This window comes from Equus quagga, chromosome 21, assembly GCF_021613505.1.
Source record: "Equus quagga isolate Etosha38 chromosome 21, UCLA_HA_Equagga_1.0, whole genome shotgun sequence".
Lineage (NCBI taxonomy): Eukaryota > Metazoa > Chordata > Mammalia > Perissodactyla > Equidae > Equus > Equus quagga.
In genome coordinates this window covers 5,032,007-5,176,185 of record NC_060287.1, presented here as the reverse complement: position 1 = coordinate 5,176,185, position 144,179 = coordinate 5,032,007, and positions in this window count along the sequence as shown.

The window sequence follows — 144,179 nt, the reverse complement described above, 5'->3', positions numbered from 1 at the left end:
GACACAATCAATAATTCCTTCTTGAAAAAAAAGTTCAAAGATTCAATGTGAATAACATTATCCTATTTTCTCAAAAGCCCTTACCTGCATCGAGTAATATGGCTTCAGACAAGGATTCCAACCGAGTTGTGGCATAAAAACAGATTACAAGGATTCAGTAGATCAGCAGGAAGCACAAAAAGAAAGCATCCTTCGTTGCAACTAGCTTGATTAAACCTAATGATCTAAGATAAAATTAAGACAACTAACATTATCAATATCTCCCCTAAGACTTTATTTTCCTATTTGCTCAAAGTGAACAAATACCTGCCACATTTTCCGAAAAGGTTCTATTCTCAATTTTTTCTTAGACTTAACCATCTTTATTCTTTTTTGTTGTTGTTGTTAAGTAATTTTATTGATATTATAATAGTTTAGAACTGTGTAATTTCGAGTGTACGTTATTTTTTATCAATTTCTGAATACTCTTCATCGTGCTTACTCCCAGCAGTCTAATTTTTATCCATCACCATATGTTCCCCTTTATTCCTTTCACCTGCACCTCAACGTCCTTCCCCTCAGAACAAACATTTTTATTCTTGGCTGGTCCCTAAAGTATCAGTCACATAAACAGGAATGATTCTCTCCTATGCTCTTGGTGGAAAGCCTCTGTAATGCTTGATAAAACCTAAGGGACCTAAAGTTTTATTTCTCATTTTCTTAATAGTGGCTAACAAATAAAAGAATCTATTAATATGGTAACTTTTAGGTTTATTAAATAGGAAAATATTTCTCTCTGATGAATATTTAATAAAATTAAGTAAACATTATTTTATCTGATTATTTTTAAGATCAAATATCTGCGCATACTTTAATTCTTGATTTGCTAGAAAAGAAATAGGTGGTTATGTGTAGATAGGAAAAATTAGTTTACTTCTTAGATAACAATTATACATTAAAGTTTTACATGTATAATTGTACACTGTAGTCCTCATAATTTTAGATCTTAATGGTGTTGCTCTCTTCCTTTACATGTTATGATATGTATGAAAAGATACTGAACAAAGTTATAGCAGTTGATTTTGAGCCAAAAGATTTTGGCAGCATCTACTATCATACTGATAACCCCATTAGCTGAACCACTGCTTTTGATCATTATGAAGATATTACCATGAAAATTCAGCCAACACTTGAAATAGGAGATGAACCATAACATACAGAATAATAAGGAAGCTGAATTCTCATCATTGGAAGTGACCCAAATACATTTCACTATAAATAACATCTTTTAGAGCAACAACTGGTGTAAATACAGATATTATTCAATTTTTCTTCTTTCCAAGATAGTCTTCTCCATAACTTCAAAAGGATTGATTTTTCCCACTTGGTTTTCAGACAAAATGGTGTTTAGTGGTATCTAGTGCACCTTGGAAATAAATTGAATTTGCAAGACGAGACTCCAGAATGCTAAAATGAGTTAATGCCATCTTAGCGTAATGCACATGAACTAGCAAACACGGAGGTTTATTTTAAGCTATTCCATCATCAAGCTTACATACCTAAATCTCCTACTTATGAACATATTTATATGCCATTTTGGAATTATAGGCTCTGTAGCATGTTTAGATTTCCAAAGTACTCAATTTCTTTTTTTTTTTTTCTGCTTTATCTCCCCACATACACCCTGGTACATAGTTGTATATCGTAGTTGCAGGTCCTTCTAGTTGTGGCATGTGGGATGCTGCCTCAACGTGGCCTGACAAGCGGTTCCATGTCCACTCCCAAGAACCTAACCGGTGAAACCCTGGGCCACCACAGCGGAGCCGCGAACTTAACCACTCCGCCACGGGGTCGGCCCCAAAAGTACTAAATTTCTATTTGCACATAATTGACTTCCCTTAAAACTATAGATTAATTTATTAAATTAAACAAAGCTTGCGACAAATAATGCTGGCTAAGAGTTCTAAAAGGGTTCAAACTTCAGGTATTTATAGCCTTGATGAATGATTCTTACGTTATCTTACTGGGACCCAGAATGATAACCAATATTTGTTTATGTCCCTTCAAATAATGTCAAGCATAATGAAGCACACACAAACTGCTAATAGTGTTTATATATTCAAAGTGGTCATAAATTATTTGGAAAATAGAATTCAAGTTTCAAAAATTGATGTAAATTTAATCATGGAGTAAATATACATGTATATGCAGCTACTATAAAAGGAGAGTTTAAGTGGAGCTAGGAGTTATTGTGAAGTATGTATACTTGGTTTTTGATTTTCTATAGACAAATTTCATCTTTTGTGCTTCTCTAAAAAACACTTTGTCTTTTGCTTTTTTCTGAATTTTTTTTTTTTTTTTACAAACCTTTGTGTTGAGGGCTGACTTTCAATAGCTTGCAGCAATGGAGCTGCTCTGCAAAGTGTGAAATCCCGACCCTCATTTTTGTCATTAGATATGTTTCTATAGAGCTTAATGAAAGATACTTAAATCAATATACTGTCTACATATTAAATCATTTCATCAAATTTGCATCTTGAGCTTTATCTGTAATTGCAAATTGAAATAATTTTGCATTTATCAAAAGTTCTTCATCAATTTTGAGAAGAGAAAAATAGTTTGATGGGGGGAGTGCAAAGGCCATTCAAACACCTGAGAGAGCTCACTAAAAGGACAGTTGGAAATTAGAAGCAAATTTGCTAATTTAACCAACTTATGTTTAGTGTGCCACACTTTTTTTGATCTGACAATACAAAGAAAATAATGTATGAATTGTAGCTCCTAGAAGTTCACAGTCTACAGAAGAGCTCACAACCCTTCCAAGAACGTATACTTGTCTCTCGTCTTGACCAGCCTGCAGAAAATTCTTTAGCACTCAGGAGGAAATGGCTGTCCAGAAAATTTGCTTTCCTTAACAGATACAGTGTTTCATGAATATATGTAAATAGCATTCTAAGAAAGAGAGGGATTCCCCCTGCATTAGATAGTTTTATAAATTGTTCTCATAAGGAACAAATATCATTCCAAATGTAGGACACGGAATATCCAAAATATTGTATATTTTGAGGAAATTAGCTGAATATAAAAATCGGTACAGAAATAGAGACAAAGAAATAAATATTATGTTTGACTATTATAAAGCTTTGGATTTTCTTCAAAAGGCAACTAGAAATGACTAGATGTGAAATAGTGCTTGTAAGTTCCACAAAGAAAACAATTGACTGAGTTAGACAACGTTTTCAATTAATAGGCATATTAACATCACTGCTTATAGATTAAGATTTTCAAAATAGTAAAAATACTTCTGAAATTGAACAGAGACATGGAAATTTAACACAAGTTTTTATAGTAGCTTTATATTAGTGTCAAAATAAATATAGAGATAAATTTTAAAAATACATATTTCTATGAATGGCTCTAACCTACTCTTAAAAGTACATTATTATACCACTGGTGTTGAAAAACATGACTATAGCCATATTCCTAATCTATCACATATTTGTTTTTCTAACATTAAAATTGGTATCATTATATGTAAAAAAAATGCTGGATGGCCTTGAAACTTTGTGGAATTCTTTTAGTACCTCTTAGAAAAGAAAAAATTAATCCTGATTTCCACCCTGAATTGCTCTACAATTTAATACTTAAATTTTTCAATAACTTCTAAGAATGTTTCCAGGAATGGCTGAATTCATGCAATATCAAGAGTAGCATGGCTGGCCCGGTGGTGCAGCAGTTACATTTGCACGTTCCGCTTCTAGGTGGCCAGGGGTTTGCCAGTTCGGATCACGGGTTCAGCCATGGCACTGCTTGGCAAAAGCCATGCTGTGGTAGGCATACCATGTATAAAGTAGAGGAAGATGGGCATGGATGTTAGCTCAGGGCAAGTCTTGCTCAGCAAAAAGAGGAAGATTGGCAGTAGTTAGCTCAGGGCTAATCTTCCTCAAATGAACAAACGAAAAGAATAGCAGCAAAAGCAAGAAGAACAAACTTTATATTTTCATGAGATACCTAACAGGATGAATCAAAAACCAGCTCTGTAAATTTTCACAGATTTACAACAGAAAATATGACCAAAGGAAACCTATTTCAGTGTTTTGCATCTAGGAAGAGAAAACATAAACAAAGCCGTGAAAACTTTAAACACTCTTTGAAAATTTAAATGGAAATACAGTTGTCCCTCAGTATCTGCTGAGGGTTGGTTCCAGGACCCTTGCAGATACCAAAATCCAAGACTTTCAAGTCCCTTATACAAAATGGTGTAGTATTTGCATATAATCTATGCACATCCTTCCTTATACTTTAAATCATCTCTAGATTACTTATAACTCCTAATACAATATAAATGCCATGTAAAAAGTTGTTATACTGTATTGTTTAGGGAATAATGACAAGAAAAAAACGTCTGTATATGTTCATTACAGACGCAACCATCTAGGCCTTTAGCTTCACCATTGATTGAATCCATGATGCGGAACCTCAAATACAGAGAGCCTATTCAATGTTTTCAATTCTAGCAAGTAGCATGGGTAACTTATGGTCTTCAAAGCTTCTTCTGTAATTATTTTGCTCATCATATCTCCTAAATTTAATGCTTTATTTCATTTAAATAATTAACATATTCTTATAACAGAGGACATTTAATAAATAATGATATACGAAGGAGAGAACTATCATGAATACAATGCAATGATACTATGCTTTGGACAGCCAGAAAATAGCATTTTAAATTTACTTCTGAAGAATGACAAAAGTGGGCCTCCAGAAGTGAAATATAAGTTTCACAAATAAAGTGAGATAAGTTCTAAATATGAAATTGACACTATAGAATGTTGAATAATTCCAATATAGGAAGAACTCAATATAGACGTAAAAGAATTTGTCTAGTTCAACTGATATTTTCAAAGAAAATTGAAAAATAAAATTTAGAAAGCCATCTGTTTCCAAAAATAACATTAAAAAGCTGAAGAGATGTCTAATAACACTGTAAGGATCCCTAAAGTCTAATCCATAATGGAAAAGGACTCATATAGGAAAATCAAATTATTGATTAAATTTAGAACAAGAAAAATATCAAAGAAAGAATAGGCTGACTTGTCATTATAAGTGGTGTGGTGCTGACAGTGGACAATGGTGGGGGCCAGCCACGTGGCCAGATGGTTAAGTTCATGCGCTCCACTTCGGTGGCCCAGGGTTTCATTGGTTCAGATCCTGCGAGGGGACATGGCACCTCTCATCAGGCCATGCTGAGGTAGTGTCCCACATAGCACAACCAGAGGCACTCACAACTAGAATATATACAACTCTGTATTGGGAGTCTTCAGGGAGAAGATAAAAGGAAAAAGAAAACAAAAAAGATTGGCAACAGTTGTTAGCTCAGGTGCCAATCTTTAAAAAAAAAAAAGAAAGAAAATGGTGGAAAGTTGAATGATTCAACTTTTACTTTGCTTTCTTTTTTTCCTGTTTAAGAATGATATTCACCCTGAAAATCTTGAACCATTAATGGTATGTGGAAACCAATTTGACTTAAGTGGATGGATTACAAAAGGAATCTAAATTAAAGTACATTTATTTATCTCAACAAATTTGGCCCCAATATACTTAATTGGATGTATAGAATTGCCAAAGTTTTGTTGGCAGTCTTGTAAGAATTGCTGGGTCAAGAAAAAGTGATAACAAAAGCTGAAGATGAGCAAATGTTCCAATTTTCACCAGGCTAATAAAGTGGATTTCATGAAACATTAATTGGAAAACTTCATGCCCATTTTGAACAAGATCATCATATGGGTTAATATAATGAAATGAGGATAACGTGAGAGAAGTCAGTGATTTGTAGAGACCAGTGTGGTTTCAATATGATCCAGTTCTTGCAGACTATACTAATTTTCTATTGCTAATGTAATAAATTACTACAAATTTATTGGCTCAAAACAGCAAATTTATTATCTAACAATTCTCTGGTGAGAAGTCTGATACAATTCTCACAACAATCAACCCAAGGAGTTGGCAGGATGCATTACTTTCTGGAGGCTCTGGAGGAGGATGCATTTCCTGCTCATTTTGTTTGTTGGTAGCTGGCAAAACGGTTGTCCCAGTTTTCCTGCTGGTTGTGAGTTAAGGATTATTCCCAGCTTCTAAAGGCTTCCGCATTCTTTGGCTCGTGGACCCTTTCCTCCAGCTTCAAAATTAGCAATGATGTGTTAAGAATTTATCACTCTGAGTCTCTATGGTTTACCCTTATTCCTTCCTCTTCAACTTTTAAGAACTCTCATGATTAAAATATACACACCTGGATAATCCAGTATAATGATCCCATCTCAAGGTCTTTAACCTTTATCACATTTGCAAACTCCCTTTATCCATGTATATTAAAATACTGACAAAGTCTAGGGATCAGTCGATGGCCATATTTAGGGGCCATTATTCTGCCCTCTTCACAGTTGACAGGTTTTTCTTACCTACAATGAACGGTAATGTGCATTGCTATCTCACTACAATGCAACTTACTTTACAGTGGATTCAGTAAAAGTTATTCAACTATGGCTTCATGATAAAAGGTAATGGTGCAATCTGCTCTCTGGTGACCAGAGATAACTCTCTGTCTCACATGCAAAATATATTCATCTCCTGCCCCCCCAATATCCATAAAAGTCTCAACACATTACAGCATCAACTCAGTGTCCAAAATCTCATTTAAATTTCATCGCTTGACAATCTCAAATTTAATCACCTAAACCATATAGCTATATAGCTAATATATGATATGCCTGAAGGAAATAGAAGGCTCCAAGGCCTAATTCAGTTTGGCTGAAGCTCTGAGCATCATCTATTCTGAAGCAAAACCTCTCTCCATCTGTAGACCAGTGAATCTAAAGAAACAAGTTATCTAATTTCAAAATATAACCACAGGACAAGCATAGGCTAACAGTTACAGACATTCCTGTTCAAAGGGGGAGAAATAGAAGGTAAAAAAAGAGTCATGTGTCCCAAGCAATTTTGAAATCCAACCGCGCCGACTCTATCGGGTTTCTAGGTCTGAGAACAATTCTTTGTGGCTTGCTGTTCTACCCTGAGGATTCAGAGCTCTGCCCTCTGAGTCATCCCTCCTCTTTCATGAAACATTGCAATCGTTTACCCTGAGTAGTTTTATTAATCTGTTTCCTCTAAGTAGAATTTGAGGGGTAGAAGGATCCACTAGTTTTCATTCATTTCTTACCCTCTCTGTCCCTTTCCTTCCAAATTGGCAGTGTTTCTGCTAGTATTAAATTTCTCAAGAATTTTTATGGGTCTCCTGTGTTTGTCACAGAGATTCACTACATTAGACAAGAGGCTAGTCCACAGACATTTTCTAGATAGTTCCACTTTTATTTTTGGCGTTTTCTGCAATGGCTGCAATAATTAATACACAACTAAGTTTATTAGTAGCTTCTGTACTCATTTTAACAATAATATGGATGACTATAATGAGCCTACGTTTCCAAATTTACATATAAAAAGAAGTTGAAAAGCAAAAACCAAACTAGGTAAAAGAATAAAGATCCAGGAATATTTCAATAGAAAGAAAGAGATGAGCAGTTCTAAGAAAATTCCCCTTGTAAATAAAAGCCAGTAATGATCACAAGAGACATAGCTTTTAAAAGTAAATATACAAACAGCTTAGGTAGGAATTTCCATTTACTGTAGTTCAAAACATATATACACATATTTAAAATTTTTAATTTTTTGCTGGCAAAATAACAATGATCACAGGCTAAACCTCCTTTAGTAGATACATAATATGTAGGATAATAAAAAATGATAATTGTATTCATTTATGTTACCAGTACTTAAAGGTAACAATGATTTGCTCCCAGCACACACTCATGACTACCTAGAAATAAGGCAATATTTCCCACGAAGCTATATAGCTAATATATGATATGCCTGAAGGAAATAGAAGGCTCCAAGGCCTAATTATAACTTAATATATCTAAAGAAGTAGTAGTTTAATCATAAACGTACTTATAGAATAAACCAAAAACCAAAAGTAAATAAGCCATTAAAGCCTAGCCCATATATATACAGGTGGCAAGTAAAAGAGAAGATGAGTTCTGTTCCCAGAGAGCTTTTGTTCATAGTATATGTTGGGGGATTGGAGTTTTATACAGAGTTCAGACAATTTCTCAACCTCTTATTATTGTTAAAATTAACAGAGTATATTAGAGTAAAGTCATTAAACACTCAATTTGTCTATCTCCTTTTGTTATAAATCCATATGCACAAAAAACTTTAGATAATGTTTGGGTGTTTTTCAACGTAGATCTGAGCCTCTGGGAAAAAATACACCAACGCATGGCATTTTAAAGTTCTAGTAATTGTGATGGTAATTTTCCACGGTAAATAAAGAAATTTCTGTTAGAGATTTGGTTTCCCAGATAGTTTGAACACACAGGCAGTACTATGTGGAATCACCCTAACATTAATGCTATAGTCCGTGTAGCAAGTTTGTTTTTATGACAAATGAATAACTTTCAATTTGATGACTTCTTCAGCCTAGGGACTAGACTCCATCAACACTGGACACTGACAAAAATAAGTTTCTAGGCCTTGTGGACACAAAGTCATATCCTGGGAGTAGTACCCCAATCCATGGAATCAGAAATTGTACCATGGGAAAAACTCCTGATTGAACTGAACAAGCAAGAGATGAATAATCAATCATGAGATGAGAAAGTAGCATCTTTTGTCTTCAACTATTTAAAGGATTTCATCAGACAATGATTAGATTTGTTCTGTTTGGCACTTTTTAAAGTTGTTCAAAAACATTAAAAATCAATAGATTAAATAGTGAAGGGGATAGTTTTTTAGTTAAATGACTTACAGTAAATGTTGTCCAAGAAAAGTCCCCATGTTTGAAAGTCTTCAGGCATATTTGGATGTTGAAGAGGAAGATCGAGTAATGGAAGGGAAGTTAGGGGCAATACTTTCCATGTCCTTCAAAATGATATTTAGATTTCAAATTTCTAAGTGTTTTCATGTTGATTTGCCTGAATCTTGTAGTTAAAAAATAAGAACAAGGAAAAAATATTCTACACATTTGTTTTAAAGAGACACATTTCAATATTTTGATATTAAAAGGAAAACATATACTACCTCTCCCTTAAAAGATAATTTACTGGAATTCAACTGAATTAAAAGAAAAGAAGGAATTGGTCAGATCTGGTTTCAACGTTTTCTACACAAGTAACCTTAGGCAAATTGAGAGTCAAACACATGATATCACCTAGGAAGAGATTTCAAGAAAAGAAAGGAAAAAGTTTTGAGAAATAATAGAGCTAACACCAAAATTTAAAGCATGAATGGAAGACAAGTTTTGGGAAAGAAAATAAGACGTACACAGAGAAGTAATATCTCCATGAATTTGAACAATAAAAGAATGCTAGTCACCTTAGTGAGAGCTTTGTCAGTGAAGCTGAAAAAACAGAAATCAGATTGCAGAAAGCTGAGAGAAGAGAATGGGAGGCAGTTGAAGGAGAGAGTAGGAACACTGAACATAGAGCCCTCTTTTCAGAAGATTCTGAATTAAGAACAAAGTAAAAATGGTCATCTCAAGGGAAGCTAGGATATAAGAAGAAAAGATCCTTTTAAGATGATAGGTTTTTTGTTTGGTAAAGCAAGTTTGTGTGCTGAAGGGGAAGAAGAAAAAAAGAAAAAAGGAAGAAAGGCTGATACTTCATGATGTGTTGTCCTTTACATAATAGAAGAGGAGAGAATTCATCATACAGGGAGAAGGATTAGGTGGGGAGAGGTTAAAAAATATTTGCTCCACTGAAATTTGAAGAAAAGTGCTAGAATTACTTCCCTTCATTTCACATGATCAGGTTTCTGAGAAATTTCACTAATGGGTACAATTTTCTACAATGTCAAACGTTTATAATGCATAAAAATAAACCCTTGAAATTTTAGCTTTTTATCTTTGAAGAACAAATACAGTGGAAAACCAGAAAGGTACTTCTATAAAGTTTATTAGATAACTCATCATTAAATACTAAGCTACAATCATCTATTCTTAACAAATGATCATTTTCTTTTCTTTATATCAATGCTATTTTCAGGAGCTTATTAAACATAGAGTCAACAAATCTAAAGTCTACAAGTATTCGAGATTGTAGTATCTACAAATATAATCATTTCCAATATCATACGCTTCATGATAATTTAGGAGGGGAAGAAAAGTTTTTTGTGGGTGACAGGTGATTCCTGTACCACAATTATGGTACAAATGAAATGTGAGTGTTTTAGACCGTTTGGGATGCTATAGCAAATTACGATAGACTAGGTGGCTTATAAACAACAGAAATTCCTTTCTTACAGTTCTGGAGGCTGGAAAATCCAAGATCAAGAAGCCAGCAAATTGCTGTCTGCTAAGGAGCCACTTCCCGGTTCATCGACTGCCATGTTCTGGCTCTGCCCTCACATGGCAGAAAGAGGTAGAGAGCTCTCTGAGGTCTCTTTCATAAGGCACTAATTCCATTCATAAGGCCTCCACTCACATGACTTAATCAGCTCCCTAAGGCTTCACCTCCTAATATCATCACAATCAGGGGTTAGGGTTTCAACAAATGAATTTTGTGAGGCTATAAACATTCAGTACCTAATCATTGGTAGACACAAGAAATAAAATATGTTAAACCATATTGCACTTCTGTGACTTAAATTTGAATCTTTAATATATTTTAGAATCAATCAAAATGTGCAAATTTTTTACAGAGAATGTTTTTAATTTCAAGGAATATTGTGTATACAAACAAAATTAAAACAACGAAGCATTATATCTTTTCTTGTATCTATATTGAGGAAAGAAAGAAGACTTTACATTTTCATACGTTCTTTCTGAAAATCAAAGAGCACTACTAGGCAGAGAGCCTAAAGGAGCATAGAATAGGTATATTGTACTTTGTTCATGCAGCACCTAGAACCTGGCATGTACCTGTGGATGCTAAATAAATAATTTTGACAAAGATAATCATGACTGCATATTGGCACTGAGAAGAAAGTTATAAAATTTTAATTGTGTTTTGTAGTAAAAAAAAAAAATGGGTACACTATTTCATAATAATTCAACTGCCAGTCTTTCTCTCTAATCCTGTCACTTCTTACACTGGCTTCATGCCCTTTTTCTGTCCTTGGCTTCCTATGCTATAAGGTGATTCGATAAGCAGGACAAATTAGAAAAGGTTCATTGGGTCACCTCATTGCCTTTTAGCACAAAGCCATAGTCGAATAACTTTTACTAAAAAATCCACTGTAAAGTAAATCGCATTGCAGTCAGATACCAATGCACATTACTGTTCATTGTAGATAATAAAAACCTGTCGATTGCGCAGAGGGCAACATTTACAAACCCTACCCAAATTAGTAATCTCCTCCACATGTTAATGACAGATGGTCATCTACCTTTTACCTAATTATTTCTACTCACATAAAATGCTGACTTCGAACATATTATAGTTTATGTTTGTTTAGCTCTGTTAGAAAATATCTCATTCCTTTAACCAAATCCTAAATTCAATTAGTTTCTAGCCCTTCCCCTTAGTTCAATTTATGAGAACATATAAAGACTAAATCTCATATTTCTTCAACATTATAGCTTTACAAATAGTTAAAGAGACTCTTCAGGTTTCTCATAGTCTGACCAGATTTTCTGTTTGCCTTGGAAAGTCCTAGTTATGCCTGCTTTCCTAGATGATTTTTTTCAATTATTTTATTGAAATATAAAGATTTATAACATTGTATAATTTTGGGTGTACATCATTGTTTATCAATATCTGTATAGATTGTATCGTAGTCACCATCAGTAGTCTAATTTTTATCCGTCACCATATATATGTGCCCTTTTACCCATTTTGTCCACTCCTGAGCCCCCTTCCACACTGGTAACCACTAATCAGTTCTCTTTGTCCATGTTTATCTTCCACATGTGAGTGAAATAATGCAGTATTTGTCGTTCTCTGTCTGGCATATTTCACTTAACATCATGATCTCAATGTCCATCGATGTTGCAAATGGGACGATATTGTCTTTTTTTAAGGGTGAGTAGCATTCCATTGTATACATACATATATATACTACGTCTTATTTATCCATTTATTCATAGAAGGACACTTGAGTTGCTTCCACACCTTGGATGTTGTGAATAAGGCTGCAATGAACACAGGGTGCATAAATCTCTTTGGATTGTTGACTTCAAGACCTTTGGATAAATACCCAGTGGTAGGATAGCTCGGTCATATGGTATTTCTACTTTCAACTTTTTGAGAAATCTCCACACTGTTTTCCACAGTGGCTGCACGAGTTTACATTCCCACCAGCAGTGTATGAGTGTTCCCTTTGCTCCACACCCTCTCCAACATTTGTGTTTTTTTGTCTTGGTAATCATAGCCATTCTGACAGGTGTAAAAGGACATCTCACTGTAGTTTTGATTTGCATTTCCCTGATAATTAGTGATGCTGAACAACTTTTCATGTGTCTGTGGGCCAATCTATTTATCTTCTTTGGAGAAATGTCTGTTCATATCCTTGGTCTATTTTTGATTTGCGGTTTTTTTGTTGAGCTGTATGAGTTCTTTATGTATTTTGGAAATTAACCCCTTCTCAGATATATGATTTGCAAATATTTTCTGCCAGTTGGTCAGTTGTCTTTTGATTTTGTTCATGGTTTTCTTTGCTTTGTAGAAGCTTTTTACTCTGATGTAGTCCCATTTGTTAATTTTTTCTTTTGTTTTCCTTACCTGAGTAGACATGGTATTCTAAAAGATGCTTCTAAGACCAATGTCAAAGAGTTCACCACCTATGTTTTCTTCTAGGAGTTTTATGGTTTCATGACTTATACTCAAGTCTTTAATCCATTTTGAGCTAACTTTTGTGATGATATAAGAAAATGGTCTGCTTTCATTCTTTTGCATGTGGCTGTCCAGTGCTCCTAACACCATTTATTGAAGATACTTGCCTTTCTCCATTGTATGTTTGTGGCTCCTTTGTCAAAGATTAATTGACCATAGAAATGTGATTTTATTTCTGGATTTAAATTCTATTACATTGGTCTGTGTGTATGTTTTTGTTCCAGTGCCATACTGTTTTGATTACTATAGCTTTGCAGTATATTTTGAATTCAGGGATTGTAATGTCTCCAGATTTGTTCTTTTTTCTCAGGATTGCTTTCGCTATTGAAGGTCTTTTGTTGTTCCATAGAAATTTTGGGATACTTTGTTCTATTTCCATGAAGAATGTCATTGGGATTCTCATTGGGATTGCATTGCATCTTTAGACTGCTTTAGCTGATATGGACATTTTAACTATGCTTATTCTTCCAATCCATGAGCATGGAATGCCTTTTTTTGGGGGGGAGGGTGTGGGAGATTAGCCCTGAACTAACTACTGCCAATCCTCCTCTTTTTGCTGAGGAAGACTGGCCCCTAGCTAACATCCATGCTCATCTTCCTGTACTTTATATGTGGGACGCCAGCACAGAATGGCTTTTGCCAAGCGGTGCCATGTCTGAACCCAGGATCTGAACTGGTGAACCCCGAGTCACTGAGAAGTGGAACGTGAGCAGTTAACTGCTTTGCCTCTGGGCCAGCCCCAGAATGTCTTTATATTTCTTTATATCTTCTTTGATTTCTTTCAATAACGCCTTACAGTTTTCACTGTATAGGTCTTTCACCACTTTGGTTAAATTTATTCCTAGATATTTAATTCTTGTTTTTGTGATTGTAAATGGGATTATATTCCTGACTTCTCTTTCTGCTAATTCATTATTAGTGAATAGAAATGCAACTGACTTTTGTCAGTTGATTTTGGACCCTGCAAATTTGCTGTAGTTGTTGATTATTTCTAATAGTTTTCTGGTGGATTCTTATGGTTTTCCATATATAGAATCATGTCATCTCCAAAGATCAAGCATTTCATTTCTTCCTTTCCAGTTTGTATTTATTTTATTTCTTTTTCTTGTCTAAGTGCTCTGGCCAAAACCTCCAGTTCTATGTTGAAGAGGAGTGGTGAGAGTGGGCACCCTTATCTTGCTCCTGATCTCAGAGGGATGGCTTTTAGTTTTTCCCCATTGAGTATGATATTGGCTGTGCTTTGTCACATACAGCCTTTATTAGAGGTACTTTCCTTCTATTCCCATTTTATTCAGAGTTTTTATCATAGATGGATGTTGGATCCTGTCAAATGCTTTCTCTGCATCTATTGAGGTGATCATGTGGTTTTTATTCTTTATTCTCTTAACGTGGTATATCACACTGATTAATTTGCAGATGTTAAACCATCCCTGCATCCCTGCTATAAGTCCCACTTGATCATGGTCTGTGATCCTTTTAATGTCTTGCTGTATTCTGTTTGCCAATATTTTGTTGAGGATTTTTGCATCTGTGTTCAACAGCAATACTGGCCTGTAATTTTCCTTCTTTCTGCTGTCCTTACCTGGTTTTCATATCAGGGTAATATTGGCCTTATAGAATGAGGTAGGAAGCATTCTTTCATATTCATTTTTTTGAAACAGTTAGAGAAGGGTAGGTATTAAATCTTCTTTGATTGTTTGGTAGAATTCTCCAGAGAAGCCATCTGGTCCTGGACTTTTGTTTTTTGGGTAGGTTTTTGGTTACTGTTTCTATCTCTTTACTTGTGATTGGTCTATTCACATTCTCTATTCTTGATTCAGTTTTGGGAGGTTGTATGAGTCTAAGAATTTACCTATTCTTCTAGGTTATCCAATTTGTTGGCATTTACCTTTTCATAGTATCCTCTTATAATCTTTTGTATTTCTGTGCCATCCACTGTAATTTCTCCACTTTCATTTCTAATTTTATTTATTTGAGCTCTCTCTCTTTTTTTCTTAGAGAGTTTCACAAAGGGTTTGCCAATTTTCTTTATCTTCTCAAAGAAGCAGTTCTTAGTTTCATTTATCCTTCCTACTGTTTCTTTAGTCTCTATTTCATTTATTTCTGCTCCAAGTTTTATTATTTCCCTGCTTCTGCTCACTTTGAGCTTTGTTTGTTCTTCTTTTTCTAGTTCTGTTAGGTGTAGTTTAAGATTACTCATTTGAGTTTTTTGTCTTTGTTGAGGTGGGCCTGTATTGCTATGAATTTTCCTCTTAAGACCACTTTTGGGGCCTCCCATAATAAGTCATATGTTGTATTTTCACTTTTATTTGTTTCCAGGTATTTTTGGATTACTCCTTTGATTACTTCATTGATCAAATGGTTGTTCAGTAGTGTGTTGTTTAGTCTTCACATGTTTGTGATTTTCCTAATTTTTTTCTTGTAGTTGATTTCTAGTTTCATAGCATCATGTTCAGAAAAGATGCTTGATATGATTTCAGTCTTCTCAAATTTATGAGGCTTGCCTTGTTTCCCAACATATGATCTATCATTGAGGATGATCCATGTGTACTTGAGAAGAATGTGTATTCTGCTGTTTTTGGATGAAATGCTCTCTATATATCTATTAAGTCAATTTGCTCAAGTGTTTCATTTAAATCCACTATTCATCTATTCATTGATGTAAGTGTGGTGTTGTGATCCCCTTCTATTGTTGTCATGCTGTTAATTTCTCTCTTTAGGTCTGTGAACAGTTGCTTTATGTACCTTGATGCTCCTGTGTTAGGTGCATGTGTTTTTATAAGCATTATGTCCTATTGGTGGAAAGTCCCTTTTATCATTATATGATGCCTCTCTTTGTCTTTCTTTCTTTTTTTATTTAGAGTCCGTTTTTTCTGGTACAAGTATGGCAACACCTGTTTTCTTTTGTTTGCCATTTGCTTGGAGTATTATCTTCCATCCCTTCACTCTGAGCCTGTGTTTGTCTTTAGACCTGAGGTGTGTTTCCTGGAGGCAGGATATTGTTGGGTCTTGTTTTCTAATCCATGCAGCTGTTCTGTGTCTTTTGATTGCAGAATGCAATCCATTTACATTTAGAGTGTGTACTGATATATGAGGGCTTAATACTGTCATTTTACCTCTTATTTTCCACTTGTTCTATATTTCCACTGTTTCTCTTTCTTTGTATTCCTGACTGCCATTACACTTTCATTGTTTTCTGTGGATGTTTTCTCAGTTTTCTCTTTTTGTATAGATTGTGGCTCTGCTCTGAGTTTTTGTTTAGTGGTTACCATGAGGTTTGTATAAAAGATCTCATAGAAAAGATAGTCTATTTTCTGATAGTCCCTTATTTTCATTAGCCTAAGCAGGTTCCACCTCTTCCCTCTTCCCCTTTCTGAGTTATTTTTGTCACAAGTTATTCTGTTTTGGCTTGTGAGTTTGTAACTAAGTTAAAGTGGTTAAAATTACTTTTGATGCTTTCCTCCCCTTTATCTTTAAATTATAATTAAGTATTTGCTACCCTGTTCTGAAGGAGAGCTGCAGTTTTCTGATTTCCTCTGTCTATTTATTTCCTTGCACAAATCTTTGTAGATCTTTGCCTTTTGGTTTCAGGTATGAGGGAAAGCTTTATCATTTCTTGTAGAGGAGGTCTAGTGGTGATGAACTCCCTCAGCTTTTGTTTATATAGGAAAGCTTTTATTTCTCCATTGTATTGGAAGTACAGTTTCACTGGATATGGTATTCCTGGCTGAAAATTTTTTCTCTCAGTATCTTTAATGTATCATTCAGTTCTCTTCTAGCATTTAAAATTTCTGCTGAGAACTCCATTGAAAGCCTGATAGTGGTTCTTTTGTAGGTTATTTTCTTCTGCCTTGCTGCATTAATATTTTTTCCTTATCATTGACTTTTGCCAGTTTTACTATTATATGCCTTGGAGAAGACCTTTCAGCATTGATGTAATTAGGATTTTATTGGCTTCATATATTTGTAGGTCAGGTTCCTTCCTCAGGTTTGGGAATTTTTCAGCTACTATTTCTTTGAACAAGCTCTGCTGCTTTCTCTGGATCTGCTCCCTCTGGAATAACTGTTATCCTTATGTTGCTTTTTCTAATTGAGTCAGATATTTCTCAAAGAATACCTTCATTTTTAAAAAAATCTTAGTTCTCTCCACTTCCACCACTATATTTCTATCCTCTAAATCACTAACTATTTCCTCATAATGTCAGCTCTATTTTTTTAAGAATTGTAGGTTGCTTTTTTATCTCACTGTGTTCTTCATATCCAGAATTTCTGCTTGTGTTTTTTTTTTCAATAGTTTCAATATCTTTGGTGAAGAATTGTTTCTTCTCATTAATTTTATTCTTGAGCTCAAGGAACTGTCTTTCTGAGTTTTCTTGTAATTTGTTGAGATTCTTTATGACTGCTGTTTCAAAATCTTTCTCATTTAGACTGTAAATTTCTGTGACTTCATGGTTGCTTTCCTGAGACTTGTCATTTTCCTTCTGCTCTGAATTGTTGCTGTAGATTCTCATAGTGTTTAATGAACAAATCTTTTTCCTGGGGCATTTGTGGCTGTCTTAGGTCACAGATTCCACCTGAAACCAATGGTGGTAAGCAGGAGCTATGTACCCTATGTGCTGGAAGTTGTCCAGATATGGTTGATGGTCCCACTGGCTGGGAAAGTGTTTGCACATACCTTCAGGGCTGCCCCCATGCTGAGGTAGGTTCCCACTTGTGGGGCTTCAGTGGTACCATGGGTGCTCACACTGGCCAAGAAAGTACTCACGAGTGTGTATATCTGACACCACCTCTTCCTACAGTTGTGCAGGTCACTTTGCTTGGTGGGTGGTGCTTATTCATGGGGTCCAAGCCTGGATGACTCATTGGCACTGCAGCAGCAGAATGGGCTCTCCCACCAGCTAGGAAATCTTGGGCTCACAGGCCCCAGGCTGCCACCCTTCCTTCCCACAGTCACACCAATGTGCACTCCCACTTTGGGGTCCACAGCAGTACTGTGGGTACTGGAGATCGCTGGGAAAGCATTCAGGCATGCACACAGGGCTGCTGGGGAAGGGTGGGGGAGTGATCACTTATCTCCACTCCTTCCCAGGGGACCAGTCCATTCACATTCAGGTGTATAGCTGTATGGGTCTCTCAGATGTCCTGTTGTGCCGTGTGGGTACCCTCCATTGCGCAATGAATGTCCGTTTAGATGTAGTTCAAACGGGGAAAGATAAAGGCAACAGCTCACTCCACCGTGTTTCTGACATCACTCCTTAAGATGACATTCTAATAAATATTATGAATGAATTATATTTCTCAACAAAATTAATAATAGACACGAATATTGTACAAAACTTGAAAACATGAAAAATGGTAATTTAACATATGCAGTTACAAAAGATGCATTTCCATGTTACTCTGAAGTATAACGTTTCTTAGATAAAAAATAATTCTTCTAAAGTAATTTTAGACATCAGTTTCAACTCCCAAGTTTTTGTGAAAGCAAAAGAAAATCTTTCTTTTTTAAATATTGGCACCTGAGCTAACATCTGTTGCCAATCTTTTTTCTTTGTTTTTTTTCTTCTCCCCAAAGCCCTCCAGTACATAGTTGTATATCCTAGTTGTGAGCACCTCTGGTTGTGCTATGTGGGATGCTGCATCAGCATGGCCTGATGAGCGGTGCCATGTCCATGCTTGGTATCTGGACCAGCAAAATCCCAGGCTGCTGAAGCAGAGCATGCAAACTTAACCATGAAACCATGGGGGAAGCCCCCCCAAAAATCTTAAATGATTGTTATAATATCAGTTGCAGTAGCAACAGAAATGACTGACAAAGAGTTAAATGGTGCCAGAATTATAGTTACAGATGTTTCAGAAAGAAAAATCAGTAAGATTATTCAAGTAACCATTTGATGTTTTATCTAATAAACGGAAGAAAAGGAAAGCTTTTGGAAGTTCACTGGACATGATTTTGAACCATTCTGTAAATTCAGCTAACAATTTGTACATTGAGGGGTCAGCCTGGTGGTGTAATGGTTAAGTTTGTGCACTCCACTTTGGTAGCCTGAGGTTTGTTGGTTCAGATCCCATGTGCAGACCTACACACCACTCATCAAACCATGCTGTGGTGGTATCCCATATACAAAATAGAGGAAGACTGGTACAGATGTTAGCTCAGGGACAATCTTCCTCAAACAAAAAGAGGAAGACTGGCAACAGATGTTAGCTCAGGGTGAATATTCCTCACCAAAAAAAATGTTGTGCCTTGAATAAAAATTCATTTTATATGTATTAATAATATTAGTAGTAATATTAACACTAACAAAGCAAATTTGGTGACTCACAAAATTATAAGAACAAATTTTTTCTAAACTACAAATCCTATGCAGCCAATGTTGTTGAAATTGGTTATGTGAATGCATAATTCATAATTGCATCCTAATAAGCAGTGGTATTTTAGCAACTGAAGTAGAATCTATAATTGTCAAAATTTTACAAGCACAAGAGTCATTGAAATACAGAACTTTTTGTGATGAAGCTGTTGTTTAATCATCACTACCATCATCATCATCATCTCTTTAGCACACAATACACACTTTCACTATTTGCTGACTGGCATAAATTGAATTTTAGAAAGGTTTGAAATTGCAAAAAAGTACAGTAGGCAGTGCACTACAATTCTATTGACGCTTTTATAAATGAGTCCTCTACACTTGATCACATTTGTTTCAAAAATCAATTGGAAATCTTCAATGAAAGAATTCAGTGAATGAGAAATCAAAAGAGGTCAGCTCTTGTAGCTTTTAGGGGATTTTAATTATTGAAAATAACATTTGTAAACAAGACCATAATACAGAAATGCATCAAAATTTATACTATGATAGTAAGAGAAGAAACAAATTGAATGGCTGATGAGGGTTTAAATTAGGTACAAGGTTCTTCTGAAATTCTGTAATTGCTCCTTGTTATACAGTTTGAGAAAAATATTTCAATATAGGTCCTATTTTTATTGGATAAATTTATATTCTATAGTGGAATAGAATTCTATTGAGGTGGCCTACAATTTGCCACATCTAAATTTGGCAAAACTTTGAAAATAAGTATTAAAAACACATCTTATGCAAGAAATTTTAGCTTGAAAGTTACGTGTTTTTAAAAGGTTCTCTGAATAGAGATAAAAATCCTGAAAATATGTGGGGAGAATTTTTATGTGTGTAAAAATGATGAAAAATTAGAATTGAGAATATATTCCACTTAGCACAATTCTTTGAGATTTCTACAACTCAGAGCTATAGACTATTTACTCAACTAAAAACGGGTAGAGACAATTGATTGAAAGTGATAATAATTTCAAATTTAGTAAAAATAAACTGTAACTTTCAAGATTACAAGCAATTTTATTAAAAAAATGCAACATTTTGGCAAACACTATACTGAAGATATTACAAAATCATAAAATTTGACATTCAACTGTCCTTTTCACTTGCATACTTTGGGATAAACAATTTAGTCACAGCATCTTACCCTTTTAAAATATTGCTGGATTTTTTTGGCTAATATTTTGATGTGGACCTTTTTATTTATGATCCTGAAGGATACTGTACTGTAAGTTGCTTTCTTTTTTTTTTTTTTTTGTAGAGGTTTATCAACTTTTCTGATAAGGTTTATGCTAATTGGCCTCATTAAATAAATTGGGAATCCATAAATAACTATAATAAATAATCACAATTTTCTCTGAAAGCATTGGATTGACCTGATTAGGATAAGTCGTTTCCAGAGTTGTCCATGGTGTGAACCTACACTGCTAGCAGAAGTGCATCACAAGTCATCTCCCTCTCTTCTCACCTGCTTCATTCTTCTTCCGTTCACAGATGTTGATCCCAGGAGCAGTTTCACAAACATTGTACTTGCTACCCTATCCCAAGGAATCCAACTTTCAACAACAATAATGCCAACACAGGTTATTTTGGGGATAATATATATTTTACATATAAAGCACATAAAACAATGCCTGGAACATTGTAAGCACTGAATTCCTCTGATGAACAATTATTATATTTAAAAATGACCTATCAAAGGACCTAGTTTTAGGATGATAAGAAACAATAAATATGCCTAGAATGTCCTCTCAAAGGCAGAATTTCAAGCAGCTTGTTCATTCAATACTACTTTTCTGAGACCATATAATGATTAACTTTGCTTATGCTATGAAGCCTTGAGGGGAGTTAAAGGTTGCAGCTCTGATTTATGAACAGTCCCGTATTCTACTGATTCAAGACAGAAAACCTAGATTAATTCATAATCATACTATTTATAGTAAATGTAGTAAAGAAAGGCAAGTTCCAATTACATATTTATCTGTTGATGAATAACAAATTACTCAAGATCTTAAGTGGGTTAAAACAACTTTTTTACTTTTCTTACAATTTTGTGTGTCAGGCATGCAGAGAGGGCTCAACTGGACGGTTTGTTTCTCATTCCTGTGGCATCAGGGAGCATGACTGGGATTAGATGATCCACTTCCGAGATGGCTTTCTCACTCTCTCTGTTGTGGCCTCTGTGTCCACTAGCATCTTTCTCTGCCTCCATGATAAAAAGGGTATTTTTATCCTTTAGATATCTTATCCTTTACAGCTGCTGTAACCTGGCCCATATCTCCAGTTCCTTGATTAGGGTTCTACCAATAATTTCCCATCTCTCTTCATTCCACATTCTGAGTTCTTGGTTTTGCCTTTCTTTTCCATAAGAAATAGACCATATTCATAATTAGATAAGCTTCTCAGACTGTTTCCTGCATAAAGAAGCTTAAGTGCTCAAAGACTTCTTTGTATTTTATATTATCTCCGTTCCTTTCAGTCTAAGCTGATATAATGTCTTTAAGACTTTGTGAGCTTGCAGTATATAAGATTTTAATCCACTCCATTATATAAAAGTCATATCCACATTTCTTTCCAAGACAGGCTCTGCTCTACCTTAGTGTAAAAGTCAAGTTGGTGTGCAATATTTCCCTTAAGATTCTCACATGAATTTTTCTGTAGTTGAAAGGGTCAATCTGGCATGCCCTTAAGATTCTTAGAGGCACTCTTTTGTGGCAGAGGAGGTGTCAGAATACTCTTGTAAGAGTCTTAAAAACCCTAAAAGGTATGACCTTAAATCTTTCTGAGGTATCAACACAGGATCTTAGAGCCATTCCACTGTGAAATTGACACTGTAGCCTGCTTCACTGGTACCACACTGGATTTGATTCTTTCCTTGAGACTACTTCTTACCTTGAGAATCTTTAGCTAAGAGGTACTGGAAGTGAAAACTGGTTTTATTTCTGACACTGGCATTTCCTGGATCCCTTATATTTCCTCTAAATTCTGCTCAAAAACTGAAAGTTCCTTCTTTAGTTGATTTCTCTATTTTATCATAGGCCTCTGGAGGAGACAATTTGAACTGTCTGATACTGCTTGAAAGTTTCTCAAGCCAAAATAAAAGTGTATTATTTTACCCTTTCTGTCTTCCACATTATCAGAGATGACAGTGTTGCCCAAATTTCTTCTACTACATATTAAGATCTCCTTTTCTCCAGCCTCTAATAAAATTTCCTCACTTACCTTTGAAATAATCACCAAAGCCTCTTCAAAGTGCTTCTAAACACTGAAAGACAAATAATCTCAAAGTAATGCACTTGCTTTAGGTTTTTGTTATAGAATCAGAACAGTCCAGCTTCCAAATTCTCTTCCAGTAATCAATTTCATTAAAACTACCCCAAATTTTAGTGGCTAATATAACTATTTTATTTTGTTCATAATTTTGTTGCCCAGGAACTAGGGATGGAATCTGATGGGTAGTTTAATTCTGATCCAAATAACATCAACTATTGTGGCTGAGGCTGGAGGATCAGCTTAAACAATGTTTTTGTAATTCATGTCTGGTGACTTGATGTCCTTAGCTTCTCTCTCTCTCTCTCTCCCCTTGGTATCTCCTCCTACCATACTTCTTTACAAGGCCTGAGATATTCCAATTTTTAACATGCTGGCTGATATTTCCTAGTATACATTTTCTAAGAAAAAGCACTCCAAGAGGTCCCAGCAGAAGCTGTGAAACTTCTAATGACCTAGCTACACGGTCAGTTCTACTGAATGCATTGGTCAAGAAAATTACTAAGGTCAGCCTACACTGAAAGATGGGAGAAAAAAAAAATCAACCTTTCAATGGAGGAATAGCATGCATTTACAAGAAAGGAGGAAATTAATTAGGATCATGTAAGAGAGAAGCTAACAAAAGTTATTGGAATCACAAAACTTAAGCACAAGTTAGTATATATATTATAAGCAACCAACCAAACAAAAAATCTTATTGTTTAAAATGGTGCTGTAGGGGACGAAGACATTTCCTCTATCCACTGTGGGTTCTTCTGGCTGAACAACAAATTAAATTCACATGAGACAGAATAACAGAAGAAAATTAAACAACGCTTTATAACATGTATACATGGAAGAGGCTCAGGTAAACTGAGCAACTTGCCAAAATGCTGAAGCCACCACCTTAAATATCATCCTCAGCTAAAGACAAAGGAGAATGTTGGGGCCTGGGGGAGTCAATTACAGAAGGTTACCAGACTATGCAGATTATGTCTTTGCCTTCCACATTGATTTATCAAGAGTTTCTAGAGATAAGGTCATCCCCCACTTCTTCCTGGTACAGAGAGGAAGACACATTTACAGATGGAGATTTCCTTTACAATGTAAATGTCTCTTAACAAAGGGTAAGTAAATTTTACTCCTCAAAGCCTCCTTCCTGTTCTGCAGTTTTTAAAGGTAACCAGCCTAAATCCTCATGCCAAAGAGACATATCTTGGGGTGGCCAATTCCTGTCCCCCACAGCGCATGCATGGATTTTATAATAGTTAATTTGCAACCACTTTATCTAAATAATTTGAACAATCTGAATTAACTCAATCTACTTACATATGTGGTTCAATTAATTTATAATACAAAGAGTCATGGGAAACAATTCTCAGTAAAACTTTGGAGAATCATGTTACAAAAAGATATCCTTTATAAACTGCTTGCCCTAGGAAATGTTAACCCTCATTTACCTCTTGAAGTAAAGAGATAACTCCACTTAGAACAGATCCAACCTCTCTAAAACCTGAACAAGTATAAAATTCTATAAAGACTCTGGCTACAAGACTAAAGGTCAATTCACTTAAGAAATCTGGATCTCCAGTGGATTAGGTTAAGAAGAAAGTTCAGAAGCAACTTCTCTTACAAATGTAAAGAATTAATGATCACCAATTTCTTATTTGCCAAGCCTGATCTCCTGGGAAGAGAACAGGACCCTGAACAAGTGCTAATAGGTCTGTGCCCTCAAGGCAAGGTTGGCCTTTCAGTGGTTTGGAGTTTCACACACTATGTTTCCCTGAGCACTTTAAAAATGAATCCACTTTGAATCTAAGCATTTTCTCAAAACTGTAGAAGTCCTTTACTTAAGACTACAAAACTTGGTATCAAGGGACAAGACTACAAATTTTTAGACTTTCCCTGTTATAGTGAGGGAAAAAAATTGCTCTGTTACCATTTCAATCCTAATGTCAGAAGCTTGTATGCTAGGGAAAGACCTGGTTTGTTTCTAGAGGTTTGGCATGAATATTTCTAAGAAGAAACCAATTAATTCACTCTTCTCAAACACTCAAGCAATTTGGAGGTGAGTATCAGTAAAGAAACAATGACCTGAAATCTGAAACACTGTGTAACATCACTAGTGAAGATAATAATTTAAAATCTCCAAAGTAACCTGTTGTTTTAGATTTCAATTTACTATTGGCAATGTTGCCCTCTTTTGGGGTTTGATCTATCCTCAAAAAGTTCAGTGTTCCATTGTGATTGTTCTGATTTGCTACCCAATTATTTGCTGTTTACCTTTCCTAGACTTCATTAGTATCATCATCATCCAATGAAATCAGGCTATGAGTGTTGTTTTAATTATTGACATCAGTAGTATTACCACCATTTATGGAAGATCTGCTATGAAGACTGTTCTGTAAATAATTTGCATACATATTTTACATTTACAATAACTCATTCAAAGGGTCATTCAAAGCTCATTTTGTTCTGAGAATTGTTCACTGCTCAGATCCTTGGAAAGTATGGGAAAAAATAGTTATGTTAATCATGGGACACGATGCAAGAACAGGAAAATGGGACCTCAGTTTAACATCCATTGGCTGCTTAATTTGCATTTAAGGCTGAGGAGGAACTTTTAGAAGCTAAGATTCTTGGGGGATGGCTAAGATTTGGTGTTTTGGTTTTCTATTATGGTTGCAATCATCTCTTGAGTCAGCAGTTAGCAGTTACACAGAAACATTTGACTCTGGGCAGCGTAAAATATGGGACTACTCTGCTAAAAATCTCATGAAGTAATATCTTTAGCAGACCCTGAAATGTCTCCTTAATCTTGCTCTTATCTTCCCTAGTCCTAAGGAAGAAAGCAAATTCATTGGATGAAGGCAATCGTTTAAAATGCAATTGCAATTATGACCCACCCACTTTTAGGATTTTGTTAAGGTTGTAAATTTGGCTGATGGAACATATGCTAGAAATATTCTCAAAAATTCTAAGTGAAATTGCCCATTAATGCTGGTTTAAGATTTTAATCAGTTTGCCTCTATTATTTTGTTAGCCAGCAGTAAAAGCATGGAAAAGTATGGTACCCTCTGTTGAGGGGTAACACACAATTAATTTGCAATGATTTAGTCAATGATTACCCTGGAAGTAATCACATATTATAAATAGGGAAGACACAGACCAATCTCCAGGGCCTTTGATGTAATAATTAAACATATATAAACAATTGCCACTAATTGTCCCCATTTATATTATTATATTTAGAGATATTATTATTAATATCTAGAAACAAAAATTAACTTATAGACAGTTTTTGTACGAGTTTATGTACTTGAATTTGAGTATGCTTCTTTTAAACTGAGAAGTATATCATCATTGAAACATATTTATATTAATATATCTTACTTTCACATAAAAAGAACTATACTATGAGGATTGCATTTCTCTCATAGTCTGTTAGCATTTTTCTCCCCTTTTATATTTAGTAAAGATAAAATTCTCACAATACTTAGAAGTTACTTAAAATTTGGAGAATAACAAACATGCAATTATTTTTATTATCCTTCCTTCTAAAAGGTGAAGAATCAAATCGTCTTGTTACCTGGTAACTATTCCAGCAAACCCAAAGAGAATTTTATACGTAAAGGGCATCTTAATAATTGCACTTGTAGAGGAGGAAAAATAATTTTCCTCTACCCTCTGATTCTTAAGTGAGACTCCTATAATAAATAGTGGTTGACAAGAGAGAAACAACAGAAGTTTACTGACATGTACACCACATCTATACATAGGAGATACCCAGGGAAAAATGAGTAACTCAAAGTGGTAGCTTCAAAATTCAGGATTAAATACTATCTTACAGGAAAAGGGGAGGGAGGATATAGGCCTTTTAGGGAGAGGAAATTATTTTTAGGAAAAATGAAAGGGTTCTTAGCGAAAGAGATGAAAGATATGAGAATTTGTAACAATGTTTGTCTGGGTGTGGTGTTGACTTCCAGTCTCCTCTCCTGTAATGATAGCCAGTCTTCCCTGTGAGGGGAGGAGATTCATGATGACTGAGTTCCCTTCTGAGGATCTGTCTTTAGGCAGATAAGGGGAGTTCAGAGAAAGCCTCTCCGTGCATCTGCTGTTTTCCAAGTGCCTACAGCTCAAAATAATATGCTAAAGCGGCATATTCTGGGGTCCCATGTCCTGAACTCCTACATTCGTTATCAGGGTGACATATTCTACTCCCTTTCACATTCTCTTTTGATTTGGGGCTTGAATGTAGAAAAGTAGCATTTAAGAAAAATTGACTAGAAGAAATAGTTATTGGAAAATCACAGCATTGGGAACGATGATTATTAGGAGCTTAACTTTTTCAAAAAATAACAAATTTTGTTTCCTTGGCAGGGAATAACTTGTTTGTTTTATAGAAAGAAACAAATTCTAGTCTTTTTCATAATATATAGTAATATTTTACAGTAAAAAAATTTGTAAACTTTTTCCTTATGGATAAGTAGTGAGTCAAAATGTTAACATACTATGGTTTTTGTATTAAGGTATATTAATCATACCTTCATAAATCATACTCTTAGCTTTAACATATAAATAACTTTATCAGCATATTAAACCAATGAATATTTGTAGTGAAATTCCCATATCAATTAAGTGGAATGATTTTTTTAAGCAATATATAAACAATATTCACTATCTTGTATATGTCCCTATCTCTCTCTATAATTATTACACCCAGCCTAGTCTCAAATACTTTGTATTAATTAACATCTTTACCTAAAATAATCAATTCTCGTTTCTTCTAGTCGGAGACACAGAGAAAACTAGAAGATAGGAAACCACAAACTCCCTAATTTTTTATCTTTGCAAACAGATATTTTATATCAACTTTACAAATGTTAAGGTGGTAATAAAGATACACATATACAGCATTACCAAAAGGCATTTGCACATTCTACAATGTATAAGAATAGGGTAAATAAAGCAAAGCTTAGTCTCTAAGTTTATAACTTTTTCTTACTTCAAAAAGGTTCATATACTCAATTTAATTTTAGTCTAATGTCTTAAAATTAATTAAAATACAGAAATTATAATTGAAATCAAAACATTAAGCTCTTATTATTTGTAATATTTTAAGAATTTATTCATGAAATTAACTTTTTGCACGTTTATTTATTTAAGTACAATTTTCTTCATTCAAAATCTTAAACATTTGTGAAAACAAAGACAACTCATTTGACTCAAAATCAGTGTAGGAAATTTATTTAAAATTAAATGATAGGAAATTTAATCTTAGTGTTGCATACATTAGAATATTGGGTTGACATTAATTTTACATAATAAAGTGTAGAAGAAGACAGAAATCTTTAAATCAATATAATTAAACAATGTTAATTTGTCCAAAGATTATATAATTATCAGGAATAGCATGTGCACAAACTTTTTATTAACATATTTTATAAGTGTACATAAAGTAAAGTGCAGTGACCTTTTAGATCATGTTTAGAAGTACCTTCTTGTTTAGAAAGAGAACTCTTTTTCTCATCTAGTAACTAGGGAACAAAGTTATCACTCACGTGCTCAACTGAAGATTTTTTTTTTAACATAGACCATTTTTTTAAGCAAAAGAAATGAAGATAATAATTTTGTTTTAATTCTTTAAGAAACTCCTTAAATGTCTATCTAGAATAGAAATTCTTAGATTGCACCCATAATCACAAAAACAAAATTTGATTAATTAATATTCAAAATATCCAAAGAGAAGGGAAAAATAATGGAAGAACACACACGTACATGCACATACGTGAACACTCAGGAAAATTAAGAGGGAGCTTACTTTAACAAAAAAAATGGAATTACCATTGTTAGAAACTAATGACCTTCCTTTGGCACAAAACAGATAGTGATAACATGCAGAAAACCCATTTTAAAACCTGCATACACACACACACACACACACACACATATGCACACACACACTAACTCACATTAAATTTTTGGAAAAAGAAATGTATAATGCATCTCTTTTTCTGCCTCCTCTGTATCCGAATGGATTTATTGATCATTCTTCTGTCCTATCTCCACATTATTAATAATGATTATAATCACTGCAACTGTGCATTAATAAAATAGAACCACTCCTGATCCCACAGCAATAGTTCTTAACTTGTCTCAATGGCAAAAATTTCTTCCCCTTACCCATTTCCACGAAATATAGATATTTATAAAATCTTATATTATCTTAAATTACTAAATGACTCACTATTAGTTAAAAGAAATCAAAGTTCTCCATCCTCAGAGCCAATGGTGTTTGAATAAGTATTGACCTATTCATCTTTATGTCATAAAGCCATATTCTCCAACTAGTAAGTGCTTCATTTTGTTCAGTGAATTCTATAGATGCTTTACTAGTTCTCAGTCTGCAGGAGAGAACCCATATTTAAAACTGGATTAAAACATTGTTGTCTAAAACAGACATATCTTAAATATGAAGATAAAGAAATCTTGAAAATAATTTTTGGAGAAAGATGGACCTCGTAAACATTAATCAAAAGAAAGCTGGTGTTCCTGTACTAATATCAGACAAGGTACACTTTAAGACAAGAAGCATCACTAGAGATGTAGAGGGATATTTCATATGAATGAGTAAGTCTGCAGGACTGTATAATAATTCTAAACATGTATGCAAAGTATATAAAACAAAAATTTATATAACTGAAAAGATAAATGGAAAATAGACAAATCCATAATCATAATGTGATTATAACAAATATCTCTCAGTAACTGACAGGGTAATCAATTGGGAGAAGAAAGTCAGTAAGAATACAGATAATTAAATAACCTGATTAGCACATTTGACCTAAATAAAATCTAGATATCACTCTACCTAATATATAAAAAATACACATACAATTCAAATAAATGTAAACATTTTTACAAAAATTGACTGTATGCTGGCCATAAAAGCATCAACAATTTTCAAAGGATTGAAAAATTCATAAACAAAATACAAAAAAAATTCATGTATTTTATAAGATAAATTATAACTTTTGTATCTTCCTGATGAACTTACACCTTACATTATAAAGTGATCTCTTTTTTCCATGCTAACTTTTTTCCATTTAAAGTGTATTTTGTATACTAATATAGTCAGAAAAGATTCTTTTTTCATTATCTCACAGGTACAAGAAAAAAGTTAACTGTTATGGATTGAACTGTATCCCCCCAAATGATGATGTTGAAGTTCTAATGCCCAGAAACTGTGAATGTAACCTCATTTGGAGATAGTCTTTGTAGATGTGATCACATTAATATGAGGTCATCCTAGCGTGAGTTGGGCCCTACTCCAATATGACTAGTGTCCTTATAAGAAGAGAAGAAGACAGAGACACCCAGGGAGAATGCCATGTGATGACAGAAATAAAGATTGGAGTGATGCAGCTGTAAACTAATGAATGCCGAGGACTGATAACCACCAGCAGAAGCTGGAAGAGGCAAGGCAGGATCCTCTCCTGCAGGTTTCAGAGGGATCATGGCCCTGCCAACACCCAAGTTCAAACTTCTAGCCTCCAGAACTTGACAGAATAAAGTTCTATTGTTTCAAGTCACTCTGTTTGTGCTAGTATTTCATGTCAGCCTTAGAAAATGAACACGATATCATTTAACAAATATCTATGATTTTATTGTTTTTGTGTGTGTGTGTGTGTGAGAAAGATTGTCCCTGAGCTAGCATCTGTGCCAATCTTCCTCTATTTTATGAGGGATGACGCCACAGTGTGGCTTGACGACGGGTGCTAGGTCTGCCCCTGGGATCTGAACCTGCAAACCCCTGGGCTGCGAAAGCAGAGCACGTGAACTTAACCACTATGCAACTGGGCCACCCCATCTATGATTTTAAAATGGAAACAAAGGCATTTTCATAAAAACTTTAAAGCTATAGAAAAGAAAACCTATAAATAGCATGCTTATTTCATTTTAACACTTTTAATGTTTAATATATTTCTAGAGGTCTTAACTAGTAGTTAAAGGAAAGAAAAAGATATAGTTTTAAGGATTAGGATAAAAATAATATATATCATATTATTTGAAGAATATATAAGCTTATATATAAAAAAACAACAAAAGTAACAACAAAATATTAGAACTAATAGGAGTGTTTAGCAAGATTACAATGTACAAACATACAATAGTAATATGTATGTATAATGTATGAATACATTTATTTATATTTATTGTACAAATATACAATATAAAATAAAATACCTTCCATAACATCAATAAAATAGAGGAGCTGGCTTAATAACAAATTAATGAGACTTATAGAGAGGATAAATATTGTCTGATAAAGAGCAGAAAAGATCTGACAAAAACTTTTTGGATATGCTCTGTTAATGCATAAGATTTTTACTATACACATATTAATTACTCCCAAATAGCACTAGAAATTCTATGAATTTGAAATTTCAAATAAGTTTTTAAAAACGAATTAACAAAATTGTCCTAAATTTTATATAGAAAGTATCCACTTATTATCTAGAGAAATTTTGAGGAACAGAGAAAGGAAGTGGCCTCACGCCCAACACATCGAGTCATGCCTCCAGCCTTTCTCCAGCAGCTCTACTCTCTGCTCAGTCACCACTTTCTTTCTTGCTACTGATTTTTCCCATCAGTATAAAACCATATTTTAAATACCTCATCTTTATTAAAAAAAAAATAACTCTATGTTGATGTCACCAACTTCACTCTCTGTCACTCATTTTTTCTTCATCTTCGCAGCAAAATTTTCTTTTAAGAGATGTCTAAATTTGCTTTCATAATCCCTCTCCTTCCCATGCTCTATTCAAGAAACTCTGCTTAGGCTTTTACTCTCAACATTCTAGCAAAATTACTCCTGTCAACACCACCAATGACTGCAATATTACTAAATCTATCAGTCAATCCTCAGTCTTCATCTTTTTCTATATCACAGTCTCTTGCTTCCCTCTTAATTCCTATCACCATTCTCAGTCTCCTTCTCTTTTCCATAATCTTTAAATGCTTTTTAGCCCAAGAACACAGAAATGTTCCTCTTTTCTCTGTCTAACTTACTAGTTTGGTGATTTCATCACGTCTTATGAACTTAAGCGACATGTTAGCACACACATTTATAACTTTAGCCCAAACTTTTCTCCTGAACTCCAAACTCATATAACCATTAAAGGATTTTATACTAGGAAATTATGAGATATCTGCATTAAAAAAAACATCAATCTTCTGGTAATGTGAAAGACTGAATTGGAAATTTCCACCTGAAGGTGTGGCAATAATGTGATGCTACTGTAGATCAGAAGGGGTACAATTTGAGAAAGCTAAATCTGAAAAATCTGCAAACTGGATTAGGAAAGTAGGTGTTGGAAGTCTGGATTACAGTAAAATTTCTCTTCTTGGTGACTTGCTTCATAATGTTCTCAGTTATCAAATAAAAGAGAATAATATCTTTGGGCAGCAAGATACTGAGTTTGGGCACAGATGACATTCAAATAAACATAGGTATTTTCAAAGGATATATTCAATATGTATAAGAGAGTTTAGAGCCTAGAAAGAATAAAGACTTTGAATCATCTAGGACTGGCTTGGCTGCTGAAGTTACATGGCTTAATAAGTTTCCTGAGCTTTTTTTTTAAAATGAGAAATGAGTAGCCTGCAAAGGAAAGGGAGAAGATATTTGCAAAGCAATTTTAAGAAAGATAAGATTCAAACACACTGTGAAATGTCCTCAATTAGCCTCAATTAGTCATAAATATTACATGACTTATTACAAGGAGAAAATTTGAAGAGGAGCATTAGGGTTAGACAAAAACAAAAAACAAAGCAAACTTTTCTGTTTGTTGCCGTTCTTGTTTTAACCTGCCAAACTCTCTTTCAATCGGGATTAGATGGGGTTGTGATGCTGGTGTTAGAACCATTTAGATACTACTAGCATCTTGGAGCTAAAGATTTCTTTGTGCAGTTATTAGGTGGATTCACTTGAGGGAAGAGAAAAAGAGGAAAGGCGGAGGGAGAGATTGATGATGAGGTAAGTATAGAATAGTATCCACAGGGGACCAAACAAGAGAACTTTCCAAAGAGCTGGTGATAGGAAGCAGAAGATGGGTTATAAAGAGGCTTGTATAATTCATAAACCACAGTCAATCCCGAGTGATGAAGAGATGGCTGTGGATTAAATAAACACACAGTTCTTTCCAAATAGGAAAATTTGCAAAATAGCTTACTAAGAATTGCTAGTACTAACATACAGAGGAAAACAGGAAAAGTACATCCTATATGATGTCAATTTAATATCAGCTATGTTACAAATTTAAGATTAATGTAATTGATCCATGTAGTGATAAAATGTTCAGGATTAAAAGTTTAATCCATTTACGACCACAAATACTTTTTAAAAGTCAAATGTATGAACAATTTTCAATGCTGAATTAAGCTTGAAAACCTTAATCCTAAAAACCCATGCATCATATTTTGATTTCATTGCAGTCTGGAGATTTTATGATCTGAATTACTTGAGAAATTATGTGAAAGAAGTTGCATCATGGCTCTTATCTTTTGCCATTAATTCTGAAGGACTTCTTAATATTATTACAAAAGCTTCTCTCTATAATAGTCTGCACTTGCACAAACATAAGAGTATCTGATTCATAAGGTTTGACTTATTGATTGTATAAAGGGACCAATTAAACATATTATTTGCATATACTATTATCCCTGAAAATATTAGGGCTCTAATGATAATGCAAAGATATCTCAAATTCTCAACCTGTAATGAGTTGGTACACAAATAATACAGTTATGAAGTTGCAAGGAACATTCAAATAATTTTTTTCCTATTTGTGACTAAATTGCACACCTGATGCTCCATTCCTCCCTGCGTACTTTAAAGGCATAGGTTGTACAGACCAGAAGGCTAACCTGTATAATCAGAGAGCAAACATCAAAATCAGTTAAGTGAGATCGATGCTTTACTACCATCTAATCCATAAACCTTGCTCAAGTTTCAGTAATTTTATCCCAAAATGATCCAATTCAGTATCATGTAAAAATTTTCTTGTCTTGTATCCTTCAGCCTGGAAGTTTCTCAAATCTTTCATTTACCTTCAAACATTCTGCAGAAAATCCCTCAGTTTGGATTTGTCTGACATTCTTTATGCACAGAATCTGGCTATGAAATTTTGGTAGGCATATCACAGAAGTAAGACAGTATTCTTCTCATTACATTTTATTGGATTTCTCCCATTACTCCTGATGTTAATTTTAGACACTTTATTAAGGTTTTATCTGCTAGGTTTACCATTGCAAAATTGCTTTTTCCCTATTTTATTGGAGACATACTGCATGGGGAGATAACGTGAAGGTATGTAATATCTTATTTCTCATCAAATATTTTCATTCACAAATCTTTCCACATTAATTATTACTCTGAAGGTTACCAAATGGTGATTCTTCCTTCTATGTGTATTAGTTGGCATTTCAGTGTAGGGTAGAGCTTTCTTTTTTCCTGGATTATATATTCTTTTATTTCTCTATATCAGCACAGGTACACAGATTCTTATTTTAAGCAATGCTTTATAATCAATTAATATTATTCTTCATTTTGATATTCAAATTGTACCAGTTTTGGCCAGTGGAAGTTCCTTCAAATGGCTTCTGTGTCTTGTAGACATTTCTCCATCTTAATTTGAGTACTTCCTTAATTTCCAGTACAACAAGATGTTCCAGGCTTATCTTATAATTGCTTTGTCCCAGCCGTAGAATTAGCCATCTCTTCAAGGAGTCCTGGGACCTTATAACAATAAACAATATTTAGAACTCCAAATCTGTGCACTTGGTGTATGCTTTTTGCTACTATAGTGCTACTTATCCTAGGCCTTCTTAGGGGAGAGAGCTAGTAAATATACATTTATAACATTTATGTTTACATAAACGTTTATTTGTACAGCTATGTTTACACCAACAATTCTTTCTTTCCTTTTTTCCAATAATGTCATTGAGATCATGATGGTCTATAATATTGTGTAATTTTAGGTGTACATTATTTATCAGTTTCTAAATAGACTTCATCATGCTCACCACCAGTAGTCTAATTTTTATCCATCACCGTACATGTGTGCCCCTTTACCCCATTTGCCCACCCCCTTCTCCTCTGGTAACCACTAATCTGTTCTCTGTATCCATGTATTTGTAATCTTCTATGTATCAGTAAAATCATGCAGTATTTATCTTTCTCTGTCTGGCTTATTTCGTTTAATATCATACCCTCAAATTTCATCCATGTTGTTGCAAATGAGATGATTTTGTTAGGGAAATGCAAATCAAAAGTACAATGAGATACCACCTTACACTGGTCAGAATGGCTATAATTACCACGACTGAAAACAACAAATGCTAGAGGGAATATGGACAATATTTATTTCTCTGTATATTTATGTATGTCATCACCTCCTCTGCACATCTTTTTGACATGGCCCCTGATATCCTTCTGGATTCTTCCATGCTGTGTTGAGGGAGACAGCAAATTTCTGCCCTATATCTCAAGACCTTTAAGATGGAAATATGCAGAATGTAAAGGAGAAAAGAAGAAAAAAGGAAGAAAGGAAAAAAAGAAGGAAAATTACCTTTTCATTTTCTGGTACTTCTTGCATCACAAAATGCACACAAATTTTATTTTTTATATCAGCCAAATATAAAAATTGTCTAAATCAATGTAGTATGTATTCTCACATTCAAATTCCCCATTCTCCACTGCAGCTCCAGAAATAAATAAAGAAGAAGAAGAAATGGAAAGTAAATGAATAAAGTATTGTTTATACAACATAGCAAGTTATATTTTCCACATAATTCAACCTAAATACCAAACATGCTCTCTCTTTTTAATGAATAGCTTCAAACTTTCATGAAATTTACCCTGAAATATTCAGGGTTTCCTTTATCAGCCTTATATTCTGAACCACCCTTCTTCATTCGTATGTAGTTTTTTTTTTTTAAAAAAAGCTAATTGTTCCAAGGAAAGCACGTTATATTTTCTTTAATAAGGATGCTTAATTTTCAAATTTTCAGAACGTTGATTTGACTTTAATATAGTTTAAATATAATGGTGAATTCCATTAATCATGAAGGATTAAGAATGACCTTTCATTAAGCAAAATTATAACAGCTGAACATCTTACATATTTATTTTCAATATCTGGAGCATCAAAGGTTATATTGCCATCATTCTGTATTTACTTAAAAAAAGTAATAGACCCTGTGAATTTTGTGTTTTAAGAAAGCTGCATTTTATAGGAAGAAGCTGTTGCCTGCCATTACAAAATAAATATTATGCTAGAGTCAAACTTTTTCCTTGTGTTACTGAATTCTCTCAACAGACACCAGCAATTCAGTATAACAACATAGCATACAGAATAAACCCATCACCATTATTTTAAAGACATTGACTGTAAAAGTGAGAGCTAAAACCAATCTAGATGTGTAACTATATGTCATTTGTGATAATTACAATGTCATAAATTATGTAAATTTAAAGCAAAGACAAATATATGCTTGCAAACAAAAGCAGAAATTCTATCTAATAGCATCTTTAATACATGTGCTAACAGGTAAAACATTTCTAACTGTATAATCGTATTTTTCTTTCCAAATATTTTTAAAATATTTTCTATAGTCTCAACAAAAAGAATAAAGTATCTAGAAATAAAATTAACCAAGCAGGTGAAAGACCTATAAACCCAAAACTATGAGACATTATTGAAAGAAATTGAAGAAGAAAAGAAATTAAATGATAGTCCATGCTCATGGGTTGGAAGAATAAACATGGATAAAATGTACATATTACCTAAGCAATCTGAAGATTCAATGCAATCTCAGTCAAAATCCCAGTGACATCCTTCATGGAAATAGAACAAAGAATCCCCAAATTTACATGGAACAACAGAGGACCCAAACAGCCAAAGCAATCCTAAGAAAAAGAACAAAGAGGGAGGCATCATAATCCCTGACTTAAAAATATACTACAAAGTTACAGTAAACAAAACAGCATAGTCCTGGCACAAAAACAGACACAGAGATCAATGGAAGCGAATTGAAAGCCCAGAAATAAAATCACAGATCTATGGCCAGTTAATCTTTGACAAAGGAGACAAGAGCACACAATGGAGAAAGGAAAGTCTCTTCAACAAATGGTGATGCGAAAACTGGACAGCCAGAGGTAAAGAATGAAAGTAGATCATTATTTTACACCGTACACAAAAATTACCTCAAAATGGATTAAAGACTTGAATGTAAGATCTGAAACTGTAAAATTCCTAGAAGAAAATATGGGCAGTACACTCTTTGACATCAGTCTCAGCAGCATCTTTTCAAATACCATGTCTACTCAGGCAAGGGAAACAAGAAAAAGTAAACAAATGGGACAACATCAGACTAAAGAACTTCTGTATGGCATAGGAAACCATAAACAAAATGAAAAGACAATCCAGCAACTGGGAGAAAATATTTGCAAATCATGTATCTGACAGGGCGTTAATTTCCGAAATATATAAAAATCTCATACAACTCAATAGCAGCAAGAAACAATCCTATCAAAAACAGGGCAGAGGAAATGAACAAATATTTTTCCAAAAAATATATACAGATGGCCAACAGTCACATGAAAAGATGTTCAACATCACTAATTATTAGGGAAATGCAAATAAAAACCACAATGAGATATCACCTTAGACCTGTCAGAATGGCTGTAATTACCAAGACAAAAAATAACAAATGTTGGAGAGGATGTAGAGAACAGGGAACCCTCATACACTGTTGGTGGGAATGCATACTGGTTTAGCCACTATGGAAAACGGCATGGAGATTCCTCCAAAAATTTAAAAAAATAGAAATACCATATGATCCAGCCATCCCACTACAGGGTATTTATACAGAGAACATGAAATCAACAATACAAAGAGAGTGATGCACCCCTATGTTCATTGCAGAATTATTCACAATAGCCAAGATGTGGAAGCAACACAAGTGTCCATCAACTGATGAATGGATGGAGAAGATGGGGTATATGTATACATTGGAATACTACTCAGCTATAAAAAGAGACAAAATTGTCCCATTTGCAACAACATGGGTGGGCTTTGATGGTTTTATGTTAAGCAAAAATAAGCCAGAGAGAGGAAGACAAATACCATATGATTTCACTCATATGTGGAAGATAAATAAACACATGGATAAAGATAACAGATTAGTGGTTACCAGAGGGGAAGGGGGTGAAGGGAGGATGAAAGCGGTAAAGGTGCACATGTGTATGGTGATGGATAAAAACTACACTCTTGGTGGTGTACAGGATGCAGTCTATACAGAAACTGATATATAATAATGTACACCTGCAACTACACCATGTTATAAGACAATATGACCTAAATAAAATAATTTTTGAAAAAACGTTTTCATATTGTACAGTACAAAGATCATCACACTAATGTTTTAAGTTTTATTAAACATCTTATGGCAAATTTTCATTCATGTACACTACATGATTTTGAAAAAGAGCCCAGTCCTTTTCAGTTATGTCGTCTCTAATCTAATAATTATAATACATTTTTAAATACACAATGTATATTTAATAGTTATACATACAATTATTATTAATAATTACAATACAAGGTTACATAGACAATATATAAATCACATAACAAACGATTAACTTTTCCCAGGTATTATATGTATTATTTACCCTCCTTTCAGTGAATCAGTGTAGATTTTTCTTTTACCTTTTCTTTCATTTCATTTGCTAAATAATACCTAACAGTAGAAAAAGTAGAAAACAGTTAATTATAACAAAAAATCTAGCATCTCATTTATGAGGTATAACTGCCATTAATATTGTTGTACAGATTCCATTTATAGAAATATATATAAGTGATCCAGATATGTATATACATATGTATACAAACACACACACACAAACTTAACTCTATATACACAATATATGAGGTCTTTTTATATAGTCATTTTTCTCCTAATACACAATTTAAATTTGTCAGTTAATATATGTACATCATTTTTAGGGTCTGCGTTGTAATCAATTGAATTCAAAGTATCAATTTTAGAATAAAAACATTTATGTTGCTCATTTACTTTTTTACAAAAAAACAGCATAATAATGAACATTCTTATACAAGATATTTTTAACACTGATAAACTTTTTAAGATAAATTGCCAAAAGAGAAATATCAATAATTTACATTTTAACCTTGTTGTCCAGAAAAAGTATACAAATGTCTATATTCACCTTTAATAAATAGGGGTGCCTCATTCCATACAACCTTACCAATATTGGGCTCTGTTATTGATTTCTTACAAGTATCTATAAATTACATAAAGATAAATACTGTCTAGTGTTTTCTTTTATTTCATCGCTGTTGATGTTGAATTTTATTTTATTTTATAGTTGCTTATTATTTATTTATTTTATAGTTGTTTTTGGACTCACATTTTAAGGAAGTAACTATTTATGTTCTTTGCTCCTATTTTCTTCTGAATTAATCATATTTTCCTAATTGATCTATATACGTATTCAATATATTAAGAAAAACATCATGTCTATTTATATCCATAACAGATACCAATTTTCTATGCATATTTAATGTTGCTCACTATGTTTTTAAGCAATTTATTTAAACTCAGGAAAGTAACTTGATCAATCATGATAATATAAGCTGTTTACTGATATTTGCTTGTGAAATTTTAGTTTATTTTTAGTTAATGGCCATAAAAATTCTTTCTCCCTTCTGATGGTTAACCTATAATATTGTCTTTGTCTCACATTGAAATAGTTAGCCTGCTTTATTGTCTTATTTTTCATAGCCCCTATACCCTTAAAGGACTTTTGGAGCAAAGTAGTCTAATGTTCTTTTATTCCAATGTGCAATTTATTGATCTTTAAACTACACTTATCTAATCTTTCTTAGTTACTCTTGGTAATACCAGATTGGCCTTACTGTTTCTTTTCTTTTCTTTTTTTTTTTTTTGAGGAAGACTAGCCCTGAACTAACATCCATCATCAATCTTCCTGTTTTTGCTGAGGAAGACTGGCCCTGAGCTAAACATCTGTGCCCATCTTCCTCTACTTTTTATGTGGGACGCCTGCCACAGCATGGCTTGATAAGCTGTGCATAGGTCCACACCCGGGATAAGAACCAGGGAACCCCCAGCCACCAAAGTGGAGTGTGCAAACTTATCTGCTGTGCCACCAGGCCAGCCCAGGGATAGGCCTTACTTTCGACAATCTATTTTATACTTCTCAGTTCAACTCTTTATATTGTTAACATTTTTCTTTATTCATTCTTGTCTTGATCAGACTTCTTTACTTTCTATTTATTTTTCTTTGGTTCATTTTAAATTGTACATCAACTTTTTCCACTATTAGTTATCTTACTATCACTAGCAGCAAGTTTAAAAGTAATTCAATATATCATTTAGAATAATTGTATATTATTTACTATTTATTGACTATTTGTTCTACATCACATTCCAGCCAGTTAACAGGAGAAATGTAATATTTTTACTCCCTTGTAACCAGCAGTTAGTTTTAGTCATTTGTGCTTTTTGTTTTCTTTTGTTTTGGTCTATTTTAACAATTTTGAATTTTAGATGCAAATTATTTCTTGCTTTTTTTCTTGCCACTTGTCTTTCACAAATTTGAGGGGCTTAAATTGACTTCCATTATTCCACCATCCAAAAGCTTTACTGACTTCACTGGTTACTGTTCCATTGGAGATGAAATATCTTGCTCAACCCATTAAAAAATGGATTTTTAATTTTTATTTGTTTCTTACTTAATTGAAATGATTCTTTAAATAAATATCTCAGGAAAGGCATATGGTAAAACATTATGTGTACTTGTATTTCTAAGACTATTCTTACTTTGCTATCAAATATGGGCAAAAACCTGGCTAGGTATGGATTTCTATGTTAACTGTGAGGGTTGATTTCAAGTGTCAATGTGACTAGACCATGAGGTATCCGGACATTTGATCACGCATTATTCTGGGTGTGTATGTGAAGATGTTTATTGATAAGATTAACACTTGAATCCACAGACTGAGTAAAGCAGACTGTGTCCCCTTTGTGGTAAGCTTCCTCTAATCTGGTGAGGGCCTGACTAGATCAAAAAAGCTGACTCTCCCATGGATACGAGGGAACTCCTTCTGCCTAACTGCTTTGAGCTGGACAACAGACTTTTCCGGCCTTTGGACTCAAACTGAAACCTCAACTCTTCTTGGTCCTCCAGTCTGAAAGCTTTCTTTGGCACTGGAACTGACACTATCACTCTTCTGGTTCTCAGGTCTTTGGACCCAGTATGGAAGTATACATCAGCTCTCCTGGATCTGCATATCTTTGGACTTCTCAGCCTCCAAAATGTGAGTCAGGTCTTTGTAATAAATCTCTGTGTATATATATTTATAGATAATATACATATGTATATATAATATATATTATACATGTTATATATAAAAACTATACTTATGTATACATTACATATATTATAATACAATTATAACACAATATGATAATATTATATTTTTATATACTTTATGTTATATAACATATAATAATATATATTGCATACATATATGTTTCTGTTTCTCTGGAGAACCTTGACAAATATAGTCAACTATCATCTTTTTTTTCCTTAGATCTCTAAAAATTTTTCTCAATTGACTTCTAAGATATAGTACTCCAGAAGAAAAGTCTGGTTCTATTCTGATTTGTTTTAGCCTATAGAGGTAATATAAGTGATCCAAATTCTTGTAGACACTTTTTTCATCCTTGTTTAATAGAAAATGTTAAAAAAAAAAAAAGAGCACATTTTGCAGCAGGGGATTAGTACATCCTTACCCTCATCATCTTTAGAGAGAAGCAACATGGGTCAATTAATATTTTAATAAGCCTACTTGAAATCAAAACAGAGCCTTGGATCTACCTGTTAGGACTGAGAGAGCCTGAACATATACAATATGTTTGCCAAAAACAGAAGAGACATTAAAGACTGATTTGGGGAAAGTGCAAGGGTAAGAATGAGGTCTGGCGAAGGAAGGTGGAAAGAGTAATTTATGGAGAAATATAAAAATATATATGGAATTTTAATTAAATTACTTGATATATATTAACACTCCATATATCCATGAAAAATCTTCAAAATGTCTAGACTTACTACTATTTTGTAGAGCTGAGTATCTCTTTATGTATGTGATAAGTACTGACTTCAGTTTTAAGTTTAGCATTAAGAAAAACAAGAGAATATCTAAGATGGGCAGTTATATATTTTGTTTAGGAGAGTTTGAAAAATTCTAAGAGTTAATTCCTGTTAATTCATTTGCAATATAAATATCCAAATAGCTCAAATTTTTTTCTATTATCTTGTTGTAGGCTGAATAATAGCTCCTAGAAAAATATCCACAACCTAATCTTTGGATCCTGTGACTCACTTTGTATGGCAAAAGGGACCATGCAGATTAAGTTAAGGATCTTGAAATGGAGAGATCATCCTGGTTTAATCTTGGTGGGCCGTAAACGTAATCACAGGGTGTAAATCTAACCCTCATAACAGGGATGCAGAGGGAGGTTGGACAACAGAAGAGGAGACAACAATGTGAGGACAGAAGCAGAGATTGGAGTGATGCAGTCACAACCCAAGGAATGCCAGAATCCACCAGAAGCCAGAAGAGGCAAAGGACAGATTCTCCCCTGGAGCCTCAAGAAGGAGCCACTCATTTTGACAATTTGATTTTAATCCTGTAAGACCCATTTTGGACACCTGGCCATCAGAATAATAAAATAATTGCCAACAATGGCAAAATTAGGGAGATAACATTCTAGGCAGAACGAATAGCAAAAAATGTAGAGCACAAGTTGGAAATGAGCATAGCATATTGCAGGAACAATAAAAAAAAACTGAGATGGCTACAGTTTGTTGGATGAGTGGGAAGGTGTAGCAGGATAAACTATGAGTGCTAGTGAGGGACGAGCAGGAGTGGACTTTTGTAAAACAGTTGGAAATTTGGATGTTTCGCCTCAGCAACATGGAAAGCTACTGAAAACCGTGAAAGGAGGAAAGACAAAACAAGACAAGGTGCGACAGGACAAGATAGGACAGGACAGTATCTCTTTTACCTTGTATAATCTGCACTTTTCTTAAGTTTGATGTAAATACATAGACAATAATAAAAAATGATAAATTAGTCCAAACTACTCAAAATGTAACTTTGTTTTTCTCTTTCTTTCCATGAATTCTTTTTTAAAAAAATTATTTTATTGAGGTCATAATGGTTTATGTGTAATTTCAGGTGTACATTATTATTTATCAGCTTCTGCACAGACTGTATCGTGCTCACCACTAGTAGTCTTAATTTTTATCTGTCACCATACATCTGTGCACCTTTACTCCTTTTGCCCACCCCCACCCCCCTTCCCCTCTGGTAACCACTAACCTGTTCTCTTTATCCATGTGTTTATTTATCTTCTACATATGAGTGAAATCATTCGGCATTTCTCTTTCTCTGTCTGGCTTATTTCGCTTAATATAAAACCCTTAAGATCCACCTATGTTGTTGCAAATGGCATGATTTTGTCTTTTTTATGGCCAAGTACTAACCATTGTATATGTATACCACAACTACTTATCCATTCATCCATTGATAGGCACTTGGGTTACTTCCAAGTCTTGGCTATTATGAATAATGTTGTGATAAACAGAGATGCATAAATCTCTTTGAATTGTTGATTTCAAGTTCTTTGGATAGACACCCAGTAGTGGGATAACTGGATCATATGGTATTTCTATTTTTAACTTTTTGAGAAATCTCCATACTGTTTTCCATAGTGGCTAACCCAGTTTGCATTCCCACCAGCAATGTACAAGAGTTCCCTTTTCTCCACATCCTCTCGCACATTTGCTATTTCTTGACTTGTTAATTAGAGCCATTCTGACAGGTGTAAGGTGGTACTTCATTGTGGTTTTGATTTGCATTTCCCTAATAATTAGTGATGTTGAACATCTTTTCATGTGACTGTTGGCCAACTGTATATCTTCTTTGGAAAAAGGTCTGTTCATATCCTCTGCCCAGTTTTTGATTGGGTTGTTTGTTTTTCTGTTGTTGAGTTGTTTGAGTTCTTTATATACTTTGGAAATTAACCCCTTGTCAGATATATGATTTGCTAATATTTTTCCCAGTTGATAGCTTGTCTTTTTGTTTTGTTCATGGTTTCCTTTGCCTTGAAGAAGCTCTTTAGTCTGATATAATCCCATTTGTTTATTTATCCTTTTGTTTCCCATGCCTGAGAAGACACAGTATCCAAAAAGATGCTGCTAACACTGATGTCAAAGAGTGTATTGCCTATATTTTCTTCTAGGTTTTTCACATTCAGTTTTTCTTCTCTTTCAGTTTTTCACGCTTTCCCATTTGATTATGTTTTTAAATAAATTTTCATTCTTTAAGATGTAATTCATATGGTTAATATTGGGACAAAGAATGACTATAGTTTACACAAATTCCTATAGCTATGTTCCTCTTGCTATTTTTTGTAAAAATTTTTTCTCCTTTAATATATTCTGCATAGCTTGTACACAACCTATGCTCTCAACATACTTCTGTCACTTTTACCTGTTTTTCCTGTTGAAGTTTTCATATAAAGACCACCAGAAAACCTTGTTGATTATGTAAAGTTGGCTTTACTAAACTTGTTAGGCAGAGGGAAATCTTTTCAGAGACTTAGGAATCTCCCAAAGGGGGAAGTCTTTCAGGATTGGTGAGATTTGGTAAAATGGGCAATTTGCTAGAAAAGTTGGTGAATTCATTCTTGGAGCATGAGTCTGTGTAACATTAGAGTTAAATCAGTCTATGCTCTTATCCTGGAAAATATGGCCCTATCAAGCTGGGATTAAAAAGGAATGTGAACTTAGGCCATGTTGCATGTCATTATTTGTTCAAGTTGTCTATTTTGTGATCCATGGTCCAATTGCTTTCTAAATTTTGGTTTCTGTGTCATTTCTCATTCCTACCGCTAAGCCTCTTCTTCATCCTCCCCTGTGAAGGACAAAAATACCACTACTTAATAAATGGAGAAACATAAGCAAAATCTTAACTTCATAGATAAGCAATAGAAATAGATCTGAAACATGACTTCACACCAAATACTCCTTGACCATTGCTATATTCCTAAATATGATATAAAATATTTTAAAAGATGATCTATCATTTAAATATGTGTGCTTTTATTGTAAGAAGTGGTGAAAATCAAGACCAGATTAAATGACAATGCACATTATGAAAAAATCACGATCTAGGACTACTTTATCATATTTCATGACCAACACATAATTAATTTTGTTATGACTGATTTTTCAGTTTTTTAAATGCAGACTCTAATAGTGTACCTTTACTAAAAGATCTAAAGAATTCCCTCACTGGCTTAGTTGTTATTTTATTTCAAATCATGTAAGTTGTGAAAAGAAGCTGTGTTGTTATAGCTTTCAAATGCAATCACAGGAGTCCCCTTTTAGAGCAATAGACGTCATTTATTTGAGAAATATCGTTCATGTAGTTAAAGTACAGGAAGCTATGAAGGAGAATTGGATTAGAGATGACCAGAGAATTTTTCTCCACTCCCTCGATGTTCCTGGAAACAGCACAATAAGAGCACAATGTATTTGCTCAAAATATACAGCACACCTGGGCATGAAATATTGTCTCTATTATGTGCCAAACATAAAAAACAACAACAAACCTTAACATTAACAGCAAAGGAAACTCTTTTCCTGTCTGAAAGCATTAAAGATTTGTGCTTCTTTGTTGACAACTCCATGACTTTTCTCCATGGGAGATCTGTAAAATAAGTAACTTATACCCTAAACAATAAGGATGAATTTGATGAAGATAAATGAGGCCAGATAATTTATTCAGATGTACTTTGCATTTAATATTTTAGAGTCTCCCATCCAATAAATTAGCCATAATGTTGCATCTATTTGTCTGAGGGAATTTTGCTGTCTTAGTATCAGAAGTTGGTTCAAGTCAATGATTCTTCCTGTGATTTGTAAAAATCTAAAATGACTAACCTGAATATGCTAGGAACTTCAAAGAGGAAAATGGGGAAAGAAAAGTGCTTTTTACATGAGCAGGAATGGAGGGAGAAAGATTCTCCCAACCTTGGAAGAAATCCCCGAAGAGTGGGAACATGCTGAGCATTCAGTATTGGCTCTTTGGAGAATTGTACAGGCCTGAGAGCAGCTATGTGAGTGGTGCCCCAGGAAGGTGCCAAGCATTAAAGTGTCTTATTTTGTCACTGTTCCCAAGGTTTGTGTGACAGGCTGAGAACCACTGGATCTCAAGGCCAGGAACTTAGGTATTCTCAAGTTCACCAGGGTAGCCAATCAGTACTCTGACAGTGAGTCACAATCGGGGATCTTCAAATGACTCTGGAAAGAGGAGGACCTAATAAGGCTAGGCTGCATTTTTCACTAGTCCTAAAGGATGAGTGAGAATCACACTCATAGTTGAATTAGTTGTAAGATCTCCCTGAAAAGTGACAAAAACCCAATATTTATACAAGACATGATGCTTTTCTCTGGAGAGAATAAACTCAGATACAAATAGAGAACCACAAATATACAGGCAGCATTACAATAACTACTTAAATTTTATAAGGCATGAATAAAGATTCTGATGTCATTTTTTATGCTATGGAACACTGTTGCACATCCCTTAAAGTAAAACACATGATGTTCTTTCTAAGCACTAAAACAATCATGGTCTTTCATAGTCCCTAGTATCATAGGAAAGGCAGCCTCTGAGTGGGAACTATAAAACACTGTGAGAAACATCAAAATCATTACAACGGGTTTAGGGTAGGGGTTAAATTTATTGGCCATCTCATGTCTAAAATTAAGACGGGTTTTAAAATTTCAATGGAGAGCCAAAACGAACTGAAAATGACAGAAGTACATTGGTAATCTTAAATATATTAGAAATCCACAAACCTCCATTTTCTCTCTCTCTCTTACTCCTACATAGTTTCTAATTAAACCCTAAAGTGACATCCTATGCAAATATAGGCCTTCTTCTTTTATTCTGAAGAAAAAGCAGTATTATTTTCATAAATAAGAAATCTTGAATAGATTGTAAAAGTTTAGCAATTTGTACCTCCCTCTCTTTTCATTCGTGTGTGTGTGTGTGTGTGTAAGGTGTAGACGTATGTATTCAGATGTGTTTGTATGTGGGGAGAGAGAGAGAGAGAGAGAAAGAGAGAGATTTTTTACAAAGTTTTGAAGTCACTTCATTCAGGACACATTTATTAAACACACTGTATATGCACTCTAGGGGACGAATGATGAATAACCTTGAACTCCCTCCTTAAAAAAAAAAAAAACTCCTGTTAGGAGAGACTATAAAGAAAATATCACAAAAGTAATAGAAACATACTGCTATATTTTGATCAGTTCTTTTGTTTCTTGTTACTGATACTGTAGAAGTTACTCTTCCCTATAGGAAACATCCATGTTGGAACATTTCTCCAAAGAACAAAAGAAGGGCAGCTCTATAAAACCTGGGCTGTAATCAGTCTGAGAGAAAATCTTTGGGTTGCTCCCTAAGCTGAGAACACAAAAATACAGGTTGTTCAACCTTCAAGATACTGAGGCCACTCTATCACCTATTGAATAATATCATATGGGAAAAATTGCAAGAGGAGATTCTTGCTACATTTTTACCTTTCTTTAGATCTTCAGAGGTATAACATGTAATCACATAGTATATAAAATGAACGTTGTAAAATACTATGTCTTTGTTCATTCACAATCTTTATACATACATAAGTTCTCAATATCTATTTTTATCATTGGTATCCTGAATGCCCATATGAGATTCTGGGCAGTGCTGGTTAATTATTATTTACTTTATAGCAAATATCACCTGTGTGATTCCCCAATTTCTTATCCCTGGGGAGAGAAGTGAGAGCGGGATGTCATGTACACATACACACGGAGTCCATAGGCAAGGAGTGGTGAAAAGACTGAATCAGAATCTGGGCATTTATATACATTTTGTTCCCTTCACTTTCTGAAAAGAGGTGAGAAAAATATTTGCTTCTCGGATAGAATGCCAGGTTCTTCTCTCTCTTTGGCAGGTAAATCAGTTTTCCAGGGTACAAATAAGTCCTGTGTCTATTTTACAACCCAGGGAGGATGTCTCCAATATCACACTCCCTTCTCCCCACGAAGGTAGATACAGAAATACACACCTCTGGAGGCAGGTGAAGCTCTCTGGAGTCTTCTCACTAGCTATACATGAAGTTATAAATTAACTTTTGAGCTTGCTTTTTTTTAACACAGGAACTAAGTTTCAGTAATATTTGCTCAGAAAGCCCTAGCCATGCAGAAACACAAAAATGATTTCTCTACAGTTCCACAGGTTCACATTCACCTGGTCTCTCATGAACTCTTTAATACTCTATAAGAATTATATTTATTGGTCCAATAGCATTCACCTAAATTTTTGACAAACTGAACATAAATTTTAGGTCAGCTACCTTCTAGAGCACACTAAAACATGAGTAAAGGAATAAATAACATAAACTGACAAGGAGAATGCAGGAAAAATAAAACAAATAAAATTCAGTACACTTTTGAAAATGAAGTGCAAACAGAGGAGTGGTAACTGACTAGAAAACCTATGCATTGAAGAACATCAGGGCTGTGTAGCCTGCATAAGACTGTAAGGCGCATGAAGTGCTATAGAAGAAGATGGCGGCACTGAGCACTAAGAATTAAAGTTTTGATTTAAAAGGCCATTTAATAAAAATACATTATCTAGTCATCAGTTCCATCCAGAGGAGGCAGGCAGAGACCTTTCTCTACCCCAGAAAATAACAGATATTTTCTCCCTCTAAAGATATTGGAACAGAAGAATGGCACTCTGTTTAGGTTCCAGTGTGAAGGATGGTGGCGAGGTGTAGTGTGAAGTCAATATGTGCCTGCTGTGATATCCCAAGACCGTGATAGACCCCCTTCCACACTCCACCCTCCTGCCCAGACAAGGGAACTCAATCTTTCTCACGAATTGTGAACTGCCCCAAGAAAACAGAAGTAAAAATACTGAAACCTGAAGGTTGTTCAAGTAAAATTTTTCTTATAATCCACATAGCTTGTGAACAAATCTTGCTCCTTTCATAATATTTTTGTTTTATACTCTTCAATATTATTAGACAAAGTTTGCCAGTTATTTTAGAATGTCTTTTGAGAGTAAAAAGAGAAAAAAGTTAAGAGTGAGAAAGAGAGAGAGGAATGGTGGGAGGGAGAAAGAAAGAAAATCAATAAATGAACCAAGAAGACACCAAAAAGCATGTGAAAAAAAAGTATATTTTAAAAACTGCCAATACACTTTTTATATTTTATATACTTATTTACTTATTTTTTTAATAAACACATATGTTGTTTACTTTGTGGCAGGCACTGTTCTAAATGTTTTACAAACATTAAGTCAAGAAATAAGAGAAGATGCTGTATATGTGAAACAGGAAGAGTATACTACAAAAAAAAAGCATGCACATTATGCTAATGAGCTCATGAAAGGTAAAATATGATTTCCAACTATAAAAGTACAATGCAAAATTTTGAAGATAAAGTCAAGGAAATCATCTAGAATGTAGAACATGAAAACAACGATGAGAGAATAAAAGGAAATAAAAAAATGTGTTTGTAATTAGTATATCAATCAGGGAGATCTAAATTTTGACTAAGAGTTATTCCAGAAAGAGAAAACAAGGAATATAGTGGGAAGATAAATAAGAAAGAAATATAACAAGTGTATTACTCCAAACTGAAGTAAATATACCTTAAGATTAAACGAGTCCACAGAAAAATGAGTGAAATGAATAACAAAATCATACAACACAGATATAAGTAAATATAAGTAAAATTGTAGCACTATGAAAACAGAGAAAATTTTAAAAGCTATAAAAGAAGGCAAAAAGTAACTATCAGAAAGGGCACAGAAGTTCCCAGTCATGTCAGTACAGAAGTTATTCCCATGGTGCACTGTCTCTGCTTTGAACATAGTACAATGATAAATAAAACATAAAAAGGAAACAACCCAAAGAAATGAGACCAGCTTAAAGATATATAGCCCCACAGGTGAAAAAATGGAAGAAGATTCGATGGAGTAACAAGACTGTATCTGCAGATCTATGGGCTTAGGGATCTAGGATCAGGCAGTGCCAGCTGGAAGTTTGATCCTGCAAGGTCAGAATGGCTAAAACTGCTCCATTTGATATGGTGAACTAGGAATCCCTGATTGAAGTTGAAGCCTGGTATGGAGTCGCTCTAGGGAAAAAAGACTTGAGGAAAAAATGTACTACCGTCAACTGTACATGGACTCTTGGAGATCTACGTTGTTGGAAGGACACCATACAATCTCATAACCAGAAAATGGGCTAAGCCATCCCTTGGTCATAGAGACTGAATCTTAGGTATAATTATAGAGCAAGAGATCCCAAACTGCTCAGAGATCCAAACTAGTTCTGCACTGAGGACCTGAGTGAACAGATGGAGACAACCATGAATCACTGAAAGAGAGCAGCACATTAGCAGAATTGGAGAATGGCACGATATAAAAAAGACAACATAAAAGAAAATTATGTAAAATATTGATAAAACAGCTATACATTCATGCAAAATTGTGTGTATTTCTGTATATGTGTGATGAGTGTGAAGTAAATATGAAAAGATATATATTAGGTTATCATTGGACTACCAGGGTGCTGGAGTGGGGAAGGAATATAGTCATAATTGAAATAAAACCATGGAGTGGTGAGAGGCAAGTAAAAAGGCAAAATAAAATAAAATATAACAAAGCTGCCTTAAAGAGACCATGAATACCTATAATATGATCGTATTCACTCATTTATGTAAAATTATTCATTTATGTTAACACCTGAAATAAAGAAAAATACATTTCCAATAGATGGAGTAAAACTTAGACACATTCCAATAGAAAAATCAACTGACTAAAAAATAATATGGGATTCAACCAAAAATACCAACAGAAAGAAGAAAATTCATGAAACAAAATGAATGAAAGAGTATTTATATGACATGAAACATAGATTGTGAGAATTCAGCAAGCATTATTAGAAGTAATACTTGAGCGTGTTCTGCTATTAAAGAAAGATGTAAATGTTCATAATTTCCTTTGCTTTGCAGAAGCTTGTTAGTCTGATGTAGTCCCACTTGTTTATTTTTTCTTTTGTTTCTGTTGCCTGACAAGACATGGTATTAGAAAAGATACTGCTAAGACCAATGTCAAAGAGCGTAATGCCTAAACTTTCTTCTAGGAGTTTTATGGTTTTAGGTCTTACATTCAAGTCTTTAATCCATTTTGAGCTAATTTTTGTGTGTGATATAAGATAATGGTCTGCTTTAATTCCTTTTGCACATGGCTGTCCAGTTTTCCCAACACCATTTATTGAAGTCTTTATTGGGTCTTACTGGGTTAAAACCAAGGTGTTGATAGAAATGCATTCCTTCTGGAGGCTCTAAAGGAAAACTGGTTTCCTTAATTTTTCCAGCTTGTAGGTGCTACCGGCACTGCTTGGCTCGTGGCCCTTTCCCTCTGTAAAGTCAGCAACCTCATCACCCCGAACTCTGTTTCTGTTTTCACATCTCCTTCTCTGACTCTGACTCTCCTGCCTCCCTCTTTCACTTCTAATGACCCTTGGGATGACCTTGGGCCCACCCAGATAATCGGGGATGATCGCCCCATCAATGATCCTTAATTTATAACTGGAAATTCCCTTTTGCCTTGTAAGGTAACATAATCACTGCTTCCAAAGACTAAAATGTGAGCACATTTTTATTCTGCCTATTACACATGGACAAAAAATTTTAAAAGTGATCACAGAGAAAGATCAGTTTGCTTAAAAATGGATAAAAACCTATACATTTCAGCAGATGTTTCCTCTCTCATTCAATTATACTTTCATAAACTAAGAAAATTCTATATAACAAGATAACTATAGAAAACATTGAACAGTTCAGGCCAATGGAACTATATCAGACTACACTACAATTATTTAATAGCAACTCAGGGCAAGACAGTAAATGTTTCCTTTACCAATTGCTCTGGAATGTATCCGGCCCTAGAAATAGAAGTGATTCAGACTTTGGGACCGAGTGAGAGAGAGAAAAATTTCCCAATAATAATTTATAAATGGAATATGTTCCAGAAAGTCTGGTTCTAGGTAAAGTAAGGGAAAGCTCTGAGAGGGAGAACAATGATGTCTCTGGAAGAGTTGCTCATTGGTTAGTATTTCTGAAGATCTGATCTCTGGGGCAGCAAAGAGCCACAAAATTACTGAAGTAACTCTCAACAGCAGGAGTGCAGGATGAATGAAAGATTCACCAACCAATTATGCAGTCATTCTTTGCATCCTCAGAAATCACTTAGAGAAGGGACTTCTGGGGAAAAAGGTACTTCTGAAGATTAGGGGGTGGGGGATCATAATCATTTCTATTTAAATATTTTAAAATATGTGACTTGGAATAATATCTTTGGAGACAAATTTGTGAAGTCTGAAAAATTAAAAATGTGGTTATCAATGACCCAGGATTTTTATCATATGTTTACTATGGGAAGTCCATGGATACTCATGTTCAAGAATGTATTTTGCAACACTATAATAGTAAGGAAATGTGGAAACAACATAAAAAGCTATAAGAAGAGAAGAGATAAATACATTTAGGTATATTTTCACAATGAAAAAGTAAAGTCACTAAAATGACTAAAGAATATACAAAAATTTATGTGAATAAATTTCAAAATATTTTGAAAACATTCATAAATTAAACATACAGTTTCATTCATTTATGTAAAATGTGTTTAAAGATCTAAGTACTACATATTATTTTCAGATCTGTGTCTATTTGTCAATGAACATCAAGAGTATGAAAAATCTGTATGGAAATCACAATTTCCAAAATTCACAAGAATGACTATATGTATGGAAGGAGGAAGAGATATAAGTTTTTAACTCTATAAATTTTATTTGGTTATAAGTTTTACTATATGAAGTAAAATGTACCTAAAAAAGCACACAAATCCTAAGTCTCCAACTCAATAAATTTATATAAATAGAGCAAACCTATCTTATCATCACCCAGATCTGGATGTAGAACATTAACAATATTCAGAAGCCATCTCCTCTGTCCCCTCTTGATAGATATTTCATAGCAATATAGGAATAAAGACAATGGAAAAGTGTCTTCGAAATTCTCTTAAGATAAACTTCAACCATAGGTTTGTTTTGCCTGTTGCTGAAGTTTATCCAAATGGAATCATAGTGTGCATGCCCTACTGTGTCCAGCTTCTTTCTCTAAGGTTTATTCATATTTAGAAGAATCATGCTTGCTGTGTCTGATAGCAGTAGTTTGTTAACGCTCATTGCTTTAAAGGATTTCAATCTGCTGTAGATTAATATTTATGTATTTATTAATTCATTTATTCAATCATTGCACTGTCAATGAATATTTATGTTGATTCCAGTCTATGGTTATTACAAATAGTGTTCCTAGGAATATTCATGTAGATGTCTTTTGGTGAACACATATTCACATTTTTTGGTACATACATAGCAGTGAATTTTCTTATCATAGGATATATTTATGTTGAGACTTCATAAATACTACAACCTAAATCGTTGACATAATTTATTCTCCAACAGCAGACCATGAGAGTTCCAATTGTTCCATGTCCTCTCCAACACTTGATATTACCAGGTTTTAAATATTAGCTATCTGGTACGTGCTTAATGGTATCTCATTGTCGCTTTAATTTGTATTTCCCTAATCACTAAAGACATTGAACAGTTTTTATGGTACTTATTAGCCAATTGAATATTACCTTTGTGAAGGTTCTGTCCATCAACCATTATTCTGTATTCTTGTATTTTATTTTCAAAATAAATCTACCAAATGTGCCAGAAAAATGTGATTTGCAATGCCAAGTAGGAGAAATTGGGATATTTGCTTATCATTATTTATAGTTTTAATCATGTTTGAAATACTTCATATTTTTTAAAAAGGAAAAACAGTCACACACCAAATCAGAAATTAAAATGAAATCTGACAGGACTTCTACTTCCAGACAAGATAGAATAGTAGAACTGGATTTAATCTCCCGCGTGAAAAAAACTAAAAAGCAAAAAAATATACATATACGAAAATATACGGGCATCACGAGCAATATACTGCAGGCAGAAATAGAGTGAGGACCAAGTAAACATTCCTCCATGGACTGGCTGAGTCACTTTATGAAAACCCAGTCTTGGGTGACTCTATACTCTCGGATCCTTGTGTATATGCTCCCGTCCCTGTCCCTTCGGTACTAAAGGTAGAAAAAGCTCCCTGTTGTTGCCAGCCCCAAGATATTTATTACTCCTTTGGTTTTTTCCCCTTACTCTATCCTGACCTCTTCAAAAAGCATATCTATTAAACTTTCCTCAATTATTGTTTCGCTATTCCTTATGTTTCCTGCAGGGACTCTGGTTGTAACATAGGCGTAGATGCGAGACCACAAAGGATAGTAAGCACACTGTTTTTGGTTGATATAAACCTTCAATGTTATTTAAGTTTTATTTTTATGATTAAAATAAGCAATAAAATTTTTTGTTTTAAATTTTTTTCTTCTCTAGGAAGAGAAAAATATATAGCCTGAGGAGAGGTTTGTCTCTATTCTTCCTGCAAGCAGAGATTCCCAAATATTCAGTGTTTTGAAAGATTTCCTTTGGGTAAGGGAAGATCTGCCTACACAGTTTAGTTGAAAATTTTCAGAACACTTTAAGGGATGGAGTTCAGCTATTATAATGGAAAGTGAGTATGATGTAAAAGAAAGGGTGGTGAGAGAACAGCATGTGAGTCAAGCTTATGCTTTTGGGTATGGCATCATTAAAAATTCAAACTGAAGCATTATACTAATTTTATTTAACCTTCTTAGCCACTGCAATTTTGCGTGTGGCAAGGGAGCTTTCTCATGGCAGAGAAGAGAAGAGCTAGTTCACAGTTAATTTTACAAATTGCTTCAAAATGTCACTTATGTCTTCATACCTTTTTAAACCTATATTCAGAAAAAGAATATAATTGTCAGTCAAATTTTTTTAAATTTCAACTATAGCATGAAGATTTGAACTTTATGTACATGATTTCTCTGTGTTTTAGCATTTCTTTTAATTCCTTTCCAATCCAATTTTTATATACAGAGTTCTCCATAAAAACTCTGACTGGTTCTTTGCCAGTGACTGTCTTATTGATAAATTACAGCCATAGATCCTTTCCAGGCTCTGCCATTGTAGAAAGTTCCTGTGCTTTAGGGCACTGTTACCAAAGCTTGAAAAGACATTCAGAATAACACTCTGTAGTTATAAAAGAAAAAAAGAAAAAGAAAAGGGTTTTTAATCCAGGCCTATAGCTGAAGACAGTGCTAAGCTTTCTAGGAAAACAGTCATTGGATAGAATTCTTCTTCAAGAAAGAGCAAATGAACATTCATGGAAGAGAGGAAGAGTGAGTCAGTGAACACAAACATACTGAACACATAACCAACCTGGACTTCACTACATGATGTGTGCGTAAAGGGAGGATAATAAAATAGCGGGAAGGGTGTACATCTCAACCTAGACCACCAACATATTCACCTCTTTATGGATGAGAGCGTCAGTAGCCGTGGAATTCATCACTAATAGTTCAGGCGAGCATGATAGCTGCCGTGACAGGGAAATCTCTACCTTCTTTATAAAATTATTTTATAAGTAGTCTTTTTTTTAAAGACTGGCACCTGAGCTAACATCTGTTGCCAATCTTCTGTAATTTTCCGTCTTCTTCTTCTTCCCAAAGCCCGCTGTACATAGTTGTGTATTCTGGTTGTAGGTCCTTCTGGTTGTGCTATGTAGAACGCCACCTCAGCATGGCTTGATGAGCAGTGCCATGTCCACACCCGGGAGAAACTCTGAGCTGCTGGAGTGGGGCAAGCAAACTTAACCACTCGGCCACAAGGCAGGCCCCTATTTTATAATTATTCTGACTTAGAAGATGTATTTATGTTCTGAGCCCAAATATGGCTCCACCCATGGTCTTCAAATTGATCCTGTGTGATACACTGAATCTGCATAGACTTTTTTCTACAAGTCAGTGGTCCTGTATTTGAATATTGCAAACAAGTACTACCAAGAATTCTTTTATTTTCAAGTAAAGCAAGAGACATCTCTTGTAGCATTGTGGATTATTTAAGAGAATAGACTCTGGAGCCATATTGCCTTGATTAAAATCTGGACAATGCTCCACTTATTAGCTGTATGGTCTAAGGAAAAAGAATAACCCATCTGTGCTTCAGTTTAATCTTCTGTAAAATAGAGTTAATAAAAGTGCCTACAGAAGCCGGCCTGGTGGCACAGTGGTTAAGTTCACAAGTTCTACTTCTGCGGCCCTGAGTTTGCCAGTTTGGATCCTGGGTGCAGACCTATACTCTGCTTGTCAAGCCATGTTGTGGCAGGCACCCACATATAAACTAGAAGAAGATGGGCACAGATGTTAGCTCAGGGCCAATCTTCCTCAGCAAAAAGAGGAGGATTGGTGGCAGATGTTAGCTCAGGGCTAATCTTCCTCAAAAAGAAGAAAAGAAAAGTAGTGCCTACATCTTAGGGTTGTTATCATTTGTAAAATGCTTAGAACAGCTCTGAGTATCAAATAGTAGAGCATGAATATTATACATACATGTGTTAAATTATTTCGAATTTCTTCATCAAATTCTAGTCCTTCCTAAGTTGTAGTGTTAAGAACAGAAAATGATGCTTCTAGTATGGTTGGTCTGGTATGATATGGTCATTTTAGTTGTGTTCTTGTCATTTTAATATTGACTGTCATCTTTTTTTGGAAATGGCATCTACATTTTGAATACTGAAGAAGGAATCAGAATCCCAACACTTTGCTGCTAAACTATGATTCTTTCACTCTGAACTTATGAATTTTACTTATTTGACCTCAAAAGGAGGAGTTCACCTTTTCCCAACACAGTGCGTCTTATTTAGTCCTAATGCCTTCAATAAGAGAACATATTGATTCACTTGATGAATTCATTATCTGTGGTAAACATTAGTTTTGTTGCCCAAATTTCCCTGACTCTACCCTCCCAATTATTGCACTTCCCTGTCCTACTCTGACCAATAAGGGGAGAGAGGAAAATGAGCGTCACTCCTTGGTGTAAGCTCTACCCCATGTCCCCTCTTGCTTACCTGAATGGGGACACAATGGGGAATGCCCCAGCTCCTCTACAATGAGAATGAAGCATGGGCACCAAGTAGAGCCCTTGCAGTATTCAGACAATGCAAACTCTGTGAAAGGTCTGAGATTGTGCCCTGCTTGTGAGCTAGCAAGTTAGCTTGCTACAATTTCATGTACATACACTGACAGAAGAACACAAACCTCCTGGGTCAGAGGAGTAGACCATTTATTACTCTCAGCAAAATCGGCAGCCAGAACAATTCCCCCTGGTTCCTCCAATTCCTCCAGGGCAGCAGGATGAGGGCTAGTTGTTTCCCAGTGTGTACAGACAGTTGACCAGCAGGAGAGGAAACACAAAACAGGCAGATTAGGTTTATATGGGACTGCTGGCACAGCTGCCTCTCCCCTCCTCCAGAGAAAGTGATCTTATTAATTAAGCATTTCTCTTCTTGCGGAGGGGGGTGGAATCTCTAGGTTTATTACTCTAGAGTACACATAACCAAACGTCTTAGGAGAGGAGAAGAGAAGAGCTTTACATTTCCAAATCCCTCCGGAGGACCACACCATCTCTAGCTTCCAAGGCATGTTTGCTTTTCACGTTCTTAAGCTCAGAAGGCCTCGACTCCAGGTTCATGAAGAAATCCCTGGAAGATTATTTCCCAATACCAGTGTGATTTTGGGGTCATTTTGTCTAAGTTTTTTTCACCTACTTAATATGAAAATGTTTACATAATCCACATAAATTTTTTTAAACAAGCAAAACTCTGTAAATGCCCTAAAGACATTTCTTACCTTAATTTTAATAACCTAACAAAAAATTTATTGAGCATATATGTGAGCACTCAACTTGGCACAGAAAATAGCACTAAGTGATCAGAGGCGGACTCTTTTCCACAAAAACACATAAAACAATAGGACTCAAAGTCTAAAACCAGCTCAAATATTCAAAGGGTTCCTGAAATTGTGCTACTCACTTGCGTGCTGGTGATGGATGAATTTGAACAAAAAGCACTTGCTATAGTGAAAGAGAAATAAAAGGAGTAAGAAAACTGTCCTTGTGAAATAATTTTGACTTGTTTTCCCTTAGGTAACTGGATAAGGAACAACTGGAGATGGATTAAATTTTGGAGAAAACTGATCCTTGCATAAATATAAGATGCTCTCAAGTTGTTTGAAGACAAACTTTTCTCTCACAGACACATGTTAAGATCCTGTGGAAATACTCTTTTAGATAAAAGAAATTACACATCACTAATAAGCATAACCGGATAGATTAACCATTAAAATATAATTGTATTTGGAAATTTGGAAAGAAAGAACATATATTCAGGAAAAAATCCTCAGGATTCAAGATGAGCCATACACAGAGAGATGAGGCTCTTTACCTCCACTGGCCATGGGGCTTCTTCAGGCTAGTATCTCTTCCCCCTCTAATCTCTCTTCTCCTCTGAGAGGTATGCTGTAGTCAAAGCATCTTCATTTCAAATTTGAAAATATATGCTGAATTCATGGCCAACTATACCAGGTATAGATGTTTTAAGTACGTCCTGGTGTTGGTTATAACTGACTTGCACCCAGCTTCCATGCTCACCTCCTTGAAGTATGCCTTCCTGAATCATAAAAGTCTGAAAGTTAAAACCTGTATTTTCCAGAAAACTCTGCAATGAGGATTCTGGATGCCAATCTATTTCTGCCAATTAAATGCATTCAGGTAAGATTTGTAAGGCAACTGCTGCTTTCCTGATCCAGGGATGACAAAGACAAGATCTAGATAAAGAGCCCCTCTCCTCCACAGGAAGTAAACGATTGAACACTGGAATGTGGAGATGGTCACTGCGGCCATCAGAGTATCCTCAAAGTTACAGATGGATCAGCAGAGCATTAGTGAAGAAAACCACACACACTACACCAAAGCAGCAGGGAGGTGGGCCCAATGAATCCTGACTCACCTACGCTGCTCCCCATGTTACAATGACTGCTGCCTTCTCCTCTGCTCCACAGCTTATGTAATTTGCACATAAGCCATTCATATCTGATTTACACTATAAATTGTAAAATACTTTGGGCAATATAGGACACTTTAGAGTGGGAGATTGTTGATTGATTTATGTTAACCAGGGCAGTGCTGTCAATATCACTAAACACATAGGCCAAAAGAGCCGAAGTGAATTCCAAAGGAAGTTAGGGTGTTCTTACCAAGAGAGAGTGAATGGATACTGGGTAGTCAAAACGGAAAGCTTACAGGGGGCCTACCGGTGGCGCAGGGGTTAAGTTTACGTGTTCTGTTTCAGCGGCCCTGGGTTTGCTGGTTCGGATCTCAGGTGCGGACCTATGCACTGCTCGTCAAGCCATGCTGTGGCAGGCATCCCACATATAAAGTATAGAAAGCTGAGCACAGATGTTAGCTCAGGGCCAGTCCTCCTCAGCAAAAAAAGGAGGATTGGTGGCAGATGTTAGCTCAGGGCTAATCTTCCTCAAGAAAAAAAAGAAAAAGAAAAGAAAAGTTTACAATGCTAGGTGGCAATTGAAGATTTTCATACAATTGTTTTCTGTAATTTCTCTTTCTGCTTGTAATTTTCCTGAATATAAAAATATTGCTTACTACAATTCTGTTCACAGTAGGAAATGGTGGAGATGTCATTTCTTCTTATAAGATTGTCTTAGTCTGTTTGGGCTACTATAAAAGAATTCAAGAGACTGGGTGGCTTATAAACAACAGAAATTTATTTCTCACAGTTCTGCAAGCTGGGAAGTCCAACATCAAGGTGCCAGCAGATTCAGTGTCTGGTGACAGCCTGCTTCCTGGTTCATAGATGACCATTTTCTTGCTTCGCCCTCACATAGCAGAAGTGGATGAGGGAGTTCTCGGGGGCCACTAATACAATTCATAAAGGGCTCCACCTTCATGACTTAATCACCACCTAAAAAGCCCACCTCCAAATATGATCACATTGGTGGTTAGGATTTCAACATATGAATTTTGTGGGGACACACAGATTTAATCTGTAACAGGTGTCTTTGGTTGATTCTCATGTATTGCCAACTCTAATGAATGACTGATATTCCAACTATAGACGTTACCAGTAGAGCATTCAAACTGAATCTTAGCTGTTCTCAAAAAAAGAAAAAAAGAGTAACTTAACTTTAAAAGTTCTTGAGAAGCTGTTTCCCATAAAAATCTAAAGGGTAAACTATTCATTGGTCTAGTTCTTCCCTATAAGATAAAGTTCATGGTCCCTGTGGGCTGAGCACAATAACTGACGACATGATCTAAAAGTCACTGGCCTGTTTATGTGTAATTCTTATCTAACAGCTGACGATGCGTACTGAGGATGGCAGCCCAAGAGGGCAAGGATTATTTCACCCTTTCTGAGTATCATGGCATAGTCTTGATCCCATCATCATATTTATTAGCCAGACAGATAATAGCACTCGTAATTTGGAGAGAAATTTAACAAGAAAGTTAAAGACTATTTTCCTCCTAACCTACCTAGTTGATCAATAATCATTTACCATAAAAATATAAACTGATATGAAGAACCTGAGCATTTTTATTTGCAGTCATTCTCCTTAGGACAAAGAGTGGTTCTGGCAGCTGGCCCAGAGGGGTAGGGTTAAATTCGTGCATTCTGCTTAGGTGGCCCAGGGTTCGCCATTTTGGATCCCAGGTGTAGCCCTACATGCCGCTTGTCAAGCCATGTTGTGGCAGGTGTCCCACATATAAAGTAGAGGAAGATGGGCATAGACATTACCTCAGGGCCAATTTTTCTCAGCAAAAAGAGGAGGATTGGTGGCAGATGTTAGCTCAGGGCTAATCTTCCTCAAAAAAAATGAAAAAAGAAAGAAAAAAGAAAAAGTGGCTTTCGATTTGACAATGGCTTAGAGTATATCGTTTGAGAACATTTTCTCTTAAGAGTCTGAGTAGTATTCTTTGTAAATACACTTCTATATGACTGGACAGTCAAAGGAAAAATTAAGCATCCGTAAGAGACCTTTTCAGGTTAACCAAAGAATTTATTTTGTCATTGTAGTGCTGCTTTTCTTTCTTATAGCTTTGTTTCTTCAAAGCCTACTACAAAGTTTAGTAGTTTCTCTTAGATAAAATTAAATCTGTCGTTCTTTAGGCATTTATACTTTGGAAGGGTAAGAAGGCAAACAACACTCACAGAATTTTATTAAATTGCATCTCAAATACTATAATAAGAATCAAGTAGATGCTTTTTCTTTTTATGAAGTTTCATTTTAAAAGAAATCTATCATCCAAGAGGCATTTGAATTCAGATGTCTCATTCAGCAAATCATTCTTCCAAATCCCATAGTACTTTGTACATATTGATGTCCTAACCCTGATCATAACCAATTACAATAACATGGTAAGAAGTTGGTCTTCTCCATTCCCAACCTTAGATTTTGAGCTTCTGGAGGGCAAAATTTGAGTCTGATTCATCTTTATATTCCTGTTGCCTATGCCAGTGATTAGCACATAACAAATTCTCCCTAAATATTTGTGAAATGAATGAATAAAAACATTCATTCTATTTTTTCTTCTATCTACATATTTGGCAAATGTGTGCTACTTGCAAAAGAATTTGATGAAAATTGAAATGACCCCTGATGACATAATTTTAAATGTTCTTCCAATTTTATTTCTCTTCTTACATAATTTTATTTAACTTCTTGCTTATTTATCCAAATAGTTTTATGCATATACAATTTGGGTTTTTTTCCTATCTTTTCCATACTTCACTAAACACACTGTTCTGAACCTTCCTTTTTTCACGTAACATATCTCAGAGATCTGTTCACATTAGAACATAAAGGACTTTTACATTTTTTGAACAACTAAATAACATTCCATTGTATGAATGACAAAAATATTATTTAACTATTTCCCTATGGACTGGCTTTTAGATACTCCACTCAATTTTGTGCTACAGCAAACAACACTATGAGTGAATAAAATCTTACAGGTCATTTTTCTATATATGGAATACAATATGTGGAGCAAATTCTTAAAATTAGAATTGCTGGGTGAAAAGTACGCTTGTACTTTTGAAAGAGATTGCCAATTTGCCTTCCATGTGGGTTGTGCCAATTTACCACTTACCAGAAATGAATGAGAGTTGATAGTTTTATGCAACATCATCAATAGAGTGAGATATCAAGCTTTTGAACTTTTGCTAATCTTACAGGTGAAATGGTATCTCAGTGTAGTTTTAATTTAAATTTATCTTACAGTGAATGAGATATACATCTCTTCATAAATTTAAAAGTCTTTTCCTTGTTTTTTGAGCTTTTGTCCATTCTCTCATTTTGTTAGAAGGTGGCTTATATTTTGCAGGCGATCTTTTTGTGGCAGAGAGAGGAACCCTGCTAACTGACGTCTAGATAATGTGCTGTAACATTTTCCCAGCTTGTCATTTTTTGTTTGATTTTGTCTATGTTATTTGCAAGTGGTAGTTGATTTTTGTTTATTTTTTATATATAGCAAATCTGATCATTCCTCAGCAGGTTACAAATATAGTATTCCAAAAAAAAAAAAAGATTGAGTCACATTATCCCAGAACTTTTAAGCAATTTTGATTGAATTCAATGATACCTAGTACTTCTGCCAGCTGCAAAAATTTGCCTAAGAATATATTTTGTTAAACAGTAATTTTAAACCATAAGTATTATAGCTATTTTAATAAAATCATACTCAAACCAGTGTAAAAAAACTATTAAGTAAAGGGAAAATCTTGGCACAAAAATTTAATAGTAAAATGAAAACCTGAATTAAACATTTCAATCTTTTTAATGGTCAGTAGTCCAAAGTTTAAAAAGAATAAATACAGTTATCACTTTAAACCATAACTTCACCAAACTTGATCATCTTAATTTATTGATTTTGTTTTTCCATTTATTGTGAATCTAACCTAGATTTTACAATCATTTCAAAATCAAATTGAGGATTTGCCTGTTACTGTCACTGTCACATTTGTAGAAATGAGAGTGTAATCAGGAGCCCACTAGAGCCAGTTCGAGCAGACCGATCTCTTATCAACAGAGTGATTAAGAATGGTCTTTCAGAAAGTTTGCAAAGCCACATAGGCAGAGCATGCACAGAAGAAGAAATCTTGACCTGAAATGACCATGAAACCGAAGATTCTCCTCCCCACAGAACCAAAGGACTGGGACATGACTGGAACTTAAAAGTTGAACTCTTTATCAGAAGTATCAGACGTGAGGGATCCATCATCCAGGAAGGTCCGGTGTTAAAATTCCTTCCCACCCCCACCATAAATGTCTGAAACCTTACCACAAATGTTGAGAAGCTTATCATAAACATTTAGAAGCTTCCCATAAATGCTTAAAATCCACCACTCAACACCTGTCTCACCAGTGTTTCTGAGTGCCAGCCTGTTCTCCCTAACCTCTTAAATTTCACCCCAAATCCTGAATCAAGGAGACAGATCTCAGGGCACGTGTCCCCTGTCTCCTTGCCAATTGGTCTCACAAAATAAAGCTACATTTCTTTTCCCAAAAGCTGATGCCATAGTAATTGTTTTTCCCTAATGTGCATTGGGCAAAGGAATCCCAATTTTATGTGTAACAGGGTATGCTACTTAAGTCCATTAAGTTGTAATAATCTTAGATGCACTCAGTCTTCCACAAAAAAGTGCATTGTTTTAGGATGCTTATGAATGAGAACAGAAACCAAGGATATTCTAGCAATCTTTCCTTTCAGTGGAGTCTCTGAAATGCCTCTGGTTATTTTCCTCCTGCCTCCTCATCCTCTTTGTTTTCTAACAACCATATTCTAGTTTCTAAAATTATTTCCTTTGTCTCAATGGGCAGAGCACTTGGTCAAATTCAAGGTACCAGTGGGCTGCCATGTATATAGTGCTCCTGGCGATCAAACTAGAGCTTCCTTTGGGAGGAGAAGAAAACGCAGATGGAAGGTAAACATGAGCCAAGCTGTGAAGCATACTCTTTACAAGTTAACTTAAACTACCTAGCTTTTCTTGTTCCATCCAAAATTATCACAGTTGATATTGACATAAAGAATGGAACTTCTTCAATCTGTCAGAAAAAGCCAGTCTATATTTCTGCATATCCTCCAGACCAGGTCTGACTGTTTAAGAGTGGATTATAAAAGAATAGTTAAGAGAAAATCATTAGGAGACACAGATTTTTAAAAATTAAATATACACTTACTGCCATATCAGATCATCATATTAACTGGGATTAGAGATGAAAGGAGGTAAAGGAGACTAAATTAGAAATAAGTAGGTTGACTACTGGAACAGTACTTTCCCCTCGTTAAAGCAGGAGCTTCCCGTTTAGTTCTAGTTGTACTTCTCTGTTTAGCTCCGGCATCATTATGAAGAAGAACTGTCTTTCTCTGACATCAGTGTATGCTGCCGCGTGTAATTTACTGGTCAGAAGATATGCATTATGACATCTTGGAACAATCTATAGCTATTCACACTTTTCTTACCTCTCCTCTCTCTCTCACACACACACACACAGCATTCGGAAGTATCATTTTATCATGTGACAACGGAAGCTACAGTATTACATGGAATTAAAAGAATACATATTACATCGGTTTTCCTGAAACATCCCAGCATAATGGAGTCAGGTAAGGCCAGATTTTTTAGTTTTAACTATGCACTTATATATGAAGGTAGATTTAGTAAAGCAGAGCGAGGTTTAGTTCCGCCAGTCTCATTAATGTCACTGAAAGTTTCATGCCTAAATTTTCAAGTATTATATTTCAAGTGGAACCTGCTGTCGTTTACTTTCTAACCCTTTTTTCTGTCACCTTTATTCTTTATGTACAAAGTCATATTAAAAAAGACTGAATGGAATCTCCCTCGGAAATAAAGCAGGTGGTATGATTAATAGAGACCCATGTGGCAAACACATTGTTTTCATATCTAGAAAAGAAATTCTATCCTCTGAATTCAGAAATAAATATTTTGGTTTCTTCTAGTATTAAGTAGAAATTTATGTTTAATAATGATTCTTCAAATACTGATGCATTGTTTTCAGAAGACATAAGAGATTATTGGGTTCTATGTTTTTGAGATTGTGCATATTAAATACTTGGGACCTTATTATCAACATTCACCATTAAATTGGTATGTTAGATTCTATTGGAGGAATGGATGAAAAGAAACGAAATCAAACCAGTTCAAGAATAGCAATGTGAACCTGTGAACAATCTCCAAAGTTATTTTCAGAAACCATTCTAGGGAGATTAACAAAAGACTGTAGTTTCCCCCATGAAGTACTGGGTAGAGATACTGAGGGAAATGTTCCAATAAACTTCAAGTGAGTGCTATGTATGTATTCCTGACTGAGGTGAATACCAATTAAGTGTGCTTTAAATGCAAATTTACTTTTAATGGAAAAGGCTAAGGGTTTTAAGAAATACCTCTCCACCTTCAATCTTATTAGAAAGGAAGATGAGTTCCTACGACATTTGGAAAAATAATCAGAGCTGGAGAAGATTTTTAAATGACCAAAAGAAATTTAAAAAACAATGTAACGGGGCCAGTCCCACCCCCTAGTGGTTAAGTTCGCGCCCTCCCCTTCCTTGCCCCAAGGTTTCGCCGGTTTGGATCCTGGGCGTGGACATGGCACTGCTCATCAGGCCATGCTCAGGTGGCATCCCACATAGCACAACCAGAGGCACTCACAACTAGAATACACAAACATGTATCAGGGGTCTTTGGAGGGAAGAAGAAGAAAAAAAAGAAGATTTGCAATGGATGTTAGCTCAGGTGCCAATCTTTAAAAACAAAAAATGTAACACACCTTATGACATAAAATGAAGAAACACATGACACCAAGGAAAAGGAAAGCAATACTCACATTATGCAGCCCATAAAGAACTTGCACACAGCCACTGGCTTCACCGGAAACGTGACTAGATTCCTCCAATGTCCAGTAGCAACTCCACAACGAGAATGCTAACGTTAAAAATAAAATAGCTTATTAGAGTATGGGCAGGAGTGTTTAATGACTCCTGGAGGAAGATGTGATTTCTTTGTGGAGTATGTATCCAAGATGTGGCAGAGGGATTTCCATGACTGTTCAAATCCTTGCTGGATATCCATAAGAATGGATGACAAGTTTAAGTGAAATATGGAATGAATCTCTAATTAATCTGAATATCTGAAAAGAAAGCAGACACAAAATGCTAATTCTGCTGGCATGGTAGTATCTTCTTTCAGTCTATGTTTTTGAAATATAAATAGGGATATGAGAAATTGATATAATTTTACAAAATATTATTGAGAAGAATTGTTTTTTATACCATTCTATTATAGCAAGATGAAATAGATCAAACCTACAGTTCTTAATATGCTGGAAATTTATTTATGTGGGGAAAATGCCTTAATAAGATGTTTAAATTCAGAAAGACTCTGAAAAAAATATTACAAGGGGACAAAGAAACCCAAGGCTTGGAATTTGGAGGTAGATTATAACAAAAAGATGAGTCAAAAGACAGGCAGGGACATAGGCCAACGATTAGGCAAGAGGCTGGCTGCCACTTTCAAGAAAAATACCCTATAAGAAAATTCTAATAGAAGCGTGGCCAGTGAATTAAAAGATTAGCCTATCTATTTAGAGTTGTTTGCATTGCTTCAATATAAATACCCTGCTGTCTGCCAATAATTTCATTGAGATTTCCTACATATAAAGTGTTTGTGCAATTGATTTTAGGGATAAAACATCAAGAGAAGGGGTTTACTTCCTCTTTTTTGGGACTCAGAAAGCTAGACGTGAACATGAGAATGACTGGGCTTTACAATATCTGGGGAAAGTGGACATTCTGAAGAAAGAGGACTTATAAGCTCGAGCTGATTATCCTTTAAGATTCTTCTGATATTTTGGTCACACAGAATGACAGTTTCACAACAAGAAACACATGTCTAACTAATTACTTTATTCAACAGTTATTAATTTAGTGTCTACTATGTGGAAAACATTCTGCTACACTCACAGGGTTTACAATCTTCTGGGAGAAACAGATGTGGGTCAGCTATGAAACTAAATATACAAATAAAATGTCGTTATATTAAAAAAAACAAGATGGTGCTAATAAGCATAAATATTTTAGGATCTCAGGGAGGATCTTTCTGATGAAGTGGATGATGGCACTGCAATCACTTCCATTCTCTCCTTGGACCTCCACTAGCCCCCTATGCTCACCTTCAGAAGACAAACGTGCCTACTTCCTACTGGGAATAGAATTAATCAGGAGACAAGGTCCATCAACTCCCTGCTCACCTCAGTGTATCTGCAGACATCTATGCACACATCCTTGCCTTCCTTTGTTACTAGAGATGAACTATTTATTCTTCCAAAGGCCACTCTACAGCTTGTGAACCAGATTCTATTCTTTCTTCACCAACCGGGACTATCACAAACAATTTTGTTTTATTCTCCACTAAATCTCCAAATTTTTCCTTTCTCTTAGATTATTTGCATCATAATATTAACATGCTGTGTATTATGTTATTTTATTCCTGCCAGAACAATAGAAACACCACACAAAATTACTCAACTCTTTGCATTTCGCTTCTTGCTATGTACACATTCTACCAATTCTCTCTACCTTCAATTTACTGAGGAGCAAGAAAAGACTGGAAGAGGAATGTGAGTTGTCTGTCATGGTGCCCTTTTTCTATATTATCACTTCCAGCATAAGTGATTAGCCATTACAGGGAAGTAACACAAGTAAGAAAGGATATAATAAGTATTCTTGCTTATTTGTGTTTCTTAGAACACCACTGTCTCTACATTCAAAGCCAGTTCTAGTTGGAAAGGAAAGCATGGCCTCCCAAGGCTTTCAGTGTCCATCATAGACATGTTGATAAGGAACATGAGTAGACAATTCCAGTGGACCCATTATCTGTGGGAGTTCAGTAAGACTCAAAGTATGTTATGGAAGTCAGTGACTCTGAGTTTCACTGAACTCCCACATATCATGGGTTTACTGGAATTCTGTGTTAGTGGGGAATCTTAACAGCTGTATCTAAATAGAGTGGAAAGGAATTACAGGAATCATGCATAACGTGCTTATCTACTCTGCTAAAGCACGCGATCCATTGTTCTACTGGACTTACAAACATGTTCCATTGTTCTGTTGAATTTACAAAACATAATTTGAAATTTAAAATTGTTAAGAATTTCAAAATAGCAAAACCAAAGCATTACACCAAGCATAGGGTCCTTTTGGGCTTGTAGCCCTGTGCAACTGCACATGTCACATACCCTTGTCACTAACTCGGATAACCACCAAATCCAATCCATCAGCAAATTTTGTTGGTTCTGCCTTCAAAATATTTAAAGAATCTGACTCTTTCTCACCACTTCCACTGAGACCACCTTGGTCTAAACCATCATCATCTTTTACCTGGATTATCCCTCTATTGACCTAATTGGACTCCATAATTACAGCCCTATTTCCTCACACATTCTCTTTACTATATTCTATTTTAAACACAACTGCTAGAATGATCTTTTAAAAATTAAAAACAGATCATATCATCCTTCAGCTCAAGTTTTGAATGGTTTGCCATCTCACTCAGAGTATAGTCTAATCTTTACGATAGTCTAGAAGGCTTTATATGATCTGGCCTTCCTCTGATTTTCTCCATGACCTCATCTGTTCTGCTGTTCCTGCCGTCCAATTATGCTCAGCTCTTTCAACTCTGCCTTCTTTCCTGCTACTTGAGCATGCTGAGCATGCTCAGAGCCTTTGCCCCTGCTGCTCACACTGAAACTCCTTACTCAAAATATTTTCATGACTTATCTACTCAACTTTAAACTTTGCTCAAAAGTCACCTTCTCAGTAAGGCTTTCTCTGATTCCTTTAAAATTAAAATAATCCCCACTCTCAGACTTCATCTACTTTCTTCATGTATCTTCAAAATGTTTATCACCTTCTAACAATTGACATAACTTACATCTTTTTATAATTACCATAATATAAACACCATAAGGACAGCACTACTTTCTATTTGGCTAATTGTTATATCTTTAACACCTAGCATTTGCCTAGTATTTCAGATATTTACTGAATTCTAATGAAGGATATGCTTCTGATTGCTTTGAGAAAACTTAGTTATAATTTTTTGTGATAGGACCTGAGTTTATCCATTACACTGTAATATACCTGTTTGAATATGGGAGCTTAAAACTCAGAGTATGTTTAAAAAGCACTTAAAACTTGCAAAATCGGAGAACAGCTGCTCCAAACATTGTAGATCACAAAATTCTTCTGACTAGATCTGGTCACATTCTTTATAAAATAAAGCTCATTAAAAGTCACAAGCAAAAGCAATTATCAGGACAGAGTTTCTACTCAAACTTGTGCAAGGGCAGTCTTTTTGTTTTTTGAGGAAGATTAGCCCTGAGCTAACATCTGCTGCCAATTCTCTTCTTTTTGCTTAGGAAGACTGTCCCCAGGCTAACATCCGTGCTCATCTTCCTCTACTTTATATGTGGGATGCCTGCCACAGCATGACTTGCCAAGTGGTGCCATGTCCGCCCCAGGGATCCAAACTGGCAAACCCTGGGCCACCAAAGTGTAACGTGGGAACTGAACCTCTGCGCCACCAGGCCGGCCCCAAAGGCTGTCTTAATGATGTACCGTCCTTGTAAACGTGTTTACATTTATCTAATTTTTAAACATTTACTATATAGCACATTGCCATCTATTTTAAGTGCAAATTTCAATTTCACCAAAGTGATAAAGCAGCTTAATAGATATTACACCTAAAATTAATCCCTGGCTACTACATTTGTAAATTAGAAGTGCACTTATTTGACATGGAAACTATCCATAAGCAGGTTTCAAAATTGCATGAGGAATATAAGGCTATTTATATATATATGAAAATTTCCTCCATGCATACATCTTTCATGTTTATACAATGAACAAACACTATTTTTAACTGGTAGAAGTTATTGAAGAATAGAAATATATTTTTGTCAGTTTTCTTCTTGATATAATACAAATCTGGTTCTCTACAAATCTTATTCTATTCTGAGAGCAATTAGATTTTAGGGCCAATGAACCATTTTTTTTTTGCCTATAACACTTCAAAATTTAAAAAATACTAATGTTTACAATTAACATTCAACTTTAATCCTATTATGAAAGATATTGTTTAAAAGTATCAACACAGGATTCCAAGAACATGTTGGGGGCATCAGAGACATAATTTTTAATCTTCTTATATCATCATATACCAGCAGACAATATAATAAAACAGCAAACCTGAAAACACCTTGGCAACATTTGCAACACAACTTGGTAACAAGGGTTCCCCTGTAAACACCCAAACTAAGTGTGTAAAGACAAGCAACCAACAGCTAAAAAATATGCATAGCATCAACATCTACACAGAATGAAGGAGAGGAAATCAAAGGGTTATCTGATAACCTAGAGTACATGAGAACCCCAAAGGACCCAACATTAAATCACTGGAGAACAAATCAGGCCAATAAGAGAAAAGCAGCTGAACTGAGGAGTTTCTCTGTCAAACTGCACATGAAAGGAAGGCACATATAAGGTCCAAGCAACTGGAACAGGCTGAGCTTTGTGAACTCTGGAATCTTGTGCAAATTTATAAACACTCACTTGGTCACATCTCATTCTGAAAATCCAAGAAAACCAATTTTACATTAAAATGAACAGAAAATATAGAATATTTTTTCAATATATTTCAATATAGAAAATATTGAAGTCAAATTCTCTTTAAAGTCACTATGAGAAAAAAGAAATAAAGGTGTATAATAACATCCCTCCAAACAATGAAAGCACTCCAGAGAAACACCCACAAAACAAATGAAAACTATAATGTACTATTTCAAAATATGCTCAAAGATAATAAAAAAGAATAAAACACATTTTGTAAAAATGTAAGTCAGAAGTACAAAATCTCAGAAATAAGATGAACTCCAAAAGGAACTAAATTTATTTTTAACAAATTGGAAATACAGACTAAGGTAGAAGAAACACAAGAGTAAATGACTGTCACAGCTAAAACCATAAGAGAAATGTTAGATAAAAATGAGGAAAACTTTAAATTAGAATAAAATAATGAGTCCCCCCCTCTTGCCCTTTTCTCTCCACCTTTTCTCCCTGAACGACATTAGATATTGAATTACATTTGGAGTTAATCAGTATGAACTCATCTTTTTCATATATAGGGGTGTAGGTAGAAATAAATATAAATATAATGTAGTAATTAATATATGAATGAATTATATTTCCCATCTTTGCCCATTGTGAGGGGCTGTAGATAGGAACACCCAACAATAATAGCCCACTGACTGCCCAGATCTTGTTTTCTAAAAACTATTTTACACTATAAGATGTCAGGACTGTAAAACTGTTAGAATGCACTGAAACTAGCTTAAAGTGCCTCTGAGCTGCCAAATCCTGGAAAATCTGGGAATTAAAATAAATAACAATAGAAATGGATTGCAATCTATTAAATGAAATAGAAATCCATACTCATATAAAGAAATAAATGAATATTTAAGTGAGAAATCACTACTTTCAACTGGAATGCCAATAGAATGGAAGAATGGAATGAGAAAATCACCAATTGTTAGTAAGCATCAAAGTAACCATGAATTCAGTCAAAAATCTTTGATAGGTAATAAAACACATGGTAAATATTTGACGAGGAGCAGGATATTTACAAAGTACCCTCCCCCATGAAATACTTCTTAAATTAAATGGGAAAAGCAGTAATTTTTAATGGAGAAATCTTATAGACATCACTTTAATAAAGTAATAAATGTTAGCAATACCAGTAATGGGACAAATGGAATAGGAAACATGAAAAATAGAGCATTATTTCTATAACATTCTTACCAAAAATTCATAAATTGTATCTATGTATGATAAGGCATAAAGCTACCCAAATTGAGGAACACTCTACAAAATAACAAACCTGTAGTCTTCAAAAATGTTAAGATGATGAAAATCAAAGAATCACAGAGTGACCCCTGCTCATTAAGGGAGATCGAGGAGACACAACAAGCAAAAGGACATTGTTGTGATGTTGGCAGACAATTCTCCACGAGTCTTTCACAGTTTTTGCACATCTTGTGAACAGAGGTACTGACGGAATTCCTTTTGCGAGGATGGTTGTATAACAAATTGCCTTGGGAGAGAGTGATGGCATTTTTCTTTGAAGCAGATAGCAGGTTTGTTTGCTAACTGGATAACTAATTAAAAGGATGTCTCTTTTTAGGGGAAAAGGTAGGGAGAATAGCTTTCAGTCCATTACAAAATATTGAGGTTTCCTAGGCTCAAAATATTTCATCCGTGGTGCAATCCCACTGCATCAGCAGCACCCCCCTAAGCCACACCATGTCGCCTTCATGGGAATCGGGGAGCAAGAGAATTTGACACAAACATGAAGCTCATATTGCTTGCTGTATTGTGAGTAAGAAAGTCTATTGCCTCTAATCCAAGGATCGCACGCATACTGTTAGCAGCCATGAAGCTGTGAAGGTTAACTTGTTAGTTTACAAATCTGGTAAAATCTGAGAAAGTGTTGACAGGAATAATTGGCAAAAATGGAATCTGGCCAAGAATAGATGGTAATAAGGTATCCATGTTAATTTCCTGATTTTGACAGTTTATTGTGATTGTGTTGTACTAAGTCCTTTTGTGTAAGAAATACACAGTAAATTATATGGTGATGGTGGGCACCATGTAAAAAATACACAGTAGTTTCCCTTTATCCATGGTCATGTTAAAACTTTCCATGTTTTTACCTACCCACGGTCAACTGCAATCTGAAAATATTAAATGTAAAATTCCAGAAATAAATAATTCATAAGTTTTAAATTGCATGCCATTGTAAGTAGCATGATGAAGTCTTGTGCCAACTTGCTCCATCATTCCTGAGAAGAGACTCATCCCTTTGTCCAGAGTATCCATGCTATACACATTACTGCCCATGCGTCAATTAGCAGCCAGGTTAGTTATCAGATCAGCTGTCCTGGTATCACAGTGCTCGTGTTCAAGTAACCCGTATTTCACTTACTAAAGGCCACAAAGTACAGGAATAGTGATGCTAGCAATTCAGATATGCCAAAGAGAAGTTACTGTTGTTAATCCCTTACTATGGCTAATTTATAAATTAAACTTTATCATAGGGATACATATATAGGAAACATAGTATATATAGAGTTTGGTACTGTCCATGGTTTCAGGAATCCACTGGGGGTCTTAGAATGTAGCCCCAGCAGACAAGGAGAGGCTACTATACAGCCAAAGTTTCAGGAAAAAATAACGTTAATGGCATTCTGCTTCTAATTTTTCCATAAGTTTGAAATTATTTCAAAATATAAAAGATAAACTAAAAATTTAAGTAATAAAAAGATAAAATGGATCCAAAAGACAGGCACAAATATTAAGAGAGACAAATAAGATCAAACTTACTAAAATTTTTCTTTCCATCAAGAAAAAGCAACAGGGGACCAGCACCAATGGGCTAATGGTTAAGTTAAACATGCTCCACTTTGGCAGGCCAGGTTCAGTTCCTAGGTGCAGGCCTACATTGCTCTGTTAGCAGCCATGCTGTGCTGGCAGCCCATATATTAAAAAAATTAAGGAAGACTGGCATACATGTTAGCTCAGGGCAAATCTTCCTCAGCAAAAAAAAAAAACAAAAAAAAAACGGAAAAAGCACAGTAAGATGGCAGAACAAATACGAAAGTTACACATAAAATAGCTTTCATGAAATAGAAAAAAACATATATTAAAATTACTTACCTTAAAAAATAATAAAAAGTCACATTATATACCTGAGAATATTGAATGAGAATGACCAACACCAAGAAATGTTCTAGTAAATATACTGGATTCTTTAAAAGAGAAAAAAAAATATTTGAGTTTTGGGAAAATAGAGTAAAAGACTTAAAAGAGGAAGAAAATTAGATCATTATCAGTTTTTTTCTGCTTTACGTGGTGATAATCTTTCTGTATTTCTTTATAGTTTTTGAAAACAAGTTTGTATGCCATAAGAAAATGTATTAAAAAATTTGAGATATTCAAGGAAAGAAAATGGGAGGCAAGAGACTCTTGTGAGTTTAATGTGGGATAAAGCAAATCAATTATCATAGGATATTCTGATTCTTCTTGTGTTATTGAGAACCAGGCTTCTTTGTGTGGAAAAAAGATAAAGACTACACACATGCACATATGCATTTCCTAAAGCTATCCTCAGCAAAGGACTAAAATTAATGACTAAGCCACTAGCAATGAGCATCCACACCACTCATACTATACCCTGGAAATACCACTGCCCACTACACAGAGAATAGGAATTCTTAGAAAAATGGCTTTTCCAAGCCTAGGGCAGGGAATATTCAAGATGGGCCTGGAACATCTTTACCAGACTGGATACTAAAGAAGTTATCAAAACGGCTAGGGTTATGAGAAAAAGAATTAGGAACCATGTTTAAGAGATTTTCACTGGTCAAAGCTGAGACAATTTGAAGTTCAGTAAGCATAATATTTGTAAATAATTGAAACTCATGAATTGTGTTTGAAGCATGTGTCCCTAAACAAATTTAAAAAAACGAAACTGATCGGTCACCTATGGGGAATAGAGAACCACATAATTATTTTGAAAACTGGTAACTAAAGGAAATAATCCAGTATTTATCCTGGCTATCCTGGATGAACTGGACCTAAGGTAATTGTGCAGTGGATAAGGGAAGCAGCTCTATAAGAGACAACCAGATTCATTGTCTAGGGCAGAAAGGGCAGGGTGCCACGGTAGTCATGCCAAAGGCCTTGCACCTGGGTCTGATCAAGCCCCTGCATCCATGTGACACCACAGGGGACACAAAGACAGAGAAATGTTGAACCATGAATATGCAACTGGCAAAATTCACATTGTGGAAAATTCTGCAGACCAAAGGCTTGGCTCAGATCCTTCAATGGTTGCAGGTAAGGAAACTGATTACTATAAAAGTCAGGACATTAGTTACATTGGTAGGAGGGAAGGGGACTGTGATGGTAGTGGGGCATATAAATGGGAATCTGGGAGGTTGGCAAAGCTGTATTTTTTGACTGGGTGGTGTGTTCCGATGGTGTCTGCCTTGTAATAATTATGCTATACATATTTTCTGTGTGGTTATGTGGTTTTCCATTATTCTGTCATATATTCGAGTAAAAAGGTAAAACTAAACACTGACTATGGGAAAATGAGGTCACAGGAAGAAACAAAAGATACGTATAAATTGTTTAATTAATCATGCACTTATATGAAGAGCTATAAACAATGATGCATTATGATTTTTCATAATATAAAAATCTAGGCATAATGAGCTATAAAATATTTCTTAACTGCAATTTGAATTAACATATATATGAATATGAACAACAACTAGAATTAGTGTAAGAATCATAAAGTCAGAGTAGTTATTGAAAGCTATAAGTCTGAAGGTAAGCAAGTAATGTGGTGACACAGAAATTCAATTAGGTGAAATCTAAATCAAAAAGCTAGTTTATGTTTCATTAAAGGAAGTAAAAAATATTTACATGTAAATTTGTTAATCAAAACAAGGAATGCTAGTCATCATCAAGTGTCAGAAAAATATCATAATATTATATGGAAAAGAAAAATTTCAGTCCAATTTAGTAAACAGGTAATAAACTGCTGTAGTTTATTTAAGAAAAGAAAAGTCTGCAAAAGAGTCAACAGTTCAGAATGTTAGTTGAGAACGGCAGCCAACTAAGGGGAAATTGACAGTGTAGGTAAAATCACTGGCATGGTGACACAGATACAGAATTTGCAGCTTTTCTGGGACCACCATCATCCTAGACTCCGGACTATGCGATGGTAGTAATTAAACAAAGGTGTTCCTCATTGAGCCCCTGATATACTTGCCATTGAATGACTAATTTGTTTTAGTCAGGTTTAGAAAGAAAAAGAGAAGAGGAAAGTATTCCGCTATTATGGATTTTTGTTTTTTTGATGAATCTGGGTAGATCTGAAAGGAGCAGCTCTTCATGTACTCAGAGTTTTAATTAAACATGTGAATCAAAAAATCTTTTAGACAAGTCCCTTAATGTGCAGCATTCTACATGTTTACATTGCCATATAAATATCACAAACAGGAGAGCTAAAGAGGAGGCATCAATGTGATTTAATAGGAGAAAAGCACGAGCTAAAAAGAAGAAAAATGTAACAGAAAACAAACCCAAAGTAAACGCACTATAAATATAGGAAAGATCTTAATATCATCAATATCATGTAATATAAATAATGGGCTGAAAGTAATAGGTTTAATAAAGAAATACTTTATCAAGCTTACCTCGCTAAGATGTTAAGAAATTAAGATATTAAGATGTTAAGAAGAGGACTCCAAGAATGCCAAATATCTGAATAATTAAAGTGACGTAAATTTGTAAAGTGATGTTCTCTGAAGAACATCTCAACCATGGTGACCTTTTACCTTTTAATATAATAAAGGCAAAAAGGACAATGAAAGGAAAATATTCTAGTATGTAATACAGTTCTTTCTCATTATATGGTAACAGGATTAATTCAATGCAAATCAGTGTAACATTTTATAGGTAATCTCTATTCTATCTTTATCCATATAACTTTGACACCTCAACTTATCACTGAGTCCACCTATTAAAAGATTCTGATAATCTCTTCACTCCCTCAAGTCAAGAGACCAAAACAGTTGCAACAGGATCTATATTTCTGTAAAACATCATAAAATGATTATATGTTATTTGACTCCTTATTGAAAACCATTCTCACTAAAACTAAAGACTCCCTATGTCAACACTAAAATCTCTCTATTTTTCTAACCTAATTTTAGACCTGTAAAATATTAAATTACACTTAAATATCCCACATGAATACTTAGCAATAGCCATAAGGAAGAACAACGCTAATTTATATTACTATACTAAAACATATTTTATCTTTATACTTTAATACTACAATATTGATAACACAGATTCTATAGTGCTTTATAATTTTTCTTATTTAACCATGTCAACATGCTTGTAAAAATAGTATGATTTCTTTGTTTTACAAATAAGGAGACTGAAGCTCGTGGAACTGAAATATTTTGCCAGATGATCACGGATCCATTTTCCTCCATATTTCTGTTTCTCTCTAAAGTTTTTTTGCTCAACTCACTTGAGATTATTTTCTAGAAAATGCTTCCCACTTTAATAATACAAATCAATGGTAAACGGAAACCACTGTATTTTTTCTTTTTATTTTCACTCATAACTATCTGGAAATGAACTTATTTTTTAAATTTATGAGTAATTGCACTATAAATTGCTATTTTGTTCTTTCATCCAGTAAAGAGGTCTTTAAAGTTGAAATTGATTACAAAGCAGAGCTTGCTGATCTTGATCTTCTAGGAAAGAACTCTGTGGCTAAACTGAATCATGTCAGAATGGATTGAAGAGTAAGTTGTGAATGGTTAACCGATATCACCCTCCATTACTTTTCTAATTGTTCATGATTTATATTATCTCCTCGAGCCATTGTTAAGCTGGTGAGAACAAATCCCAGCATAGTCTTAGGCTCCCTTCTATGCTTCCTCTTTACTCCCCGGAGTTTAACTTACTTCAGTACATTTTAGGAAGGACAAAGGCCAAGAAGGGCATGTTCAAAGAGAAGTTATTGAGAAAACTCAGTCATAGTATCTATAATCTTGTGGATTTATTTTCTTTTAATGTTTTAAATAAACAAAACCTGGAAAATTGTTGGAAAACATTAATAGGATAAAGTTTGGCATAATTATAAAGATAATACAATAGAAAGAAAGAAATTCATTAAAAAATCATTTGAGTTAGGGATGAAAAAATTAGGAGCAATTTAAAAAAAACCTGGGATTTTTAAGTGTCTTCAAATATTTTAAAACTTTCTTAGAAGATAGAATAGACCGATTATACATGGATTCATGAATATAGGCTCCACAGCAGTGTTTGAAAATTAAGGGGCTACATTTTGCTGACATGAAGGAACAGTTAAGGTTGTCTACAGATAGAATGAGAGAGTTCTCTAGGCTTGTTTTCTCATCTCTAAAGTAGCAGGTTTGGATGAGGTGATTTCTAATGTGTCTTTCAGTTTTACTATTGCACAGTGTTATCATTTACGTATTACCCACCCCCCTACCCCAGCGGCTTTATGGGAACTGTTCCTCTGGAGTAGATGTTTAGGATGAGTGTAACATGACATGACCGACCTCCATACATCTGCTTACAAATCTCCATCTATGTGAGATTCTCTCCCTCTTTACTTTAAACTGTGATGAATATTCTTAAAGACAAAATCAATTCAAAACAACCTTAACACTTACTCTGATGCTCATACATCTCTTAAGGCAATGTATCTTTTTTTATCATGTATTATGTTTGTTTAGGCATTCACTTATTTCTTTTATGGACAACAAGTACTGTTCATAAAATTGCAGTGGGGGAGCTCTTCTACACTGAAATCACTTGGGGTGTTAAAATGCAAATTCCTGGACCTGATTTTAGAACTACAGGGAGACTTGCAATTATCTTCTGTACAATATGTTGAGCTTTATTCTAACAGATACTTAGTGTTATAGAGCCACTACTATAAGTTCTCTTATTTACCCTTGTGTTTTCAACTCCTGTCAACTCTTGGCTCAATTATTACCAGTATCTTTCAGCCTTACCCAGTTGCTGATCCAATCCTGAACACATTTTCAGGATATCAGGATATTCTCAGACTCATCACTCTGGGCAGGCTGAGGTTAGTCTTGTTATAAACCTTGCTCCCTACGAGCCATTTTATGAGTCCTTTCCACTGTTTATTTATGCCTTAATTAGGATCCTATTCCAAAATAGACCTAACGTAGAATCAACCTTTATCTGTCTGATTAATGCTACGGTCTAGAGTATTCTATAACTTACTGTATCCAACAAGGTGAACCGTCTTGGATCTCAAAGATCGACTGAACCAAGCCCAAATGTGTCACCTCCCTTGAGTTATTCTAATTGGAACTCCTTTGCACTGAACAATTGGGCCATCCCTATACCTCTGACTGTTCTTTAGTGGCCAAGTTCTAATCAAAGGTATGGGATTCCACCTCCTCCTGTACTCACTAAGACTATGAGTGAGTGGAAAGCCTGGCTTTTTGTGAAGGATAAGAGAAGGAAGTCCTATCCCCACTGAAAAGGGGCATTCAAGGCAACATTACAAAGCCTCAAAACAATTTGTTCCCTTTTCTTTTCACCTCTTTCCCCCATATGCCTAGACAGGATGAAACAGATGCTCATTAATTCTTAAAACTACTTTAAAATATATAATACAGACTCTTACCCTAGTGAGATTAAAACACATGGTAGTTATATAATTTGCAATGTGCCCAGAATTAATCAATAGATAACAGCACTGTTTGCAAGGTAGGCAGTCAGGCCTGAAGATTTTTACCCAAAGCCCAAAAAGGAAACACTCCTCAAGTTGCCACTGGTTGTCATGATCTGAGCAAACAAATGTTATTGTTGCACAATGTCAATAGCCCACATTCCATGCCTTGTTTTGCTTTTAACAGACTGTGAAAAGACCAACAGCTGTTACTAGCTAAGAAGAACTAAAGGATTTACAGTAGGTGGTACCACCTGTGCTTTTCTTATTCCACCCTTAAAAATCTGCCAGTTTATTTTGGAGCTGGGTGGAGAACATGGCAGTGACTCAATGTCAGGGGGAGTGAGCAGTTCTTATATGGAGTAACATCATCTTTACAAGTCACAGCAATGTTTGTTGATGAATATCTTCTCTTGCTTTTTCTTTATCCATTTCAAGTATCTAGGAAAAGACCATAAATAAAAAGCAAACCTGAATTCAGCTGATTTAACTGTAAAAATGAAAGAACATGTTAACAACCCAGATATGCATATGTGCAATTAGTGCTCTTCCCTACATTATGCTTCATTTTAGCTTCTTTACCTTAGAAACTAGAAAACTGCACTTGCCAAGTTAGTACCTACTTGATCCTGGTAGCTGTGGAATTTCAAATTTAAACAGCCTCTTGGGAAACATGTCTTCTATTTCCAGGTAAAGTGTCTAAGGGGTTACGGAAAATAGCGAATTAAGGCATTTATTTGGGAACAAAAAAACTTTGAAATGTGGTAGCTTGAGTTACCTAGCACTTACATATGAAGTTTCCCCTAAATTCTAAATTTGACAATGTGATATATAATTTAAGCCGTATATTATAAAGTAAAGCTTCTGACAAATGACTCAGGGAATCCCTGCTTACCCATGAGGGGACGCTTCTGCACCTTGACATTGTAAACAATAGATGTTACAGAAACCCTACTAGAATTTATTTGTTCAATTAAGACAGCCACCAGGTGATAACCTCCCCTCACTGCTTTTACTACTTTTCACATTTTCCATAGTTAATATGGAAATTTGCTCAATACTGGGCCTGAGAGGAGCCTGAGCTCCAAGAATGTAAAAAACACATATTTTTAAGTGACTTTTATTTATTGATGAAGATGGTAAACGGCAAGACAGGCAGGGAACTTCAAGACAAGGACACAAGTCAATGTGGTATGAACTTTTGCATCCATTGGTACCAGAATCCATTAAGTTCCATTAATTTCTTCACATCATATTCAAACGCTGTTCCAATTTTGCTGAGGAAAATTTTTCTGAATAAACTGTCAATATGGTATGTTCCAACCTCATCTGTTTCTAACAATCTTTCTTGCCTTGTGAAGAAAGTAAGAAAAAAAATACTCTAGGATGAAAATATATATATATATAGTATAGCTTGAAAGCATTTTCCTCTGGATGAACTAGTTTAAAAATTGAGCCAAGGAGTGATGCTGGTTTTTTACTGCTGTTTTGGAAACACATTTGGATCTACTTGAACATAAACATACATTTCATTTATAACATTAACAATAGGTTTCATTTATAATCATGAAACATAAAGTATCAATTGAGAAAATAGCCAAATTTACTCAGAGTTCTTGTTGTTTTTGCTATTCATCTCAAACTTCCCTATTAGGTGTTCCTTGGCACCTTTTTCTATCTGGTAATATTAATAAATAATATCGTATCCAGATACTTTTTAATTACCCTGAGAACATTCTTTATTGATGAAGTATTTACTCAAAATTTTATGTTTTGATTTCCAGTCCAGTGAGGCACATTTTTCCCCATAGCACATGTTGGCAGCAACTGTCCCACACATTGAAACCTTACACCATGATTACTACATTCGATGTTGGTACTGCTGCAATGAATTTGTCTAGATAGCTGTAAAATCTCTTTTTCTTATCAGTATTTGTCATGTCCAGGGCATAGTCACTGATGGTGGTGGCACAGCGCTTATATTCAGAGTGTGAAGTTTGGGGGATTTTGTGACAAGTGACTGGCTGTCACCCTGACAGCTGAGATCCGTCACTAGGACCTTGGAAGATCTCCCTGAAGGCTGCATAGTCAGGGTCATTCACCATAAGCTACCACTTATCAAGAATTATCCAACATATAGAACAGATCCCTCAAGTGATTTTTATTTTCAAAAAGAATATCAGGCTTTCTTTTACGCCTCCACAATTACTTTTGCTGATTTGAAGAACATACACCAAGTAGACTGATATATAGAGCAGTTGCCATCTGATAGCTCACCTCTGCAAAATGAGAAGGGAGCTGATACCAAGATGCAGACTCATGAAAGATACTCTAGTAAAAAATCAATGTAGAATAAAATAAAGGTGGATAAATGAAGTCTCTAACTAAGGACTTAACAGAAAGCCTTTACTAGATAGAATAAGTCCCAAAGGAAAAATATTTTGAAATGATAGGTCACAAAATTTGTGCTACAAAAAGGAGTGGAAGATAAAAAGGACAAAGAACTCAGATGGGTCTTCTATTTTACAATTGAAGAGGCCACAAATGAGAAATGTTCTGCCCAGAATCATAACAAAATTCAGGTGAATATCTTGGATTATACCTCAGTCCTCTTGGACTCCTGTCCAAGTTTTTCTTTTCAGTAGACCAGGCTACATCAAATTTTAATAATTGATGATTGACAATCAAATCATATTTCAGAAAGTGAAATTAAATAAACGTGCTTGGCCTGTCTAGAATTGGAAAAGAATAAGGCCATTAATTATAATGTAAAATCACTTAGCAATCCAAGAATTTTACTTATGTTGCTGAATGTACCATTGAGAAGAGTCATATCTAAGAGCAGAGAGATCATATAATTTTATCTAGGAATAAGTAGGTAAATGTGCTACTATTCCTACTTACCGCAGAGCATACCTACTTTGTAAACTTCTTTATACTTCTTTGCTTTTCAGCAGTTCATTAGATTTATTTGTATTCAGTACAAATTGTGCTCAAGGTATCTTTGAACATTATGAAAGTTTGCAAACATGGTCACAATAGATACTACCTGCTCCTCACATTAAGATGTCAAATCTATTTTCTCTCCCCTCAAATCTGGATTGGCCTCTGACTTGCTACAATAGATTCAGAAGTGTTCTGCCCAGATTCCCCCTTCAAAGAATGACTTACTGTCCTGCTGTGAGGTATGCATCATCAGAGAACTTATAGCCATCACTCTGACTCGGTTACATGAGGCCATATCATTTAACGTCATTTTCTTTACAGGTTGGGTTACGCAATGCCTGAGAAAGACAGGAGACTAAGGTCCGAGTCACTATGGCCCAATGCAGTACACTCTGACGAGCAAGCCTTGCTCCAGAGCTCATCAGGCTGGCTAAGATCGTTGAACCTGCATTGCAAATCAGTTTCTTCCTTGGCCAAATCTCATTTCCTCTTTTTTTCCTTCTATAAGTGTTAGTTCATAATAAATAACTTATAACCCAAATACCATCATGGTATCTGCTTTTGGAGAACACAACCTGCAATACTTATTTTGTCCAATAAAATGTGGCATAAGTGGCATAAATGGCATCGTACAAGCTCTGAGACTGGACTTCAAAAAGCTTCAAAGATTTCCACTCTCTTTGGGAACCCGACGAAGGTACCATATAAACAAGTCCTGAACAACTTGCTGTAAAGTGAGAGACCCTGTGAAGGAGAAAGAAACCATCCCAGCTGAGGCCTTCCAGTGCAAACAGTGCTCCACCAACCCAGCAGCAGACTGTAGCCACTCTTCTGAGAGTAGAAGAACAGCCTAGCTGAGCACAGTCCAAATTACTAACTAGTAGAATCAGGAGCTAAATAAATGGCTGTTGTTTTAAACCTACTAAATCTTTGGGATGATTTTTCACATGGCAAAAGCTATGTGATTAAAAAAATATGTAATTAACATTTCTAAAAATACAAACTTGAATTTGAATCTTTAATATTTTTGTTAAGTTTTATAAAATGACTCTAATTAACATATGTCATTAGTATTTAGGATAGAATTATTTTCAGCTGGATTCACATAGCTTCCCTGCTTATCTCTGGGGATGCCAGAGATCTGGCACTGACTCTTGGCCAAGGCAAAGGCACTGGGCTAACTAGTGATATGTCATGTGCTGTTTCACATCTGAAACTCCCTCGTGGCACTCAGGGCCAGTTGGTTTATTGATAGCTTACACCTGGAGTAACCAATGAGACAGCCTGACTTAACTATGTAATCAGAGGTTCCTGAAAGAGCCTACTGAAAACTTTCAGGCAGCTCTCCCCAAATCAGTGTTAGTTGTACAAATCTTGGTAATAATATGCAGAAACAAAGCACATCCTTGTGTTCATAGCAAGGACTTAAGGGAGATGCTTCCAGAAGTTTTGCGGCCCCTAATTCTTGCCTGAACTGTCTTCCTTCCTCTCCTTCTTCTGCTTTCTATTATCCTTTGCCTTATTAAAAGCCTTCCATTAAAATGTTCTATGGTGTCTTATGAGTCCTTTGAATCACTCAATGTGTTGTATTCTTTGCAGATATGTGTGTCTCTGTGTGCATATATTTTTCCAAGTATTATTCAAAAATTCAGAAGAACAAAATTTATGAAATTTCTTGGAAGATGTACATCTAAGGAAACCATATTTGCACAGCATCAAGATCAAAGTTGAATGTGCTTTTGCTTTTCGATAAGGATCTTTGTAAGTGTGTATGTGTGTTTACATGGTCACATTTTCTTTGAAATTCTGGTTCTGGAACAGTGGTAAAGAAGTTCAATTACAAAAAAACGTAAAAACGGGAAACTCAGCTTCAAATATAAAAAGAAAATACATATTATTCATAAATATCAAAACAAGAGAATGGAAAAATGATTTAACATCATAACACAATGAAAAATCAAAAGAAATATAAAACATTGAATACAGAGTCAACTTCACATATGGGAACAATAGAACATGATTAAACGAAAATAGGGCTCTGGAACAGAACGCATGACCAAAGTAACATCCTTTAAAAACTAGATACCTTGCCTGAATATCCTATGATAATCATTCCCTGAAGCTAATGACTTAAAGGTTCCTCGCAGAACGCAAATATATTACTAAAATCTGTAAACAACTTCATTAATTAAGAATTTTATACCCCAACACTAGGAGCAGAGCAGTTATTATTTTGTCAATTTCCTGGTTGGGAAAATTCATGATAAAGCTGATCATAGCACAGAAGAGTTACGATTAGGAAATTAACAAGAATATTTGAGGGGGTATAGTAGAATAAAAAGGACTAGAGTGTATGCCACAGTGAAGAGTCCTCAGGAACTTAAGGGTAATATGAGTGAGGAGAGAAACACTAGAGAATGGAATCTCAACAAAGGCAATAGTTGTTTAATGGGGATCATTGTTTCTGCGTAAACATACAGGAGATCTGTGTTTTCACACTTGTAAGGGGTAATACTACAACCTGAAGTATTGAGCTGAGTACAGTAAAATACTCAATGGTTTAATGCATTCAACATCCTCCAAGTGCAAAATACTACTGGAGAGCAGCTTAACTCCACTAACACACGTTGTGGGTAATAGATAACTTTCCTCCTTCTTTGTAAGAATTTGACCTTAGGTCAATTTTCTAACTCAGTTACCCTGGAAACCTAATAAGGTGTTATGTCCTCTACGTTTCTAAGCAACAAAGATTATGGTAAAAACAACCTTTGTTGGTAAATTTTATCTGGACTAAGAGATCTAAAAATACCTGATACGAAGCCATAGTTTCAGGCTTTCCTGAGTGCGATGATTCTAGGCATATCTCTTGAGAGGATTCTAGAAGGTATGTCTATGGAACTGTGACAAAAGATATTGGCTCCTGTGGGGCATGAGACTTTCACCTCATGTCAGATCCTGCACCCACCTAATGCACATCTCCTCCTCTTGCAAGTAAGCTGTATGGGCCACTGAAACATCTTCAGAAGAGGAATGTTTGATGATTCCCTGCTGGAAAACTGTGTTTTCTGTACTAAATCCTTAGTAGACTGGTGATAAATGTGGCTTATGAGAGTCTTGAAATTTGACTGTTCTTTGATTTTATGAAGATCCCTTGGGGCGTGTGGCACTCCACAGGTACACAGAAGAAGTCTGCTAATAAAATGTGAGCAGATCTTCACTGTTTTGAACTTGCTCATCTGTGAAGGCCCTATTTCCAAATAAAGTTACCTTTCACAGAGACAGGGGGTTAGAACTTCAATATCTTTTGAGGGGACACAATTCAACCCATAACAGAAGGATAGCCCTACAGGGCTAAAATCATAAAGGTCAGACACATTGCCCAGTTAATTAAACGAGGCATCCCTGAATTTTGTCAGGTGTCTTTTAAGTTAGAAGTAGCATAGAAATGGTAAATATTTCCTTTCACTACTACCACAACTTTCCTCCTTCAAGGGCCAAGTGATTTCCTCACATGATGAAACCTAAATGAATTTAAAAAGAAATACTTCCATCCCTTTCTCATCCTCCAAAAGCTTATTCCAATACAATTTCCAGACATCGAATTCAATATACATGATAGATACTGAGTAGGGAAACTGTATATAAGCAGAATATTTAGAAAAATCAGCAATAATTTTGAGGAATGTACATACAAGTTCAAGACAGTAGTCTTTCTCACATCTCCCATGATTCAAGTGTTTATTAGAGCACAAAAGCTGGCATTTGTCTGTTCCCATATCCACAAAACTTATTTTACCCTTTTTTCCATTTCTGAGATGTTTGGCAAGGTTTTCTCTACCACAGTAATCTATTGCATAAATTGTCACCTGAACTTCAGAGTAGAAGTGGTAATATAAACAGGGTAAGTCATTACACGTCTCCTAGGTGTAATAGACTAATTATGCTAGACTAATTATGAAGGATAACCATGTCAGTCCTTTAGGTTCATGGTAGTTCTCTTTCCATGTTTGGAAATGAACTTGTCTATGCTATCTTTAAATTAACTTTTGATTAATCCAGAACAGTTTTGCACTGGCACTCTAAAAATTCTTCCTCAATTTTACCCATATTTAAGGACCTTGTGAGAGTTCCCCTATTTTATAAAAGCCAGTGGGTGAGCCACTTTCTCTTCTGGCAGAGGGATTAACATTGATTGAGCACATTTAAGTACCTTGTTCTAGGCCTTTCAAGGGCATTGTTGTTAATTTCCATAGCACCCTTTAAGGATGACATCAGAATTCACACAATCTTGATTCTGAGGCTTAGAGAATTAGGTTAATTTCTAAGATCACAGATCTAGTGGTGAGCTGTCACCCACACTCTGTGTCACTCAAAGCCCAGCGCTGCTTGTCCCATGAAGCTGTGCATTTCTACCATTAATTAGCTATTTCATGATAGCAAATCAATCAAACCAATCAGAATCTGATTTTCTTTGTTTGTAAAATAAGGTGTGGGAGGATCGAGGTCTGCTGTCTTGTAACTTTCTGGTATGTGTGGAGGCTATATCATCTATTAGCTAAAATGAAATATTTTTGAGATTGAAAGGGCACTGTTAATAAGTATGCCAGAGAAATAGACATACTATGGGTGGGCAAGCTGGTTCTCCTAAGTAGACTTCTAACTGGTGTGTTCTCATGCGCTTTTAATCTAATTCAATACATTCTCCAAGATATAATTATTTGTGTCTCCTCCCCATCATAGATAGTAAGATCCACCAAGGTAGGGATCTTTCTGTTTTTGCTCACCTCTTAATTCTCAGAACCTAGCACAAATGCCAGGCAATAACTAGACAATAGACCATTTTTTTCAATAATAAAAGAATGATTGGATGAGTCCATGGCTGTCTGGGGAAATGAATTAATGGCTGAAGGAAGAAAGGAAAGAAGAAAAGCTGTTAACCAAGTATAACTATGTAATACAGATCTCTAATTAACAGAAATTGCTGTGCAGGAAAACATTAAAGTTTGGTATATATTGGTAGAATCTACCCCAGAGAATTTCTGAACTTTCTTAGCTCACCCACTGTGGCAGTATTTTTTTTCATAGTATCCAGCATTAGCATTTAGATGTAGGAACACAGAACTCATTAGTTTAGTGATAGTATCAGAACTTGAGTTTCCTGATATGCTCTCTGTCCAAAAATCTTTCCAATGAACAACATATTCATAACTGATAACAATGCTGTGTACCCATTGACATTCTGCAAATGTGTGGATGAATGTATTTATGCTTAACAGTTATTAGTTCTCTGTTCCTGGAAAAGATTCTTAGGTAGCTAATGACTTGGGAAACAATTATAATTTAAAGTTAAATGAATAAATAAGGCTTAAAATTTCATATATAATATGATCACACCGATTTGATAATTGATGCTTGTTTGTTGAAAAGAACGAAATTTTACAAAATGTTTAACAGCTCCCTCTGGGAGATGGAAGTCTAGGAGATTTTTCTCTGCTTCTCTCTCTCTCTCTACATGCACGCAGTCTTTTATATGGCTAGAAGTTACTAGTGAAAAACCTAGTTTGACTCTCTTAAGTTTCCAAAAGTTGTTAAGAAATTCTTCCAAAAATAATCCAAATATATGTTTTAATCATATTTTCAGATGAAACTGCATATATAGATATATATGTGCATATATATTTATAGGTAGAGATATAGATATATTTCTTTTTAATCTTCAGACTTTCTACGTAAAAATTATTTTAAAGTAAATTAGAGGTAAATGTATCTTAAGATATGTAGAACTTGAATTTTCTAAGTTTTCAAGTTGAAAGTGATGAGATATGAATTTCTCTACCACTTACTGAAGGTTAAATAAGTCTCACAGTGTTTCTTTTATTCCTACATTACCCCTGAGTTTGCAGGTTTGGATAATGGTTATTGCAGAAGTTTAACTATAGACATCTATGCATAAAGTATATACATTAAGGATAAACATCTAGGAAAATCTTGAATTTATGTGTAAATATAGAAAATATCCTAAGTTTATATTTGACATTCATTTCATTGGGAAAATATAAACGTCAGTAAATTTTAAATATGTGAGGCAGTAACTCAATTATATCGAGGCATAAGACAACCATCCAAGAGAAAATCAAACTTCAATGTGGATCAATGAGTTCCAAAGTATATCAAATATTAAAAAAATAAAACTTTTTCTTACTATTTCTGGAGTGAATCAATGGATAATAAAAGGAATGTTTACTTAATCAGTAAATAGAAGCAATTTGGAAAAAAACAGAGAATGGCAATTTAAATATAGACGTGAGCTGCTGCAAACCTTGTGCACCCAGTATGAGTTCTATTATTGAAAGTACCAAAGCTAGTCTATGATATATATTTTATGAAATTCTCCTTTAGGCTACCCATCTGTAATGATATCCCACTGCTGTCATCCATATTGACTTTTCCTTGTCTGTAATATGGGTAGAGTGAGGCCAAAAGATTATTCATGATAGATAGGAGAAACTAGCATTAAAGTAAAATGTAAAACAACTGGTGTACATGGTTCTTTTCTGTAGCTTAGGAATCTTTCCCTCAGGTTAAAAATTCTTTTTGATACATTGCAGCCAGTAGAATTTGTCTCATAATTAACTAGCTTGGGAATTGGAGGGATCCAGGGATTTTCATGTCCCCTGTGTGCAAAGTTACTTTTCATTTTACCATCTTTCTAGTCAGCATCCTTATCTCTCACCTACACCCTAAAATCTGATACTATAAAGCAATGCCTAAATTTTTACCTTTTCCAAGGGGATGTCTCTTATGTTCTTGAGTGCAACACATTCCATATATGATAGAAATAAATGAGTTAATAGCCTGTACATCATTTGACATGTTAAGAAAGACATCACGCAAATCAAAAGTATTATTACTTTGAAAGGCATTAAATTTCATAAAAAATTAATTCTAACTTGTTTCATGACATTTACTTTACAGTATATATCTCTTACCACACAGAATATTTCTACTTGAGGTGCCAAAGTAGCTATCATTATTAAAATACTGGTGATTAATAAGAAATATTGAAAGCGTTCAAAAATTCGTGTATTTTATTAAAACCATTTGTGTTTTCATTAGAAACTTTTCTTCTGCATAATTTTTGCTAAAATTTGTTAATTTAATTCTTTTAAATAACCAATTCATATGCATTAATGTATTGATAACTTTTCCTAGAATTTTTATTATGTTCCCTTTCCATGCTTATATTTAATTTACCCACACAGAAAATTATGTGTTACCAACAATTACTCCTCAAGTGTCCCAATTGAAACACTATGGATAAGAAATTTTAGAAGATCTAAAATCCCATGCATATTGGTTTAAACATTCAGCAATATAGTTTTACTGAAGAAAATAAATACAAAAATATTAAATATCAATGTCAAATAACTGTGCCTCAAAACAGGTTTCTTTCAACTGTCACACTGAATTAGACAGGGAATAAGACAGCTTGAACAGCCAGGTTGAAACCTTTTAAATAATTGTAACCCCAGCCTGCCAGTGAAGACATTGATTGCTGGACATTAATGACACCTTTGATTCTCTGACCAAAAACAATCTATTTTTCTTCTTCTTCCTAAACTTAGTCTTATGGATAGACTGAAAAAGCAGGTATAAATAGTATACATCTTGTCAAGAATGCCTCCTTGTCTAAAGGAAAAGTACTAGCCAGCTTATCAATTTCAAAATAGTCTCATTCTCTGTTCTGCTGAAGTCTCTTAAAAAAAAAAGCAAAAGAAAAGAAAAGAAAGAAAAAAGGAAAATCAAAAGAAAGTTGACGAAGCCCATCAAGACAATGCATTTTACACTAGAGAATAAGAATAAAAACTTGAAAAATAATTGCTACGCCTTCTTGTGTGAATCCAAAGAAAAGAATATTTGAAGATAAAAATATACAGATTGCTTCCATAAGGAAAACCTACTGATTTTTTTAAAGTACTGATTCAAAAATTGCTGTGATTTTAGCCCAATCTCAATTACAGTGCCGTAAATTGATGCCCAGCGTCATTATGCCATTTTCTTCATTAAGTATACTCGTAGAAGCAACAATACTGAATACAGGAAAGTTTTAAAAATTACTATTTGCTACATAGTGTACAGCAAATAGTCTTGTCTGCAGATTTTATTTCATACAGATAAGTAAAATAAAAACTATTATGTGTCCTGAAATCTCACACAAAAATCCTAAGATATATTTACCTTAATTGGATGCATTGCAATGAATTTCCCAGCAGCTTTGGAAATTTACTGCATATGTTTGTGCATGAATTATGTACATACATACATAAACATGTGTGCATAATTACTTTGTATATTATGTTTGATTGGCACTCAGTGTCCATTCCTATCAGCCTTTCAGTACTACAAGATCTGGAAAGCAACATATTATAGACCTCAGGTTTCCTTGAATCTAGAGATAAGGATTCAAATTAGATTCATCCAATGAGAGGCACTTGTTCAAGCTGTGGAAGATGCGAAGATGTACAGACCATCTTCCTGCTGCAGTTGTTGCCAGCCAGGAAGATCACAGATTGTAAATATTGGGGGCTGCCTACAATGTTCCAAAACCAAGACTCCCACTTCAAGAGAATCTTGAAGCAGTTGAGGCAGATGCTGTCTGCATCCCAATCACTAGCCATCAGCTTCATGAGTAGGGACGGCGGAGGAGGTAGAAGAAGCAATCTTCTCCTCTAGATTAAGACTAAAGTATTAGTAAATATTTGAAATCACTAATCCGTTGGCAGCCTCTTTACTTTTGTTTCTCCAGACTTTCCAATCATTTGCAAGCATGTAATGCTTTGCATTTAATCCTATCTTTCTCTGAAAAAAACAAAGAATATTTTCTGTTTCCTGGGCCATTATCCTGAATGATAACACAAATAAGAAAAAGTAAAATTCTCCTAAGACAGGCCTTGGAAGACTGTGTGGAATCTTCCATTAACCTGATCTCAACACTATATGCCCCTCCTTATACTATGTGCTTGAAAAATATCTCTCCTCTGCAGAGTTTGTTGAAATGAGGGAAAAAATTATTATTCTGAGCATGAACTACATACATATAGGTCATAAAAGCATTGAAACCTCACTGGAACAGGTAGAGTGTGAGGAGTGAAGACTAAAGTTGAGAGCATTTCCATTTTGCAGGGATAAAAAAATTTAATGAATTGTTGAACCTCTTCTTCTTTTGTTTAGGAAAATCATGAAATTGAACAGTACATGGATATTTTGTTTTCCTTGAATCCACTTCTATGGAGAGCTGTCATTCCTTGATTTGACAATTTTATAAGCCCACGTGGATAAGGTATGCCTGAAGCCCTGATTTTGATGTTCAGGTAATGGATCCTTGACACTGTCTGGAACATTCAGGGAGCTTCATCTTCTTGGCGACAAATATGGTTCAGGTGTCCATTCAATCAGAGTCCTTCTTTAGACTAGAATCTAAGATATCTCTTCTGGTGTCAAAAGCTATAAAACCTACTAAAGTTTGCAACTCCCAGGGCTACCCTGTATCTCTGTGAAGAGACGAAGTCTGCAGGGTAAGCCATGACAAGATGAGCAAAGTCAAGAGTAGGAGAAAAAGAAGCAGTCCTGAATATATTGTTTGAATCTCTGGATCCAGGTATGCTTGGAGGGAATTCACACTGTATATTCTGTATTAACACAAACATGTAAGCTTTAAATTTATTTTTAGATTAGGTTTAAACTAGCCCTTGCAATATTGAAACTCAGTGGGTCCTAATATAGATCTAATCATTGGGTGAAAACTCTCAAACCATTTTAAGTAAATGGTTTAGAGCATAAAAGTAGGGCTTCTGCTTGTTAACATACATACATGCATATGAGTTTGGTAGAGTTTTATAGACATTGTTGCTTCTTTAGGTAAAGTTTATTTTTTTAAACTGCAATTTTAATCTAGTTTTTCCCATGAAAAGTCTTTCTTAGGCTGGGAAAGTTTGTGTGTACCTTTGAGCCAGTTTTGTTCATAGGGAAATTATGAGCAGAGTCCAAGGAACTACACAGATACGTGTAGCCTGTGTTTATTTGTAGTGAAAGGAGTCTGTGAGCAAAAAGTGGAGCTCCAGGTAGAGACGACATGTTAAGAGGTACCACCTTTGACAGAAGCTGATCCATTTAAAATGGCAGTTTGGAGAGAGAGGAATGCATCACGACACCATCCAAAGTTAGCAATGTTGCTCTCAGAAAAGTCATATCTAATAGAAATTATATTATATCATATTATCAATCTGTTTTAATTTCTCCAAATAGTTCTTAAAATCTTATTTCATGTTGAGGCCTTATCTTAGCTATCATTGTAGCAAAATATGACAGAGCTCCAGGAAGATAAGCAGAAATGCAATGGAACTATAAACATAATGAGAGCTATCAAGATTCCCAGTAACCAATAACATGCAGACAGAGCTCACAGGGAGGGTGGAGACACATGACTACCTTCAGAAATCAGCCTGAAACTACAGGTAATAATCAGGGTCTGCGAGTAGATGATTTTTTAGTCTTCTGAGTATCACAGAAATATTTTTGAAGGGAGAGATTTAGCAAAATGACTTCCTAAAATTAAAAAGAGAGAGAGAGACCCTTACATACCTACCAGATGGCTAAATTTAAAAATATTGACAACACCAAATGCTGGCAAGGATGCAGAGATATTGGATCACTCATACCTTGCTGGAGGGAACGTAAAATTGTTCTTGGATCTTTATGTCTCTTGCTCTGTCACACACTACCAGAAACAGGTTAAATAACTGTACTCATTTATCTGAAAAATCTCATTAATTGATAAAGTAAAAATATATGATATTGACTCAGCATACTTTTGTATTTAGAATGTTAAATTACTGTGGTAAACTTTGGAGAACTCTCTTTTAATTATCCAAGACTATTTTACTCTTAGGAATTTTACTTATGGAGCAACATAACAAGAAAAAATAATTTTCTTCCATTCTCATCTGAGTTATTTTTAGTCTACTTTTTTCTCATTTCTCTTGAATAACTTTTTAAAACTGAACTAAATTCAAAATATTCATATTTTATATTGTACTTTATGTTTTAATAAGTAATATCAATAGTACTTTCTCCTTCTCCACAAATCCTTCTCTGATCATCTCAGTTAAAAGCAATCCTTTCTTGCTTGGAAGCTTTCTAGTTTATATTGCCAAATATTTTGTTTGACACTTAAAATTAAACATCTTTTATTATTAATCTTACATATAGTATTTGCCCTTAGGACAGGAATTAGGTCTAATTGTTTCCTGAGTTCTGTAATTCTCCATATTGCCCAGTGATTTCTATTCAATAAGAACTCACTAAATAAATATTGATTGATGTTGGACCAAAGTTCACTTCATCTAAGCCACGTAAGAAATGAAAACACATATCTTCCTAAATAAAAAGCATGTAAATATGTAAATTATCTTCATACTATTCCAGGCATATATCAGATCCATATACTTAATATAGGTAATCCATCTCCAAGCCACAAATGCACAGTTTATGAATATGCTTTGTAAACAGCCACCCCATTGGAGATTGAACTTTCCACATGGGGTATTAGAAATCCCTTTTTTTCTCCAGAATTTCTGGGCGTGGATCATACACTCTACATTTCAGGAGTGCCGGGGAACACTCCTTCCTTTTGCTAAGGTATACTGACACAGAAAAATATGGAACAGAAAGGGAAATACATTCATAATGCTGTGTCTCAAGCTGAAAAGAAGTGAGAATGATTTTCATAAAGACCAATGCTTGAATTGTGACTAAGTTTTAAAGGGTAGTCTTGCTCTATTTTAGTGGCATTATAAACTAAAAAGACTTGTTGTGTATGATTCTGAGAGATGAAGCAATATGCATAATATAATTTCCTTGGCAAAAATGTTTTCTTTATGTGTTTTGAACACTGACTTTCATCAGATATTTTGACATGCATACCTTTGGTGAGTGTGGGACTGCCTATAATAAATTACTCCCAGAGTTTCATAATTCTGTGTATGGGTAACTGCCCCAAGGCCCAAATAAATTTTAAAATATGATCAAATGTTCTGACAATAGTAATGCTAGTCAAAAACAATACAATGTTTCAGAAGAGAGCAACAACTACCAAGGAGAGTCTTCACTTTGACTTCCAAATCTTGGCATAACATTTTTACAGAAAATGGTAATCTCAAACTCTCCTATCCCTGAAATTCCAATGAAAGTCAGCAATGGGGTAGAATTTTAGTTGAATATTTGGAGGGATAAAAAACTACCATTTAAGTTGATTATATATATATATGTATATATTTATCTCAAGAGATATCTGGAGTTGAAGTCTAAGACAACATACTTCACTGGGAATCTGAAAATTTGAAAAACTTGGAGAGAGAGAAAAGAAGTAGAGAGGGAGAAACTACCCATTCTTTAGGAATTATCAGTGCTTTCTGGAAAGATCTTGATCAATTCTTAATGTTTCTCTCCGGTCTGATTCCATGCAATTCCTTTTCCTTTTTAAAGACTCTTCCTGAACTATCAGGCACATTCATTTCCTTTTTCAAATCTATTTTTCACATTCACTTTTATTTAATCATGTCAGTTTCTTCCCTTGAACCCAAAGGTTCTTGGAGAGGTCGATAATCCATGACAATATAAAATGGAGCGAATGCCAGATAAATTCCTCCTGGGTAAGTCACCTATGTTCACATGTTTATTGCCACGGCCTGCTTTATTAGATCAAATAAATGCCTATGAAATCTTTCACACTGATGCCCCTCAATAAATATTTAGTCTGACCATCCTTTGCCCCAATATTAATTAAAAGGGCTTTGTAAGAAATGTTTGTAAAATGTTTTGAAATGCCCAGATGATCGTTGTATAAAATGCATCACATTGATTAATATTTATTACCTGTTTAAAAATTTATATAGTAGCTATCACTTTATAACTTAGACACCTTGACAAGGATACTATTTTAGCATTAGAATAAAATGAATGGGAAGAAAGAGTATCTTACTTGCTAGGTCAACCATGCCCAGGGATAAGAAATTTTATGCAACTAAATAAATGTGGCTTAAAAGATGACTTGGAATTTATTTTTAACAGAAATACCTCTGTCCTTTATCCTCCTGATTTTTAAACTAATCTTTACTCTCTACTTCCCCTGAATATTTTTTTCACATTTACATTCAATGGCACCCATTCACTTTGATCCAACTATGACACTTCTGACACCTCTTCCTTGGTCCATCATGCTGACATTCGTGTCCCCCTCTGACTCATGCCTAGATGCCCTCTCTCCATCTGACATATATATTCTATTCCTCTGTTATCCTTGCACGTATGTCCTACTGTTTTTCCTCACACGTAATTCTTGGGGGCAGGATTTATTTCAATTAAAAAAAAACACATGATGATTTGAGGAATGAGGGTCTGTTCCATTTGGTAATTGTCGCATGGGCAGAAATTTCAATGATTAAGAATATTTTCTGTTGATTTTCTAAAGGGTATTTAAAAAAAAAGTAATATACTCCAAGAATAGATAAATACTGCCTTTCTTCTGTGGGGATACAGCTCAGAAAAGACTAGAGTACGCATGGTGTAGTAACTCTATTTTACATCAATAATCTTACCACATATTATAAGCTCCATGAAATTTGCTTTTCTTTTCCATATGCACTTAATGACCTTTTAAAAATCTTATGGAGGGTGCAGTGGTGGTATTGGAAGACCCTGCACTCACATCCTTCTACTGAAACACCTAATCCACATCTAAATGTACAGCAATTCCTCCTGAAGAAGAACTAAAGACTGATTAAACAGCTTCTGCACAACAAATCATAGAGAGATCAAATAGAGATGGGTAGGAGAGACAGATGGTATCCACGAGAACCCCATCCCTGAGGCGGAGACCTGTTGCAGGGGAGGATATCACTGAGGGGCCCATGCGCAGGCTTGCCTCTCCTGGGGCATGGCACAAAATGGCTGTTTAAAGGGCACCTTAAACTATACAAGAAGGAAATCCATTTACTTACCCTAGAGCATCTGCCGAACAGGCAGGGAACTGCTGGAACTCTCTCAAGGGTCAGAGGGGCCAGCATGCACCATTTTTTGTGCTCATCTTCCACCCTGAAAGCACGGACAGGAGCAAAGTCCCGGCACTCTAGCCAGCTTGCTAAGGCCATCCCAGCATGTTCTCTTCTAACTGATGGTTTTCTTTAGTGTTATGTTTGAGTTCCTTTCTCTTTGTTTTTTCTGTATCTATTGTAGCTTTCTGGTTTGTGCTTGATGAACATAGATGCAAAACTCCTCCGCAAAATATTAGCAAATCAAATTCAAGGAAATATTAAAAGGATCATAGACCACGATCAAGTGGGATTTATTCCAGGGATGCAGCATCTGCAACCAATCAACATAATACATATTGTTAACAAAATGAAGAATAGAACTCTTATAACCATCACAATAGATGCAGAGAAAAGCATTTGACAAAATTCAACATCCATTTGTGATAAAAATTCTCCACAAAGTAGTATAGAAGGAACATACCTCAACATGGTAAAGGCCACATATGGCAAGCCCACAGCTAACATCATATTCAATAGTGAAAAGCTGAAAGCCTTTCCTCTAAGATCAGGAAGAAGGCAGGGATGCTCACTCACCACTTTTATTCAACCATAGTATTGGAAGTCCCAGCCACAATAATCAGGCAAGAAAAAGAGGTAAAAGGCATCCAAATTGGAAAGGAAAAAGTAAAACTGTCACTATTTGTAGGGGACATGGTAATATATATAGAAAACCCTAAAGACTCTACCAAAAAATTATTAGAACTAGTAAGTCAATTCAGTAAAGTTTCAGGATATAAAATTAATATGTAGAAATTGACTGTGTTTCTATACACCAATAACTAGCTATCAGAAAGATAAATTTTAAAAAACCCCATTTACAATTGCATCAAAAAGGAATAAGTACCTAGGAATAAGTTTAACCAAAAAGGTGAAAGACCAGTACTCTTAAAACTATAAGACATGATGAAAGAAGCTTAAGATGACACAAATAAATGCAAAGTTATACCATGCTCTTGGACTGGAAGAATTAATATTGTTAAAATGTCCATACTACCCAAGGCAATGTGCAGATTCAATGCAATCCCCTTCAAAGTACCAATGGCATTTCTCACAGAACTAGAACAAATAATCTTAAAATTTGTGTGGAATCATAAAAGACCCCAAATAGCCAAAGCAGTCTTGAGAAAGATGAGCAAAGCTGGAGGTATCATGCTGATTTCAACCTGTACTACAAAGTTATGGTAATCAAAACAGTATGGTGCTGGCACAAAAACAGACAGATCAATGGAACAGAATAGAGAGCCCAGAAATAAACTCATGAATATATGGTCAATTAATCTATGACAAAGGAGGCGAGACTATACAATAGGGGAAAGACAGTCTCTTTAATCAATGTTGTTCAGAAAACTGAACAGCTACATTCAAAAGAATGAAACTGGACCACCATCTTATACGACATACAAAAATAAATTCAAAATAGATTAAAGACTTGACTGTAAGACCTGAAACAATAAAACTCCTAGAAGCAAACATAGACAATCAATCAGTATTTTGACATCAGTCTTAGCAATATATTTTTGGACCAGTCTCCTCAGATAAGGGCAACAAAAGCAAAAATAGACATATGGGATTACATCAAACTAAAAGGCCTTTGCATAGTGAAGGAAACCATTAACAAAATGAAAAGGCAATCTATTGAATAGGAAAAGATATTTCCAAATAATACATTTAATCAGAGGTTAATATCCAAAATACATAAAGAATTTACACAACTTAATATCAAAAAACCGAAGAACCCAAATAAAAAATAGGCAGAGGAGTTTAATAGACATTTTTCCAAAGAAGACTTACAGATGGCCAACAGGTACGTGAAAAGATACTCAATATCACTAATCATCAGGGAAATGCAAATCAAACTACAATGAGATATCACCTCACACCAGTAAGAACAGTAATTATCAAAAAGACAAAAATAACAACTGTTGTGACCGGCTTGGTGGCATAGTGGTTAAGTTCATACACTCTGCTTTGGTGGGCTGGGATTCACGGATTCAGATCCCCAGCGCAGACCTACATGAAGCCTTGCTGTAGTGGCATCCCACACTCAAAATAGAGAAAGATCGGGACAGATGTTAGCTCAGAGATGATCATCTTCAAGCAAAAAGAAAAAAGAGGAAGATTAGCAACAGATGTTAGCTCAGGGCCAATCTTCTTCACCAAATGAAAAAAAAAAATAACTTTTGGTGGGGATGTAGAGAAAAGAGAAGCCTTGCACACTGTTGGTAGGAATGTTAACTGGTGCAGCCACTTTGGAAAACAGTATGGAGGTTCCTCACAAAATTAAAAATAGAACCACCGTACAATCCAGGAATTCCAGTTCTGGGCATTAATCCCAAGAAAATGAAAACACTAATTCAAAGAGAGAAATGCACCCCTATATTCACTGCATCATTTTTTATAATAGCCAAGATATGGCAGCAACCTAAGTGTCCATTGATAGGTGAATGGATAAAGAAGATGTGGTATATATATGTACAATTGACTATTACTCAGCCATAAAGAAGGAAATCTATCCATTTGCCACAACATGGATGGACCTAGAGGGTATTATGCTAAATGAAGTAAGTCAAACAGAGAAAGACAAACACCATACGATTTCACTTATATGTATGATCTAAAAACTAAAACAAAGGAACGAGACAGACAAAACAGAAACAGGCTCAGAGACACAGTAAACAAACTTATGTTTACCAGAGGAGGGAAGGGTGGAGGGCAGATGAAATAGGTGAACGGGACTAAGAAGGACAGGCTTCCAGCTATGAAATTAATAAGTCATGAGGATGTAATGTACAGCAGAGGTAATATAATCATAACATTGCAATAACTTTGTTTGGTGACAGATGGTACCAGATTTATTGTGGTGATCATTTTGTAATGTACATACGTATCGAATCACTATGATGTACACGTGAAACTAATAGGATATTGTATGTCAAATGTACTTCAATAAAAAAAATTTATGGAATACTGAATTATTTTCCTGAAGTTAGCACAGCAATCTCAGGGCCTTCTAAGAAAAGTAATTTTTACTCTTAGAGCACCATCAATGACATTATCAAATGCCAGGAAGTCTTCAATGCTTTCTCAGAAACTAAATATTTTGAGATGATTTGTATATCCTCAAATGTTTAGGCAACATATGAAAAACAAAAAGTTAAGTGGACTCCATTGGCTCTATTTTCTAACGGACATGTCTTATTTAACTTATCAAGCATTATAAAGCAACAAGCTTGAACAATTTTTTTGTATTTTTTTGTGTTTATCTGCCAGAGATATTTTATTCTGACTTGATGATCACCTGTCTACATTCTGTAGAGTATTGTATTATTTGAAAAATATTCTGGTGGTTTATGCTACGTTTACGGAACAGCATTTATCTAGTCTACTGAAGATGAGTCTGATCATATCTTAATATACAACATGTTTCTGTCATATAATTTTATATTTATATGTAGGATGATAAAGCCAGGACATAAAAAAAATTTTCTTTAAAAAGGCTCTACTTGACCAAAACAGCACCCTGTTTGCAGCTCTTCTCAGAAACTTGGAGGGAAGAAAAAGATATCTGGGGTAACACATTTGCTGATGGTGAGGAATTAAGCAAAGATTTCAGATGGGGATGTAAAAATTAGCTTAATAGTTGAATTTGTTTTCTTTCATGTTCAATTGAAGACTATCATTTTTCCTTAACATGTTGAAAATTGACATAATTTCTCTCCAAGATATGATCAAATATAGTCAATTCTAAACCAGTTTTCCCAATGAGATTAGTAACAAACAAAACAATTCCTTCAGAGTAAATTCATTTAAGAAACATCAGCTAAGCATTTTACACTAATTCTGTCCATGGTTTTGGTAATAACTGGTACTGTTCTTAGTTTTCATAATAAAAGACTAAGAGTACCGTGTGCGTCTACATAAATCTACACTGTAGCATAAATTTAAGGTAGTTATAATGCCAATAGGGACAGATTAACTATCAACACCTTAAATTATGCCTGCAAAAATCATTTTAATTATTTTTCTTAACTCTGGCATATACAGAAAATGAATTTATCTTTCACTACTGAAGAGGATGAGACAGGCCATATGAAGAAATTCAATCATCCTCCAACTAACTATACTAAAAGGAGGTGTTTCATTGACAGTTGACTTCAAGGTGAGTTTTCACACACACTTTAAATAAACTCTTTAAAATATAGTATTTTCACATTAGAAATTTGAAATCATTTTTATTAGTACTTTAGGAAAGCAAAAGTGATTGAGTAAATATAATTTATATCTTGAACTTTTCATTAATGTCAGGCACTATTTTCTCATCTTCATGAGATAGCTGTTACACAAAGTTAAGTAATCAATTCATATGATGATATGAATGATAACATCTATCCTGTAGTAGATGATAAAAATCATTGAAGAATGAAATCAATAATTCTTAAAAAAGCAATTTGCAGCTTTCTCAAATTGCTTGGGTTAGGGTGCCGTTTTTATTTTAATTTGTGTTTGCATATCTATGAAGATGTGATAGCAATTAAATTGCACCGACACATAACAGCACTAGGTTGTTAGGTAAATGTTAGATCTGTACTGTGCATAGAAAGAACTCCATACTTTTTAGAAACAACTAAGAGAGTAATCATATTTGCAACCTGTGAATTCTGCATTCCAATCCATTTGTAACCACATATTTTGAAATTTTACTTCTGTCCTTTTGCCATTATTTGACGCTGTGTTCAGTAACAATCTGCCTGAACTTGTGAAGCTAAAGCAGTCAAAACATCCATAACTTTTAAAGAATTCTAATTGAATAATGATAACACCCTTGAACACTCTACCAAATTATCAAGAGTTTATCAGCTGCACTGTCAATAAATGCTTTGTGTTGTCTTTACCAGTTTTTGCACTTCAGAATGAAAGACACTTCTTTGTGCTAAAGTGAGTTAGGGATTATATTCTGTAAAAGCCACTATGGGTGATAGATGCCTAAGTGATCTCCTGCTGCCGGCCTTGGACCGTGAAGCAGCTGAGAATACTAATAGCAACAAAGCAAGAGCAGTTTTTGCTAGTTTAAGATCATGCCAGTCTCTATTGATGTAAACAGGAATTTGATGGATGCAATGATCTGTCTGCTCTCCACAAGCAGCACATAAAGCTTATTTTAAATTGTTTATCCTCTTAGATTTCATCTGAAATGTAGGGTGGACTGTGACTGAACTGATAATAGTATCGGAATATGACTTTGAGGCACACAATTAAAGTAGCACACAGCTTCTTTTCTCACTGTGTCTTTTTGCTTTCTGTCAGTTACCATCCCCGCAGAATTTAGTGGAAGCAAGATGAAATTTTAAAAGAGAAAAATTTAAAGAAAAAAATAATACCCAGGGAAGACCTACTGCTTCAAATCAGGGATGAAGGGAGAATATAGCAGTTTGGGCTGCAGAAGCAGCATTTAAGGCCCTAAGATAACTGCTGATTTTCACACCATATTCTATCAGTACGTACGTGTCTGGGATGTGCAGTACCTTGCAGCAGGTGACTCTTACAGAATACAGAAAAAACTGTTTTCAGATTCTCTCTTCCATAGAGCCTTCCTCTCCAGAATTCACAAAATGCACTCTTGTTTTCCAGACTCAGCATTTATTTCTCTTGTGTTGTGCTACTGAATAATAGCTATGTATGGTTTGGCCTAGAAATGGCACCCCTGGAGTGAATCATTGTAACAGTAACTAATGTGAAAAGTCGATTTGCAGATTTCTCTGTTTCAAATGCTCATTTCATGGCATTATAACAAAGCATTTCTTCCAGCACCAGAAGAACAAAGGGTTGACATTTCTAAGCACTGAAGTGCTGAAATTGTTGTAAGGAAAGGTAAGGAGTGGGCAATAAAACCATAAGTATTTCTCACCAATGCCTTCCTATTTGTTTAATTAGCCAACCTGGCACCAGCTGAATGGCATCCTGCCCACCTGGCAAATGCCAAATGTTAGGGGCATAGCTCAGCAGGACCAAAGCATGGGTGTGATAATTTTATCAATTAAATTTGCCTCAGTGATGACCAAAGCAATGTATACATGAACTGCAGGTTTTCCTTGTGTCCCTTTACAAAGCAGTCCTACAGAAATTCTTCTTTCATAAGTCACTATAACCTGTGTCTCCCTCCCTCTTTATGATCCATCACCCACTCAGTAATGTATGTTTATCTCCATTGCTCTCAAATCCAATGCTGTTTCAAGGGCTTTTGTTCTCTATCTTCTGAGCTCTTACCTTCTCAAGCTATGTTCTGGATCTTGAGTTCCAACCCACCCAGTACAAAAGTCTCATTTCCAGTAGTCTTCCATTGGGAATGTTCTTATGAACAATTTAAACTAAGTTACTAATGACAGATATGTTTTACTATGTTGTTCCTTCCAGGAAAAAAATCCTATCTCAAATTAATAAAAAGGAAGAAAATGAAAGTGCTATATACGGAGGCACTATATTTTCTTTTACGCCCCTCAAATGTCACCAGATCCTAAAGGAAGTGTGTTCTTTTCTCATTTGAAATAGCCTTCTCAAGAGGACTCTCATAAAAGGAGTCTACAGAATCAACAGGCAACCCAAAGGGATGATGACAATTCCCCTGGGGGCCTATACTGTATTCCCTTAAGGACTGATTAAGGCATTTCATCTTTGCTTCTGGTAGAAGGAGATACATTGCATCAGGATGACAGAGAGCTGTCTAGGTTGAATTCTTTCTATGATATGAGGTGAGATATCAGAGAATTTACCTACAAGAGTGAACAGTGCGATTCAAACGATAGCTTTTGTTTAGTTATATGTCTTTTTCCAGAATCTCCATTGGGGTTATTTCTAGAAACTGCTATCTTTATGTGGTGGTGCTAAGAGACACCATTGATTGGCTCACAGACATGGATGGACCTTCTAAGGCTCAGGTAATTTCACAACTAACCCTGATTTACCAGCTTCATGTTAGATGATGGCAGAGGACAGGTGCCTGTAGCTTCTCTATGTCACCTCGTATACCTCACAAGAGATACTCCTTAAAACAAATATTACTGAGATAGAAGCCAGGCGACAGAAAACTCAGTTTAGTGCTTGCTATGAAAATGATGCTCTCCCTCACCTAAGCAACTGAAAATGAGACCAATATAGTTATAACCATAAGCATAATACCTTACCTTTCCATAGTGCTTTAGAGTTTTCAAAGAGGTTAAACATTTATCATCTTATTTTATCCTCACAACTCCCTGGCATTTATAGATTTAAAAAGTGAATATATAAAGGTTAGTGGGTTATACAATGGTATAAGTTTTGTAGAGTTAATAAATTGGAGAATATTCTTAGCCTGAAAAATATATCTTTGGGTTACAATATAGCATTTTATTGCATTTCTTATCATCTCTCTCTTGGTATATAAAAAGAGATATAAATATAAAAATTTAATACTTAATAAACAAAACAAAACTAGGTCTAGAACCCAGATTTTCTAATAGCATACTGAGTTCTCATTAGACTACTCTATGCACTTCAGGCCAAGTACTCCAACTCTTAATTAAAACGAACAATCCCCAGCATCAATTCAGTATCCAAAGCTGCCAATATTACCACTCTTTGTTATGTGTGCCAAAAGGCATCAGTGACTGTGGATTTGGACATGTGGCCTCTTGAATTACAATAAAGTATTCATGGATGTCTCACAGTGCTCAATGGCATTGTGTTAGATCCTGCTGAGGAGGGTTGCACTTATCTCTGCTAGGAAGATTTCATAAAAATTAGTGACCATCAGATAATAATTATTTCTAGTCTTTATTAACATTGAACCTGTAATGGGAACAGTAGAGTGTTAAGTCTAAAACCAGAAGCAGATAATGAAGAAAACAGTATTTATTTTATTAAGCATACTTCTCAAATTAGACTCCTTCTTAAGTATAATTTCTACTATATGAAAAATTCTGACCATTTAGTTCTCCCTTAATCTAACATTGCTTTCTAAAGCTAATCTGTCTGAAGAATCAATCATAACATTCCAAATAGAACATATGCTTGTACAGTTTTTAAATTCTTCCAAAAATTTCTTATATTTATGCTTTTCATTATTAATATAAATTTTGATGCTGAGAGATAATTTAAAATAATTTTATAGATGACACAGAGAATTAGAGAATTTGACCATCTCCCAACAGCTAGATAATGGCAGAGAAAATTTTAGAAAATCAGGTCTTAATTCAAAGATTCATGTTTTCAAAAGATTTTTGGAGATTGCACAGTATTTGAGTATGTCTAATGCTGTCTTGAGACAATTCTTCCCCTAGTAGAAAGATGTTGAAATTGAGGAATATAAAACCAAATGTCAGGCATGTCCAGTAACAAAATTAGAAAAATTGTTGACATTGCTTTTTGCTGTTTTCTGTCTCACTCCCAAAGAAACTTGCACAGGATGATAATTATGCTTTTGGGCATATCTGCCAAGAAGTAAATTTGGCAATTTACTTCATGATGATTTCTGTTAAAGAAACAAAAACACTGATGGAGACACAACTGCATTATGGGCTAGTCATATTTCACTAGATACTTTATATGCTTTTAGAAGTTCATGTAACTCAAAGCTGTGATTTTACTTCAACACAAACTTCAAATCAATTGTCAGGGTTTATTTTCTAACATATATTATGTGGAAGTTTTATCATAAGTTCTATCTTTTTTGAAAGGTCTTATTCTTTCTTTCTTTCTTTCTTTCTTTCTTTCTTTCTTTCTTTCTTTCTTTCTTTCTTTCTTTCTTTCTTTCTTTCTTTCTTTTTATGGGGAAGATTGGCCCAGAGCTAATATCTACTGTCAATCTTCCTATTTTTATTTTTTTCTCCCCACAGCTCTCCAGTACATAGTTGTATATCCTATTTGTAGGTTCTTCTAGTTCCTCTATGAGGGACACTGCCTCAGCGTGGCTTGATGAGCAGTGATAGGTCCGTGACCAGGATCTGAACAGGTGAACCACAGGCCGCCAAAGTGGAGCGTGAGAACTTAACCACTCAGCCACGGGCCGGCCCCTCATAAGTTCTTTGTATAAAATCTGAAAAGTAGAAATATAATCCTCTTCCTACTCTGTTAAGTAGAGAATAGTCACATGATCTATACTCTACCAATCATTTAGAAATTATTCATGACAACAGTGGCAGTGGGATGGATAATATGAACTCAGGAACAATCAAATCCAGTGAATTGGCAACGCATATCAAATATCTGGTGGAGTTTCTGCCAGTGGCAACACACTAAGGAACACATTCTTCTGGCGGAATTCTGTTGATTTTTGCTTGTTGGTCCCTGGTAAAGTCTGTTATACCAAAAAAATTATTGATAAATTAATTATTTGTCCAATGAAGTTAATTATTTGTCCAATGAAGTTAACTTCAGTAGTTTGTTTATAGTTAGCATGACAATTTCTGACAAATTCAGGACTAGATGATAAAAAAAAAAGTGGTGTGTTTGTGTGCATGAACTTTCTTTTTTTCTCATATTCTGATATAATTTTTATTTTACTGTCTGTAATGCATGCAAAATAGATTGTGAGAAATTTACTTAGACTCATTCATTCTTCAGTTATCAAATATATCTTCAATGTGTCCTTACAAATGCTCTTTTGGTTAAAAAGACTAGAAAATAATTTGAGTTAAAGGTTTGTGAACAGATCCACAAAACACAGGGGCTACCTTTGGGTAGACGGAGAGACACTTATCCACTGAAACAAGATGATGAAAAGTAAGAGTGGGAGTAGATGTGGTTATTTTTGAAAGGAAGAGGCAGATAGCAAAGGGTGTTGATGTTGCTATGGCCCTTTATCTCACAGGTAATTCTTGATCAATAAGATAGGGCATTAGAGCTCCTGGGCCTCTACTTCTCTGCTCTGAATGTTATAGATATGAAATGTGAAAAATGTCAAAAGATCCCCACTTTTACAGGAATAATCGAAAGTGTGACCTTGCTGTTATAGGTGGTAACATGACAAGCTTGATTATCTCCCTCTTTCTCTTGAGTCATCAATTTCTCTCTCTCTCTTCTGAATCATTCCTATCAGGGCAGAAACATGCTATACTACATCCATTTAAAAAACTTCTTTTCCCCCCATTTTCCCTTCAGCCACTGAATTCTCTCTTTCTCTTTTTATCAAAAGTTGTCCAAATAGTTGTCTCTCCTTACTACCTGTACTTTCTCAGTTCCCATTCTTTCTAGTCTGGATTCCTTCCAGGCCTTTCCCTTAATTCATCTTATCAAATCATAAATGACTGCCATGTTGTCAAATCCAATGGTCACTCCTGAGTCTTCATCTCTATCAGCCTGTCAGCAGCTTGACACTGTGATCACTCCTTCAGTCATGAACTATCTTCTTCATTTTGACTTCATGAGTTCACATGTGTGTAGTAGGTCCTCGGCCTCACTGGCCATTCCTATTCAGTCTTCTTTCTGAATCCTCCTAATTTTCCTAAACTTTAAATGTTGATTTATTTGGAGACTTAGGTTTTGGACTTTTTCTTTTTCACTATACTTATTCCCCAAGTAACATTATTTAGTCCCATGACTTTAAACAGAATCTCTATAGACTACTTCCCAAATATATGTCTTTAAAAATGATCTCATTCCTTAAACTACAGACTTAGGTATCAAACTGTGCACTCAGAATATCCCTGTGGCTATCTAGTTAGTAAATCAAACTCAACTGAGTTTAAAGCACTTCAAATCTTGCTCCTAAACTCTTGCCCTAAAATCAAGGCTCTTCACTCATCCAGTTGCTCCAGCTACACTTGGAGCTGTCTTTGACTTTTGATTATTGTTCACATTCCAAATTTGATTTATTAGCAAAATCCTATCACTGAAGCAAAAAGATATGCCAAACTCACCCACTTCTCACCACCTCCAGCCTTGTACCAGGGATCATTATATCTTGTCCAGGGTACTGGAATAACCTCTTAGCTGATCTCAGTGGTTCCACTTATGCCTCTTTGCTGACTATTTTCTACATAACAATCAAAATGCTCCTTTGCAAGCATGGGCTAGTTATAGTCATTCATCTAGTAAAATGCTCTTATTTCCCATACAACTCAAAAATAAACAAACAAACAAACAAAACCAGAACTCCTGGCTCAGCATACAGGGTCCTATAGATCCAGGCCCTACCCACACCCGCCATCTCTCAACCTTCATTTCTGACTACTATCCCATATTTCACACCACTCCACTGTCACTGGGTTCTGTCTTAGGGCCTCTACAAATGCTGTTGATTTTGTTGGACTGTTTATCACCCAGAGATCAGCATGACTCATTTCCGTACTATCTTCAGGTCTCTGCTCAAACATCACCTTAAAAAAAAAAAGACTTTCCCCAAGATGTATATGTAAAATAGCACACACCCCTCCACACTCTGTCTATCCTCTTTCTCATGATTTATTTTCCATAATCTATTACCACCTGAAACAATTTGCTGATGATGTGCCTCATCCTCCAGAATGCAAACAGTACACAAGCAGCAATAGTTTTTTTTTTAACTGCAGTATCTCGAGTGCCTAGAACAGCGCCTTTATGCATTGAAACATAGTAATAATGCAGTAAAACAGTAAACCAGCAATAACTCATTGTGTGATGCACAAAGCAATGGTTGATTGCACTTGCTTGAACTATCAGCTACAAGTGATTTCAACGAACATTGAGCAATTAGTGATGAGAATATACAAAGAAGTAGCATTTCACTAATGAGGCAAAGATTAGTTTTTTAGTATACGATTTTCCTACAATTCTGAAATTATTTTATGTACCACAATATAATTTCTGTATTGTTGAATATTTAAATTATTTATAGCTTTTTGTTATTACACTTTGCTGTAGTGAACATCTGAAAATACATCTTCATGAGCATCTCAATTTTCTTATACTATAAATTCCAAGAAGTGGAATTACTAGTCAAAGGATTTGAGCATTTTAAAGACTCTTGGCAAACACTACCAAATGTCCACCAAGAAATTTATATAAATTTTTCCTCCATAAAAAGAATATTAAAATGCAAGTTTGTAAATTTCTCCACCCCTAGACTACCCCATGTTATCCTTTAAAATAAGTGAAAAAACAAAATATAAGGACTTTATTAATATAAGAAGTGACAATCTCATTTTTTTCCATTTTCACATTAATGAGAATGGACATTTTTTACTTTTCCGGAGATTTTTATATATTTCGTGATTTTTCTTCATCATTGCTCATTTTATTCTAAGGAGTTGTTCATCTTTATCTTACCTTCTCTATCCTTTGTTTTGCAAATATTTTTGCAAACATTCTTTCCCAGTTTACCTTTTGAGTTTTATTTATGCTTTTGACATTTATGTGATCATATATGTCTGTATTTTTTTGTTTATTGATTTTACTGATTTAGTAACTTAATAACTAGTAGTCTTTTTCCATTCTGAGATTTTTCTCTGTATCTTTCCTTTTCACAATTTAACCTTTAATCAATATAAGAAGTATTCTGGAGTATATTATAACGTGAGTCTCTTATTTTATTTTTCTCCAAATGGTTAACCATCTGTTAGAAACAGGCTATTAAATAATCTTTCATTTCTCTATTGCTTTGTATCTCCAGATATCAGTTCTAGCCTACCAATTCCTTCATACACACTCACTATTATACTACACAGATTTCAATACTCTTGCTTTGTAAGGAGTCAGGAGCTAGGTCTATCTTGCTTATTACTATTCATCCTTAGAACAGAGCAAGCACTCAATAAGTGTTTCTGAATTAAGAATAAGGTGAGAGTTACTGTCATGCAAAACTGGGGAAGTGGAAGAGGACACCTATGGAATGGACATGCTCCAAGTCAGAATCTCTGGCCGCCAAGCCTGGGCATCCTAAATGTTCTACAATGCTCAACCAGCAAAACCAGAAAACAGGTAAGAAATATTCTTTTCCAAAAAGTTTGCAGTAATACTAGGAAAAGAAAGCTTTCTCCAAGAGAAAAGATCTTACAGTCTTCATCAACTACTTGGGGAACACTAGGACAAAGTGAATCTGATGTTTCTTTAAAAATAGCAGAGAGCCAGTACTGTTTTCCAATATTCTGGAGTCTGCTTCACTGCCTTAGAAGTCCTAACTCCTGAAGACAATGCTCAAGGATTTTATTGGGCCTTTGTGTCATCATCCTGTCTGTACTCCAGGGGCCAAAGATGAGACCTGGAAGTAGAAAACCTGAAGCCTATGGAGCTAGATGCCACTGGAACTAGTGCATAGTGCGTCTCCCTATATTACATCTCAATTCCTAAAACAAGTGTTCTTTTCTCATTTGCTCTCATTTACCATATAAATCCGTGTCAAATACTCCTTCCTATGGGAGCCTTTCTTGCTTTCCTCTCCCTAATCCTCCTTTCTACCCTCTATCACACAACTCACCCTACTGTACAGTGATGCATTAGTTTGCAGATGTCTCGCTTGGCTCCTGAAGATTAGGGACTGTGCCTGCACTTCCCATATCTAGTATAAGACATCATACAGAGTAAGTTTTAATAAATGTTTATTAAATTAAATTACTCCTGTCACCTAATTATGGAGCAGCAGAAAAAAATCTTGCTTAAAGGAGGGCTCTAGTGAGTTATATCTGATTCAATGATTCATGGAGCTTCAGGGCTGAAAGGAGCACTAAAGGTCGTCTTTTCCAACACCTCTTCCAATGCTTGAGTTTCCTTTTTGACATGCTATTTGAACACTTAATGATGAGCAGCTGATGACCTCTAAAATTAGCTTATTTCATGACCAGTAAGCTCAGAGTTTAAAAGTTCTACCTTCAGGTTAGCAGAAAGTTCCTTTAGCTTCCACCCTGAGTAAGTCTATTAATACTTCTTTCACATGAAACCATTCAGATATTTCAAAAAAGTTTATGTTCCCTGCATCTTTTCTTCTTCAGGACAAACATCCCCAGTCTTCCAAATATGGTTCACTAGTGTGGTTCCAACTTGTCTCTCCATTCTTCAGAGGTAGCCTGACCATCATAGAATCTCCTTATCTTTCACCTCATGTTTATACTGGTTCACACGGCTTATGGGACAGTCACTATGGGATCGCTTCAGCACATTGTGAACTAAATTTCTTAAATCTTTTTTTATACAATCTGCTGCTAAAGTGAGCCCCTCCACTACCTACCTAGAAGTCATACAACTGGACTTTTTTAGTCTCAAATGAAGAATTAGTTTATCCCTGTTAAATTACACCTTGTTAGACATCTCCATTGCTCCAGGCATGCCAAGACTTCTACGAATCATGGATCTGTCATCCATTGTGATGACCACCCTTCCCTGATTTATGTCATACCCAAACTGAATGCCTGGTCTTCATCAGCTCATTCCAGAGCAAGCATCAGATGGCCTAAGCAGAGTGGCCTTTCTTAAGGGCTGTTTCCTCAATCCTCTCAAAATATTATCTACTGAGCTGAGGCATTATGCCTAGGCATAATGGCCTTGGGAAATGGGAGTTCACTACCCTCCCTCACAGTTGGAACAAGGCAGAAGAGTGCTGGGGCCAGAGGCCCAGCTTTCATTGTCATCGCCTCCTGGGACATGACCTTCATGGCCATCCCCAGATGCTGCTCTCTTGGGGAGGTGTGCTGGCCCCTATGGGGTACCATCTTGAGATGGCTGCCAGTTAGGATGAATCCATTAGTGATATGGGTAAGAAGGGAAAGAATAAATCAGCACACTGCCCAAGTTTCTTAGGAACAAGTATTTTAAATAACTTCTTATGTCAACTTATTTAGGTCTATTTGGGACTAAGGGGGGTATTTTTTAGCAACACATCCTCAGATGAAAGTACTAGCCACACTTCTCATGATGTTTTTAAGTTGTTTTTTTTTTCCCCCACTTGGGTAAGCAAAATAACTACCTTTCCCAGTCCCTGTATTTATAGATGAGAGCTGGCAAGTGATTTCTGCCAAATGGAATGCTGGTGAAAATTATTTGTACCAAATGCATGCCACACCATATAATGTCTCTCACCCTCTCCTATGTGCCCTCCCTACTCACACTATCGGACATGAAGGACTGAGAGAAATGGCAGTCACATATGGGAAAGAGCCTAGATTCTGAGGTCACTGTCTAGAACAAGGTTGCTCACAATGCACCTGATCAAGGACATCTGCAATTGATCTGCATGAATTAGAAATAAAAGTCCTGGATTATACTAACATATTTGGGATTTGTTTATTCCAGGAAGACAATCCTGACTAACACAGCTAGTACATACTTAGCAATGAGCAATGACAGTCAACTCTTTCTCTTGTGACTGGTATTACAAACTTTCCCAGTTAAATAGTAGACATTGTAAAAGGATGGACCTATTCTTTTTCACAGCTCTTTCTCACTTACCTACCATTCTCTCATCCACATCTAATAATATCTTCCATTTGAATAAATAGGAAATGAAAAAACTTGTTTCAGTATTGGATATATTTTTATAATGAGATTCCACCAAATGAGAGGCTATTTTTATAAAAAGCGTCTAGAATGTGTTTTATACTAATATGAAAATAACTAAAATAATCCAGTGATAAAGTTGAATATGCAAGATTTTAATATACACACAAAATGCCTTTTTAATTTTGATTTCTTCCCCTAAACACTTTATCAAAAACTAAAATTGTGGGGGCCGGCCCAGTGGCACAGCGGTTAAGTTCGCACGTTTCGCTTCTCGGCGGCCCAGGGTTTGCCGGTTTGGATCCTGGGTGCAGACATGGCACCGCTGGCATGCCATGCTGTGGTAGGCATCTCACATATAAAGTAGAGGAAGATGGGCACGATGTTAGCTCAGGGCCAGGCTTCCTCAGCACAAAGAAGAGGATTGGCACTAGTTAGGTCAGGGCTAATCTTCCTCAAAAAAAAAAAAAAAGCCCTAAAATTGTGTCCTGCTCTACAAGACACAATAAGTTACCAAAGAGAAAAGTTAGCATAACTAAATTTTAGCAAAAATACAGTCAATATATGCGATGTCCTAGTAAAGTCACATTTTATGTTACATTTTAAAAGAATCAGGAAAATGTAAAGAAAAGTGAATTAAGGCACATGGGAAAACAAATAAGGTTTTGACATTTTAGTTATGGAAGCATGGTATTTAGCAATTCAACATGAGAACTGTGGTATTTATAAATGCTAGGAAATTACAAAAATGCTTTTCAACTCCTTTCAAATCCAGTGGTTTGCTGTAAGAGCACATAACTTGTGAGATAAACATATAAATAATGCCACAAGAGACGGTAAAGTTTATGAATAAAAACTGACAAACCAATGGACAAACATCACAGATAATGTGTCTAAAAAGTAAAATACAAAGTAAAAATAGCATGAGGTAGAGTGGAGTAAAATCTAAGAGAAAGTGTATTCAATAAAATTTTGAGTTCCTCAAGTTAGTAAAGACTTGCCAACTTTGAAAACTTACCTACATAGTGTCAAAAACTAAACTTACTTTTTCTTCATGAGGGTCATATTGTATATACAAAATTTTCAGTCAATTTTGAATAATTTAATATTGAATTAATATGTGCATTAGTAAAATGTTACACTGAGAAAATTCTAACATTTATTATCTTCCATTATCTGTCATCTCATATCAACTTCAATAACAAAAGCAATTAGGAAGAAAAGAAACAAGGGGGACATAGGAACGAAAATCGTTGTGAAAAATAAAAAGCAACATAAGAAAATGTTAGAGAAATACTAGCTATATAGTACATACTTTTGAAAATACACTACGATTGAGTCATAACCATATTTTCTACCTGGTCATGGAATATCAGTAGTAGCTGGGAGACAAAAAAAGAGCATACAAGTTTTACATATATCTTCTATTTTCTCCAACAGAAGAGACTTTCACATTACAAATGGCCTTTTTTTTTCTCGGAGGACAAAAGCATAAAATGGTAGTAAAGGCTAAAGAAATAAGAAATTCTGAGAGACGTGTGGTGCTAAAGGTAAAAACTATAATGACTTCACAATTTTGCTAATTTAACCCAGTTTCAGCAATTTGTAAACCATCAAAACTCATATTAACAGGATTACATACATTGGTAAGTACACATTCCCAACATTGACAGGAGACACTGGACACTAAAGAACACTTCTGGATAAATGCTACATAACTTTCACTGAAATTTTCCTTGATTTTCCAGCCAGGTGAAAAGTAAAAATGATAGATGATGACTTGGGCATCCAAGATACAAAAACATCGTTAGAATGATTCTGCAAATTAGTACAACTTCTTATATCTCAGTTCACGATAGAGTGTGTAGAAACAAGGTTAAACAGCATTTATTTTCGTTTCATTGTCAATGTCAAATGGTTAATTTATATAACCAAACACATGTTCCACGTGGCAGTAACCTGCCACAGACAGACACAGCCCCAAGATTGCATTTTGCAATTTGAGGCTTGAAAACTATTAAAATAGGTGCTGACAATTTCATTTTTGCTTATGGTATTTATTGCTGTCTCCCCATTCATTTACTAAAAAATGAGAAAATAATTTCATCGCATTTGGCCTTTTTCAAGCCAATAATAAATAATAAATTTAATTAAGTCAATTTATATGTGATAAGAAACTCCTAATTCTGTACAATGATTTACATCACCATTGCCCCAATTAAAGGTTTCTTTTTGTTTTGGCTCTATTTTAGTATTTATGTGTCTCATAGACATTATACTTTATCGTATTGTATAGGAGAATACCACCTCCTATATGGTACAACTTTCAGCAAAAATACAATACCACAAAAAGGTTTTAACAAAACATATGGTCCAATGATCTTCTGTGGGTTTTCATGTACATAGTAAATGAATTTGCTGTACACTACGAAAAATTTGGCTATAAGTGTAGTCTTGTCTTTTAAAAATTCTGCTGAGAGACATCAACTTACTTGGCCAGTCCTCACTTATGCCAGCTTTCTTTTCTACTCCTATACACACCTGCAGAATACAGGCAACATCCAAATAGAACATATATAGAAAGTATACTTCATACTTCTCAGAGACGTTTGGCAACTCATCTGAAAAGAAGCTTTTCAATTTAGAAATGGTACGACTTAGAACTAGGTAAACCTCAGAAATAATGCCTCCCATCATCTGTCTTCTCAATCTATCTACTGTTTTGGTGACCTAGATGTGTTCACCTATTACAAAGGACTATGGGAAAGAGGCTGGAGACTCTCTTCCCACTGGCCTTAAAGCAATAAAGAAGAAAGAAAATCTTTACCAAATCCTTTTTCCAACTTGACAAGATTTTAATTTTCTAAATAGCTATCATAACTGAGGTAAGTACAATATTGTGTACACATGAGAAGAAGCTAAAACTCAGGCAACGTGTGGACAATGTGGAAAAGGCATTATCAGGAAGTTGCACCTGAGTCTGAGAAGGAATGAGTAGGTGGCTGTAGAGTGAAAAGAGAGAAAGGCCATTCCAGGTAGAGAAGAAAGAGTTGAAAGGATACTTTCTGCTAAGGAATATAAAAATGTTTAAAACTCAGAAAGTTAAAAGATAATGTCGTAAATAAGAACAAATATAAGAGTTGTACATCATGCTAAGCAGTTTCAGCTTCATGGTAAAACAAGTTGAAATATAACTACAAAAACAAATAGGGAAATTTCATTGAGCATTTACTATGTGCCAATTACAGCAGCAAGAGCTTATTCTATTAAATTCTTAAAACCACCTTAGGAGCTAGGTGCTTTTGTTAGTCCCCATTCACTAAAAGGAAAAACTGAGGAGTGGACATACTTGCTTCTGGTGGCAAAGCCCTAATTAGTACCCAGGCAATCAGAATCCAGAGACTGTTTCCTTAAACACTTCAATACTCCACCATTCTAAGAAACCATATTTTTATATTATGATCCAAAAGTATAAATAGTCCAAAGACACTGCCTCATTATAATTACTCAGGAATGTTTAATTGTGTAAATCTAATTTTAGTTTCGAATCAAATAACAAGATAAGATTATCTTGAAAGTACTGAAAATGTTTCATTAAATATTCTTTCAAACTCTGGTTTCTTAGCTTTTTTGCTGACATTCCACAGCATTTTTCTGTTAGCTTTTATGATGATATTTCTTTATAACTGTTTTAGATATAATCGTTAGATAGTCTGAGTGTTTCTATCCTTAGGTTTTTATGTATCAAACATTCCAGAGTATATCAATTTTAGTATAGGTCAACTCAAATTTATGCCTAAAATAATAATGCTTTATCTATGTTCTGGCTTTTAAGGTGCTGGAGTCCATGACCTAAAATAAATAAACAGAAAAGCCTTTGGAATCTGACTCAGCTGAGTTCAAATCCTAGATCTGCTGCTTACTCAATCTACGACTCTGTGACTTTGGAAGATTATTAAATTTATTTGATGCCCAGCTTTCTTATCTCTAAACTGTAAATGATAATATTTAGCTCAGATGTTTCTGGTAAGGATTACAAGATGTAATATTAAAATGCTTATATATTGACAGATATAATAGTTTCAAAAAGTGGTGCTGCTAATTGCTGCTCTTGTTGTTGTTACTGTTGCTGTTATCACCAAGAACTGGTCAGTCAGCTCTCTCTCAAAGTCACTGTCCTAGCTACCTTGGTCATTAGTGTTCACTCCCTGCCAGATTTCCTATGTTAATGTGCAAAATCAATTAAAAAGAAAAAAGCCATCCCCTACTTAAGCTCCTCCACCAGTAAATTTCTATTTACTGATAGGGTCAACTCATCATGGGATATATGTCATCCCAAACACCCTCTAGGAGTGATGCTCTTGAAGGATTGCTCTGTATCTAGTTTCCTTAGTAGAACTTGAAGCAAAGGTGCTTGAGACTGAAGGTAGAGAATTCTCTTTCAATGATTCTAGCATAAGAAGAATACCTTTAAGAAAATGCATGTTAAACTAGTTGAATCTAACTGGCTGAAATTATTTTGGCTAACAACAAAATATGCTTGAATATATGATGCTATCTACTGTTTTTTCTCTGAAAAACGTATCAGTTTTCATATAGGGTTAATATTTCTCAGTAACACTGAGAAATAGAATTTTCCGAGAAATCAGATCAGATGTTGCTGACATATAGGGTTAAAAGGAGGAAATGCAATATTGTCTGCTTTGCTTTCCCACCAATAATGAGTTCTACAATTTCCCATGGAACGTGGATTTTAAATGAAAATCTTGGATTAACAAATGAAACAAAAACATGTAAGTACAATTATTACCCTTTCCTTTCCAAGTTGAAATATTTTCTTATCACAAACTTTTTTCACTTATTGTCATTAATAACCATGCTTAAAAACATTTTCTTGAAGGTTTGATTCTTGAATAAATGTATATATAATTGATATATAAAGATATTAAACATTTTTACTTTATTTTAGTTTTCCCAATAATGTTATAAAGAAGTATGTGTGTATGAACATGTAAATGTGTATATATGTATACACACACATATATGCATTCACACAAAATATACACTTTTTGAGAGCTGGCCTGCAGGCACAGCAGTTAAGTTTGCACCGTCTGCTTCATTGGCCTGGGGTTCACCAGTTCGGATCCCAGTTGCGGACATGGCAACACTTGGTAAGCCATGCTGTGGTAGGCATCCCACATATAGAGGAAGATGGTCATGGATGTTAGCTTAGGGCCAGCCTTCCTCAACAAAAAGAGGAGGATTGGCAGCAGATGTTAGCTCAGGGCTAATCTTCCTCAAAAAAAAAAATACACTTTTTAAAATCCAAGGTTATTTTTATTTCCCTCTTACTTATCCCAAATTCCACTTACGTTTCTTTCAACATAGTCTCCCTTATGTACCTTTTATCATGTTTCTAGTTCGTTATACTTATTATTACTGCAACTATCTTAAACCCACAAAACAAACTCCCAAAACTGCCTTTTTAGACTTTGAGAAGCAGTGAATTCTGCCAAATATCAGTCACCAGTTTGTATCTGTATGTAAAATATCTCACCCGACACTCAGTGAAATTCCAATTCTTAATTTGGTTCAACTGCATTTAGTTGTAATATATAGCATTATTCATAAGTAAAGGTAAAGTTCCACATTTTATATTCAAAGGTGCCAATATCTCTCCAGATCAATGGCATCTCCGAAACGTGAACCCTAAATTTCAAATAAGAATTCAACCAACGCAATAATGCATAGAGGTTATGTTTCCTGTGTTAGGCTAGTAAGATGGCCACCAAGAGCCATCTAGGGTGGCATTCATTACTTTAGCAAATTTGCTGTGGTCAAAGGTCTGCCCCTTAGTATTGCAGATACATAAACCTGATTTTGTCAGCACATACAGTGTGTGTCCATCTCTCAGGACCAGATATTGACCAAGCTCACGTGACTGATGTATAAAAGCAGAAAGTCAATTGTTCTGTGGATAGAGTGCAATGGGTTCTTAACCCTCCTTTTGGCTATTACTCTTTGCTGTTTGTTTTCCACTTTTAATCAAATGACCCTTTCTATCTTACTATGAGTGCAATTTCTTTCCCACCAGAGTCTGCTAGCTGTTATGAAATGGTGAGTGCAATCAGAACATCCCCCAATTTTACAGCCCACCTCCTTTTAGAATGTTCTCCGAGTTTATGAGCAGAATTTCTCTACAACTTTTTTCCATTTGCCCAGTTTTCATTCAGAAGAAAAGAAAGGAGACCAATCCTCCAAATTTAAAAACAACAGGGGAATAAAGCAAACTACTCCTTTAAAGTTCCCCAAACCCTAAAATTTTAACGACTTTCTAAATCTTCACTGGGTTTACCCTCTCCAGTGAATACATGAGCTCTGTTTTCAGGTGTCACTGAACAAAATACTTCTTAAAAAACTGCCCTGCTATATTCCTAAACTTGACGCCAAATGGCCTTTTCAGAGAGCTCACTATCAATTACTGTAATACGAGCTGTAACATCAGATGCTTAGTAGTAGATATTTCCCCTATAAGCTTCATATCCAAACTCCACTTCTTATGATATCTGCAAACACAAAGGGATTGACTGGAAGATTCCCATAAAGGACTGTAACAATTCATGTCAGCTTTTATAGGGGCAGAGAACACCTGTGAGAAAACTTCAGTCAATGGGAAATAGGAATCCCTCATGATCTGACGCCAATTCAGAGTCTAAAAGTCACCAGTAAGCGTGATGCCATCCACTTCACCAGCAAAGACTTCAAACAATTCATACTCACATCAATTAAAGAAAAAAGAAAAGGTTGTTTATTGCAATCTAGAGACGATCCTTGAGAGCTCCTTTAGATGGTGAGACCGTTTAATCTCATCTTACCCAGGAAACTCCCATTTTCTGCCTGTGATCCTGCCCTAAGTATTAAATATGCTCGGTTCCCTCAAAATTGTCCCAGTTTGGAAAGGCTTTTCTTGCAAAGTCAATTCTAGGTTAGCTTTTCCAGATCTTATACAACTTTATCTTTGCACATTTGACTCCAGCCACAATGGCTTTCTGAGAAGTCTCTTTGAAGCCATATTTACTCTTGTCACATGGTCTTTGTGTATACTGCATTAAACGATTGTTTCCTCCTCAAAATTATGCATTCTTTAGATCTCAACTCAATAATCATTTAGGAGGTCTTCCTTGAATTCAATGAATTAACACTCATATCAACCTATGATTCAATTCCATTGTGCAATGTACAGAGTCACTTCTATTTGCATTTTTTACATATAGTTATGATCCCTGTATATACTTCTGTCATCTCCATTAAACTGCAAACTCCATGAAAGCAAAAGCTGGCAAATTTTTGAAGATTCTAAGTCCCCATGATCTAGCATCATGCCAATCAGAATAATCCTTTATAAAGTTTGTTGAATAAACAAAATAATATGTAGAAAAAGATGTAATGAACTCAGGAACATCTATACAATCAATTACAAATTAGCTTTCTGCTTTTTATGTATTTTTATTCTCCTCCTAAAGCACCCATTCAATTCCAAGAAAAATAAGAGAAAAACAACATAGTAGGATGAATAATGGAGGTCTTCCCACTCTGACTGTGTCCAGAAAACCTTGAGCTGGTGTTCACACTTGTCAGTCCATCTCTGAGTAGAGTAAGAAAAAGCAGATGCTGAATTTGAAGGGTGTGCGATAGAGTAAGCATTCTTTATGTCCCGCCAGCCTGTCCCATTTACTCTAAAACCTTGGAGGCGAGATTTGGAAAGGAAAGTTATGCTGATATTTGAGAACTGACATCATTTTTTTTAATAGTTACTCATAGACTTATCTTACTTCTTCCTCAATTTCTACCTCTGTATTTATACTTGGGATTAAAGTAACCTGGCAATCACTTACAAAGAATTATCTTCTATTTCCCATTACTTTTATAAAAATAGAAAACAAGTTTGTACAAGGAGTTAGCTTAATGACTTTTTTATCAAACAGAAAAATTTTAATTGTATTTCTTGTATATTTTGGCCAATTTGAAGAAGGAAGTCAAAGACACTTCATGTATTCAGCCCCATCCAGGTATTCAAAGCCTAGTGCCTAACCTGGGATTTCCACAAAGTACATATCCTATTTGTTATTTCATAATAAAAAATAAAATTTGTCATAAGGCCTGGAATACTCAAATCCACATGATTTGTCCATTTTCTGTTTCAACCAAATCTCTAAGAAGAGGCTAAATAAAAATTTGCTTGTTTTTCAAGGAATCAAAACAAAAGAGTCAGGTTTGCCAAATGTTCAGCGACAGTAAGCTAGGAGAGTCATCATCCATCTCACAATTAAGGCATCCTCATGAACACGAAGGGCAGGTATAAGAGGAGTGGGAATACGGATGGGGAGGAAGGATATGTACATACAGAGTCTTCATGTTATTGGTTTATATTCCACCCAAGAGAAATGAATAGGTGCTGCCACAGTTTATCCCAGTTATTCTCCTTTATCTAAGATTTTGTCACTGATCAACTCCCCACACGAAAGTACATTCTTTCACCAGCTATGTTAATAATATATTTACTCGGGTAACAATTAAGTAACATAGGCCTGGGAATTATTCTTTCCCCTGTCAATGACCTGCATATTTCTTCTCTGCTTTATTGTGTTAACTTCCCAGTTAATCTCTCAAAGGACTGTTGTACTTTTATTTCTGAATTCTTGAGTGAAACCTACCTATACTCCCAAGTAATAATATCTATGTCCATATATTATTTCTCATATGACGTTTTATTATTTATTTATATAATATACATCTCCTTAAATCCCGTCATATTAGAAGAAAATTCATGAAATCAACAATTCAAAGAGACTTATGCATCCCTATGTTCATCACAGCATTATTCACAATGCCAAGATGTGGAAGCAACCCCAGTGCCCAGCACTATGTGAATAAATAAAGAAGATGTGGTCTATATTCTATATATACAATGGTATACTATTCAGCCATTAAAGAGACAAAATTGTGCCATTTGCAAAAACATGGATGGAACTTGAGGGTATTCTGTTCAGCGAAATAAGTAAGACAAAGGAAGACAAATACTGTATGATTTCAGTCATATGTGGCAGATAAACATATAGGAAGGAGAACAGATTACTGGTTACCAGAGAAGGAGGGATTGGGGGGAAGGATGAAAGGAATAAAGGTGCACACATGTATGGTGTTGGATAAAAACTAGATTATTGGTGGTGAACATGATGCAGTTTACACAGAAACCGAAACATAATAATGCACACTTGAAATTTACACAATGTTCTAAGCCAATATGCCCTTAATAAAAAAAAAAAACTGAGAAAAAAACATAAAAAAGAAGAAAATTCATTGCCTAAATGATTAATTTGAACAAATGATTTCTCGTTTTTATTTAAAGCATAGGTTTGTGAATTTTAGCAAAAGGACCAAGTAAGCTTGTCTTGATTAACCTGACTAATCAACAAACGTAAATCTATAACTATAATTAAATGAAATTTATTGAACACATGGTCTTTTTGTTAGGTATCATAAAGGGAAATTCTCACCATTCTTTGTATGAATATCCCTCCATGCTTGGTCTCTTCATTAGAAAAGAAAATGACAAAGCAGAAAATGCAAAAATCCTACATATTAACTGTAACTTCATATTTAACACACCTGTGATTTTCTTTGTGTGATGTAAGAATGATTATGACTGTGATGAACCACAAACATAAAATTCCAAAGCTTCCTCTGTCAAAGCAAATTCCTCCTATTCCTTGTCCTGTTTAGTTCTATTGAGATACCAACTGTTAAACTCTATTTCTAACTTGGTTGTTCCTAATTAACCACTACTGTGACTCTCAACGTTTACATTTGCTTAAATATAGTTAGTTGAAGTTGAAACCTGTACCTGTGTCTGACAGCAATTTTAATTATACTAGTCAACTGCCTCCTAAATCCAAAAGCCAGCATCAGATTAACCCTATATTTTTCAAGCCCAAACACAAAGTAACTAAGTAGAGGCAGAGAGAATTTAGCTATCTCCACCTATGTGTATGTTGCCTCTAGCCCTTCAGAGGATACTACACCTATAGCTTTCTGAGTGGCAGTCTTGAAGGAATGATTTAGAATATATGATCCGTATATTAGATAATGCAAAAGAAAAAGCATTTTTCTTGATGTTTTAAGCCAAGGAGTCAAATATACCTTTCCCATGTGGTCTGTGAACTAGATTCTCGTTAGTCTAAGCACGGTTCCCAGAACATCAGAGGCAACATCACGTGGGAGCTCCTTAGAAATGCAGAATCTCAGGTGCTATCCCACACATCTGAATTAGATTTTGCTTTTATCAAATTCTTCAGGCAATTCAAATATGTACAATGAAGCTTGAGGAGCAGTAGTATAGATAAGCTTCATCAAAAATATAAATTACATTGCATGAGTTTCTTAGAAATTTGTGTTAACTGTGCATTTATTTCAATGGATTTAGGAGTTATATTTGCATATTCTTTCCTAGTTATAAGCACTAAGTTCAGTTCAATAAGATAATTCAAATGTTTTTACTAAGCAAAACCTACGACACATTCAAGCCAAGCATTACTCACATTAAATTTTAAACACAAATGTATTTCAAAGGAATTGAATCTATACACTTTGAACTAATTTACACTTAACACTTTTAAAGCACACTTTTGATGTCTATAAAGTTTCAAGAGTTGGGTGTGTATGTGTGTCTTTGTTAACACCAGAAACTTCAGAATATTAGACATGGATCCTGAAATTTTAAACTAAAGTTTTAAAATGTATTTAACTTAGAAAACTATTATTTACAATTCCAGTCAAAATAAACATTACTTAAAATAATTTATTGCACCAAAGCTCCAAGATAAAGAAAAATCCATTTAAAGCAATCAATTTGCTATTTTTAACAGTATGCAGCCAAATATAGTGATAGGCTTTGATTACGCAATTTTAAGTAAAATGTTAAATCTCAGTGACATATGTGGTTGAATGCTTAATTTTTTCCTTATATTACATCTCAAGTAATTGTCAAATATTAAGGCTAAAAATGGGATCTTCTGCATAGGTATGCTGTTTAGTTGTAGGCAAAAGATAGTAACATCCTAAAAAAAATCTCCAGAAAGTGCAATAACTGTCAAATACCTGAGCAAGAACTGAAGAAGAGAAAGGAGACAATTAGTGGGGTGCACAAAGTCTGAGAGGAAGCATAAATTATATAACCAGATCTATCATATTTCCCATAAATGAGTAAGAGAGTTGTATTAGCTTCCTTTGCAAATGAGTCAGGAATTGGCTGGGCACACTACTCATTTGTCTCCCTTTCACTAACATATTTGTCTTCTTTCTCCCTAAATCAAATGAATGATCAATATGATGTAGCTATGGGGATATTGACTTGGTTTTCCTATGGTCTCAGAGAGTAAGCCTTACTGATATTTTGGTTGTATGTAATTCTTAAAATAATACTACTGAAGGTGATATCTATCATACCATTCCAAGTACATGATAATTCTATTAAAAACAGAATTTAATGAGAGTTGCAGCTCTTTCCCTATTGTTAAGATTTTATTGTGCAAGAAAAAAGTGCATTTTCTTATTCAGTTCATCACTAAATAACCAGAGACTCTATTCTTTATGCTTAAAGTTAAACAGATGAGAATTGGGGTAGATGATAACCACTGTTTTTGTACAAGTAGAGCCAACTGTCAGGTCTGCAGTGGATAGATCTCATTTGTTTTCATTCCTTTCCTCCCCTCCCTTCCCTACATACCCCCTCCCTCCCCCCCTCCCTTTCTTTCTTCCTTTATTATTTCCTTTTTCTTTTTTTCACTTTTTTTTAAACAGGGCCATAAATGTAGTGTCAAAATCCAATCAAGGAGTTATCAAGATCAAAGATCCAAAGTTTTGAAAACCTGGAGTCAAGAACTATGTCTTCTCTTTTCTATATCTCTTCAGCGTATAGCACCATGCTTGTGAATGGCAAGGCCTTAATATGCCAACTTAAGTTTATTTTCAGAACAAACAGCTATGCATAGAAATATTGACAGTAATGTTTTTGAAGCTAGAATCTCATTTTCCTTAATGTTATTTTTTATAGTAGTCACATTTCAGGCAATACAAAAGAGTGCCCTAAAGAGACTGTCCTGTCCTCTTATGCGAAGCCTCACCTAACCCTGGGAGCTCTCAAAGAGCCAGTTCAAGGTCATGCAGAAACAAAAGCCAAAAACTGGTCTGTAAGACACCAAATCTTTGGATAAAGCTGCAGTTTCTTAAGGTCATTCCTCATCTTACACTAAGCTAAAGCCTGTGCCCATCAGAGTGCATTAAGCTTAGGAAACAACACAGGTAGTCAGAATACTGACCTTAACAAAGTATACCCGCTAGGGAAGACAGTTGTAGAAGTACACAGTTTCTGCATATTCCAGTTTCTTACCATCCAGTTAATATTTCGCAAGTACAATAGCAGGATCCTTTATGTCCTACTTCTAATCCAAAATCATTGATTTTTGACCGATATCATTCCCCTGAAATCCATTCAACTCCTGGGAATATGAGATAGAAGACAAAGTTTTTAGAATCTTTACATAACTCATATACTCAAGTATTCTACATTGTAGCCCAAAAGAGTTCCTCTCAGTCCTGCCTAAGGGACTTGAATATTGGCAACCTGCCTGGTCAAATCTGTAGACAAATTAACCCTTTGTCTAGTCCTGACCACCGGACCCAATCCTGTAAACTAATTTAGTTATTTCCTATTGAGTACCACTCTGAAATTAGATATAAGCCCTAAAATCTCTCAGTCCAGACTACCTGAAAGAAACAAAAACAGTGGGTTATGCAATTAAACTTGACCATTACTGTTCAGAAATTTCAGTGCATCAGATTTTGAAGAAAAATGATCTTACAAATGAGCTCAGCTTGGAATTCTATTCTGATAAACTACATACCTAATTGAAGACAATCATGACAGAACAAACTCCTAATTCAGCTTGAGGAGAGAGGAAATGCTTTTAAGGGGCAATAAAGGGTAGATATGACTGTCTGCTACAAAAATAATTTAAATCATTGGTTGAGTGGAAAATAGAGGTTTGAAGGTGATTTGCTGTTCACTACATACCCTGTTGAAACTTCGATGTTTGTACCATGGTCATGTATGTCACATCAAAATAAATAAACAAATAAAGCATTAGAATTTTTAAGTGGTCAAAATCAACTTCAAAGATGGAAATAATACTCTATTTAAAGATAGAGAAATTACAGAAAAGTGCTATTAAAGAATTATTCTTGGCTACATTAAGTCACTATTCTCAAACTATTTCAAATAGCAATAGGATACTGGAGACGACAATAAAAATTACTCACCAAAGGACTCAGCAATTCTTCCTAGAAAAGGTAAAAGGATAGAGAAAGGGAGAAATGAAAGAAAGAGGCATGGTTTTATCTCAAGAAAAAGCAGGATCCTTTCCTTCCTCTCCTTCCAGAAAGCATGAAAAAGACTGCAGTGAAAAGGTCTGAAGAGGCAAAGAAGGTGCTTTGTTGTGCATAATCTGGCTGCAAAGGCAAAAGGATTAAGTTACCAATCAATGATGGAAACAAGAAGAAACTATAGAAATACTATAAAAGTGACAAGCAGCCATTTTGATGGAAAAAGTCAATATGTTGAAAACATTTCTTTAAGTTAAAAGAAAGAAACTTATGTTTATTTCTATATCAATGACCTGTATTTATATCAAACAGAAGCCTCAGAGTTTCCGGAGCAATGCTACCTTGGTGGTTGGTGTCTTGGGAGTCAGACTGCCTGAATTTGTATCTAAATTCCATGTTCTGTTAGCTAAGCAAACTTGGACAAGAAATATATACTCTTTCTCCTCCCTCTCCATTCCTCCTGGGACTCTTTTTTAAAGGTTGAGTTTACAAGACCAAAAAAAAAAGCAGCCAGTCATGCCAGTAAAGAAAAAATTGGAGAGTCATAGTCTATTCACATTTACAGCCTTGCATAAACTCATCAATCTACCAGTTTTTCCTCTTCAGGAATCAATATGAGAAAATAAAGCACAAGAAGTTGGGGGATTCCTTGGTTTTAAGATTCACTGCTCCAACTTAGCATTTCAAAGTGAGGCCTATTTAACAAACCTCCTGCTACCTAAACACAATTAAAACTCATAATCACTGATCAAAAATTAACATAGTTTGTGTGAGAACATCACACAACACATCAGACCTCTCTAGGAGCATCACCCGCAGAGCTGTTAATGAACAGGCATCTGAGAACATGCCTTGACCTTGTTTCTCTAGATAGAGGGGAAAGAGTATAACACAAAGAGGACAGAAGGAAAGTTAGCCAAAGCAGGCTAGATTTAGAAAAGTTATAAACGTAAACACAACTTTCCAAGAAAGAATGGATGATGCAATGACCATATAAAGGCGACATATTTGCGATTCAAATAATCAGTTAAAGAAGCTCTAGGAATTCTATCTTATGATAGAAGTACACAGAAAGAGTGGCAACCACTCATATACATATGTGTGTCCAATTCCTTAGACTGTTTCTATTATAGCAGCAGGCAAGGCGGTTCAGTGGGTGAGGGCTGCAAACTTGCGATACTATGACCCTAGTGCCTTGCAAAGAACACAGATTTCAGAGTGTGTTACTAACATAATATGATCACAAATTCTGACGACTTCAACAGTGTTTTTTACTTTTCTTCGTGTAAGATCATGATACTGTTCCCTGATATTTAAACATAACGAATCTACATTTTGGAAGTTATAAGAGGAAACGTGAACAAGTAAACACTTGAATATAAAATACGAAAGAAATTCCAAAGGCCAGAATATCATCCACAAACACACATACTAAAAGGAAAGCAATTTTTATGTAACTGTATCAGTGGACAGATCCAAATCTCAGGACATTTCTTTTCTATTTAATGGAAGACCCATTCTTGGGACACAAAATGTTAAAACATCTTCTCTTAACTATTCCTCACCCAACATGAATTATCACTATCTTAGTTCATAGAACTTTGATTTTGAACAAAGTATGGATTTTCCCCCTTCTGTTCACTGAGTATCAATCATAACAGACAGGAAAATTTTTGCCATGGGTTTCTGTTAATTTAGCTCCCTTGATTGCAACCATTTCAAAGAATCAAAGAGAAATCTCAATTCAGGAGTCCCTAGATACTATAAACTCATGGGTAAGTAATTTCTATTACTCTCATAAATATGATTTTTAATTTGCAAGATGTCTTTTATTTAAGAAATGGTTAACATATACAATAGATTCCCCCTCGACCCTGATACTCAAACAAGGCACAGAGAATTTTGCCAAAATTACATATGATTTTCTTTTAGCAAGCTTGGACCTAAATACTATTCTCCCAATTCATGAATGGGTGTATAATTAATTGGCATTATTAACAAATATCGGGCATGCTGGAAAGAGATCCAGGTTATTAGAAGGCTGAGTTCTATTGATTCCTAAGCTTACTATATTTCCTTAGTGGAAAACTGTCTACTCTTGGATGTTTGTATTAAATGAAGAGCCACTCACTCTTGGGTCTCCCTTTCCTTCACTGGGAGGTGCAGTGGGTTTCTTGGGGCAACACTGTGGATTCTGGCACATTTAGAACAAACACTTATTTGTTATCTTCCTTGTGTTCCAGCCTAATACAAAATGACTCAGGGAAACTGTGCCTCAGGATGGCCACAGCAAATCTGAACTACAGGTTAATCAAAAAGTTGATCACTGAGATATTTACTCCAAAATATTAATTGGATATCTTCTTGGATCTAGCTCTATACTAGTCAAAGTTGTTTGGTCTGAGTATTCTTTTCATAATGTCTACATGGCAGAAATTAATGCCAGGCTGTCGATTGTGCTGAGGCTACATAAATCAACAAATATCTGAAAAACTAAGAACCCCAGAGCTTCAGTTAATTTTTTTAAAAAAGTTAGAGCAGAGGTCGGGGCTGGCTCCGTGGCCAAGTGGTTAAGTTCCCGCGCTCCGCAGCAAGCGGCCCAGTGTTTCGTTGGTTCGAATCCTGGGCGCGGATGTGGCACTGCTCATCAAACCACGCTGAGGCAGCGTCCCACATGCCACAACTAGAAGGACCCACAACGAAGAATATACAACTATGTACCAGGGGGCTTTAGGGAGAAAAAGGAAAAAGACAAAATCTTTAAAAAAAAAAAAAGTTAGAGCAGAGGTTAATGGAACGAAATTCCTTTTAAAAGAGTAGGTATTGCTCAGTGGTTAAACTATCTTTGGATCAAACAGCCTGGATTTGCAACCTAACTTTACTACATAGAAACTTGGATAATTTACTCAATGTCTCTATGCATCCCTTTCTTGTAAAGAAAGATCATAAAGCCATTGTGTACAATAAAGTTAGGAAATAAATTAGAAGCTGTATGTGAAACACTTTCCACTGGAGTTGGCAAGTGATAAGTATTTAATAAATATTAGTCACTATGATTAGGTTTCAGGTGATGGGACTTGGAGGATGAGAAGAATTAGCTCAGACGGAGGAGCAGAGAGAGAGCATTCCAGGCAGTGGACAGAGTATGATTAAAAGCTTAGAATACAGACATTCTTTACACAGCCGTCATCACCCTGTATGATCTAGTTACTACCAACCTCTCTAAACTCCTTTCAAGCCATCTCAACTACGGTCATTGCAATTTAGTTACAAAGGCATTCATTTTGTTGAATATGCTTAGATTCTCCCCATTTCCAGACTGTCACACACATTCTCTTCATCATTCACCCACCTAAATCCTGCTCATTCTCCAGGTTTCAATTTAAATTCTCTTCAGGAAAGTCTTCGCTGAAACATGCATTAGACCGAAGTACAGTAGCTTCTACTTACTTAAAATCTCATTGAATTCTGGAAAACAAAAATCACAGTTAATAATTTACCTGTGTAATTTTAAAAATATTTTGGTTCTCTTGCTGAACTTTGAATCTCATGGGAATAAGAACTGTCTCTATCTTGTATGTCAATATAGCCCAAGAGCCTAAAATAACACGCAACAGCATAAACAGTCAATGTATAATGCTCATACATGAATGAGTGAATAAATGAGCATGCAATAAGTTTTCAATCTTTTCAGAAGTACGTTGGAGGATAACATAAGTGAAAGAAAATTGTCAAGTTGGAAAATAAGATGTATCAGTTAGGTAAGTTGGAGTCAGCGATGGAGAGCTTTGATTATCAGTCTAGTTAACTTGTTTGCAACAAAAAGGAAGTGAGATTTTAAGTTTTTTATTTGTTTTTGGTTTATGAGCTTCAGCATTTGATTCATGTTTATTTATGTTCTGTTGGTCACACAGTTTTTATGAAAGTTTTGTGGGAATAGGTAGAGATTGAATACCAAATAGGGTGCTCTGACAAAGAGACCCATGAAGCTGATGCTATCCTGAAATAGAGCAGAAACACAAGATAGGGAGTGAGCACCAGCTACTGAAAGAGAAGAATTGATAGATCTTGGAGGGTAATTATATTTACAGATGAAGTAAAAACAACTGTCATTGATTTTAACATTTCCATCTCCATCTGATAAACTGACTGTAGATCTTGAAAATAACAACAACAAAGAAGGGAAATAGGATAAACTTTCGATTGCAAGATACTCATGTGAGGACAAGCTCCAGAAATTTTCTATAATGATATCTGGGCTCAAGATGTAAACTCCAATGCAAAGATGAAGCTTCAGATAGTTCCAATTGCCAGGTCAATCAGCAATTTCCTATTTTATATCTGTAAACAAGTATCTTACCAGATCCTTCCATTCATGAAAACATCCTGTCATTCTTTAGAAGGTGGAGTATCTTCAGATTAAATATTTCACAACCACATGACTCTGTGCTGAAATTACGGATATTAAGGTAATCTTATTTTTTTCCCATACACCAGCTCCTTCCCAAGGCCTAGTTCAAAACTGACATCTTACCTATGAAGAAGTTGGGGCTTCTCTATTTAAATATGATCATACTTATACCTTATCAAAGACAATAAATTTAATGGTTTTAAAACAAAAAGCTATGTAAACTATTTTTTATTTTCTCTGTTTTACACATTTCTATGTGTTTCCATTTTATAGGCTCTTCTTTCCTTATTGGCTCATATTAACTAAATATTTAAATTTGTCAAATCTTTACTGATTCTATCATTTAGCAGACACAAGGTTGGCATTAGAGATACAGAAAGGATAAAACAATAGAATCTGTCCTATAATATGTTCACAGGCTTATGAGAAAGAGAGATAATAAATCATCAATCTTATTAAAATTTGATAGTTATGAGAAAGCTACACAAGCCACTATTTGTGTATATACAGCATCTCCGGGGAAACAGGGGGATGGCTTAAACGTATTTTAAGATTGCAGATCATAGTCCATGCCATGTGTTTTTTATTTTTCTGATTATTCCTCTCCCTCTATCCTAACTTCTTTTTTTGCTGGCATAGAAAAGTAGTACACACTGATTAAATACCTTTTGAATAAGTGAGAACCAAATCATGTCTGTATGTTCTATTAAGATCACAAAACCCAAAATTAATAAGATTTTCTATTTGAGAAACATTATTTGTAAAATTAAAAGCATGTTTTTAAAAAATGACCCTTTTTGCTCTACTACTTGTTGAATCAAAACACAGTGAGTCAAGAAGGATTAACATCTTAATTCTCAGAACCTTGAAATAGACAACAAACAAGTGAATGAAAATATGCTATTTAAAGCAGATAACTTATTTCAATCTTATCCTTACAATCTTACCCTTATTTCAATCTTACAAAAGCTATTTCTTTTGTACTTAGTATTTATCACTGTATTTTTTAAGTAAATGTTTTTCACTGTAAATTCATCAAGTCAAGTCTCAAATGGTTTAGAATAAAGAGAGGTTGATCATAGACAGGACAGTTGAACAAAAACATAACCTTCCCCAAATGCTACAGTTTGCCTTTAGGCAGAGTAGAGAAAGTTAGGATAGCCTAAGGCTCCGCATTCAAGAATCACCCCCTTTGTACAGATAAATTCAAACAGAGGATCCTTTAATTTCCTGATGTGCCTGGGAATTCTTACCCTTCCCCTTCCTCCTATCTACCGCAGATCCCACAAGCCACCTCAAATATTCTTCTCACCAAATCTGTGCCTCCTCCAAATCCAGACTTCCCGGAACTGTTACTAAAGGAGTTAAGTTGAAGTTCTCCATGGCTGAAATGAAGGTGTTGAAGGATGAGTCAAGGCACTGAAGACATGATTCTTTCTCACTTCATCCACTGCAGCCCTTCCATTCATGGCCTGTTTCCCTGCTTTCCCTTTTGCCATGCTGATTTTGTCAGGGACATTGAATGGGAGAGACAGAGCAAAAAGAACACTATCAATCATCTCGAAATGTAGGAAACTCAGGGTTAAGTTGATGGGGTCTCATTTTATAAATCTGATCGTGAGTGCCAAAGACTTCATTAAATTTTAATTTATTACTGGTTGGTTCAGAGCGCATATACCCACTCTGGGATATTTTAGGGTAATAGGTACTCTGTCAATGGGGAATTAAGCAAAGTTAGTCGCTTTGGTTCTAATGGTTAAGGTGAGGCATAGTTTTGTTTCCTCTATTTTATATTTTGTAACTTCTCTAAGAGAAAAGGGATATCTTATTTAAATTTAGTGGAATTCCCAGGGATAACTGAAATTTGAGATTCAGTATTGATAAAGACCATGAAATATTTCCAGTTGGTGCATTTGAGCAGATGTTAATATTAATTCAGAACCTACATAGTAGAATCATAAAATTTAATTAGCACTCTTGTATCTGTTGTTGTAGAAATTCTTTTAGTAAATTTTGAATTTCCATTTAAGTTTGAATTTCCAATTGAGTAAATTGTAGACCTCTGTTTCAGTTTTTTGTTTGTTTTGTCGTGGTTACTGGATATACTTTGAGAGAGTCCTCTATATCCGGCTTATATTTATGTTTCTTCCTCTAGTGAGTTGCAAATCAGTATCAGTGGTTTAGAAGCCTCTCCCACACCAATAGTAGCTTTGCTGGGTTTAAAGACCCTTGACAGAGATTGGGTCTGAATAGCATCTTAGTTGTGTCACGAGAGCACCATGGATGTTTTTTCCTATATTGCAGAGTATGAGGATCTTTTTTGCAACACAAGCAAAGGCATTTTTAAGAGTTGTAGTCAGTCATCTGTTTAGGAATGTGGCCCTTAGCATGCCACACAGAGACTACACTTTCTCCACATGAGCAACCACTGATGAGCCTGTACATTGCCCAAGGTCTCAGTCTTCCCTTTAAGTATTCAATAGGATGGGCGCCAGCTCCAGGGTGAGACATACAATCAGTGGTCACAGGGTAAAAGTCATTCCTTTGAGTCTAATGTCAGTAGTAGCTTATGTTAGAATAAAGACACATGTTTCGACCTGAAACACAGATAGTTCCAGGCCAAGACACATCTACAATAGCCATTATAAGGAGGTCCCTAATTCCATACCACTGTCACTAAATGGCCATTATCAAAACTTCCCATTTAGGTCACTTAAATCTATAAGGGGAAGTTTGGAGGGCAGGGCAAATGCAGCACAAAGCAACACAGCTTAAAGCACAAACTAACCAGCAGGTAGCAGCTCAGAGTACATGCTTATCGACAGGCAAGATAGCCAGTTAGCAAGCAAAAGCATAAGAAGAAAGATCCCCCCTGTGGTGATGGTCATTGGCTAGCCACCTTCCTCACAGCGGAACGGCCCCCCACCTAAACTTCGATTATGCCACACCCAGTTAAGAAGGTCTTTTTTTTTTCATGCTCATCACCATATTAAATTTATTTCAATGGCACTAATTCATCTGGAGGTGCTCATGGTGACACTGCACAAATTTCCTGCCTTCTAGTTTCTGTCCAAAGAGAATGTCTACCTGCTTGTTCCTTCCCCCTTTCTGGGGAGATAATCCACTATGGGCCATTTACCTAAATAAACCTCTTAATGTGTTTAGTTTAAAATCTTGGGGAGCATTTGAGTTTCCCTCTAAAGAAATGAAGAACAAAGTGTTGAGCGTCCCATCCCCTCCTGCACCTGCCAAATAGGTACCCTCTGTGAGAGCGTTTCTGTTGCCTCCAAATCTTGAAATAAATACCAAAAGAAACAGCATCAAGCGTCCATGTGGAGCGACGACACGGAGTGAGTCCCAGAAACCTGTCCAGCGGGGCTCCCTGCGCGTCACCCGAGGCGTCCTCACAGGTGGCCGGGCTCCCTGCGTGGCCGACGCTGCGGGCTGGCCCACATCCAGTCTCACCGGGCACAGGCAGTCTGTCCAGGAAGCTGTTCTCGGCAGGTTGCAGAGGCAGGCCTCTGCACTTGCGGGTTCGCCACCACCAGGCCCGGGTGGCTGGTGCTGTCGCCTGGGTCTCCCTCTGGGCAGGATCTGCCTGAGGGGACAGACGCGCGGGGGATGGGGGGGTGGGATGGGGGGGGTTATGGAGAGGAAGGCCCGGCCACCCAGGTCAGCAGTGAAGCCAAAGGCCTCGCTGATGACAGGTGGGCCGTCAAGACAAACAGGGGTGTTCCAGCCACCTGGGACTCCTGAAAGACCTGGCCCCGCTTCCAGGCACTGTGGAAGCCGCCAAGCATTTGTTCCTGACACCGATCTCCACGTGGTAGCTGGGCTCCTCCAGGGCCCACGACAGTGCGCAGCCACGCTGTCCTGAAGTGCTGTGCAACCTGGGCGATGTGGGTGAGGATTTGGGGGCCAGTGTGGGCGGGCTCTAAGCACTAGCTGTCATGGCCTCGGCCACCTGCCACTCGTGCTTCTCCGCCAGGGAGGCCCCTGCTGGAGCTCCTAGCAGGGGGACGCCTCGCCCTAGACGACGCCCTCAGCCAAGCTGTCAGGAGGGCAGCTCCTTTCTGTACAGCCGGTAGTGCTTGTTGTGGGACCTGGGCAAGCAGAGAGTAACTCGTGGTAGGAGACAACCAGGTCGGATTTCTTGATGGGAATGTAGACATGGTCCTGCCCCGGGTCCTTCAAGCAGATCTCCAGGTGCAGCTCAGCAGCCCCTGTGCTAATGTGGACCCCAACTCCCTGAGGTTGTGCTGCTCCCTGGGTCCGACTTGGCCAGGTGGTTCACACTGTCCACCAGCTTGGGCAGCTCAGCTGGATTCTTGGCCTCCACGGTGACCCTGACAGTGGGGCTCACGCTGACTTCATCACCCACATATTGTGGGCATGCTGAAAGGTGATGGTGGTGCTGGTCTTCACCAGGAACTGGTTGATGCCCACCAGGCTCACAATGTTCCTCCAAGACACGTCCTCGATGGAGTTCACATAACGGCCCATCATGAGGATTGTTCTCTGGGTCAGCTGCAAGTACAGCTCTTCCTTTTTCCTGGTGGTGTAGTCGGAGATCTGTATTGTGATCATTTTGCAATATATACAAATATCAAATAATTATATTGGATGCTTAAAACTGGTATAATGTTATATGTCAATTATAGCTCAATAAAAATGATTTATTAAAAAAAATTAAGAGAATGTGAAAAGGTTTATTACTCATATAATGAAGCTTTCTTTAGAAAGCAGGGAAATCTCCCAGGTAGGTCCAAAAGCAGCAGCTTAGGAGAACAAAGGGCCTAGTTTGGCTTTTATTGTGGTTAGGGGATGGAGTTGGGAGTGAGAGCTGTCGTGAATGGGCTAGGGTTCACATGGTTTGAATTTCCTGCTCCTCCCAAATAAGAGCGCACCCAGTCTTTTTTATCAGTTTAGCCAGTTGTGGGGCAGAAGGGAAGAGAAGTGATAGGACTTGAAATCTGTAAGCAGTTAAATGTCAAAAATGAAGGCAGAGTCTGCATTAAAATGTCAGATGAGTTCCTTACTTCAGGGCCTTTGCAACTACTAATTCTTCTCCCATTAATTGTCTTTCTACTGATCAAATGTAACAAGATGTTGACGATTTCTTCTGTTGTTCAAGAATTATGGCTTAAGCTGAGAATAGACTGCCTGAAGTACTTCACATTCTAAACTTAGAGAGCCACCAGAGGTTGGAATTATTGGGAGATACAATTTAGAGAATGCACATGTGTCAACCCTACTCATCCCCACCAGTTACTACAGAACGAAAATTGGAAAATAAGACTGCAATTGACATTTTGGAGAGATCCCTGTTTATGGAAAGTGAGCCTTTCCTACTTTGAAGACATGGACTGGGGCTCTATCAGATTCCTTCCTGAAAATTCATGGAGGCTTCAAGAAGAGGAAATACTTTTCATTCTTTATTTATGCATCTGCTTAGAAGAAGAACTTAATGATACGCTCCTGTGCTAATGAAGAGAAGAAAGGAGAATTGGAAGGAGAGCAAAAGGGAGAGAGAGACAATGTATGTATTTGTCTCTGTGTGTGTATGTGTGTGTGTGTGCATGTATGGATAGGCTTCAAGACATAGAGGGAGCCGTGAACATCTCTTCTAAGTGTATAGAGAAGCATTCTGCAGGGGCTTACCATACCTAGAAGGATAGAGACTTGAGGGTAATATTCTTGCCATTCCACCTACAGATGTGGGGAATAATGGAACAAAAGGAACATAGGCATTGGAGGAATGAAGTGTGAAGATCATCAGCCAAAGGCTAGCTAAAAGGTGAGGCTAAACCTACAAATGTAAAAATGCCTAAGGAAGCTGCACACGAAGGAACTCATCATCATTGTGTGTTGGAACTCACAGACAAGGAATAGAATAGTTATATCCAAATAAGGAAAAGAGTGAAATCCTGCTCATGGAAGTAAGGAAATACTGAACATTTTCCCTTTTCTTACTAATGCATCAACACACAAGAGGAACTAGCACCTAAAGAAGCAGGAAAGGGAAGTGTGTAAAGCACAGAGCATAATTCTCTCTTCTTAACTCCATCTTTCTATAGCCCAGGGTAAGGGTGGTCTGTGCTAGAGGTGAGAAAGGTACAGGAGGAAAACTTACTGCTGAGTTTGCAACTGGAGCTTCAACTTGTAGCAAGTCAAAGTCTTGAGTGAGATGAGTCTAGAAACTAAGAGAGACCTGGGAAGATTTTGAATCTGGTATTTTAGTGAACTTTTATCAACATGGTACCATTTGAGGATAGTTATTAAAAAATAAAACTATAAAACATTTATACCAGATACATTCGCATAACTGAATCCTCTCAAGATTCAGCTTAGGCATTATGTTCCTATAGGGATACCTCTTACCATCATGTTTAAGTGTTTAGTAGCCTCTATTATTGTATTATGATTGCATATAATTCTAACACAGAATATTGTATATCTAAACATAGATGTGAATTCTTATATGCATGCGTTCATATACGTATAAAAAAGAGAGCAAAATATATCTGTAACCCTCTTTAGTGTATGTGAACATATATTTCTTTAAAAATACTTAATAACTTTGAACTTATAAAATCATTTTTCAGCAACTCTCTGTGTGTAGATACAAAGCTCAAAAAGTAGAATGTCTAGCTCTCAAGGATTCCCACAAGAGGGGAAAAAGATTCTTTTCATGACTGGAAAAATACAAGTACTTTTAGACGCATATGTACCGAAGACTACAATCCGCTTTGCTTTCCTACCGTTGCACCGATAGCATTATGAACCATAAAATTGTTTAAGCAGTCACAGATAAGGAATTACAAATCTAGAGGTTCAAGAGTCATATAAAGCAGATATAAGGTTAATTTTCATGGTTTAGTTGCCTCCTAGATTTTTTCAATATATTTCAATGGCTTGAAACTCTAAAAAACTGATAGCAAATAAAAAGCTTTCTATAGGCTACCTGATTTCTTGCCGACTCAGCTGTCTGAAGGCAAAGCCAATTACTATGGCTTGCATTTCCTTGTGCAGAAACCAGAACATATTCATTGTTAAATAGAGCCATTAAATATTTAGGGGAGTGAGAAAAGTTTTATGAATTGAGATGATAACAGTGAAAAACTACCTATGGATATTTTCCTATTAAATAACAAGAAAACACTTTTCTAAGAGAAACTTGAAAATCTCAAGCATGAAATATGATTTGATTTAGTATCAATTCAATGGTCTTTCTAAACGTTGATTTTTAGGTTGGCATATAAGAAAAAAAAAAGCCTCTGATATAAAGCTAAGTTTTATCCTCAAGTAATAAAAGAACCAATATGGTCTCCTGAACAAAGAACTTGCTGAAGAATTGGGATTCTATTTTTGGTCTCACCAGTGACTTGCTCAGTGACCTTGGACATATCACTTAAATGGCTTTGTGCCTCCAGGTTCCCAGCTGTAATATAGAGATTATAATGCCTGCCCCTACTTCATGGGACTGTAGAACTATTTCACTTGAGTTTGTTTAAAACCCCGAAGGCTTTTGAAACTATCAGAAATAACTGTTAAATTCAAACAAGGTTGTATTTTATTAATTTCTTTTTACTGTTTGATTTGGTTTTCTTGTAGTCTTTCATAATCCTTTTCCTACTAAAATAAATCACTGGGATAAAATTAATAGGTAGAGATTTTCATTGGATATTGAGGAACACTTCTGACAGTGAAGGAAAATTGAGAATACACTTCTGAGATCAACTGATATAATTTCTACTCCTTGGCATGTTTAACCCATGACATAAAAGAGAATTGTATTATGATCATGTAACTTAGACCTTCTCACTAAATCTGTAATGGGCAATTTTTTCTTATTTCAGGCTTCCTAAAAATTTCTCTTGGTGATTTCATTCAATCAAGATTTTTTTATAATGTCTCTACGAATGCACTGATAATCCATCTCCATCTTTGCAAATCCAGAAAAGCTTTCAAGGTCCCTCTCAAATGCCATGTCCTTCTAACTTCCTTCTCTCTGCATAACAATATTTGTCATCCAAAAATGAATTGTGAGTAGTTGGAGGACTTAAGTAAAAGGGACTGGTATTTTTTTATCTTTGTGACTTTTTGTAATTGTTTAAAAATTTTTGAGCTGTTTATCCCATTATTTGTTCAAAATTAATTATTATTGGGATCAGCCAGCAGGCATAGTAGTTAAGTTCATGCACTCTGCTTTGCTGACCCACAGATTGTAGGTTCAGGTCTGGGGAGCAGAGCTGTGCACCACTCATGAGGCCATGCTGTAGTGGCATCCCACGTAAAATAGAGGAATATTAGCACAGGTGTTGGCTCAGCAACAGTCTTCCTCAAGCAAAAAGAGTAGGATTGGCAACAGATGTTAGCTCAGAGCCAATCTTCCTTACAAAAAGTATATTTTTTTCAAAGTTGTTCTTACAAATGCCAAACTCAAACTCCCTACTCCAACTACAGAAATATCTTGTGCTATTCTCTCACAATACTTTTTAGAATCTTGAACTTTTACACAATGTTACAAAATCTTAGAATCTGGATAAGGAGTGATGTCAGCCTGACGACAGAGTGAGTTCCTCAGGCAATCTCTCTCATCCATGATACAACAAAAAAGACATTCATACTCCAACAGAGGGCATCCACACAACATAAAAGATGTGTGACACACCCACACAGCCATATGTCAGAGGGTGGAGAGGCTGGAGCCCCCTCACAGGAAGTGGAATTGGGAAAGAGAAAACTTTGCTCCCTCACAAAGGGCTGCAATCTGGGACTGGGTGTAACCTCTGAGAGGGAAGGAAGGGAGTAGGGGAAACCTGTTCATGGGAACATCAAAGATCCCTGAGGTCCCTTCAGCCTATGGGGAAGTCTCCTACCAGGGATGAAAGCTGTTGCAGGGAATGACCTCATCAAGCCAATACGCCAGGAGAGCAGATAGTGAGGGCAGAGCAAGTAAGCCTGCAAAAGCATGCAGAAGAAAGCAACCCTCCTCCCCACCCACCCAGCAATGGCTCCGATCCCTGGGATCCCAGCAGAATGCAGAGTGCTCAGAATCCATGGCTCTTGATCCTCACTCAGTGGCAGTAGGTTGTAACTGTGACCAAATAATACCAGGAAGCAAAAGAACAAAGCCACACCACATAGCAGTATGAAAAATTATATTAAATCTCCAGACCAGAGAGAAAAAGACAAGTACCCAGAAATCAATCCTAAGGACACAGAAGTATATAATCTAAATGAGAGAGAATTCAAAATAGCTATCATCAAAAAACTCAATGAGTTAAAAGAGAATATAGAGAAACAATTCAATGAGTTCAGGAGCTCCTTCACAAAAGAGATTGAAACTATAAAGAGGAATCTATCAGAAATATTGGAGATGAAAAACACAATCAATGATATAAAACAAAATATGGATTTCCTGAATGCTTGAGTGCACATGATAGTGGAGCAAATTGGCATAATCAAGGTTAGACATATTTAAATGCTACAGATAAAGGAGGAAAGAGAACTAAGACTAAAAACAAATGAAGAAAGTCTCCAAAAAATATGACTCAATTAGGAAATGCAACACAAGAACTATAGGAATTGCAGAGGGAGAAGAGAAGGAGAATGGAGCAGAAAGGGTGTTCAAAGAAATAATAGCTGAGAACTTCGCAAACCTGGGGAACAAGGTAGAAATTTATGTGAAAGAGGCTATCATATCTTCTAAATATGTCAGTGTAAAAAGACCTACCACAAGGCATATAGTGATGAAACTGGCAAAAGTGAATGGCAAAGAAAGAATACTAAAAGCAGCAAGGCAAAACAAAATAACCTACATAGGAACCCCTTTCAGGCTTTCAGTAGATTTTTCTGCACAAACCTTACAGGCCAGGAGAGACTGGAAGGACATATTCAAATCTCTGAAGGATAAAAACTTTCAGCCAAGAGTACTCTATCCAATGAAAACATCCTTCAGGTATGACGGAGAAATACAAACTTTCCCAGGTAAACAAAATTTAAGGGATTTCATAACTACAAGACCCCTCCTACAAGAAATCCTCAAGAAGGGCCTCATACCTGAGAAAAAAGGGAGACAGAGGTTACAAAGCACGGAGTAAGGAGATAAATAGGTAGACAAAATCAGAAAATCAGAAGAGGTTAGCAAATTACTCAAGTATAACATCAAAGATAAAAAGGAAGGAAAACACCAAAAACAAAGATAATCTTGTCATTTTAACCACAAACGCACAACACAAGATGGAATAAGATTGAGAAATACAACTTAGGAGGGGAAGAAGAATGACTGAATCAGTTTAGTCTAAGGAAATAAAATGCCATCAGAAAATGGACTATCTTATCTATGATATTTTGAATACAGACTTCATGGTAACCACTAAATAAAAAGCAGAACTGAGACAAAAATAATAAATAAGGAGAAAACAAAGAAACACTACATAAAAAACTACATAACTCAATTGGTAGACAGAAACACACAGGACAAGAAACAAAGGAAATGCAGGAGAACCAGAAAACAAGTGATAAAATGGCAGCATTAAGGTCTCATATATTGATAATCATCCAAAATGTAAATGGATTGAATTCTCCAACAGAAAGATGCAGAGGGGTGAGATGGAGTAAAGAACAGGACCCTACATCATGATGCCTCCAGGAAACACATCTCAGCTCCAACAACAAGCACAAGCTCAGAATGAGGGGATGAAAGACCATATTCCAAGTTAATGGCAAACAAAAGATAGCAGGTGTTGCAAGACTTAGACAAAGTAGACTTTAAGATAAGACAAGTAAGGAGAGACAAAGAGGGGCAGTATATAATGATCAAAGGGACACTCCACCAAGAAGACATAACACCTATATATGCACCTAATACAGGAACACCAAAGTACATAAAGCAACTATTAACAAACCTAAAAGGAGATGTCAATAGTAACACAACAATAGTAGGGGACCTCAACATTCCACTCATATCAATGGATAGAACATCTAGACAGAAAATCAACAAGAAAACAGTGGAATTAAGTTAAAAGCTAGACCAGTTGGACTTAATAGAAATATAGAGAACTCTCCATCCAAACACAGCAGAATACACATTCTTCTCAAGTGCGCACAGATCATTCTCAAGGATAGACCATGTGTTGGGAAACAAGGCAAGCCTCAAAAAATTTAAGAAGATTGAAATAATAACAAGCATTTTTTCTGATCATAATGCTATAAGCCTAGAAATTAATTACAAGAAAAAAGCTAAGAAGGGGACAAAAATGTGGAGACTAAACCACATCCTATTGAACAAGAAATGGATCCCTGAAGAAATTAAAAGAGAAAGCAAAAAATATCTGGATACAAATGAAAATGAACACGTACCATACCAGCTCATATGGGATGCAGCAAAAGCAGTACTAAGAGAGAAATTTCTTGCAATACAGGCTCACTTTAACAAACAAGAAGAATCCCAAATAAACAATCTCAAACTACACCTAACATAATTAGAAAAAGACCAAAAAGAGCCCAAAGTCGCAGAGAGAAATAATTAAAAAAAGAGCAGAAATCAATACAATTGAAACAAAAAAGGCAGTAGAAAGGATCAATGAAACAAAGAGCTGGTTCTTTGAGAAGATAAATAAAATTGACAAACCGCTAGTCAGACTTACAAAGAAAAAGAGAAAGAAAGCTCAGATAAATAAAATTAGAAATGAAAGAGGAGAAATAATGACAGATACTACAGAAATACAATGGGTTATAAGAGAATACTATGAAAAGCTATATGCCAAAATTGGACAATCTAGAGGAAGTGGATAATTCTTACTCTCTTACAACCTCCGACAGCCAAATTAAGAAGAAATAGATAATCTGAATAGATCAATCACAAGTAAAGAGATTGAAACAGTAATCAAAACCATCCCCCAAAATAAAAGCCCGGGACCAGATGGATTCCCTGGAGAATTCTACCAAACTTTCAGAGACGATTTAATACCTATCCTTCTCAAGCTATGCCAAAACATTAGGGAGGACAGAATGCTTCCTAACACATTCTACGAGGCTAACATCACTCTGATACCAAAGCTTGACAGGGGCAACACAAACAAAGGAAAACTACAGGCCAATATCACTGATGACTGTAGATGCAAAAGTCATCAACAAAATACTGGCAAACTGAATGCAGCAATACATCGAAAAGATCATACATCATGATCAAGTGGGATTCATACCAGGGACACAGAGATGGTTCAACATCTGCAAATCAATCAATGTGATACACCACATTAACACAATGAGGAATAAAGACCATGTGGTCATCTCAATAGATGCAGAGAAAACATTTGACAAGATCCAACAGCCATTTATGATAAAAACACTGAACAAAATGGGGATAGAAGGAAATAACCTCAACATAATAAACGTCATATGTGACAAACCCACAGCCAAAATCATACTCAATGGGGAAAAATTGAAGGTCATCCCTCAGAGAATAGGAACAAGATAAGGATGCCCACTATCACAACTCCAATTCAACATAATACTGGAGTTTTTGGCCAGAGCATTTAGGCAAGAGAAAAGAATAAAAAGAATTCAAATAGGGAGTGAAAAAGTGAAACTCTCGCTGTTTACAGATGACATGATTTTATATACAGAAAACCCTAAAGAATCCATGGGAAAACTCTTAGAAAAATTAACAATTACAGTAAAGTTACAGAGTACAAAATCAACTTACAAAAATCAGTTGCATTTCTATACTCTAATAATGAATATACAGAAAGAGAACCCAAGAATGCAATTCCATTTACAATTGCAACAAAAAGAATAAAATACCTAGGAATAAATTTAACCAAGGACATGAAGGACTTATACAATGAAAACTGTAAGACATTATTGAAAGAAATAGATGATGATATAAAACAATGGAAAGAGATTCCATGCACATGGATCAGAAGAATAAACATAGCTAAAATGTCTATACTACCCAAAGCAATCTACAGATTCAATGCAATCCCGATCAGAATCTCAAGGAAATTCTCCACAGAAATAGAACAAAGAAACTTAAAATTCATATGGAGCAACCAAAAGCTCCGAATTGCTAAAGCAATCCTGAGAAAAAAGACCAACGCTGCAGGCATCACAATCCCTGACTTCAAAATGTACTACAAAGCCATAGTAATCAAAACAGCATGTTACTGGTACAAAAACAGTTACACAGATCAATGGAACAGAACTGAAAGCTCAGAAATGAAACCACACATCTACAGAGAGCTAAATTTTGACAAAACGTGCCAAGAACACACAATGGAGAAAAGATAGTCTCTTCAATAAATAGTGTTGAGAAATCTGGACAACCACTTGCAAAAGAATGAAAGTAGAGCATGATCTCATGCCATACACAAAAATCAACTCAAAAGAGATCAAAGACTTCAGGATAAGTCATGAAACCATAAAACCCCTGGAAGATAATATAGGTAGTACACTCTTTGACATCAAATTAAAGGATATATTTGAATATAATATCTTCTCAGACAAGGGAAACAAAAGAAAAAATAAACAAGCTGGAGTTCATCAGACTAACGAGCTTCTACAGGGCAAAAGAAATTAGGATCTAAACAAAATGACAGCCCACCAACTGGGAGAAAATGTTTGCAAATCATATATTCAACAAGGGGCTAATCTCCATAACACATAAGGAACTCGCACAACTGAACAACAAAAAAACAAACAGCCCGATCAAAAAATGGGCAGAGGATATGAGCAGACATTTTTCCAAAGAAAATATACAGATGGCCAATGAGCATATGAAAAGATGTTCAACATAACTAATCATAAGGAAGATGCAAATCAAAACTGCACTAACACCCATTAAAATGGCTATAATTACTAAGACTAAAAATAACAAATGTTGGAGAGGGTATGGAGAAAAGGAACTCTCATACACTGCTGGTCAGAATGCAAACTGGTGTAGCCACTATGGAAAACAGTATGGAGACTCCTCAAAAAACTAAAAATAGAAATACCATATGACCCAGGTATCCCACTACTGGCTATCTACCCAAACAACTTGAAATCACCAATCCAAAATAACATATGTACCGCTATGTTCATTGCAGCACTATTCACAATGGCCAAGACATGGAAACAATCCAAGTGCCCATTGACTGATGACTGGATAAAGAAGATGTGGCATATATATATATATATACTCAACTATTAAAAAAGACCAAATTATTCCATTTGCAACAACATGGTTGGACCTGGAGGGTATTATGCTAAGCCAGACTGAGAAAGACAAACACCGTATGATTTCACTCATATGTGGAATATAAACAAACACATGAACAAAGAAAGCAGTTCAGTGGTTATCAGGGGAAGGAGATGGGGGTGGGCACATGGGGTGAAGGTGAGCATGTATATGGTGATGAATAAGAAATAACGTACAACTGACATTTACAATGATGTAAACAATTATGAACTCAATAAAAAAAATCTTAGAACCCAAGTACACTCAATATCTCATACCTAGGAGTGGAATAGCCTCAAATCAATCATCCTTCCTCCTGTCATAGCCCTCTCTGTATTTGGTGCCAGGCTTTCTGTTTT